The sequence below is a fragment of the Sesamum indicum genome, linkage group LG13 (assembly GCF_026168435.1).
Source record: "Sesamum indicum cultivar Baizhima isolate 11 linkage group LG13, ASM2616843v1, whole genome shotgun sequence".
Classification (NCBI taxonomy): domain Eukaryota; kingdom Viridiplantae; phylum Streptophyta; class Magnoliopsida; order Lamiales; family Pedaliaceae; genus Sesamum; species Sesamum indicum.
Genome location: NC_142669.1, coordinates 4,772,667 through 4,894,143, shown reverse-complemented (window position 1 = coordinate 4,894,143; position 121,477 = coordinate 4,772,667). Strand labels below are relative to the sequence as shown.

The 121,477-nt window shown below is 35.6% G+C and overlaps 2 protein-coding genes and 2 pseudogenes across 4 annotated transcripts; 2 read left to right on the top strand and 2 right to left on the bottom strand.

Annotated features, from left to right (window-relative positions):
* Positions 1 to 16,713: 16,713 nt before the first annotated feature.
* On the bottom strand, positions 16,714 to 77,649 carry LOC105179285 (ubiquitin C-terminal hydrolase 12-like; annotated as a pseudogene). Its single transcript, XR_016063504.1, has 17 exons — positions 77,555 to 77,649; positions 71,354 to 71,432; positions 71,108 to 71,275; positions 67,064 to 67,152; positions 66,816 to 66,924; positions 66,382 to 66,450; positions 24,028 to 24,138; positions 21,047 to 21,102; positions 20,760 to 20,937; positions 20,539 to 20,699; positions 20,389 to 20,446; positions 20,205 to 20,270; positions 19,792 to 19,857; positions 19,492 to 19,578; positions 19,242 to 19,358; positions 19,047 to 19,121; positions 16,714 to 18,957 (listed from the first exon to the last, which is right to left on the bottom strand). The product of XR_016063504.1 is annotated as a ubiquitin C-terminal hydrolase 12-like (transcript).
* An 8,464-nt stretch (positions 77,650 to 86,113) lies between these two features.
* On the top strand, positions 86,114 to 88,122 carry LOC148784416 (secreted RxLR effector protein 161 pseudogene; annotated as a pseudogene).
* A 6,755-nt stretch (positions 88,123 to 94,877) lies between these two features.
* LOC105179280 (ubiquitin C-terminal hydrolase 13-like) lies at positions 94,878 to 97,294 on the top strand. The gene is made up of 4 exons (XM_088877270.1): positions 94,878 to 95,668; positions 95,778 to 95,955; positions 96,790 to 96,845; positions 96,955 to 97,294. Exons 1-4 carry the CDS (start codon positions 95,595 to 95,597, stop codon positions 96,971 to 96,973), a joined length of 327 nt encoding a protein of 108 aa, XP_088733396.1. The 5' UTR covers positions 94,878 to 95,594; the 3' UTR covers positions 96,974 to 97,294.
* A 16,716-nt stretch (positions 97,295 to 114,010) lies between these two features.
* LOC105179287 (ubiquitin C-terminal hydrolase 12-like) lies at positions 114,011 to 117,040 on the bottom strand. Of its 2 annotated transcripts, XM_088877255.1 has the most exons (6): positions 116,693 to 117,040; positions 115,498 to 115,840; positions 115,318 to 115,419; positions 115,126 to 115,197; positions 114,942 to 115,007; positions 114,011 to 114,314 (listed from the first exon to the last, which is right to left on the bottom strand). In XM_088877255.1, exons 2-6 carry the CDS (start codon positions 115,516 to 115,518, stop codon positions 114,201 to 114,203), a joined length of 375 nt encoding a protein of 124 aa, XP_088733381.1. In that variant the 5' UTR covers positions 115,519 to 115,840; positions 116,693 to 117,040; the 3' UTR covers positions 114,011 to 114,200. The 2 variants fall into 2 exon arrangements, with proteins under 2 accessions (XP_088733381.1, XP_088733380.1); XM_088877254.1 differs by having other exon boundaries at positions 115,498 to 117,040.
* Positions 117,041 to 121,477: the final 4,437 nt, after the last annotated feature.

The window sequence follows — 121,477 nt, the reverse complement described above, 5'->3', positions numbered from 1 at the left end:
AGACTCCAACAATCATCTAACACTTTTAAGCCACCCAGTGACTGATTTTGATGCACCTTAAGGCACCAATTCGTCCACACCACACTTAAGGAGGATTAACCTAGCCATGGTCTAACCAAGGCCTAGGGTTTGCATTTTAAAGAACCAAGCTTGACTAATTAAAATTAAATCAAGACCATGTCTTATGGATTTTAAATGAAACCTAGTTTAATTTATAAGCCCAACATTAAAATATCATTTAGTCCAAGTAAAGGATCCAAGCCTTTTATTATCTCTCCTTTAATTTGTAAATCCAATTTCTAAATCGGACCAAGCCCAATAAAATTAATCTAATTAATTTTAATGGCTAACTTAAAATTCTAATTAATCCAATTAATTATATTTCATGTCATTCATCCGATGCATTGGTCTAAATAAGCGATCCAATCATTTATTCTCTTCAAAACTTAATTTATTAATCTGACTCTTCTGGAATTAATTCCATCCCATTATAGTGGTAGGGTATGACACTTTTGGTTCACCATCAGCTAGGCTTGGGTGTGTGTTATCAATATAATTAATTAAATCAATTTTAATAAATTATCTCTGATTATCCCAAAATTAGAAATATCCTATGATCATGGGTGGTCGTCTACCAACATTCATGGCATTATAGACTAGGTGAAACATGGCGTAAACATTTATGCTTTGAATTCATATGAGTACGGTCCTATTATCAACCGTCTTTCGACCTTAGTCTAGAGCATGGAATTAGGCGTCGGTTCTCATCTTTGACTAGGCAACTATGCTTGATACTTGAGACATGTTTCATCTACTGATCTGATCTAGGAAACCTATCCCTGATTGATCAATCCGTTTGGCAAAAGACTTTTAGAGTCGAAACCATCTTAGAACGCATAGGAGACTCTCTATCATATACTAACAAGAGACAGATCCTCTCTTGGAATCCACCATCCTTGCTACCAACTCTGATTTCACTAGATAAATCTTATAATGACCATGCCTCACAACATGGCCACTGCTCATCATATCCAAGATATAGTCTTACTACGCACGTGACTACAGTGATTCCTCAATTCCGAGGACTAATCTTGAACTATCGTAATCGAGAATCCCAGTCATACCGACCAAGTCTTAAGAGGCTTCCATATGACAATTTCAGTGAGTCAGTTTTGTCCGCCAACTACCTTGTCAACTAACCTACTAAAACTACAAAAACGACTTATGTCTCCTACCGACCAAACACGGCTGCAGTACTTAGCACAAGTCTTTGTAGGATCTTGAGATCCTCGACTTGGAATATTTCACACTGACCCTTAGGAGTTGGTTCATAGCTGCCAAAGCTATGCGCAGCCTAACTCCACGTGGTTCACCTTTCAATGTGTGGGTATTTCGTTGTGACATTGAAATCCTGTTCTATATCAGTGGTGAGCAAAACAAAACACATTGCCTACTTGATAGACTTACCATATTCATCAATTTAATATTATTTGATAATGATTGGCGAATGGCAAACAACAAATATTAGAATAGGTAACCTGAAAGCCAATTAGATTGGCATACTTGTAATCCATTTTAATAATAACTTGATTCTACGTAATACTGTTCAGTGAATAAAATAAGTATTCGCTATTGGCATTTCATTTATTATGCTCATTACATATATGTTTGCATTTCTTTTAAGCATCACAGCAAAGCCCACAGACCATTTTATCAACCGTGCAACAGTTGGACTACGCATTCGACGGCAGTCCTAAAACCAACTGCCAAGGGTTGAGTATGAAATGTTCTAAGTCGAGGACCTCGAGGATGAGCATCAAGTGTCCTATGGAGACTTGCATTACGAGTTGCATTCATTTGATGAATGTCGTGTTTAATCGATGATAGACGTTGGACGTTTATGCGACCTTAATGGGTCGATTGGTGTCGAATCGACTGAACTAACTCGCGGGGTCGTCATATGGAAGCCTTGTAGGTTTGGTCGGTATGACTCGAATCCCCGCTCCGATTGTGCAGGAGTAGTCCTTAGACTTGAGGAATCACGGGAGTCACGTGCATACGATGACTATATCTTGGTCTATGCGAGAGGTGACTATATCACAGACACGATCATCATAAGTCTTAACCAGTGCAGTCGAAGTATGTAGCGAGGATAGTGAATTCCAAGAAGAGGATCCGTCCCCTGTTAGTATGACAGAGGTATCTTCTCTGCACTTGGAGATGTGTTCACGCTCTATAAACCTGTGGCCATACTTATTGGTCAAATAGGAAAAGGGGTTCCTATGTCGGGCAATTTGGCATAACGCTCTCAAGTATTAAGCATGGACACCTAATCCAGAATGGGAACCTACACCAAATTCCATGTCCTAGAATAAAGTCGGAAGATGGTAGACAAAAGGACCATACCCGTATGAACTCGAGAGCCTAAAAGTTCACATGGATATTCGCCTAGTCTCTAGTGTCATGGACTGTTGCTGGACGGCCACCCATGGTGACGGGCTTTCTTGATCAAGGGTTGATCGAGAATTATTAAAAAAGTTAGATTTAGTTAATACTAGTGTTTGACACTAGCCCAAGCCTAGCTGAAAGGTGAACCTAAAGAAACACACAAATTACCGAGAAGGAACGAGGAATTAATTAGGAATTAATTCAATAAGTAATTGAATTACTTACAAATAAGAGAGATCCATTGGATGGAGCCCAAGGATAAATTACTAGGATTAATTTATATTGGGCTTGCCTTTATTATTTAATAAGTTAAACTTATTAATTAATAAAGGCTTATTGGGCTCATATATTTAATTGGATTATATATATGATGAACTTTATTAGGTAGATTTTAATTAAATTGAATTTAATTAAAATTAGTTTGGCCTTGTATTTTTATCTTAATAAAATCAGCCAAACACCCTAATTAAGCTTGTTGAAAAATTGACTAGCAACTACCACTTTTGGAAAGTGCAATGTCAGTCATTCTTTATTTGGAATAAAGAATATATTACCTTTTGGATTGTAGAACGAACCTAGACACATTTTGGTTCATTCATACAAGGTATATATATTAGTTATTTGGAATAACTAATAGCATAACACAACAGAAAGACTAATTTCCTACCCTAGAGCTCCAAATTGGCCGCCCCCTTTTTCTACACTCTTGGTGTGATCTTTTCTCCCTTATTCTTTTCTAACAAATTGAATTAAGAGATTCCATATTCTGGTGTGGTGTGGACGTGTCTTTAGAGGGCTTCAAGCAAAGGTAATCTTTGATTTACGTTTCTTTCATCTTCTAGTTTTAATTTTACCATAAGCCTTGTTTTAGTTTATTGTTTACTTAATTAACTACATCGAATGCCCAAGAACTCCAATGGTACACCTTTGGAACCATGATTTTATTTAATTTGATTTTAAATTTGTTAATTTTTATTTACCGCTTTCGCTTGCGCATTCTCAGGCCTATCGACTCGCATTTTTGTTGCTTTCAAGTGGTATCATTTGCCCGGTTCGATGTGAATAAGCATGATAACGTGATTTTATTGCTTTTGAAGCATGTTATTCATTTTGCCTATTCTTGTATAATAAATGAGAAAATTAACTTGTTCAATTTTTGTAAGTTTTTGGATGATTTAAGTATTTTCAGAAAATTGAATTTTCTGGTAAAATGTTTACTTTTATTTTTAGTTTAATGTGTAGAAATAAAAAAAAATATTATGGTACTGTAGTAGTGCACTGCCGATCGGCAGTGCAAAGTGTGCGCGCTCGGGCAAGTGTCGTGCGGCTGCTAGGCTGCTGCTGTCACTACGGTCGACGGCTAGGTCGTTTCTTTCGAAAAATTGAATTTTCTAATTTCTCCGATCCTCCTTCTTTTGTCCATAACGGCCCGGAGGCTACCGAAGCGCGAGCATCCGCACCCCCGAGCTTGTGTGTCTTTTTTCGCCCAAGTCCCAAAAAAATGGCCAAGTCCCGGATCAAAACTGGCCCGGCGCCCGACCCCCACAGGGCGAATGTGCGCGCTCCCCCATAGGACGTGTGCCCAACGAGCATGCGGGCGCCGCACCAAGTCCCGCCGCTGCACGAAAGGGATGGTGCCGTGCGTGATACAACGAAAACCCAACACGTGTCGTCCATGTGCGTCACCCCATCGACGTGCAGCCCCAGTCGTCCGTCGTCAGCGGTCGTTGCCTTGTTCGCCGTCCGCGTCCCTGAAAATGTGCCTAACAGCCCAGTGAAAACGGCCGTCGTCCTTGGCTCCCCACCCTGAACGTTGGCAGCCAATGACCTAATGCGCGACGAGCGTCTGCTGCAGGTCGGCAAGACGTGCCCACGTCGGTAGGGGCTGCCAACGAGTTAGCCCGACTAATGCCATCCGCCTGTTCGCGCGCACGTCGGCAATAGTCGGCCAGGCGCGCACGTCCGGGTCTTCCAAAAAATTGGATTTTCTATATTTGCTTTATTTGATTTGGTTGGTTTGCATGCATTGGATGCATGAAACTTTGTCATACTTTTATATTGCAAATATTAAACTTATTGTTTTCTGCATATAATTGTTTGCCGTGATACTGGATATCATGTTGTTTTTCTTAGGATGTTCATTTTTTTTTATCTGGCATGATTAATAGTTATTATGTGGTAGTTGAATGTTAGTGGATGATCACGGAGCCTTAGACTGTATGAATGGCTTTTTATTTCTTGGGTGGGCCTGTGTGCCCTTGTGATTTATTTTCTCCTCTCTCTCTTTTTATGCCTTGGAATAATAAGGCTTGCTCTCATCTCCCTTATGTACTTCCCCGATTTTTTATCGGAATTTCTTATTTCAATTGTAATGATAGTAACATTGGTTTTCGGTGAGGTTTTATAATTTATATGTAAAAGCAAGCCTATGGAGATCAAGGCCTGCGAAGAAGGAAGGAGTTTGAAGGCCCATTTATATGTTGATGGGTAAATCACTATTATAATAGCATAGGGTCACCTTAGACAGTCCTCAGACTCACTGCGGGCTCAGTGAGTCACATAGGTTGGACTCTTAATCATCTAACAGGGGTTGCTAGGTTTCATTGCATGCGATACGTTTACTTAATGCTTTAAATATTTTATATTTGTGCATGGAATGTTAATATGTGATGAGGTCTCGGTCTAATAACTCAATATTAACTCTCACTTGGTTGCACCAAGTTAAATATAAGGCCTATAATGGACTTCGATCGAAATGGTTTTGATCCGTCCGAGCTTTCCATCCACAGCAATGTGGGGAGGAAGCTACCAATACCCAAGTGTGGTTTCATGAGTCGTGATACATTTAGGATAGAGGAAAGTTGCACCATTATTGTGAACAAAGGAACATGCTCACCGTTTTCCTGTCTCAGGAGTCGTGGGGGACGATGAATGAAATGTGATTTGGTTGAAGGTTGGGGCCTAACACCGAGTAACATCATTCGCTTGGAGTCTTGGAATCATGTGAAAAGGTGAGGTAAAGGATCTTGGGAATCTCATGGAATGAGAATGGTATTGGATACCTCCCACAAGGCCTTTGGCATTTGAATTGTAAAAGTGGGGCATGGTAAATTCGCTTGTGGATCCTAAGCTTACTAGGAAATGTTATTCTCGAAACCGACTTGAGAGTGGTGGGCTTTCGTATAAATTGTGGAAGAGTTAAAGACTAAAGACAAAGTCTTTAAACTTAATTCATAATATTTCGGTAAATATAAATTTCATTAAGTAAAGGGGGTACATAAGTACAGTACAACAAGCATCAACTAGGTGGATTCCTCGACAAACCAAGGAATTCTCCATAAACGATAAAATGTGCATGTACTAACAGCATAAGGCAGTTGAACAGTAAGAATCCTCTGTTGCACATCGTTAAGAATAAGTGTACCCAAAGTCCGGTGAATCCTCTGAAGTTGGAGTCGTTGTCTAAGTCTGCCATAAAATACGGTCATTACCACCATGAATGTGTGGAAGGGAATGCATAATCTGTTGAATATCCGTGAGCGATCTTAAAGGGTATGCGTGGGATCGCAGGAGTGGTCAACGCCATTGTCCATTCTCAATGCAAGCAACAACTCTGTCTATCAGCCGTGTATTCGTGAGGCTATGTCCATTTGGAAACTGTCGAATAAATGGGCCTAACTCATGACAAGGATCCTGCCATAAATAGAACATAGCCCCATCTCCAATAACATACTCAACAAACGGTCGAATGAGGGGCTGAAGATGGAGGAGTTTTCACCTGCACCATGAACCCCTTCGATCTGACACCGTCCAGATAGAAGTATCTCACAGTCTCGTGTGATAGATCCAATCTACCTAGACAGATGCCCTATTGCCTCGAATAAGTTGCCACAGTTTAACCCCAATAAGAGCACGGTTGAGGGCAGTGATGTCTTGGTTGCCTTGACCACCTTTATTAATAGGTCGAAGTCACAATACCAAGCGACCTTTGCATTTTCACGAGAAGTAGAATCCTTCCATAGGAAAGCGCTCAGTCGCTTTTCTACCTCCCGAGTGACACCCTTAGGCAAAATAAAAGCAGAGGCCCGATATACACCAAGATCCGTAAGAACAGATTTAATAAGTTCTAGTCGTCCCGTATATGATAAAAACGTACCTTCCCAACCCTTGATACGCTGATCGAGTTTGTCAAGCAGGGGTATACAATCCCAAAGAGTAAGTCGCAACGATATAAGGGGGAGTCCCAAATACTTCATCGGTAAGTGTCCCTCCTAATCAGAAGCTGATCATGAGAGAATCATGTGACTCTTTTGTACATTAATGCGAAGGCCCTTAATTCATAATATTACAATCATCTGCTGATTTTTATTTCATTTTCTATTTTCTAGAAAATATCTAACAACCCTTTAACTATGGTAATGGAGACTAACAAATTCAATGTGACGAACTAAAACGATTAGCTTTGAAATATGAGGATTGTCCCAGATTTCGTGAACCAGGACTATATCTTAGACAAGCCACTCCCAACGGCCTTGCCAAAGGGATCCTCGCCTGAAGAACCTGTCACGTTCAAGAAGTGGCTTGAGGACAACCGCAAAGTCCGTAGTATCATATTAGCTTCGATGTCTAGTGACATCTAAAAGCAATATAATAGACTGGATGTTGTTCTCTTGATAATGCTCCACATGAAGGAAGTTTATGCAGTTCCTAATAGGGATATTATATATGCCGCCACAAACGTATCCTCCCGGACCAAGATGGCCGAAGGATTGTTTGTACAAAGTCACGGGGTTAAGATGCTATCCCTAGTGGAGAAGCTCGAAGATCTCAAAGTTGGGCTTGAAAATGACACGTACATTGACGTGATCCTTTAGTCGCTTCCTCTGTCCTACGTCCCCGTTAATTATTAACTACAACATGAACGGACTTGAGAAGTCCATTCATCAGTTAATTAATATGTTGGTCCGATATGAGGCGATGACCCACAAGTCTATGTTGGCGATATTGGTAGGAGAGCTTTCAACCTCCAAAGTGAAAGGCAAGAGGGTTGAACGGTGGAAGAGGAAGAAGGGCAAGGGAAAAGCTGTCGCACCCACTATTTGTAAGCACCGCAAATATTGCGATTGGATCGGCCCGGGAACGCGCAAGCGGAAGCGGTAATATAAAATTCCATAAATTAAAACGAAACATAATAAAACCAGAATTTCAAGGGGTGTACCCTTGGAGTTTCCGAGCGTTCGATGTAGTTATGCAAATATAACAATAAAATAAATGGGGCTATGATTGAATGTAAAATGAGAGATACATAAATCGTAAATCAAGAATTACCTTTTGATTTGATTTATTTCGAATATCCTTTGTTTGACCCGTTCATGCAAGGTTTCAACGTAGAAGCCCTTTAAAGTTGCGTCCACACCCATCGGAATTTGGGATCCCTCAATCCTCTTTGCTAGAAAAAAATTAGGAAGAAAAATACACACCAAGTGTGTATACAAGAGGATCGACCGAGAGCTGGAGTTAGGGTGCAGGAAATTATTTTTTATATTATGTATTTTTTCATTAGTTATTCCAAATAACAAATACACATATATATACCTTGTATGGATGCATTAAAATATATGTAGGTTCATTTAACCATCTATAAGATAATAAAATCCTTTATTCAAAATAAATAATGACTAACATGTCACTTTTCAAAAGTTAATTTATTAGTAAATATCATTTCCACCAACTTAATTAAGGGGCTTGGATCGATTTTAATTAATTAAAGCTCACTTACTTAAGTCCATTATATATTTAATTCAATTAAATATATGAACCAAATAAGTCTTTATTAATTAATAACTCCAACTTAATAAAATAATAAAGCCAATCCAATCATAAATTATTCCTATTAATTTATTCTTGGGCTTATCCATCTAATGGTTTCATCTCATTTATAAGTAATCCAATTACTTATGGAATTAATTCTCAATTAATTCTTCGTCCCTTCTCGGTGATTTGTGTGTGACATTTTTAGTTCACCTTTCAGCAGACTTGGGTTAGTGTCAAACACTATTATTAATTAAATTCAATGTAATTAATAATTCATGATCAACCCTTGATCAAGAAAGCCCGTGACCATGGGTGGCCGTCTAGCAACGGTCTGTGGCATTAGAGAATAGGCGAATATCCATGTGAATTCTTAGGCTCTCAAGTCCATACGGTTATGGTCCTTCCGTTTACCATCTCCTGGTCTTAGTCTAGGGTATGAAATTGCGTGTCGGTTCCCATCCTATACTAGGCGTCTATGCTTAATACTTGAGATCGCGTTCTGCCAAATTGCTCAATATAGTAACGTCTTTTCCTATTCGAGCAACGACTGTGGCCACAGTTTTATACAGTGTAGACGCATCTCCAAGTGCAAAGGAAATACCTCTATCACATTTTGACAGGGAACGGATCCTCTTCTCAGGAACTCACCGTCCTCACTACATACTTTGACTGCACTAGACAAAGCTTATGATGACCATGTCTGAGACACTATCACTTCTCAAACAAATCTAAGATACAGTCATCGCATGCACGTGACTGTCATAATTCTCCAGTCTGAGGACTACTCTCATACTATTGAAGTCGTGGATTTGAACTGACCAAACCTTCAAGGCTTCCTTATAATGATCCCCACGAGTAAGTTCAATCGATTCCACACCTTGCCAATCGACCCACTAAGATCGCATAAGCATCCCACATTTTTCGTTGATGAAACACGGCACTCATCAAATGAATGTGACTCTTAATGCAAGTCTGAGTAGGAATCTTGATACTCAGTCTCGAGGCCCTCGACTTGGAAAATTTCAAACCCAACCCTTGGCAGTTAGTTTCATGACCGCCATCCAATCCGCAGTCCAACTGTTGCGTGGTTGTTAAAGTGGTCAATGGGCATTTGTTGTGATGTCAAAGCAGTGCTTGACATAATTTGCTAAGCACAACAGATACGTGTGTTGAAGAAGAATACTTACCATATTCGTTGGGAAACTATTGTTTAAATAAAGATTGCTTCAATGATTCTAAAAACCAGCAATCCAATTGGCTTTTGGTCACTCATCCCAACAATCTCCCACTTGACCTTAAAGCCAATTACTCATGTTTCCATATTAAATTGATTATGAGCAATATGCGATATCGACTAGGTCTTATGGGTCTACGTTTTGTTTCTGCTGATTTCCTGCGGTCCAACTGCACATTACATCTTCCTATCATCACTCAAAGTAGATGATGATGTCTAAGATTTTTTTCTTGGGCTTGTGATGAGATCTCAGGCCTTTTATCTTGTGCGTAACATACTTGTCATCCTCTAAGGTGACTACTAGTGCGGCTATGCTAGGTAGCATACCCAACAATCGGGTGTTGTTTTTCGGTCATAACCGTTCTCAATTATAACTTTACACTTGCCATACATTTTATTTTTCATGATAAGGTTCCTTGTGGTATACCATTTGGAACTTTTTCAATATTACCACATTATCATAAATCTCTAATGTACGTTCATTTTGAGATTAAATATTGTTCATATGATCTTGGAAGCTACTATCGCTATAGCCATCCAGAATATATTCTCCATCCATGTGCATCAAGAGATCTTCTTCAATCCTTATTCAGGTATCAAAGATAACCCTTCAATAGTTGTATGTTGCCTAGTCAGTACACACTCGACATCTATTGTTATGCTCAAAAAACATAAACAACATCGGTTCAGTGCATCAAACAACATTACATACTGCTTACAGCAAAGACGGAGGGGATGTCAAACATCTAAGCCCCTCATCAATCCACTATGACTGAATCTTGGATAGCTTATCCCTAGATAGGAATCTAATTCCTACTATGTAGAATTTGTTAAACGATGTTCATAGTTTAGACATCCATAGACGTCTCTCTATCATTCCAAATGATTGAGACATTCTAACATCTAAAACACTTGAAACACAATTGAGCTTGCACGGATCTTCCACCTTGTTTTTGACCAAGTCATGTAGCTCATGATCTTATCAAAACAAGTATGTAGGACACTCAAACCTAGTTTCAACTCCATAGCAAATTTTATGGTTCCATTATCCAGATTGATGTCCTACATCGCTTCTACTTGTTCGATTTCAGAAATTCGTACGTATCGGGTAACCGGAGTTTTCTAATCGTCCTTTGGAGAACATTAGATATGGTCAGTTAAAGTTTTGATTACAAGTGATGTTTACATTATTCCATAACGAACATATATAAATCAGACTCCGATTCTAATTTTCCTCTGACTAGTTATTTGACGTGTGCAGGACCATTCCTCATAGTCAATACTTTTGCAGGACATAGGTTTGTCAGTACTGATCAATTATGGTTTCAGGATTGCGACTTAAGAAAACACCATGTTTTGCAACTGGATGATTTTTCGAAAGTCCATATCCAGCGGCCAAACTAGTTTAGTGAAGCATCGATCGAACCATGTCCAATCAAGGTTCAATTTCTCCCTTACCAGAGACAGTTCAACATCGTTTCTTCCTATGAAATTTCACTGAATGAGAATTTCAAAAAGTGCTTTAACGGCTTTCTTCCTTCTCAAAAAGGATCCACAACTTAGTGAACTCAAATCATCTATTAATATACTCTTTGAATCTACCAACCTACTCATCCTATCTAGAGGGATATAGCCCTAGCTCATGCATGCCATTCTCTGTAAGTTATGTTCTTGACCATCCGTTTTAGTCATTTATTTTGAGCATGCATACTCCAATTATGCAGTACGATAATAACTCAGCAGACTCAAAAGAATCTTTTATTGATCAAGTTTTGTAGTCTAATTTGTCCAACAATTGACTAACGACTTCATCACGTTGGGTAACATAATCATATACTATTTGGACATGAATACTATTAGCTAAGTCTATTTAGTCTTATTGTTTTTCTAGTAATGGCCTAGCTATTCCTTAGCTTTAAGACTACTTGACTTAGCGTTCTATTCCGTTTCATTTCTACAAATCATTTGCGGAAATGCGTTTCGAGAGCAAGTGTCCAACATTTGGGAATAAGAATAGTAATCATGTTTTCTCAAAAAATGTCATAGTTGGGTGGAGGGGAGTTCACGACACTCCCTCTTCTAATGCCTTTTGGTAATTTTATGCAAACATCATAAGTAAATTTTTACCGCCAAACTGTCATTCCATTTTCCTTCTACCCTCGCCCATCAATGCGACAGGAGCGTTGAAAATGCTTGCAATGTCTGATTTAGCTGCATCCTTCTTTCTCATTTGGCGTCTGTCTCCCTTGCCTTTCGCTCTTAAGGTTGAAGCGTCCAAATTCAATACCGACGGTGCAGATTCTTCAACCGCTGCCTCGTATTGGTTCAACCATTTTATCAACTCATGTAAGGAGGGATGAGGGGAACGAAGGATTACATCAATCTGCATCTGATTTAAAGATCATCATTGGGGTCTCTGAGCTTCTCCACAGGGGATTGCGTCTTAGCCTAATGTTTGTGTACAGACGACCTCCAGTAATCTAGGTTTCAAAAAATACTTTGGCTCCCATTGGTATGGACCAAAATTGTAAAGCAATAGGACCTATTTTGCAAGTCTAGTAAGATAAAGAACTAATATGCCAAAATTCAAAAAATATAGGACAAAAAATTTGTTCCAGCGAAAATTGACCATTGGGATTATTTTCTTATTCAAATTGCAACATCTCTAAATCTTCTTATTCTTCACACTTTCAAAACATTAGGTTACATTTTCATTCTGACTATTTTCATTCTTTGCAGTGTTTTGGTCCATAGTGGTGGTGTGCACAGCGGATACTATTATGCTTTCATAAGGCCAACTCTATCCAACCAGTGGTATTAAGTTAGTTATGGAATGTAATCCATAAAAAATTGCAATTCTATATTTGTAAATGTTCTTTAGCTTTGTATAGTCTGAGAAGCTTAAACTTAACGAGCTTCATTTGACACACTATGCTTGTATTAGGCCATTAACTAATGCTTTTTAGGAAAAAATTGATTTCACGTCCTACAAGTTAGCCTCTTTGCGATTTTGGTACACTATTAATTTTTTTATGAAATAAATTTAATAGAATTTAGGCTTGGCATGCAAATTGCAAACTTTTTGTATCCCCCATTATGATTTGTAATTATAATGATTTATGGTGTATTTTGTAACCACATTTTTGGTGGTCTATAAATACCACCATATATTTCATTTGTGAATAGTTTTGGAGAGAATAATAAAGTGATTTTGGAGAAATACATATATTGTTTTCTTTATATTCTATTAAGAGTGATAGGCTAATAAACTTAGAAATCTCTAAGTTTATAACAACAAGTTAATTTTCTCGTATAATTAGACAAGAATAGGCAAAATGAATAACATGCTTCAAAAGCAATAAAATCACGTTATCATGCTTATTCACATCGAACCGGGCAATGATACCACTTGAAAGCAACAAAAATGCGAGTGGATAGGCCCGAGAATGCGCAAGCGAAAGCGGTAAATAAAAATTCACAAATTAAAAAAATCAAATTAAATAAAATCATGGTTCCAAGGGTGTACCATTGGAGTTCCTGGGCATTTGATGTAGTTAATTAAGTAAGCAATAAACTAAAACAAGGCTTATGGTAAAATTAAAACTAGAAGATGCAAGAAACGTAAATCAAGGATTACCTTTGCTTGATTTACTTCGAACTTTCTTAGTGTGATGCCTATGTTTGTGTTCTTTATTGCTATTCGACTTCTCTTTTATTTTCTCTCTTTGCATTTCTCCTCCTCCAAATGGTTCCTTTTATCACATAGTCGATGTTGTGCCTCATAGTGACTACTGTACATGTTAATTCCTTGGACAAAGCGTAATTAATTGCTTTCCCAGCCGCTATTATTTGTTTCTCTACAAAAGGTTTTACCTATAGAAGTATTTTGGTATTTGATGCTATTATTTGCTTAAAAATGTACAAAATATATTATTTGTACATTGTCACCTTTGAGAAACAATGAATCATATCGGTGTATAATATTATCGAGTGATCTCATCATATTATCTTCCACGACTCTTTAAAATTTTTGCTCTTTCTCTTGCACCTAGTCTTGATTCCCATTATCTTAGTGTGCATGTGGGTGTGCATACCTGTACACTATTAGTTACTCAATGTATCTCATTTATAACGTCTATTTCCTTTCAGTGACCCAGAAATAATGGTTCTAAGTGTAAAAGTATTCTTTTTGCCCGTAACTACCTTTTTGTTAAAGCAATGATGTGATGCTTCTAACTTTCATCTAATATATCTTGACTTTTTTGGTTTGTAATTCTGCAGGTTATCGACTTTCGCTCCTGGGAAAGGCCTAAAAAGGATGAATTTTGTTTACAACTGTGAGTTCAATAAAAGACAAACTTTTAATTCTAGAGTGTAATTTCCTATGTCATGATTGGTAATATTGATCCATTTAACGCTGCTATTCAAATTTCACTAATTGTGAAGTTCAAATCATGATTCATATGATGAAGTTGTTAAGAGACTAGCGAACCAACTCCGAGTCAATGATCCGTCCAAACTACGACTTACATTACACAATATCTACTCTCAGCGACAAAAAGCTCATCCTATAACATATCGAGGAGTACAAAACTTGTTTGAGATGCTGCTGCATTTCGACCAAGTATGCATTCATACAACTCTAAGTCGGGGTTCATTTGAGTTGAAATTATTGTATAATGGTTTTCAAATCCACCATTATCTTTGTAGTTATTGTTTTATTTAGTTTCGTCACTTTGTGGATAAATTCCCAACCGATCTCATCATATTATCTTCCATGATTCTTTGAAATGCATCGCTCTTTCTATTTCTCCCTCTCTGACTCCTTGTTTCTCATTATATTAGTGTGATGCCTATGCTTGTGTTCTTTATTGCTCTTCGACTTCTCTTTTTTTTTCTCTCTTTGCATTTCTCCTCCTTGAAATGGTCCCTTTTATCACATAGTCGATGTTGTGCCTAATATTGACTATTGTATACTTTAATTGCCTAAACAATGCATAATGAATTACTTTCCTAGCCCGTATTATTTGTTTCTCTACAAAACGTTTTACCTATTGAAGTATTTTGGTATTTTTTGCTATTATTTGCTAAAAAATATAAAAAATATAAAATTTGTACATTGCCAGCTCCGAGAAACAATGAATCATATCGGCGTATAATATTTTCGAGTGATCTCATCATATTATCTTAGTTGATGCCTATGTTTGTGTGCTTTGTTGCTCTTCGACTTCTCTTTTATTTTCTCTCTTTGCATTTCTCCTCTTTGGAATGGTCCCTTTTATCACATAGTCGATGTTGTGCCTCATAGTGACTACTGTATACGTTAATTGCCTGAACAAAGCATAATTAATTGCTTTCCTAGCCGCTATTACTTGTTTCTCAACAGAATATAAATTTGATGCTATTATTTGCTTAAAAATATACAACATATAAATTTTGTACATTGTCACCTCCAAGAAACAATGAATCATATCGGTGTATAATATTATCGAGTGATCTCATCATATTATCTTCCACGACAGTTTAAAAGTTTTGCTCTTTCTCTTGCACCTGGTCTTGGTTCCCATTATCTTAGTGTGCATGTGCGTGTGCATACCTGGAGACTATTAGTTACTCAATGTATCCCATTTATAAAGTCTATTTCCATTGAGTGACCCCAAAATAATGGTTCTAAGCCTAAAAGTATTCTTTTTCCCCGTAACTACCTTCTTGTTAAAGCAATGACGTGATGCTTCTAACTTTCATCTAATATATCCTAACTTTTTTGGTTTGTAATTCTGCAGGTTATCCACTTTCGCTCCTTGGAAAGGTCCGAAAAGGATGAATTTTGTTTACAACTGTGTGTTCAATAAAAGACAAACTTTTAATTCTAGAATGTAATTTCCTATGTTATGATTGGTAATATTGATCCACTTAACGCTGCTATTCAAATTTCACTAATTGTGAAGGTCAAACCTTGATTCATATGATGAAGTTGTTAAGAGAGTAGCGAACCAACTCAGAGTTGATGATCCATCCAAACTATGGCTTACATTACACAATATCTACTCTCAGCCACAAAAAGCTCATCCTATCACATATCGAGGAGTAGAAAACTAGTTAGAGATGCTACTGCATTACGACCAAGTATGGATTCATACAACTCTAACTCGGGTTTCATTTGATCTGGAATTATTGTATAAGGGTTATCAAATCCACCATTATCTCTGTAGTTACTGTTTTATTTGGGTTCATCACTTTGTGGATAAATTTCCAAAAGATCTCATCATATTATCTTCCATGATTCTTTGCAATTCCTCGCTCTTTCTATTTCTCCCTCTCTTGCTCCTTGTTTCTTGTTATCTTAGTGTGATGACTATGTTTGTGTGCTTTATTCCTCTTTGACTTCTCTTTTATTTTCTCTCTTTGCATTTCTCCTCGTTGAAATGGTCCCTTTCATCACATAGTCGATGTTGGGCCTCATATTGACTATTGTATACATTAATTGCCTGAACAAAGCATAATTAATTACTTTCCTAGCCCGTTTTTTTTGTTTCACTACAAAAGGTTTTACCTATTGAAGTATTTTGGTATTTGATGCTATTATTTGCTTAAAAATATACAAAATATAAAATTTGTACATTGTCACCTCCGAGATACAATAAATCATATCAGAGTATAATATTATCGAGTGATCTCATCATATTATCTTCCACGACTATTTAAAATTTTTGCTCTTTCTCTTGCACCTGGTCTTGATTCCCATTATCTTAGTGTGCATGTGCGTATGCATACCTGGACACTATTAGTTACTCAATGTACCCCATTTATATTATCTATGTCCTTTCAGTGATCCCAAAATAATGGTTCTAAGTCTAAAAGTATTATTTTACCCCGTCACTACCTTCTTGTTAAAGCAACGATGTGATGCTTCTAACTTTCATCTAATATATCCTGACCTTTTTAGTTTTTAATTATGCAGGTTATCCACTTTCGCTCCTTGGAATGCCCTGAAAAGGATGAATTTTGTTTACAATTGTGAGTTCAATAAAAGAGAGACTTTTAATTCTAGAGTGTAATTTCTTATGTTATGATTGGTAATATTGATCCACTTAACGCTGGTATTCAAATTTCACTAATTGTCAAGGTCAAAGCTTGATTCATATGATGAAGTTGTTAAGAGAGTAGTGAACCAACTCGGAGTCTATGATCCGTCCAAACTACCGCTTACATCACACAATATCTACTCTTATCGACCAAAAGCTTATCCTATAAGATATTGAGGTGTAGAAAACTTGTTAGAGATGCTACTGCATTACGACCAAGTACGCATTCATACAACTCTAAGTCGGGGTTCATTTGATGAGGCTGTGAAACTAACAAAGCATTACTTTCTTGCTCAGCTTTCTGATATTCTATACTTTGAAGTAGTGGATATACCTCTACCAGAATTACAAGAATTGAGAATCCTCAAACTAGCTTTCAACTATGTGGCAAACTCTGAAGTTAGTATTCATTAATAAGTAGACTTTATGCTCCTATACAAGTGCATACATATGCAAGACTTGCAAATTTAGTATAGATTTAGCAAACACTAAATATCTTATTTGTTTTCCATATATAGCTGGAAACCCACAGTATTAGGTTTCCAAAAGAAAGCACTGTTGGTGACGTGCTTGAGCATCTCAAGGAGAAGGTAATATAGCTGACAAGTTATTACCGGAAGTGTCCGTGTGTGTGTTCATAGAATTCTAGGATTTGTCGTATAACATAGCATTATATGATTTTTAACTGTTGCAATGTTTACGTTAAACAGGTGAAACTTTCTTGTCCAAATGCAGAGCTCAGGTTGCTGGAAGTATTATCTCACAAGATCTATAAGGTCCTGAATTATTGCATCTTCTTTTTGTTTCATTCATTAGTTTCGTAATATTAATATCAAAATAATATTCTTCTAAACTTTTACTTAATAATCCAACTTAAATAGTTAAATTTAATTTATTTTATGCTGAAAAATCTTGTATGGATTGACTACACACAAATTGGACGTGTCGAAGATATGCACTCCGACATGGAAATTTAGTCTCAGTACTTGCTAGGTTTTTTATTTTTCCCTTGTGCTCTTCACTTAGTTAAATTGAATATTGTGTTTCCAAATGGATGTTAGAAATTCTTTATGTCTAGCCTTCTATGCTTATTTTTTAAGTTGCTGAAACTCCAAGTTACTACAGATATTTCCTAATAGTGATAAGATCGCAACAATAAATGACATGGTTGGACTTTACGAGCAGAGGAGGTCTGTTTCTATCTCTATACATATGTGTGTCTATGTATATAAATGTTTTCATTTTTCCGGTGGTACACATAAAAAAAAATATCTTGCTAGTTGCTTTCCATGTTAGAACTGTGTCTTTGATAGGCTACGACACTTTTTCCTTTAAAATTGGCTTCCCCATATGTTCATCATTAAAATCAACAATTTCTCCACTTTTATAATTTCTCATTGCAGATTCCAGAGGAAGAGAAATTTCTCGGTGCAAGTAAATGTTTGATTCATGTGTGTCACTTCATGCATGAGGATGCTCAAAATCAGACGTTCGTATTTTCAGTTTGTTACTTCATAGTTTTCCTCAGATATTTGTACTCGTTCTACCTCTCTATTTCAATTGCAAGTGCATCTCTTTCATTTTCTTCCTTTTAAATCTTATATATTCATTTTGCTTCAGCAGCGAATTAAAACTCTTGGCGAGCCATTTTTATTGATGATAAATGATGGTGAAACTTTGTCACATATCAAGGTTCGTGTGCAGAACAAGTTGCAAGTACGAGATAACGAATTTTCGAATGTATTCCAGCCCGAGCCTAATTGTTACAATCACTTTATATGAAGATGATGGTGTGATACTTATGTGGTTAGGCGTGCTACAACTTCTACTTTCTGCTTGAATCTTCTTGATTTTATGCAGTGCAGATTTGCTTTTCTGTAGCATAGTCAAGCAGAATACTTGGAGGACTCAGATACTTTGTTCGACCATTTCCAGGTCTCACTCATTCTCTCACACAGACACACTCTGCCACAATATTTATATGCAGATGCACTTAAATTTCATAATATGTATTGACTCTACGGAGAAGCAGTAGTTGTGTTTCTTGGGAGCAATATCTTGGACTGGAACATGTTAACAATCCCCTAGAAAGCTCCTGCAGCAAATTCGGGAATCTATACCTTGTTTTATTTTCATTTTTTTAATAAATTTGATTGTTGCTCGATGTTCATAATGTTGCCGAAAGTTTTGCAAATAGGTTTTTAGCAAAGCTTTCAGCAAAATTATCAACATCGAGCAACAAAATCAAATTTATTAAAAAAAAATAAAAATAAAACAAGGTATAGATTACCTAATTTGCTGTAGGAGCCTTCTAGGGGTATTCTTAACGTGTTCCAGTCCCAGATATTGCTCCCAAGAAGCACAAATACTGCTTCTCTGTAGAGTCAAAACATAGTATGAAATTTAAGCGCATCTGCATATAAATATTCTCACAGAATGTGTCTGTGTGAGAGGGTGAGTGAGACCTAGAAATGGTCGAACAAAGTATCTGAGTCCTCCAAGTATTCTACTTGATTATGCGACACAAAAGCAAATCTCCACTGCATAAAATCGAGAAGATTCAAGCTGAAAGTAGAAGCTGTAGCATGCCTAACCACATAAGCATCATACCATCATCTTCATTTAAAGTGATTGTAACAATTAGGCTCGGGCTGGAATACCTTCTAAAATTCCTCATCTCGTACTTGCAACTTGTTTTGCACAAGAACCTTGATTCAAGAAAAAGTTTCACCATCATTGATCATCAATAAAAATGGCTCGCCAAGAGTTTTAATTCGCTGCCAGAAGCAAAATGAATATATAAGAATTAAAAGGAAGAAAATGAAAGAGATGCACTTGCAGTTGAAATACAGAGGTAGAATGAGTACAAATATCTAAGGAAAACTATGAAGTAACGAACTGAAATACTACCGTCTGGTTTTGAGCATCCTCATGCATGAAGTGACACACATGGATCAAACATTTACTTGGTCCAAGAAATTTCTCTTCCTATGGAATCTGCAATGAGAAATTATAAAAGTGGAGAAATTGTTGATATTAAAGATGAACATATGGGGAAGCCAATTTTAAAGGAAAAAGTATCATAGCCTATCAAAGACACAGTACTAACATGGCAAGCAATTAACAAGATATTTTTTGTTATGTGTATCACCTGAAAAATGAAAGCATTTTTATGCATAGACACACATAAGTATAGAGATAGAAATAGACCTCCTTTGCTCGTAAAGTCCAGCGATTCTCATTTATTGTTGCTATCTTATCACTATTAGGATATATCTATAGGAACTTGGAGTTTACAACTTAAAAAAATAAGCATAGAAGGCTAGAATAAGAAATTTCTAACATCCATTTAGAAACACAATATACAATTTACTAAGTGAAGAGCACATGAGCAAAATACAAAAACCTAGCAAGTACTGAGACTCAACTTCCAAGTCAGAGTGCATATCTCCGACACGTGCAATTTGTGTGTAGTCAACCCATACAAGATTTTTCAGCGTAAAATAAATTGAATTTAACTATTTCAGTTGGATTATGAAGTAAATGTTTAGAAAAATATTATTTTGACATTATTATTATGAAACTAATGAATGAAACAAAAAGAAGATGCAATAATTCAGGACCTTATAGATCTTGTGCGATAATACTTCCAGCAACCTGAGCTCTGCATTTGGACGAGAAAGTTTCACCTGTTTAATGTAAACATTGCAACAGTTAAAAATCATATAACGCTATGTTAAGCGAAAAATCTTAGAATTCTAGGAACACACACGCAGACTCCCGGTAATAACTTGTCAGCTATATTACCTTGTCCTTGAGATGCTCAAGCACATCACCCACAGTGCTTTCTTTTGGCAGCCTAATACTGTGAGTTTCCAGCCATATATGGAAAACAAATAAGATATTTAATGTTTGCTAAATATATATTAACTTTGCAAGTCTTGCATATGTATGCACTTGTATAGGTGCACAAAGTCCAATTATGAATGAACACTCACTTCAGAGTTTGCCGCATAGCTGAAAGCTAGTTTGTGGGTTCTCAACTCTTGCAATTCTGGCAGAGGTATATCCCCTACATCAAAGTACAGAATACCAGAAAGATGAACAAGAAATTAATGCTTTGTTAGTTGCACACCCTCATCGAATGAACCCCGACTTAGATTTGTATGAATGCGTACTTGGTCGTATTGCAGCAGCATCTCTAACAAGTTTTTTGCTCCTCGATATCTTATAGGATGAGCTTTTGGTCGCTGAGAGTAGATATTTTGTGATGTAAGCCGTAGTTTGGACAGATCATTAACTCCGAGTTGGTTCGCTACTTTATTAACAACTTCATCATACGAATCAAGCTTTGACCTTCATAATTAGTGGAATTTGAATAGCAGCGTTATGTGGATCAATATTACCAATCATAACATAGGAAATTACACTCTAGAATTAAAAGTCTATCTTCTATTGAACTCACAGTTGTATACAAAATTCATCCTTTTTAGGCCTTTCCCAGGAGCGAAACTGGATAACCTGCAGAACACCAAACCAAAAAAGGCAGGATATATTAAATGAAAGTTAGAAGCATCACATCATTGTTTTAACAAGAAGGTAGTTACAGGGAAAAATAATACTTTTTGACTTAGAACCATTATTTTTTGGGGTCACTGAAAGGAAATAGATGTTATAAATGGGGTACATTGAGTAACTAATAGTGTCCAGGTATGCATAAGCACATGCACACTAAGATAATGGGAATCAAGACCAGGTGCAAGAGAAAGAGCAAAGATTTTAAAGAATCGTGGAAGATAATATGATCAGATCATTTGATAATATTATACTCCGATATGATTCATTGTTTCTCGGAGGTGATAATGTACAAATTTTATATTTTGTATATCTTTAAGCAAATAATAGTATCAAATACCAAAATACTTCAATAGGTAAAACCTCTTGTAGTTAAACAAATAATACGGGCTAGGAAAGTAATTAATAATGCTTTGTTCAGGCAATTAACGTATACAGTCAATATGAGGCACAACATCAACTATGTGATAAAAGGAACAATTTCAAGGAGGAGAAATGCAAAGAGAGAAAATAAAAGAGAAGTCGAAGAGCAATAAAGCACACAAGCATAGGCATCACACTAAGATAACGAGAAACAAGGAGCAAGAGAGGGAGAAATAGAAACAGCGTGGAATTTCAAAGAATCGTGGAAGATAATATGATGAGATCTATTGGGAATTTATCCACAAAGTGATGAACCCAAATGAAACAATATTTACAGAGATAATGGTGGATCTGAAAACCCTTATACAATAATTTCAGATCAATGAATAAAGAAGAATAATAGAATAATAACAGTACGGAAAGCAGTAAAGTAACCGGCTTAGGAGCCAGATCTGGCAACTGAATGCCCAAGTGCCACCACCGACCGACAACCCTCATGGTTGCAGAAAAACCACAAAGCCACCAAGACAGAAAGATCCATAAAGAGACCACTTAGGCTTCATTTAGAATCACTTAAAATTCCACTAAGAAGTTTCTTTCACACTCAGCAAATATTCTCACAAATTATTTCACGAAAAGGGGTTTTCGTTTTGTTGTTGTTCTATCTCTTGAAAACCATAGAAGACAAATATATATATATACTAATAGAACACAGAGAACATAGATAGAAAGAGGTGAGATGATGAGGGATTTCCAAGAGCAATAGAAACTTGAGAGGAACAAAATCAGAGATAGAAAGGAGGGAGAGGAAGAGGCACCGACTGAACAGTGGAAGAATAGGGTTAAGTAGAAGAAGGCTCAGGTCAGGTAATGGGCCGGGCAGTAAGTGGGCTGTCATCCAAGTGGGGGGGGGGCATGGGCCAAAAAATCCAACAACATCATTGGATAATATAATATTATACTCCCATGAATCATGCTTTCTTGGAGAGACAATGTACATGTTTTATATTTTCTATAATTTTAAGCGAATAATTGCATCAGATATCCAAATACTTCAATAGGTAAAACTTTTTTATGAAACAAATAATATGGGCTAGGAAAGTAATTTAACTACATTATCTTTAGGTAGCTTATACAATAGTCAATATGCAGCATATCATTGACTATGTGATAAAAGGGACTATCTCAAGGAGGAGAAACACGTAGAGAAAAATAAAAAATAAGTTCGAGAGCAAGCAAGAATGCAATGTCTAATATGGCAGTGAAATAAATGGGCTGTTCATCTTAAGAGATTTGCAGCATAGGGTTCTTGCAATAGTAAGCTCCAATGTAGCAAATACAAGTCTTATCTATCTTAGCTCTCTTATTGCTATTTTTAAGTATAAAATTCAAGTGAAAACATAAGGATTCATTTTCTAGGCGCGAGATATTGGATAAGTGTAAACTCGAGAATGCTAGAGACATGGTTTTCATTCAAATGCAAAGCTACTATATGAAGTCTAAAATTATAAATAACTATTAATATTACACTATAAAGGGAACCTATAGAAGAGAATTGGAGTGAGAAGGAACTATTTGAAGGAATAACAAGGAAAAAATCTAGTAGAGTTATACGCTTATTAAAAATAACTAAAAGTTGAATGTGACAAGGAAGTACGCACATGCATGCTCATCTGCACCTAGGTTCGGATGGAGGAACGTATAAAGTGAGTTTTCACATAAATGCGCATCCGCATCTATGTTGGGAGAGAGGAAGACATGAAGTGAGCTTGACATAAATGCTTATATGCATCTAGGTCTGGAGGGAGGAACCTGAGCTTCTCGTAAATGCTCATCCGGATCTAGGTTTGGAAGGAGGAAGACATGGAGTAAGCATGATGTGAATGCTCTCCCATGTTTAGGTTTGGAGGGAGTAAGGTTGAGAAAGAAGTCAGCTTGACTTGCATGCTCATCCATGTCTAGGTACGGAGGGAGGAAAGTACGAAAGGTTTCATATTTCTCAAAATTCGAATAACAAAAAATTGCAAGAAAGTTGAAAATTGTACATGGGTTTCAGTCTTATAAAATGGAACCTCCTTCAAAATATTTTTTGGTTCAAGGTTAGAGAATAACTAGGAAACACTCAACATATTTAAAATATTCCTACAAAACAAGCAACCAGGGGGAAAATAAGAAGAGGATTGGACATCTTCAGAGTGATGTGTTTACATTAAAGAAAAGCTCAAATATGAAGAACTACTAGTTGTGAAAGAGGCAATTTCAAAAAACATTAATGAGCTATCGAAATGAACTATATGACGAAAAGGTCCAAGTTAGACCAATATGGATTATGTTTGATACTTTAGGAAAAGATATTCCCACAATCCAGCAACACCATCAACCTAAGAATGAAATATGACATGTGAAACATATATCTGGTAACTACAATATAGTGATTCTACCTAAGATGCAAATGCATATAGATAAATATCACTAATTAATATGAACGCATTATTTATGAAAATGTACTTAAAGGCTATGCTGGTATTCAAGGAAAGATGGAATATTCGGGCAACGAAATAGTTTCCTTGTTTTAGCAGGCAATGACTTTTGATACTAGACAATGTCCCCATTCTCTAGCTGCAATAGAAGAAACCAAAAAGCTATCAAAATACAATCTTTGTCCTGACAAGATGCTAGTGCTTGTGATTTTTATATACCTGGTTAAATGTAAATGTAAATCCCGTGTCAATGTATGCACACGACTGTGGGCTCAAACTTTATCTCCTGAGAAGCAAAAAACAGAAGATATCTTCACCATTTAAAATATATTTGGGCATTTTGTTTTAAGATATTTCACCATTTAAACTCTATATGTGCATAGCAATTTTTTAGTCCTTGCAAAGAAATTGCATATAACATGAGTTAAATTCATCTCCATGACATTTGACAGATGCAATAATAGCTCCATCTAATGAAAACAGTTGCATGTTGGTTTCATTTTATGTTGCAGCTAACAAAAATCTATTAGGATTCTTACCAAGATGTAGAAATAAGCAAATACTATCTCTTCATCAAGAGCATAGCCTGCAAGTTGATTTAACTTCTCTAGAATATCTGATGGCTTGTCTAGCTCTTGACAAAAAGTGTTCCAGCATATCTGATATGAAATGAGAATAGATTAAAGGCGAATACCGTTCTTTTATCCTTACTTTTCAGGGAATTACTCGTGTCTATCTTTTCCAAAGATATTTTCTCCACATAGAACCTCATGGGAAACAAGGGAACAAGAAAAATACCTTAACTCTCTTTTCTCAGGCTCATAAAGCTTATAGAACAGTAAAATGTCATCAATTTCTTTATCAGGGATAGGGCTAGCGCAAATTCTTAATCATAGTACAGAAATTTAATAAGACCAATGATGTAAAGAAAGGCCTTCAAAGCTCATTTACTACATAAATTTGGAATTATCATGAATTACCTGTGCACGCTCTATGTATCAGCATTGGGATTGTTTACTTGATAACCTCTTTAAATGGCTGACCTACAATCATATAACAGTCTGAAATGTTCATACAATCATATGGCTGACATTCAAAATGTTAAGTGTCTTTTAGTACCCATGTAAGTTACTCCGAAGTGGAAATGGTGTCGATCAAGATCAAAATCCGAGCCAATCAACAAACTCTAACCGCGCCTTCCACATATGTTTCTATCTGCAAGTTTCCTCTTTTTTTTTTTAATACTTATATAACTTTAGTTTTACAGACATTTTATACAAATGGGATGATTATACAATCGTTCATTAAAATTTGATGTAATTATACATAAACTGTCTGTAGTTTGAAAAATTACATTTAGTAACAATATCTTTTATTTTCATTCAATAATTTAATCCCTCTATTAGTCAAAATTCATAGAATTTTCTTATATATTAGTAAAAGATATTGAAGTGGAAAATTCTATTTACCTGCAAATGACTTATTACTTATTGCAAGTTAAACAAATTTTTCCTAGCAAAACAACCTTTATAAGGGTGAAGATATACCTCCTTATATGCATTAGCGTCCGTGAAGATGTATAAGAGCAGTTTAAATAGAAAAAAAATATTTGACCTACAATACATCAGTAATAAGTCAATCAAAGGCAAAATCTGGATTTTCATTCAATTTTGTTTTGCTAATATCAGCACTTTTGGTGAATTTTGACTAACGGGAAAAGCTATTTGTTTGATGAACATAAAATTAGTCGTACTAGATGTAATTTTTCAAACCACATAAAGTTTATGTATAATAATACCAAACTTAAAGAAAAGGCGGTCTAGTTATCCCTAAATAATACATATTTAATACTGTAATGTAAAATATAATAGAATTGCGTTCAATGAATATCTTATTTTTTGAATTCTATAAAATAATCTGATAATTTAACTTATATTTACTAAAGTTATGATTAATAAATGATTTAGTACTTTTTTTTATGTTCTATAAATTGAGATATAATACTACTTGTTCTTCTCTTTTATTTTACATAATTAACAAAATAATAATTTTAATTGCTATAGCAGTATCTTAATTATTTCATAATCAGTTTGGTTTTATTTGTAGAAAATTATCTTTTCAATACATATATATTTATATTATTAAAAAATTTTGTTATATAATTAATTCAGAACAAAAAATATTTGTAAGATAATCTTCTTTATAGTAATGAAAAATTTCAAGAAATATTGAATATTTTTTTATATGTTTTATACTTTATTAATGAAATATGTAAATTAGCAATTTATGTTTAAGTATTTACATAATTTAATTTGTATCTTTACACATCTTTGCTGACTAAACTAATCTATTTTGTATAATTGGCATAAGTAAGAAGTTTTTAAAATTTTGTACTTTGTAATAATCGATTAGTAAAAGTATTTAAAGATTATTATACATTCAGTTTCATAATTTATAATTGCCATTATACTTTCATAATTTATTAACTACTTTTGATTAAAAAAAATGTATATATACAATATTTTTTGATTAAACATAAGGTAAATCTTTCTTTTGTTTGAGTAATATGTTTAATAAATATTCTTAAATACATTAATGTTTTAAAGTTATCTTCCCAATCAAAATTTTAAATTTTGTTAATAAATAGCATTGAGTTTGAACTTAGTTTTTCCTTTTCATGTTATGTCAAGTCCGAACTTGATTTTGAATCTTAAAATTTTGTCGAACTCATACCCTTACAACTACCCAAAAGAAAATAGAAAATAAAAAGCCAATGCTATATATTACCCATCACAACTCGAACTACATTTTCTATTATAATTCTTGTTGCATCTTATATTTTATTTCACATATACATATCACGTGTATAAAAATTATGTTATTAATTTTATCTAGGGAAAAGATTTTATGCACGTCAAAATATATATGTGAAACTAAATAGAAGATGCAATAGGAGTAGAAAATCCAATGTGAACACAATCATGAAAAAGCGCATAATGATGTGGCAAAAGTGATAAAAAATATAATTAAGAAGCATAAGATGTTTATGGTGTAGGACTCCTCTAGGAGTGTCAATGGCCGATTAGGACGATGAGTTTTATTCTGGCGCTTTCCCCATAGCCAGAAATGCTGGAAGTACACTGGTGCAAGAAATTCTCTGGCAATCTCTTCCTATCAATCATCTTCTATTTTAACTAATAAGAACATAGTACAAGTATGGAAAAATAATATTTTTCTTCCCATAAAATGAAGCCGTCCACTTTTGGTCCCATTGGTTATTGGACTATCACTTTTGGTTACTAACTTTCAAAATTTAGCACTTTTAGTCTCATGACACATTTTTATTAGATAATTAACGAAAAAACTACGTGATAGTTAAGTGCTGTATTTTTAAATTCAGACTAAAGTGAGAGTCATGTAACCAAGGGACCAAAAGTGTAAAGGCCCAACGACCACGTGTTTTCGTTAAAATATCTAATAGAAAGGTGTAATGAGACCAAAAGTATTACTTTTCATAAGTTACAGGGATAAAAGTGAGAATTCCATAACCAGTGGGACAAAAAGTAGAAAGACCCTAAATTACGATACGAAAAATATTATTTTCCCAACATAGTCCAAGTGACATAGTACAACTTTAATTACATTGTGGATATTTAAGGAATAGTAGAATGTTAAATGGTATAAAAGAGGAAGGAGTGATCCTCGGGTGAGGAGCACGACAGACTGATGTAAGTAAGGCTGTTCCGCGCGCGCACGAGTATTCCCAGTACTTAATACCATCATCCCCCCAGAATCCTAAAACTAAATAATTGCCTAGATCCTTGTGTTGTGCTCTCTTTTTGCTTTTGCACTCTTTAGCTGTTGTTTCATGAATTTTACAAAGAAGTTACTAACTTACTGGACGAAACATGCTATTTTCCCGACATAGTACAAGTAACAACAAGAATAACAACAACAACAGCTATGTAGAAGAAATGTAAATATAATTTACCTTTACAATTATGTACATATTAGCTTCTGCTTTTCTTTACTTATTTAGTTCTTTCTCTTTTTGCTCCCTCTTCAACCTCTCCTACACGAACAAAAAATTTTACTAATGCGAAATATATAGAAAAAGGATAATAGGGTGTTTGGCTAAGCTTATAATCACATGATCGAGACATTTTATAAGATGTTTAGAACACTAAATTCTAGATGGCTATAGCAATAGTAGCTTCCAAGATCATATGAATAATATTTAATCTCAAAATGAAAATACATTCGAGCTTTATGATAATGTGGTAATATTAGAAAAATTCCAAGTGGTATACCACAAGGAACCTTATCATGAAAAATTGAATGTATGGCAATTTTAAAGTTATAATTGGAAAATAGTTAGGACCGAAAAACAACACCGAATTGTTGGGTATGCTACCTAGCATAGCCGCACTAGTAGTCACCTTAGAGGATGACAAGTGGGCTACACACCAGATAAAAGGCCTGAGATCTCATCACAAGCCCAAAAAAAAATCATAGACACGATCATCTGCTTTGGGTGATGATAGGAAGATGTAATGTGCGGTTGGACCGCAGGAAATCAGCAGAAACAAAGGTAGACCCATAAGACCTAGCCGATATCGCAGATTACTCATAATCAATTTAATATGGAAACATGAGTAATTGGCTTTAAGGTCATGTGGGAGATTGTGGGATAGGTGACCAAAAGCCAATTGGATTGGTGGTTTTGAGAATCATTGAAGCAATCCTTGTTTTCCCAACAAATATGGTAAGTATTCTTGTTCGGCACACGTATCTGTTGTGCTTACCAAATTACGTCAAGCACTGCATTGACATCACAACAGATGCCCATGACCAATTTAACAACCATGCAACAGTTGGACTGCGGATTCGATGGCGATCATCAAACCAACTGCCAAGGGTTGGGTTTGAAATGTTCCAAGTCGAGGGCCTTGAGACTCGGCATCATGAGTCCTACTGAGACTTGCATTAAGAGTCGCATTCATTTGATGAGTGCCGTATTTCATCAGCAACAAATGTGGGATGTTTATGCGATTGGCTAGGTATGGAATCGATTGAACTAAATTGGAATCATTATAATGAAGCCTTGAAGGCTTGGTCGGTAATACTCGAATCCCCGACTTCGATAGTACGAGAGTAGTCCCCAGACTTGAGAATCATTATAGTCACGTGCTTGTGATGACTGTATCTTAGATTTATTTCAGAGGTGTCTCAGATATGGTCATCGTAAGCCTTGTCTAGTTCAGTCAAAGTATGTAGTGAGGACGGTGAGTTCCTTAGAAGAGGATTTGTTCCCTGTCAAAATATGACAGAGGTATCTCCTATGCACTTGGAGATGCGTCTACATTATATAAAGTTGTCGCCAAAGTCGTTGATCTAATAGAAAAAAGAGGTTACTATGTCGAGCAATTTGGCATAACGCGATCTCAAGTATTAAGCAAAGACGCCTCGTATAGGATGGGACCGACACTCAATTTCATGCTCTAGACTAAGGCTAGGAGATGGTAAATGAAAGGACCATAACTGTATGGACTTGAGAGCCTAAAAATTCACATGGATATTCTCCTAGTTTCTAGTGCCATAGACCGTTGTTAGACGGCCACCCATGATAACGGGTTTTCTTGATCAAGGGTTGATCAAGAATTATTAATTAAATTAAATTTAATTAATAATAGTGTTTGATACTAACCCAAGTCTAGCTGAAAGGTGAACCTAAAAGGTCATACACAAGTCATCAAGAAGGGACGAGGAATAAATTGAGAATTAATTCCATAAGTAATTGGATTACATATAAATAAGACGGATCCATTAGATGGATAAGTCCATGAATAAATAAAATAGGATTAATTTATGATGGACTTGTCATTATTATTTAATAAGTTGGACTTATTAATTAATAAAGACTTATTGGGCTCATATATTTAATTGAATTAAATATAAAATGGACTTAAGTAAGTGGGCTTTAATTAAATTGGATTTAATTAAAATTATTGGGCCTTGTATTTCAATTAATTAAAATCGGTCCAAGCCCGTTAATTAAGTTGGTGGAAATGATTAGAAAAGAAAATATTGACTAACAAATTAACTTTTGAAAAGTGCCATGTGAGTCATTATTTATTTTGAATAAAGGATTTTATTAGCTTATAGATAGTTAAATGAACCTAGACATATTTTAATGCATCCATACGAGGTATATATATGTGTATTAGTTATTTGGAATAACTAATGAAAAAAAATACATAATACACAAAATAATATCCTACACCCTAATTCCACCTCTCGGCTGACCTTTTTGTATACTCACTTTGTGTGTATTTTTCTCCCTACTTTTTTTCTAGCAAAGAGGATTGAGGGATCCCAAATTTCGGTGGATGTCGACGCAACTTTAAAGGGCTTCTACGTTGAAACATTGCATAAACGGGTCAAACAAAGGATATTCGAAATAAATCAAATCAAAAGCTAATTCTTGATTCACGATTTATGTATCTATCAGTTTTCATTCAATCATAGCCCCATTTATTTTATTGTTATATTTGCATAACTACATCAAACACTCGGGAACTCCAAGGGTAGACCACTTGAAATTCTGATTTTATTATGCTTTGTTTTAATTTACGTAATTTGATATTACCGCATTCGGTTGCCCGTTCCCGGGCCAATCCAGTCGCATTTTTCGCGTTACTTTCAAATAGTGGTTTCGATAGCTTTTCCCTTGCCCTTCTTCCTCTTCCACCTTTCTACCCTCTTGCCTTTCACTATGGAGGTTGAAGCCTCTCCTACGAATACCGCCGACATAAACCTGTGGGTCGCCACCTCATATTGGACCAACATATTAATTAACTGATGAATAGACTTCTCAAGTTATTCAAGTTGTAGTTAATAATAAATAGGTTGTGGCATAGAGGAAGCGACTGAAGGATTACGTCAATGTACGTGCCATTGTGTAGCCCAACTTTGAGGTCTTTGAGCTTCTCCACTAGGGATAGCATCTTAACCCCGTGACTTTGTACAGACGATCCTTCGGCCATCTTGGTCCTGGAGAATACTTTTGTGGCGGTATATATAATATGCTTGTTAGGAACTGCATAAACTTCCTTCATGTGGAGCATTATCGAGAGAACAATATCCAGTCTATCATATTGCTTTTGGATGTCACTAGGCATCGAAGCCAATATGATACTACGGACCTTATGGTTGTCCTCAAGCCACTTCTCGAACGTGACATGTTCTTCAGGCGAGGGTCCTTTTGGCAAGGCCATTGAGAGTGGCTTGTCCAAGATATAGTCCTGGTTCACGAAATCTAGGACAATCCTCATTTTTCGCAGCTAATCATTGTAGTTCGTGCCATTGAATTTGTTAGTCTCCATTATCATGGTTAAAGGGTTCTTAGATATTTTCTAAAAAATAGAAAATTAAATAAAAATCAGTAGATGATTGTAATATTATGAATTAAGGGCCTTCGCATTAATGTACAAAAGAGTTACATGATTCTCTAACGATCAACTTCTGATTAGGAGGGACACTTACCAATGAAGTATTTGGAACTCCCACTTATATCGTTGCGACTTACTCTTTTGGATTATAAACCCTGCTTGACAAACTCAATCTGCGTATTAAAGGTTGGGAAGGTACGTTTTTATCATATGTGGGACGAGTACAACTTATTAAATCTGTTCTTACTGCTCTTGGTGTATATTGGGCCTCTGCTTTTATTTTGCCTAAGGGTGTCACTCGGGAGGTAGAAAAGCGACTGAGGGCTTTCCTATGGAAGGATTCAACTTCGCTTGGGATTGTGTATGTCTACCTAATAATGAAGGTGGTCAAGGCAACCAAGATATCACTGCCTCAACCTTGCTCTTATGGGAGTTAAACTGTGGCAAGGTATTCCGGGCAATAGGGCTTCTATTTGGGTTGATTGGATCTATCATACAAGACTGTGAGATACTTCTATCTGGACGGTGTCAGATCGAAGGGGTTTATGGGGCTGGCGAAAACTCCTCCATCTTCGACACCTCATTCGACCGTTTGTGCAGTATGTTATTGGAGATGGGGCTACATTCTATTTATGGTAGGATCCTTGTCATGAGTTAGGCCCATTTATTCGAAAGTTTCCAAATGGACCTAGCCTCACGAATTCACGGCTGACAGACAGAGTTGTTGCTTGCATTGAGGATGGACAATGGCGTTGGCCCCTCCTGCGATCCCACGCATACCCTTTAAGAATGCTCACGGATATTCAACAGATTATGCATTCCCTTCCACACATTGTGGTGGTAATAACCATATTTTATGGTCAACTCAGACAGCGACTCCAACGTCAGCTACGGTACTCCCATCGCTCCGAGCTCAGGGTCCGAAGGTAGGTTGGTCTTCACTACTCTTGGGCCCCTTTAAGATCCCTAGACATACCTTTGTCCGTTGGCTAGCCATACTTGGTAAGCTTTCTACCATGGACAGGCCTTGGTTATCTCACTTGGATAGCTCCTGTGTTCTTTTTACGGACGGTGCAGCGGAAAATCACAACCACTTATTCTTTCATTGCTCCTATTCGAGAAGTTGTTTGCAGGTGATTCGACTCACACTTCGCTTCCCTTGGCCAAACCGCCCATGGCCTACCGACCTATTGTGGGCTGCTAGCAGATGGAAGGGCAAGCACATGATATATGCGTCCTATCGTGCCTTACTTGGTTCCTTGATTTATCACATCTAATGTGAGCGTAATCTTCGACGTTTTGTTGGGAGCCATAGTGATTCATAGACTTTGGGTACACTTATTCTTGACAACATGCGACAAAGGATTCTTACTATTCAACTGCCTTATGCTGTTAGTACATGCGCACTTTATCGTTTAAGGCCGATTCCTTGGTTTTGTCGAGGAATCCACCTAGTTGATGCTTGTTGTACTGTACTTAATGAAATTTACATTTATCGAAATATTATAAATTAAGCTTAAAGACTTGGTCTTTAGTCTTTAACTCTCCCACTATTTATACGAACGCCCACCATTCTCAAGTGGGGTTTCAAATATAACATTTCCTAGTAAGTTTAGGATCCACAAGCGAATTTGTCATGCCCTACTTTTACGATTCAAATGCCAAAGGCCTCGTGGGAGGTATCCAATACCATTCTCATTCCATGAGATTCCCAAGATCCTTTACCTCACCTTTTCACATGATTCCGAGACTCCAAGCGAATCATGTTACTCGGTGTTAGGCTCCACCCATCAACCAAATCACATTTCATTCTCCATCCCCCACGACTCGTGAGACATGAAAACGGTGAATATGTTCCTTTGATCACAATAATGGTACAGCTTTCCTCTATCCTAAGTGTATCACGAATCATGAGACCACACTTGTGTATCGGTAGCTTCCTCACCATTGCTGTGGATGGAAGGCTTGGACGGATCAAAACCATTTCGATCGAAGTCCATTATAGGCCTAAAATTTAACTTGGTCCAACCAAGTGAGAGTTAATATTGAGTTTTTAGACCGAGACCTCTTCACATATTAACATTGCATGCACAAATATCAAATAGTTAAAGCATTAAGTAAACGCATCGCATGCAATAAACCTAGAAACCCCTGTTGGATGATCAAGAGCCCAAACTATGTGACTCACTGAGCACGCAGTGAGTCTAAGGACTGTCTAAGATGACCTTATACTATTAAAATAATGATTTACCCATCAACATATAAATGGGCCTTCAAACTCCTTCCTTCTTCGCAGGCCTTCATCTCCATAGGCTTGCTTTTACATAGAAATTATAAAACCTCACCGAAAATCAATGTTACTATCATTACAATTGAAATAAGAAATCCCGATAAAAAATCGAGGGGAGTACACAGGGGGGATGAGAGCAAGCCTTATTATTACAAGGCATATTAAGAGAGAGAGGAGAAAATTAATCACAAGGGCACACAGGCCCACCAACAAAATAAAAAGCCATACACGCAGTCTAAGGCTTCGTGATACCACTTGAAAGCAACAAAAATGCGAGTAGATCGGCCCGTGAATGCGCAAGCGAAACCTGTAAATAAAAATTCACAAATTAAAAAACAAATTATATAAAATCATGGTTCCAAGGGTGTAACCTTGGAGTTCCCGGGCATTCGATCTAGTTCATTTAATAAACAATAAACTAAAATAGGTCTTATGGTAAAATTAAAACTAGAAGATGCAAGAAACGTAAATCAAGTATTACCTTTACTTGATTTACTTCAAACCTTCTTCCGTTGATTTGTTCATGCGAGAATTCAAAGTAGAAGCCCTCTAAAGACACGTCCAAACAACACCAGAATATGAAATTCTTTAATTCAATTTGCTAGAAAAGAATAAGGGAGAAAAGATCACACCAAGTGTGCAGAAGAAGGAAGCGGCCAATTTGGAGCTCTAGGGTAGGAAATTAGTCTTTGTGTTGTGTTATGTTATTAGATATTCAAAATAACTAATATATATACCATGTATGAATGTACTAAAATGTGTCTAGATTCATTCTACAATTCAAAAGGTAATATATTCTTTATTCCAAATAAAAAATGACTAACATAGCACTCTTCAAAAGTGATAATTGCTAGTCAGTTTTTCAACAGGCTTAATTAGGGTGTTTGGCCGATTTTATTAAGATAAAAATACAAGGCCCAACTAATTTTAAGTAAATCTAATTTAATCTTAAGTTCATCATATTTAATCAAATTAAATACATGAGCCCAATAAGCCTTTATTAATTAATAAGTCTAACTTATTAAATAATAAAGGCAAGCCCAATATAAATGAATCCTAGTAATTTATCCTTTGGCTCCATCCAATGGATCTATCTTATTTGCAAGTAATTTAATTACTTATTGAATTAATTCCTCATTCCTTCTTGATAATTTGTGTGTCTCTTTAGGTTCACCTTTTAGTAAAGTTTGGGCTAGTGTCAAACACTATTATTAATTAATATAATTTATTTAATAATTCTCGATCAACCCTTGATTAAGAAAGCCCATCACCATGGGTGGCCGTCTAGCAACAGTCTGTGGCACTAGAGACTAGGTGAATATCCATGTGAAGTTTTAGGCTCTCGAGTCCATAGGGGTATGGTCCTTCTGTCTATCGTGTTCCGACATTAGTCTAGGGCATGAAAATTGGTGTAGGCTCCCATTCTGGACTAGGTGTCTATGCTTAATACTTGAGATCACGTTAAACCAAATTGCTCGACATAGGAACCCCTTTTCCTATTTGACCAATAAGTGTGGCCTCAGGTTTATACAATGTGAACACATCTCCAAGTACATAGAAGATACCTCTGTCATATACTAACATGGCACGGATCCTCTTCTTTGAATTCACCGTCCCCGCTACATACTTCGACTGCACTGGTCGCCGAACAAGGACAACGAGGGTAAATTCCATTTACATTTATGCCTCTTGCTTTTCTTATATTTTTCTATGGTTCTTGTTTTTTATTTTACACTGAACGCTCGGTAAAAGTTCAAGCGTACACCTCATTAATGGGATTTGATTGTTTGCTTTAATCGTAATTATTTTATTTTTTGCGCTTTCGCGGCGCTTCCCGGGCTAATGCACTCCCTTCAACATTAGGGACCTTTTAAATTGACAAAGGCCTCCATTCTAACAAAATTACTATATAGGGCTTGCCAGGAGACTTTCTGAAGTAGTATTATTAGAAGCTTATTGAAGAGATTGTATCATTATTTATTTCTCCTAAATACCCGAGGTATCCAAGATACTTTTGTATTTATTGACAACAACAAGCATTCTTCACTAACAGAAGCACTACTTTGTCTGTTGGGACACAGTCTGTCACTATTTCAATTTTTGTATGTGCGGCCACTGCATACCGTAGATCATCTTTTAGATGAAGGGTGTACGTAAAATTCTAGAACCTACCAACACATATAAGTATTGGCTCTCCCGCATCAGGTATAATTTTTGCTACCCAAAATCTTAACACTCATTCTCTTTGAGACCTTGAGCCCCATATTAACTTGAACGTAGGAGAGCCATCATTGGAACTCATGTTGGTTGGCCTTAACACTCTCTTATTTTGCAGAATTTGGCACACCTCTAAGAGCATATTTGGAGTATTAGGAGTAGTATAGACCTTAAACATTCAATATAGTGATATACTTATAGCAGATACCTTAATAAATGTTCTACGTACAACAATATTATTTATATGCATATAATTTTATATAAATGTATATGTACATACACACTGACTCACATATACTGCTATTTTCTGCAGTTCTTTCTCTAAGATTTTTTATATTTATATCATGTATAAATAGAGCAATGTGTATCCAATTTTGACGTGAATAGATTATCCTTGTCATATATAATGTCGTTCTTAGGGATAAGAACGTTAGACAGATAAAATTGAAAAAAAATCATCTATCATCCTCACATATATATATATAACCAATATAAGACATATTAGAGATCGAGGTGGAAAATGCAGATGCTTATATATATATAAATTTGCTTATATGTGTATGGTATGTATTTTATATATTATACATGTGTATGTATAATAGATATAAATGTAATTTCGTATTAATATTTTTACAAACATTATATATATCAACAAAATATCTTTAAAAGAATATTTAAGAGTGATCATTCTAAAAGTGAAAATTTATATAGTTCAACAAACTTATAACATATTACTGGATAATAAAATTTACGTAATGTGATCTCAGAGTAATTTTATTCACTCAAAGTAATATATCAAACATCAAAATTTAAATTTAATGACACAATTAATTAATTTATGTGCATTACTTATAGTTCAAAAGCATTACTTATAGTTCAAACATCAAAGAAATATGGTACTCAAGTAAAGAAACACTATTTTTAGTTCAAAATCAAGTATATAGCTTCTACCGTATTGGTGGGAATAATAGCTGTAAAAAGGTTGTAAGTTTAGCTGTTCAAAGTTGAAAGTATTTGAAGCAAAATTTAAAAGTGAGAAAAAAACAGTTGAAATTGGACTGTTTGGATAAACCACTTTACACATATTTTTTTCAAATAAATTGTAGAAGTTGGAAGGGATTGCTAGTTATACATTCGGACGTAAATCAACTTAATTTTTAAATTGTTCAAAATCAAAGTTTCTAAAGCATTTTTTCAATTAATTTTCAGCAATATACTAATAAAAATTTATTTTAAGCTCTTGCAAACACCTTATGTATATTGAGACAATCCAATCATGAACACATACATATGCATTTTTTTCCTATATATGCATTGTTGGCAAAATTGTATTTTTAGTTAGGAATTCAATACTTTTTTAGTCTTTTATTTTATATAAATATCAAAATGATTCCAAAATTCAAAATGTTGGGCCTATTTAGTCCACTGCTTTATGGAATTTTCGAAAATAGTTTCAAAATGGGGAAAACTCGATACATTTAGTCCTCTACTTTATGAGATTTGTGGGAATAAATGTGTCATGTTTTTCCAATTTTTGGACCATTTTGAAAAATTTTTAAAGTATATGACTAAATTTGTCGGGTTTTCCAAATTTTATAAGCATTTTAAAATTTCGTAAAATAGAGAATTAAAATAGAGTATCGGTGTATGTAGTCTATTTCTGAGGTCGGTCGTTGTGAGGACAGATTCTCCACAGAAGTGTTTGGGCAAGTGTGACATCCAAGCAAGTTACTGTGATGACATGTTTGTGCTTACGTTCTACCACTCCATTCTGTTGTGGTGTGTATGGATAAGAGGTTTGATGTATTATACCATTCGACAGGAAGAGAGATTTACAATTAGAATTGACAAACTCAGTCCCATTGTCGGAACGGACGACCTGAATGGATTTTTGGAACTGAGTTCGCACCATTACGAGGAAGTTATATAAGACTTGAGGTGTTTGTGATTTATATTTAACGAGAAAGGTCCACGTTGCTCTACTATAGTCATTTACAGGGTGAGGAAATGATGGCAACCAGTGAGCGAGCTAATGTGATAAGGCCCCCACAAGTCAATGTGTAATAGTTTGAAAGGGGAAGATGATCTGGTAGTGCTAACAGGAAAAGGCAGTCTTTGCTGCTTTGCCAAAGGACAAATATCGCAATCATGATTAAAAGAAACCGATCAATGTTTTATGTCAGGAACATGGATATGTTTGATTACAAAGGGTGACGGATGACCCAATCTTTTGGCCCACAAAACGCTGTCATTATTGTGAAATACAGAGCAAGTAGTATGAGAAGAACGACGAATGACATTAGGATCGAAGGAGGTCGCATCTAAGTGATATAGATTTCTAACTTGCCTGCCCACCGCTATGACATGCATAGTCTTTTGGTCCTGAAAGAGGCAATAAGATGGGTGGAAAACAACTTCGATCAGTAAAGACGAACAAATTTTGTGAACGGACAGGAGATTGAACTGAAAAGATGGCACCAAGGAAACATCTGTTAAAGGTAGATTTTTGTGAAGCACAACACTCCCTATATGAGTGACAGATCGAGAAGTTCCATCAGGTAAGTGGACAAAGGTCAGATGAGTGTGAGGAGAGAGATTATCAAGTGCAAGTACTGCCATATATATAATTAGTTGCCCCCATCTCTATGACCCAAGAGGACAAAGAGGTATGCGCAGAAACAGTAACAACTTGATTTGTACCTACAAAGTCATCAATGTGTGCCAGGTTGCCTTGTGCAGGAGGCTGCATGGTATTAATTACACCATATCTATAATTATGTATAAATTTAAATAGGATAGAGTTAATAAATTGTACCATACTATAGAATTAACAAATACATTTCTCTTTTTGTGTTTGTTTGCTAGATTAGAGAGTTCCACCAAAGAATGCAGAGAGTGGGAAGAACTCTGATTTCTAACCCAAATTGGGCTGCAGGAGAGCTAAGAAACCGCTCAGTAGCGGTCATAACTTCCACTGGAAATACGTCAAAGACGAGTGAAACTGCCACCACAACCACAAGAAAAACCCAGCAAATCAACCACCAATACTTGATTTTTGCCACAACTGCGGTGCTTACAACCATGATTTGAAGCTCCAGAATCAACTTCTGCACAAAGAAGGGATGCTCAAGGTAACATATTTTCGGTTTAGCGCGTTCCCCCACCATCTCCGGCAGAACAGTTGGTGCACAAAATGTGGGCGATGGCGGTTTGAAACCTGGCGGCGAAAGATGACGGACGGTGGGAGGAGTGATGGTGGGAGAAAAACGTGAGAATGTACTCAAATGAATTTTGTAAGAAACAAGGCAAAACCCTAAACAAAACAAAATAAACACAATCCAGGTGAATTAAATCGACCCAAACATGTGGCCTGTTTTGGTTTATCTCGGAGATGGGCCAAAAATGAATAGAGGTAACATATTAATGTAATCGTATATATAAACACCCACTCAATTAAAAAAAAGAAAATAAATTTTTTGATAGGATGGACTCTCCAAACACTCTCTGTTCTCTCGCACACACTAGCACAACTTCACAAACACACACTACAACTCTCCTCCACGGTGATGTCGGCAAACCTGTTGCCGAGTATGCGGATTATTGGGGAGAGGATGGTCTCCATTTCTTGGATGTGTCTGAAACTATACTTCGCAAAAATTATATCGACCAGGGAACCAGCGACAATGGCGTCTCTACTGCTTGACCAGCGCGGCTAGCGGATGAGATTCGTGCCTCCTTCAATATTGCAGAATTTTTTAATTTGGCGTAGAAGATTATTGATGATGGCAATGTTCTTTCTCTTGCGGCGTTGGAAACTCTAAAATAGAAGTGGGAAGCGCGGTTTGGCCATCTCCGTCCACTCTACGCTTTCCCTACCGAAGGGAATCCGCTGGTGTGAGTTTTTCGATGGGCGCGATGGAATTCCGCTGTCTTCGAGAATCAGGCAGATTTGGGTTCTGAAATTTCTACTGAACCTGTCCTCGCGATTGTTGCACCGAAGGAGATGACCTACGCGACTTCTGCTGTTGTTGTTGGCCCGTCGCCAGCGAATATGGTTACAGCAGCAGATATGGACCAGATGAGGAAGGCGGTGCCACCAGCGCAAACCCTAGATGCGAAAAAGTTTTTGGGAGTATCTGTTGCTATATCAGCGCCGGCGATGATGGAGGCTGGGGTGTTGGGCAAGTCTCAACCATCTGGAAAGTCGCCGGCTTTGGAGAAGGACATGGAACAGGCGACGCCAGTGATCTTGCCGGCGACGAACAGTACTACGATTTCTGCTGTAGCGTCGCAATCGCGCCAGATTGACGGATTTGGGCTGCATCATTCGTCTGGAAAATGACCGGCTATGGAGGAGGGGATGGGTCAGTGCACACGGCGACAGTGCCTTACTGGCCGGCGATGAACGGCGCGGGAATTTCTGTGCAGAATCTCTGTTTTTGCAACCTGCCTGGCCGTCTATTTTTGCTTCAGTGATAGTTTCAACTTCGGCGACTGAAATTCACTGGACTTTGGGTGTACACATGCAAATCCGACAGTGGCTAATATCTTGTCCGGTAATACGGGTTTGTTTGTTGGAAATATTCCCCTACGTACTAGTTCTGAAATCCCAATTTATGATGATAAAATTGCTTTGCGTTAAATAATTCCTCCCAAACAATTTTATAGTATGTTGCACCGGTAATGCAAAATGGTGAAGTCATAGTATCACCGACGTTGGAATCGATTCATGATGGGTCTCGTTGGTGGAAGGCAACAGCAGTGGGGTATTTTTTGGGCAACGCCCGTACTTCCATCACCTGAAAGAGTATGTGACTTCAATTTGGCATTCACTGAGGGAGGTAACTGCCACGATGAATGGGTTCTTTTTCTTCCAGTTTAAAATGGTTATGGATATGGAAGATGTAATAGAAGGTGGGTCGTGGCTATACCAGGGGCAACCGATCGTGCTCCAAAAATTACAACCAGGAATGGTAATGCGTAAGCTCGAACACACACAAGTCCTAGTGTTGATCAGATTGAGACACCAACCGGTTGAGCTTTGGAGAACAGAAGGATTAGGCACAGTGGCTAGTGGAGTAGGGAAGCCACTGTATCCGGATGCTATTACGAGAACATGCACGAGACTGAATTTGGCTTGTCTATACGCTATGCTTGATATCAAATTGAAATTACCTAAACACATCATCATTATGACCCCGGACGAGGATGGAGGGGAATTGCCATGCAAAGTGGACGTGGAGACGAATAGCTCCCTCCCAAATGTAATAGTTGAATGAGCTTGGGGCATTCGTCTAAGGAATGCTTGTTGAACAAAGGTGCAAAGTAATTAAAACCCCCTGTAGCGGTCTATGTTCCTAAAGTCAGTGCCTCTATCCCCCAGGTTGATAAGGAGGTTAGCATTACATAGACGCCTTCCGTTATGTCAGATCCAATAACGGGTCCTTCTAGCAATCGGTTGATGCTTCCTTGCAGCCGCAAGTTGCTCGTGAGCCTCCTAGCAAGCAAATCAACGCAAACAGAAGAAATAAGGGTAAGGAAGTAGTCATATTCAATTCCTTTGACGCATTAAACTTCATTGATGATGCAGAAGCATCTACGAGGGGTCCTAATATCAACAACCCCATTAGCGGTGACACATGTTGAATGCTGCATTGTGGAACGTTTGCGGCCTAAACAAGAGGGACCACCTGCTAGCTTTGAAGGACCTAGTGGCTGAGTTCAGGTTACATTTTGTTGGCCTCATGAAAACCCGGAAACGTGTGAATAATGTATATCGTACACTGGCTGTTATTTTACCTTAGTGGAAATGGTTTGTTGACAATGATACTATTAGGAATTGTATATGGATAGCATGGCATTATGATTTCATTCATGTTAATGTGCTTGATCTGGGATCCCAATTTATACATTGTCGTGTGATTATACGTGCATGCAATGAACCGATGTATATTATAGTTATTTATGGTGCTAATGAAGTTATTGATCGACGTCAGTTATAAGAATCTTTAAATATGTTGGGTAATCAGTCGATGGATGAGTTGTGGTTAGTGGGGGGTGTTTTTAATGCGGTACGTGATCTCACTGAGGTCTGTGGCACCTCTGGAGACATAAGGATGGCCATGGAGGAATTTATTGCATGTATTCAGTCAACTGCTTTGCATTCACTTCTCATGCAGGGTGAATGTTATGCATGACATAATTGCAGCACGACTTCGCGTAGTCTATGGAAGTGACTAGACCGGATGCTTATTAATGATACATTGCTCGCACGATTCCCCAGTGTCTTAATGGAAAACCACATGATTTTCGCAGGGTCACGAGGGTTACGACAGGGAGATCCGTTGTCACCGTACCTATTTGTCTTAGTGATGATGTTACTTCATTTACTCTTACTTCGATTGATTGATGAGGACATGCTATTCTCGTTTCATTGGTAATGTGGACCATCTAAATTATTTCAGCTTGGATTTGTCGATGATTTACTACTTTTCTGTAAAGCTGATATGGCCTCCATTGGGGTATTTAAACGGGGTCTGGATCGATTTGCTGAGTTATCTAGACTTCAGCTTAATGTGCAAAAGAGCCGTCTCATTTTATCATGAGCGGCACACGGGATGAGAGACCAGTTATTAGCAGTGCTTGGGTTTCAAGAGGGGCATTTACCGATGCGATACCTTGGGCTTCCTCTAATCTCTTTCAAACTATGAATAGCGAATTGCCAACCTCTATTGGCAAAAATTGAGTCGCATCTAGGATTAGCAGGGTAAGACATTATCATTTGAGGAACGGATTTAGATTATTAAATCCGTTCTCATAGCTTTGAGTATCTATTGGGCTTCCGCATTCATTCTACCTAAAGGTGTTATAGGGGAGATCGAGAAGAAATTGCGCTCCTTCTTATGGAAAAGTGCTACTAGTGGGGGCTATGCAAAGGTAGGATGGATAGATGTATGTAAGCTAACTGCAGAGGGAGGACAGGGCATAAGAGACATCGCTATTTTTAACTGTGCCTTAATGAGTAAGAAATTCTGCGATGTGATTCATTGTGATAGAACATCCATATAGGTGGAGTGGTTGTACCATGGGCGCTTGCGTGACAGGTTCATTTGGACAATTCCTAAGCACGGAGGTTCGTGGGGTTGGAGAAAATTCCTTCGCGTACGTACCATTATTCGACTATTGGTGGATTACCAAGTGGGTGATGGAGCTACCTTCTATTTGTGGCAGGACCCGTGGCACCCCCTCGGACCACTTATTCAAAGGCTCCCACGTGGCACGCAACTCACTGGTCTTGAACTCTCGGAGAAACTTAATAGGGTCATTATGGATGGGCATTGGCACTCGGCCTCATCGCGGACATGTTTGGAGATTGTAAAGAATTTGCCCATAATCCATGGAGACGATGATCGTGTTCATTGGCGAGATACGAATGGATGTCTCACTGTTGCATTGCTATATCGTATATTACACCCGTCGGGACCCAAGGTAGGCTGAACTTCACTACTCTCGGGCTCCCTGAAGATCCCTTGACACACATTCATACTGTGGCTCGCTATATTAGGGAAACTATCCACGATAGACAAAACGTGGTTGTCTTATCTTGGCACCTGTGTTCTTTGTGATGAAGGCGCAATAGAAACATATACACACTTATTTTTTTGATGTTTTTATGCCAGACGATGACTCATAGCTGTGAGACAGGATATTCGATTCACATGGCCGAATCGAGACTGGGCCTTAAACGTGGAGTAGGCTACTAGGAAGTAGAGAGAGAAATATATCGTCAATTTATCCTACCGTGATCTACTCGCTGCATGTGTCTATCATATCTGGAGAGAGCGGAACTTGCGCCGCTTTGAGCATGTTGATCGACCACCGAGCACCATCGCTGCCATCGTAGTGGATGATGTTAGACAGAGAATTATTAGTGCTAATTTATCACACTCTGTTAGTACTTCTGTATTATATAGACTATACGTTCCCATGGCCTGTCATAGGCGAAATCGATATTTGACTGTTGTACTGTACGCATGTAACTTTTTATTAATGAAACTTACGTTTACCCAAAAAAAAGTAAATAAATAAACTTAAACAAAACCCCCTACTGTACATATCTCTTTCAATAAATCTATTTCCTCAGACTTAACATTTTATAAAAACCCACATATATCTCAAGAGCTAAATGAACATTTATATTGACATTAAATCTCAGGGGATAAGGTAATTATCCACTTTGATTTGTTACTTTGTCCTTTCACATGTTCTTTTACATAAGAGAAGTTTAGTCCTACTAACCTTAAAATATGACATTACAATGTCCTAATAGCCTAGCATAAAATATTTTCATGTAATGTTATATTGATTAAACCACCACAATTTTCTAACGTTATTGAAGGCTTCAAAACATAGTGATAGAACTGCACAATGGCCAAGACTAAAACAATAAAATAAACAAAAATTACAGTAGAATAGCAGAAACAATTTCAACAGCTCTTCAATCTATCACTTCATATATATATCTATCTATGTAGGGAAAAGTATCATTTTAGTCCGCTAAGTATGCCTAATTTTAATTTTAGTCCGATAACTATGCCCATATTTGTTTAGGTCCAGTAACTTATGAAATTGCTTGCTTTTAGTCCTCTACTAGATTTTCGAACAATTTTACCCCTATGCAAGTTTTAAAAGGCAGTTTTAGTCTATATGCACTCATTTCATATTTTTTCGGTAATGCTCACCTAGAATGGTATCAAAGTCTAGGTTTATTGAAGAAATATCTGATTATATTCCATTTTGATATTATTTATCCACTAATAGAGGAGACTCTCCGAGGGAAAATGAAACCGAACTAAAGTTAGAGTTACTCTGAAAATAGGGAATATTTCCAGATTTTGGAAATAAAAATAAGAGAATTTCTCATGCAAATTCTTGAAAAATGTTACAATGGTCCCATCACGATTGATTCAAAACTTCTCATGTCAAAAGAAGAATAAGAGTGGCTGGAAATTTTAAGGTTCGACAAGTACTACCGGGGAATGCAGTGAGGCGTCTACACTCCACTGAAGTCCATGGTAGAATCCCAGCCATGAGAAGCGGAACGAGAAATTCCTTCATAATTTTAGTTCTAAATATTATGACTGATTGGAAAGAACTCGAGCCAAATACATCAAAGATTTCCCAAGATCTGAGGGAGATACAAAAGACAGTTCAAGACTATGAAAATAAAATCTTTGAGCTAAAAGGTGGACGAGGTCCTTAAGATCTAAGGGCAGAAGTTAAAGATCTAAAAAGAAACCAGAGGGAAAACCCTGAGACATCAAGATCCAGACATGAGCGAATTAGGGACGCTCTAGGAACAGTACCTCTTCTAAATTAGAAAGGGAAGGCCACAGAGATTCTGAAGCCGAAATCCAGAGAGGATATGATTATTGCATCTATTAGATCTATAAAATAATGGAGGTAATAAGAGTTGATCTATCCGATCTACAAGAATTGGCAGAATCCTTTTCCAACTCGGGATTGTGGATATGGTCAATATCCAAACAAATGAAATTACTCCAGCACTACCACCGCCGGAGGGAAGTACGAGTTCTAATGATCCTCCACAGGATCAACCGATAAGGGAAAGCACGGATTTCCACACTAATGCCACTCCAACGTTTGTGGTAACTAGGCCAAAGTAAAATCCAAGGAGAAATCCAAAAAGTGTGCTTGAAAATACACCTTGAGCAAGGACCATGATCCAGCCCTTACATTCATATGGCGCTATACTAAACCTAGATATTATCCATTTTCGAAATACTGAGAAATTGATAAACGAATGGGTTGCAGCCATCAAGATAGCAACAACTATCCTAGAGCTCGACAAAGAAAACTTCACAAAGCTTGTGCAGTTGAGTTTGGAGGGATCTATGAATATCGGATGGGATAATACCTCAGAAGATACCAGAGCCAGCATCCTTGTCGGAGATTCAAAAGGCACGATAGCAGACCGAGTAGGAAGGCCTATCAAGATACACTTCATCAGAGATGGATAATTGAAGGAAACAGAGCAGAAAAGGCTAGAGAATATGCACAGGCTCTCTTCAGCCTTGAATTAAGAAGTATTTGCGCAGTAGATGAATATATCTATTGGTTCCGCAAGTATTTCTTCCAAAGTGGAGTAGCAACAGAAGTAGCAGCTCCAATGTTCTTCGCAAAAATATACAGTCCATGGAGGGAAATGCTGATCCAATCATACAAAGTACCTGAAGGACAGCTAGATTCAATGGTGTGAAGAATGTCTTTCCTCAAAGACAAACTGAAGAATTGGTGTTATTAAGCGCCCATCTAGAAAAACATGCAAAGATTGAGAGGTAAAATCAAACCAACTCCTTTCTGTTGTGATAACAATGATTTTCTTACTACTATAGGAAAATCAAGCGAGCTGAGGAAAAGGAGGAAGCAAAATAGGGACTCCTATCCCAAGAGTTTCAGAAGAACCTTTTCCCGACAGAGATCATGATGGTCCAAGTCCAAAGCTAGATCATATAAATAAGGACAAAGAACAGGACCGACAAGGGTTTCATCTAGACGAACAGATGCAAGATCCACTGGAAGAACCCCTACATGAAGAACTTTAAAACCAGCCCATACCCGAGCCAATTAAAGTTTTAAAGACTGCAATTGCTTGACTTGTGGAGCAAAAGGACATATATCTCCCGATTGCCCGCAAAAACATGGTGAATTGAGAATATTTGAAGCCACAAATGATATTCTTAGATGCAGTTTACTATGGCGATTTTGTACCCATCTACCAATTCGAAGATCTTCCTTCAGATGAAAGCGTCTATGAGGAGGAAATAGAGACCGATTCGGATGGATATTCAACCGAGTCAGAATAATTACAATGAGGGAGATAGGCTACAAACTTTCGAAAGCCTATCAGGGTACTTTTCCAGAATGACGGTGTCAAATAAAACCATGGAAAGAATCATGCGGCAAGATTCCAACCTCAACCAATACGATGAATTTAGGGTTGGTGGAATTGGGAAAATCCTGAGCCAGATAGGACTGAACCAAAGGAAGCATCACATAATCTACAAAGTAAGTTCAGGTGAGTTTGCTATACCCATGGAACTTACTGGTAATGTGATGGAAATGCAACTAATTTCTAAAGAAGAAATTATTTAAGAATTAAATAAGCTTATAGAAGAAGTAGCTATTACTATGAAATGGATCCACATAGGAACTACTGAAGTAGTAATAAAAGCGACTTTTAAGGAAAGAATTTATTCGAATATTCATTTATCAATAATGCATAAAAGAATCAATAACCTAAGGGATGGTTGTCTTGGAACAATGATAGGTAATTTCTATGCAGGAAAATTAATATTTGACATTCATCCTAGGATTGCATACAACCTAGCATACCAAGATTGTAGTAGAGTCTTAACCCTTCATCAAGATTTCAATATTCTATAACTTATAGAATAGCTTATGCCCTTTCTAATACACATCATTCATATTTGTTTCTTAGGAAAGAGTATATTGAGAATCCTAGAATTTTCAAGGAATTCGCCAAGGTAATGACACCAGATCCTATTAGGATACCTAGAATAGGTGGTTTCGATATTATTATAAAAGATCACCCAATTTTAGATAGAACACTTAGCTCTGAAACTGAGTTGAGTAGTCGGATGTCCTTTTCGGAAGATAGGATTCTAGGCTACAAAGGAAAGGAGAAAGAGTTATAAAAAGCATTAACTCCTCAAGAGATTAGGGTGGATAACGTAAAACTTAAATGCCCTGAAGGATGAAAAGAAATATAAGATATATTTGACATCACTAAGAAAGAAAACTTTTTCCTTGTGATGACTTACATCATTTGCAGCAACTTGTTATTAGAAAATATGAAGGCATGTTAGAAATAGCAGGCCATTAAATTCTAGTTGCAGGAATTGCAGAACGAGAAAGTTGGTGTATGACTTTGGGGGTAAGTTTCCTGGAAGACCATAAACCATGGGGAAGGAAAGGTAACGGAATGAAATTCAGTCTTTATTGTGTCACCATAAAGATTAAATGACAAGTCCCTTTTCTATATACATATCTCTTGATATGTTGTATGATCAATATAAGACATAATATTTTGCAGCTTATATTGATTCAGGATCAGGAATTTGCACGGCAAAACCTGGAGTTTTCCCTAAGGAAGCAAGGAAAATCTTACCCGTTATTAAAGGAAGGAATTTTTCACAAAAAATCCTGATACTCAATAAGGGAATACGAGAAGCTAACATCATGATTGGAGGAGCATTTGGATCACCTTGGTTTAGGTTAAAAACACCTCCTATTTACTTTCATGGTAAGGGGCCGATATCTTGCTATGTAACAATTTCATTCAAACATTTGCAAGATATATGCAGGATAGTCAAAGGAATCTGTTAATCTTTACTACTAATTGTGGTAGTGAGATACAAGTGTTGCGAAGAGAAAAGTATTTAACAGGATAATGCCAATAAATTTTCGGAGCAAATGTGGTGATTTTCCAAATTCAATTGCAAATCTGAGTTTTATCAGATTAGGATGGAGAGTGAATCAAAGAAATTTACCGCATTCTCCACACCACAGGAACAATATATCTGGAATGTGCTTCCAATTGGTTTAGCTAATGCAGCCCAGATATTTCAAAAAAAGATGGATAATCTTTTTAAAGGTTATATTAAATTCATGTTTGTCTATATTGACGACATATTTATTGCGTCTAAAAACATTAAATAACATATCAAACATCTTGAAATACTTTCTGACGCATGCCATAGAGAAGGTTTAGTACTTTCTGAAAAGAAGGCAACTATAGTTGTCAATAAAATTGAATTTTTAGGAATTCTTATTGACGAAACAGAGATTGAATTACAGAACCATATTGTGGAGAAAATCCGCAGTTTTCCAGACGTACTAAAAGACAAGAAGCATTTGTAGAGCTTCTTGGGAGTTGTTAATTTTGCAGGTATCTTCATTAAGGATCTTGCAAGATACAGAAAGGATTTTCGACCACTCTTGAAAGAAACAGAGAGTTCAAAGTGGAAATGAGAAGAAATCCACACAAAAAGGGTTCATGAGCTGAAACAGGATTGCAATAACCTGCCAAAGCTTGCTATACCACAGGACGAGGATGAATTGATGGTCTATACAGACGCCAATGATTATAGATGGGCAGAAGTTCTCATGAAGAAGACAACTACAGAGGAAGAATCTTGTAGATACACAGGAGGGTTGTTCTCAGAATAACAACCAAAAGTTTGGCATATAACGAGAAAAAATTCTTTGCGGTTTGGAAGGCTTTAAAGAAATGGCCTTTATTTTTACTTGCTAAAGAATTTAATTTAAAAGTTGATAATACTAATGCTAAGGCTTTCTTAAAAAATAAATTAGAATCGAAATTAGAGAACGCTCGTATTATCAGATGGCAAGTTGAATGCTAATATTATTGTTATAAAATCTAATGAAAATGTTCTTGCAAATTTTCTGACGAGAGATGGAGGCAGCTGAAGCAAACTCCATCATGTTGAGACTCAGGCACCTCCAGGGAAACATCGAGGAGCTTGACAGAAAGTTTGGACAACTAGCAGTTAATGCCCAAGTTGCTGGACAAATTCGAATAGCTAATCTAGACACTATCCAGGTCGCAATAAGGAATTCCTTATTAGCATCCACCTCGCTATGGAATGATTTACGAGAAGCAATTCGGAAGGCCTCACCTTTGGTGATGACTCACGAATTGAAAAAGCATGGCCCAAAACATGCCTTTAGAGTACATGGCTCTAGACCTATAGCATCGGATTCAAGTACCGATTGCACAAGGCCATCACCAGACTCTGGTGAAATGGCAATAATTGAGTCACAAGAAGTGCAAACTCCTATATTCAAGTCAACCCGGCACCTATAGAGGTAAGGAGGGAGAGATTAGCCTTAGGCCAATGACAAACTCCTCTTAGGCTAATACTTATGAATTGATATCTTCTTCTGTTTGGTAGGAATATCAGCGAATGTGGGAAAAAATTAATTTCTCGCAAAGGAGTGAACTTAGGCAAGACCATTATCAAAACATCTGAAACATATAACAGGGTCTGGATGTTAGAGGGGTGGAAACCAGAAGATGTCCGAGAATGGTATGATTTTGGAGCTCTTGCTTTAGTTCATACTTTGTCACCAAGCTTTCCGGAGATTTCTAAACTTTCAGAGTCGATTAGTGGGGCGGTATTTGATTCATGGCAAAACAACCCCACTTAAAGAGAGGCGACGTTCTGGAGTTAAAATTTGTATCAGTAGCTTCAGAAATTGCAGGAAAGGGGTCTCATCTGGCATTTGATTTTATGAAGCTGCAGAGGCCAGATATGGTAGCTTTCAACTAGATCAAATCTGCCTCGGAAGAAGCTCTCTTGGTATCAACCATTAATGAAGATAGTATCTCTACTAGGAGAGCTTGGGGATATGGGTTTGTCTCACAGAGATGGACAAAGTCAAGTATCCATTCAAGATTTTCTCAAACAAAATGAATGGATCGTTCCAGTTAAACTCCATGACAGGAAAGAGCACTGAGTTCGCAGAAAGCTTATTTGAAAAAGGTGGATGTTAATCTGGAAAAATAAGCTGCTCACGACTGAAGCAACCAGGATGAAGACGTACAACATGTCATATGTTGGGCAATGGCATAATCATTTATACCTTTACTGTGAAAAACAAAAAATGCCCTTGTTCGGGACAAAAATTCGGGTCACACAAAATAAACCCGAACTAGACAAGGCTAAAGGAAAAAACAAATTTGTACAAAAACCACCTAGAGCTGGGGGGAGCTTTTCGGAGTCCCCGGTCCTTCTATATTAAAATGCACAAAATAGTTACAGCGAGGAGAGCTACCTCCCTAGAATTTCTAACAAAGCCATAAACAAGGAGTACAACTCCCTTACAAATAGAGCAACATTAAACAAGGAGTACTACAACCTTACAACAAAGGACACAGACAGGTGTACTAGAAAAATTATTGCGAGTCAAATCGCTATTTGTTTTCTCATAAGGGGGTAATTTGCTCATTTCTGATATCACAAGGGGTTGCTTGTATTTTCCCTTATATTTTACTTATGATTTTTCAAGATATGGCTATGTAAGGACCCCACTGGCGGCCATACTCCTAATTGTATATCCTCAAAGGCTTGTTATGTGAGGTGCGATACTGAAAAGAAGAGGTCATTGTAGATCTTAGTTAGAACTATTCTTATAGAAAACACAAACATATCACTGCAACTGCAGATATAAAACAAATATATGTCATGAATTCATAAACTCAGTACGTTGCATGCTTTATTTTTTTTTTGGAGCAACTAAGGTACGTCTTGTGCTCTATAGCATGCCATATTAAGTTTTCTTTTTGCACGTAATGGTTAGGGCTCATAATATAGCAATCAACTTATTGTTCAATAGATAAATAAAAGGACATGTAGCATGAAATGGAATTTTTACATAATATTTGGTTTCCATTTTGCTTCATCTCCGAGATGGGCCAAAACATGGACAATGTTTGCCTTGATTTATTTTGAAAGTTTTGGTGGTGTTTTGAGATGTTTTGAAATAGTGCTTCATTTGTTTTTTGTCAAAATAAGTCTACACTAATTATAGGCCGTACAACTAAAAATATTATATACATACTCATACATATATATAAATATGTATAAAAGAGACATGATTTGATAATGAACATTAGTTTTTGTCTCCTACTAAATAACACCAAACATACAATTCTTATTTTATATTATCTCCAAAAACAAATCCAAACATACACACTATCTCTAACACATACTTATTTATCTTTATTTTTCTCTCTCTATCTCTACAAAACACATCAAAATAAGTTAAAAATGAAAACAAAGATAGTGTTAGGTTTTATGCAAAACTTTCGGCAAGATTATCAACATCGAGCAACAAAATCAAATTTATTAAAAAAAAATGAAAATAAAACAAGGTATAAATACCAGGTTGAACAAAGTATCTGAGTCCACCAAGTATTCTGCTTGATTATGCGACACAAAAGCAAATCTCCACTGCATAAAATCGAGAATATTAAAGCAGAAAGTAGAAATTGTAGCATGCCTAACCACATAAGCATCATACCATCATCTTCATTTAAAGTGATTGTAACAATTAGGCTCGGGCTAGAATACCTTCGAAAATTCCAAATCTCGTACTTGCAACTTGTTCTACACACGAACCTTGATACGAGACAAAGTTTCACCATCATTGATCATCAATAAAAATGGCTCTCCAAGAGTTTTAATTCGCTGCCATAAGCAAAATGAATATATAAGATTTAAAAGGAAGAAAATGAAAGAGATGCACTTGCAGTTGAAATAGACAGGTAGAACGAGTACAAAAATATGAGGAAAACTATGAAGTAACGAACTGAAAATACTACCGTCTGGTTTTGAGCATCATCATGCATGAAGTGACACACATGAATCAAACATTTACTTGGGCCAAGAAATTTGTCTTCCTCTGGAATCTGTAATGAGAAATTATAAAAGTGGAGAATTTGTTGATATGAAAGATGAACATATGGGGAAGCTAATTTTAAATGAAAAAGGGTTGTAGCCTATCAAAGACACAGTACTAACATGGAAAGCAATTAGCAAGATATTTTTTGTTATGTGTACCACCTGAAAAAGGAAAGCATATATATACATAGACATACATATATATAGAGATAGAAACAGACCTTCTCTGCTCGTAAAGTCCAACGATTGTCATTTATTGCTGCGATCTTATCACTATTAGGATATATCTGTACGAACTTGGAGTTTCAGCGACTTAAAAAATAAGCATAGAAGGCAAGACATAAGAAATTTCTAACATCCTTTTGGAAACACAATATACAATTTACTAAGTGCAGGCCACATGGGCAAAATACAAAAACCTAGCAAGTTCTGAGACTCAACTTCCAAGTCAGAGTGCATATCTCCGACACGTCCAATTTGTGTGTAGTCAACCCATACAAGATTTTTCAGCGTAAAATAAATTGAATTTAACTATTGAAGTTGGATTATTAAGTAAAATTTTAGAAGAATATTATTTTGATATTAATATTACGAAACTAATGAATGAAACAAAAAGAAGATGCAATAATTCAGGACCTTATAGATCTTGCACGATAATACTTCCAGCAACCTAAGCTCTGGATTTGGACGAGAAAGTTTCACCTGTTTAACATAATCATTGCAACAGTTAAAAATCATAAACGCTATGTTATGCGACATGTACCGTCCGTATAATTTTTCACGTAATTGGGAGACTAATTGGTAATTACTAAGATTTATATTTAATTAGTAAATAAATTATACATTGAATTTGTGATATAATAAAACTTGAACGGATTAAATTACTAAGCACAAGTGCAGTTGCTTGCACAGGCGCGCGCATCCACTTCAGTGCCAGCACCAGTAGTCCCTACAATTGATCGTAGTTATGAAAGAATCAGGAAGGTGGGGGCTACAGAATTTGAGGGTACCCTAAACCCAGAGATTGCTGAGAGATGGTGGCAAAAAGTCGAAGATGTGATGAACTTGGTAAACTGCACTCTAGAGAATCGACTTAAGTATGTTGTTTCTTTGTTCCTGGGCCATGCTTTGATTTGGTGGAGGTTTGTAAAGAGGGGATATGAACAAAGAGAAATAACTTGGGCTGAGTTTTAGAAAGAGTTTGATGATAAATACAGACCCAAGATGTACCGAGACAAGAAGAGGATGAAATTCCTAAATTTAGTGCAACGAGATGATCAAACGATGGCAGAATATGAACTCCGTTTTGCGGCATAAGCAAATATGCACCGGAAGCAATAGCGACGCAGGAGGATCGTTGTTATCGTTTTGAGTAGGGGCTACGACTGGAGATGTAAATTTACTTGTAGACCTTGTAGTGCTAGATTTGAAGGAGTTTGATGTGATTTTGGGGATGGATTGGTGATCGCAACATAAAGCAATAGTTGATTGTGATAAAAAGATCAAATGTTCCGGTGAATCAAAAGTAATATTCATGGGGGATTGTCAGGTAGTACCAGTTTGTGTAATATCAGCCATAGAGGCAAGACGATTGATGATAGAGGGTTCTGAAGCATATTTAGCCCATATGGTAGATACCGAAAGGGTTAACCCCACATTGGAGGAAATCCCGATACTGAGAGACTTCCCTGAAGTATTCCCTGACGATTCACTAGGCTTGCCACCACATAGGGAAGTGGATTTCGCTATAGAAATTCTCCCAGGAATTTCCCCAATTTCTATTGCGCCGAATAGAATGGCCCCAGTGGAATTACATGAGCTCAAAAAGCAAATCAAAGAATTGTTGGGGAAAAGGGTTTATCAGGCCGAGTACTTCGCCGTGGGGAGCACCAGTGCTGTTTGTGAAGAAGAAAATGGGAGTATAAGGTTATGCATCAATTACCGTCAATTAAATAGGGTAACAGTGAAGAATAAATATCCATTGCCGAGGATTGATGACCTGCTAGACCAGTTAAAGGGAGCTAGAATATTTTCAAATATCGATTTGAGGTCTAGGTATTGGCAGTTGAGGATAGCAGAGAAAGACATACCGAAGACAACTTTCCGTACTCGTTATGGTCATTATGAGTTCTTGGTGATGCCCTTTGGGTTAACAAATGCACCAGCGGCGTTCATGGCATTGATGAACCGTACATTTTAGGAATATTTGGATCACTTTGTTGTTGTTTTTATAGATGACTTCTTGGTATACTCGAAGAGTAGAGAAGAGCATGAGCAACATCTGAGGATAATGTTATAGAATTTGAAAGAGAAGGAGTTATATGCTAAGTTAACCAAATGTGAATTTTGGGTAAATCAGGTGGTTTTCCTTGAGCATGTAATATCTGGTGATGGAATTATGCTTGATCCTTCCAAAGTAAAGGCTATTATGGAATGCAGAGTGCCAAAGAATTTCACAGAAGTCCGGAGCTTCTTAGGGTTGGCTGGATATTACAGGAGATTTGTTGAGGGCTTCTCTATAATTGCCGGTTCTCTAACCAAGTTGCTAAAAAAGGGGGTAGAATTTCGGTGGACAGAACAGTGTCAACAAAGTTTTGATGAGTTGAAGAAGAGGCTGGCCTCCAATCTGATTTTGGTTTTGTCGTCTGGTAGTGGTGGATATATAGTGTATACGAATGCATCTAAACAGGGCTTGGGATGTGTGTTAATGCAAAACGTAATGGTAATTGCTTATGCTCTAGTTAATCCCATGCTTCGCCAGTCATTTAGGAGTACTACAGTTCTGGTCGCAATTTTGTGGGGGAGACCACCCTAACACCCCCCACTCCGTTCCTGTCTTCCCTCCGAAAGAGGCGGCGAGAGCTGATTCGTAGAAGCAGCTCGAAGCTAACATCTTGAGGAGTCAAGGAGCTCTGGAACAGGATTGATTCCACTTCCTTGCCAAAAAATACGTCCCTCTTCTCTTTCTCGCTTGCCGATTCCAAACTCCAGGAGGAAAGTCGCTCAGCCGACTAAAGCTAAAAGTAAAAGCAGAGTTGGATCGATGTAATTGAGCTCGACTGATAAGCTATAGTAATTAAGAAAATTAGGACTGACGTGAAAGTTATTTTAGAAAAATTTAATTAAATAAAATAATAATAATATTATATATATAATAATATATATACATAACTATATATATAGTAATATACATATATATCTATAGTGAAAAAAATGAGGGTGAGGATGAGAGTGGGGCCACCGCCCACCCCACACCTCTCTCCTCTCTCCCATTACATATAATATATATAAGATTTACATTATGTAATACAATTGCTACTTTAAGGAATTTGCAATCTTTCACTGCGGGCGACGAAGAAACAGAAAGTTAAGAATTTATGTTTTAATTTTTATTAATTTATATAATTATATTATTTAATTAGTTCATTTATTAAATGTTGATTATATTGAGCGGTGAACTATTTAATTGGAGTATTTTATGATTTTGGCTATTTAAATTAGTGTCAAATTAAATATCACAATTGCTATAAAAATGATATAGTTGGGCAATTAAATTATTTGATTTGTTAGATTTAATTATCATTATAGCTAATTTACACATTTTCATCAGAATGATTAACCAAATATGTAATTCTATGTATTATTGCTTAATTAAATTGTATAGCAACGATAAATTGACAGAAATTTCATAGAAATATTTTCGGAAGTTATATTTTAGAAATATTATGTTATTAATGAGGGAAAATAAGGTTTCAGTGGTAATATAATTTACAAATGTTATTAAAAATGATAGTTATAAATATATAAGGGGTTTGATTAAGTGAATTCTTATGAATTATTTGGTAAATTAAATATATTGATTATACGTACAACATTCTATTATAGGACATGACAACAAAGTAGAGGGTTGAGCCATCCTTCGTAAAATTGAAGCATTTTGAGATATAAGGTAAGTATAGCTAATTGGATATATATATATATGTGTGTGTGTGTGTGTGTAGTATCGTATATATTATATATATTGGTTTCTTGGATCCGATTATGGACTTGGCTTTATATTATTATACATGGCTTTCGTATATTGATTGTTTATATAATTAGTTGTGGATGTTAGATTATCCTAATATTGGTGAAATTGTTATTATGTGTTATATGTTTGTAATGGTTGGACGTGAGAGTGGTATGATTACGTGATCGTATAATTGATTGTTGTATGAAATTAATTCGGAGGCTATTATTGAGGAAGTAATTATTATAAAGAATAGAATGATGATTTTGAATTGAAATAAAAGATGATGCTTACCTAGTGGAAGCACAGTTAATGGTTTATGAAAATGTGATTGATAATGTGATATGAGAAATATCTGAATTAAGCTAGGTACCATGGCGCGTAGGGTACCGGGGTATTCCGGGGCAGCAGGGAATATCCTGTGTTGTTAGCTACACACTGGGGTGGTGTGGGGGTACTATTTTTGTTGTGATGCCCTGTACTATATTTCTACACACTTGGAGTAAAAGAGTGTGGGGATATCAGATACAACGGGTATCCTGTGTTGTATATGATATGATGATGGTCGGCGAAACCATTGACTGATGTACTCCAGCTAGAGTAAGTGGGGCCCTTAACTAATAAATGATAACAAATGAATATTATGTTGTGGATTGATTTACAGTTGTGAGTACGTATTACTGCTTATATTTGATGTTGCTATATGACAAATGACTGTTGTCAGTGTGACTGCATGTACGTGAATCTTTGTCTGTGTATATATATATAGACTGATCAGCTATACTTATTGAGTAAGCAGCTCATTCCTTGCCACGTACTTTTCAGGGAATAAGTCACACTGATTAGCCACATTGGACTTTTAGCGGTCTTGTCTTCTTTAATAGGTGGGTCAGCCGTGACATCTGAAGTCAGAGTTTTTGGCTGTTTGGATTGCTAAATATTATAGTCTTTAATCGGGTTGGTGTTTAAAGTTGTGGTACTACTTTCCTTGAGGTTATGTACATGAGGACGTTTAGTCAGAGTTACATATAAACTTTTCGTAGTATTTATTATCTTTTTTGATATATATATTAATTGATAAATGAGAATTTATTGTACAGGTTAAGAAGAGACTACTTATAACACAAATTGTAATTAAAGAGAGGATGGAACAATGGTAATTTGATGTAGCGAGTAGGGGGCCTTACACGAAAAATCTTAGAATTCTAGGAACACACACACGCACACTCCTGGTAATAACATGTCAGCTATATTTCCTTCTCCTTGAGATGCTCAAGCACATCACCCGCAGTGCCTTCTTTTGGAAGCCTGATACTGTATTCCAACTATACATGGAAAACAAATAAGATATTTAATGTTTGCTAAATATATAATAAATTTGCAAGTCTTGCATATGTATGCACTTGTATAGGAGCATAAAGTCCAATTATGAATGAATACTCGCTTGAAAGTTTTCCGCATAGCTGAAAACTAGTTTGAGGATTCTCAACTCTTGCAATTCTAGCTAAGGTATATCTACTACTTCAATGTACAGAATATCAAAAAGCTGAACAAGAAAGTAATGCTTTGTTAGTCTCACACCCTCATCATATGAACCCCGACTTAGAGTTGAATCAATGCGTACTTGGTCGTAATGCAGCAGCATCTCTAACAAGTTTTCCACTCATCGACATCTTATAAGATGAGCTTTTGGTCGCTGGGAGTAGATATTGCGCGACGTAAGCCGTAGTTTTGGACAAATCATCGACTCCAAGTTGGTTTGCTACTCTATTAACAACTATATCATATGAATCAAGCTTTGACCTTCACAGTTAGTGAAATTTGAATAGCAATGTTAAGTGGATCAATATTACCTAACATAACACAGGAAATTACACGCTAGAATTAAAAGACTGTTTGTTATTGAACTCACAGTTGTAAACAAAATTCATCCTTTTCAGACGTTTGCAAGGAGCAAAAGTAGATAACCTGCAGAATTACAAACCCAAAAAGTCAGGATATATTACATGAAAGTTAGAAGCATCACATCATTGCTTTAACAAGAAGGTAGTTACGGGGAAAAAGAATACTTTAACACTTCGAACCATTATTTTGGGGCCACTGAAAGGAAATAGATGTTATAAATGGGGTACATTGAGTAACTAATTCTGTCCAGGTATGCACACGCACATGCACACTAAGATAATGGGAATCAAGACTAGGTGCAAGAGAAAGAGAATAAATTTTCAAGAGTCGTGGAAGATAATATGATGAGATCACTCGATAATAGTATACTCCGTATGATTCATTGTTTCTCGGAGGTGACAATGTACAAATTTTATATTTTGTATATTTTTAAGCAAATAATAGCATCAAATACCAAAATACTTCAATAGGTAAAACCTTTAGTAGTGAAACAAATAATACGGGCTAGGAAAGTAATTAATAATGCTTTGTTCAGGCAATTAACGTATACAATAGTCAATATGAGGCACAACATCGACTATGTGACAAAAGGGACCATTTCAAGGAGGAGAAATGCAAAGTGAGAAAATAAAAGAGAAGTCGAAGAGCAATAAATCACACAAACATAGGCATCACTCTAAGATAACGAGAAAGAAGGAGCAAGAGAGGGAGAAATAGAAAGAGCGAGGAATTTCAAAGAATCATGGAAGATAATATGATGAGATTTGTTAGGAATTTATCCACAAAGTGATGAACGCAAATAAAACAATAACTACAGAGATAATTGTGTATTTGAAAACCCTTATACAATAATTTCAGATAAATGAATAAAGAAAGAATAACAGAAAAATAGCAATACGAAAAGCAGTAAGTAACCGGCTCAGGAGCCAAATCTCGCAACCGAATGCCCAAGCGCCACCACCGGCCGACAACCCTCATGGTTGCAAAAAACCCACAAAGCCACCAAGATACAAAGATCCACAAAGAGACCAATTAGGCTTCATTTAGAATCACAGAAAATTCCACTAAAAAGTTTCTTTCTCACTCAGCAAATATTCTAACAAAGTATTTCACAAAAAGGGATTTTAGTTTTGTTGTTGTTCTATCTCTTTAAAACCATAGAAGACAAATATATATATACATAGATAGAACACAGAGAACAGAGATAGAAAGAGGTGAGATGATGAGAGATTTTTAAGTGCATTAGAAACTTGAGAGGAACAAAACCAGAGATAGAAAGGAGGGAGAGGAAGAGGCATCGGCTGAATAGTGGAAGAATAGGGTTAAGTAGTGATTTCGGGTTAATATAACATTATACTCCAGAATGAATCATGCTTTCTTGGAGAGACAATGTACATGTCTTATATTTTCTATAATTTTTAGCGAATAATTGCATCAAATAGGTAAAACTTTTTTATGAAACAAATAATATGGGCTAGGAAAGTAATTTAACTACGCTATCTTTAAGTAGCTTATACAATAGTCAATATGCAGCACATCACTAAGCATGTGATAAAAGGGACTATCTCAAGGAGGAGAAGCACGTAGAGAAAAATAAAAGATAAGTTCGAGAGCAAGAAAGCACGCAAATGTCTAATATGGCGGTGCAATAAATGGGTTGTTCATCTTAAGAGATTTGCAGCATAGGGTGCTTGTAATAGCAAGCTCCAATGTGGCAAATACGAGTCTCATCTATGCTAGCCGTCTAATTGCTATTTTTAAGTAATAAATTCAAGTAAAAACTTAACGATTCATTTTCTAGGCGCGAGATATTGGATAAGCATAAACTCGAGACAACTAGAAGGAAGTACGCACGTGCATGCTCATCTGCACCTAGGTCCAGATGGCGGAACGTATAAAGTGAGTTTTGACATAAATGCGCATCCGCATATACGTCGGGAGAGAGGAAGACATGAAGTGAGCTTGATGTAAATGCTTATCGGCAGCTAGGTCTAGAGGGAGGAACATGAGCTTGTTGTAAATGCTCATCCACATCTAGGTTTGGAGGGAGGAAGATATGGAGTAATTGTGACTTGCATGCTCATCCGCATCTAAGTTCAGGGGGAGGAAGGTGAAAAAAAAAATGAGCTTTTGCATGGTGATCCGCATCTAGGTCTAGATGGTGTAAGTGCGATGTACATGCTCATTCGCTTACATGGTCATTCGCTTCTAACTTCGGAGGGAGGAAACTGAAAAAGTAGTGAGCATGATGTGCATGCTCTCCCATGTTTAGGTTTGGAGGGAGGAAGGTTGAGAAAGAAGTCAGCTTGACTTGCATTCTCATCCATGTCTAGGTACGGAAGGAGGAAAGTACGAGAGGTTTCATATTTCTCTACATTTGAATAACCAAAAAATTGCAATAAAGTTGAATTTGTACATGGTTTTCAGTCTCATCAAATGAAACATCCTTCAAAAGATTTTTTGGTTCAAGGTCAAATAATAACAAGGAAACACCCAACATATTTAAAATATTCCTGCAAAACAAGTGTTGAAGTTGATCATCTCCATTTGCAGCAGCAATTTGAGCAGGAACAGTAGCTAAACCAGCAACAGATGCAACATGAGGACGTAGACGCAGACATTGGCATTTTGGATGCTAGATGAGACGTTTTAATTAAATCGCATTTGGGAAACACGTCTTCTTTATTCTATTTGTTCTGTTACTTATTTGGTCTGCCTTTTCATTTATTCGAATTGTCATTGGGCCAGATCATTGCCGATATGGTTAGTTTGTTACATTGCCAGTTAGCGTACGTGGACGGTATATATATAAGTCAGGAGAGTCATTGTTTTTATTGTAACAAAAAATTTACAGAGACAGTCTACAGAAACGAAGAACTCCTCTTCCTCCAAAATTATTTTTGCCTTGTTTGTCTTCCTCGATATGCAATTCAACATGGTATCAGAGCCTTCTATATGAAGGTCTCTCGGATACGCATCACTTACCCACATTGATTAGGTGAGCTATGGCAAATTTGAATAAAAGTGGAAGAACAGCTGGAATGCGAGGCACTATACATCCATCTGTTGGAAAATTGAAGTTTGGCGTTATCCTCTTCTCCGTTGGATGGTTCAAACATTCTGACTTGGAGTAGTGCTGTTTATGTAGCTCTAGGAATGAAAATGAAGCTTGGCTTCATTGATGGCACGTTCCCTAGGCTGGTGATAGGATTAACAAATTTTGAGCAGTGGCATCGAGTAGACCTGATGGTTACCTCTTGGCTGTGGAATTCTATCTCAAAGGAGATTGTTGAATCCTTTATGTGTGTTACTTCTTCGCGAGAACTCTGGATAGAAATACAGGGTTGATATCGCAGGAGCAATGGACCGATAATATATCAAATTCAGCGCGAGATTTCATCCATCGCACAACTTGATTTGTCCTTAACAGCTTACATAACCAAGCTGAAGAAATATTGGAAGGAGCTGCTGGTTTTAGCACCTAATCCAAGGTGCACTTGTGGTTGTTGTACTTGCGGAGTGAACAAAGTGAATGAAATGAACATATGCAACTAATGCAATTTCTTATGGGGTTACACGAGACTTTTGACAGCGAGAGAAGTCAAGTATTAATGCAGGATCCTTTGCCTACTATGGAATGGGTGTTTTCCATGCTTTTCACAGTGGAAAAAGAGAGGCAAATACACACAGAGACGGCTACAACTCCTCAGCACATGGCCTATCATTTCAAATCTAAGGACAACAAGAGGGATGGAGGTGATAGATTCCAGAATAAAAGAAGACCTTATGTAAAAAAAAGGAACCTGACTTGTATGCATTGTCACAGGACTCGACATGCGATGGATACTTGCTTTCAAATTCACAGTGTACCAGATTGGTACAAAAACTTGGGTGATAAGAAGAAGAAGGTGGTGAGTTGCAAGTCCTTTGCAGCTGCTGCAATTGCTGAGAAACCAATGTCTACAGATACCTCTGGTACTAAGCAATTGACTGAGATGATAGCAGATCTCATTGGACCTTCAGGGATTGACTTGGACTATTGGATTATAGACACTGGAGCTACGAACCATATTTTTGCTAACCTTCACAACTCCTGCACAACCTATACACATACACATACTAGATGGCACTTACAAAGCTGCTACGTATATTGGCATAGTTTGTTTAAAATGAGCTTCTCACTCTTTATCCGTCAGTCAACTTTGTTGTGATACTTCTTATTTTTTTAGATTTACTATTTCTAAGTGTCTCTTGCAGGACGAAGCAAATAAAGCCACTCTCTTTTAGGCAAATAGATCTAGGAACATACACATGGTTAGATAGATTTGATGCAGTATTCCTCGCACCTTTGTACTATGTAACACCTCTTCCAATTCTGCTGATTTTTTCTATAACACTCAAATTTGGCATCATAGATTGGTGCACATTCCCTTGCTCGTAATGAAACATATTCAACTACCTAACTGTTCTACCATTATTCCTATTGATCCATGTGATATTTGCCATAAAGCCAAGCAATGCAGAACTTCTTTTAATCTGAGTGAATCACAATCCAAGGCTCCTTTTGATCTGTTTCACTTAGATATTTGGGGATCATACACTACTTATACAATCTCAAACTGCAGCTATGTTTTAACTATCCTAGATGACAATTCCCATTCTCTTTGGACTTACCTCTTGAAAAAAAAATCTCAAGACATTTCTGTCCTAAGGTTGTTCTTCTCTATAGTTAAAACTCTACACTCTAGGAATATTAAAGTGATCAGAACAGATAATGATTCTGAATTCTTGAACAAAGATTGTCTATTGTTTTGTCAAGAGATGGGTATTATACATCATACCACTTGCACCTACACTCCTCAACAAACCAATAGAATAGAACGGAAACACATATAACTCCTAGATATAGCTAGAGCTTTGTTACTTCATGCCTCATTGCCCCTTAAATTGTGGGCGATTCCATTCTTACTGCCACCTACTTCATAAATAGAACACCTTCCAAGATTCTTCAATGGAAAGCTCCTTTTGAGCGACTAACTGGTAATCCTCCCACATATCACCATCTTCGCATTTTCGCCAGCCTATGTTATGCCACAAATATTGAGCTCCATAGGAGTAAATTTCACCCCAGAGCCTTCAAGTGCATTCTCTTGGGATATCCCCCAAAAAGGATATAAATTGTTTGACATACATAACAATCGTGCCATTGTGTCTAGAGATATTCAGTTCTATGAAAAGGTGTTTCCATACTCTGTTCTTGTTACATAGACCTCACATTCTTGTCCCCTTCCTATGTTATCTCCTTCAGCTGATGATTTTGTTTCTTTTCCTGATACTGTGCCTGCCTCAATTCCTACTTCTGAGCCAACATTGCCTACTCCAGCTTCTTCCCCTACTCCAGTACCATTACCCAAACGTTCTGCTAGAATTTCTCAATGTCCTACTTGGTTGAACGATTTTATTTGCTCTACTAAAAAAACTCATCCTCACTTCTTACACACACCTCTGCATACAAATCGTTTGTAGCTTCTTTGTCTGTTTTGCAGGAGCCCAACTCTTTCTCTGAAGCCGTTCAACACAAGGAGTGGAGAGAGGCCATGGATGCGGAGCTACAGGCCTTAGAAGCTAACCATACCTGGAAAGTCGCCCTTTTGCCGCCGGGTCAATGCACCATCGGTTGTAAGTGGGTTTTCAAAACTAAGCTACGTGCAGATGGATCATTGGAGAGGTACAAAGCACTCTTGGTAGCAAAGCGCTTCAATTAGATTGAGGGCATCGACTATACAGATAGTTTTTCGCCAGTGCGAAGTCTGTGACTGTCCGTATTTTTCTTGCCATTGTTGCTGCTCATGCTTCGCCTATTTAGCAGTTAGACATTAACAATGCATTTCTACACGATTATCTTGGGAAGACATATTCATGTTGCCCCCTAAAGGATATGATGTTCCTTCCAACTTGGTGTGGAAATATAGCGACCTTTATACAACCTAATGGAATGCAGAGATCACTTTGAAGCTTGTTGCTTATGGATTTGCTCAATCTGTACTGCTTATTTGTCAAGCCTTGATGCTCGAGTCTTATGGCTTTACTCGTCAATGTAGACGATATTCTCATTACAGGTCCCTCTCTTCATGATATTGATCAAGTTAAGCGGTATCTTCACAAATTGTTCACAAGTAAAGTCCTGGGAGATGCAAGGTACTTTCTCGGACTTGAAATCGCTCGTAGTGCTTCAGGTCTTTATGTGGCATAGACAAAATATGCGATGGACATTATCAAGGACACTGGGTTGGCTCAAGCAAAATCTGCGTCTAGTCCATTTCCCTCTGGTTTGAAGCTGGCTGCTAGCTCTGGTCCCATTTTCTCGCGTTCTGATTCTTAATGAAGATTGGTTGGCTGATTACTTCATCTTGGCTACACGCGATCGGATATTTCCTACTCAGTACAGCAGCTTAGTGACTAGCATTGGAAGTCAGCATTGCATGTGGTTCGTTATCTCAAGGGATCTCCCTCCAAAGGACTGTAGCTCCCAGCTAGTAATTCCTTGCCTCTTCGTGCATTCTGTGATGCCGATTGGGCGTCTTGCCCGGACTCTAGGCGTTCTCTCGCGCGATATTGTATCTTCCTCGGTGATGCGTTGGTGTCGTGGAAAACCAAGAAGTAGTCCACCGTTTCTCGTTCCACTGCTGAGTCTGAATATAGGAGTTTGGCTTCGACTGTTTGTGAACTTCATTGGATATCATACATTCCCTCTGATTTCAACATTCCTATCTCACTGCCTATTGATTTTTTTTGTGATAATAAGGCCGTGTTACATATTCTAGCGAACCTGGTCTTTCACGAGCGTACGAAGCACATTGAATTAGACTATCATCTCGTTTGAAATGCCTTCAAGGATGATTTTATTTCTCCTTCCTTTGTTCCTGGTTTTAGGAAATTGGTTAATGTATTTACAAAGGCTTTACCCTTGCAGATGTTCATTTCTCTTACCTCCAAATTGGGCTTGGTGTCTCTCGATCCCCGTCGCACTTGTGGGGGGGCTGTTAAAGTTGATCATCTCCATTTGCAGTAGCAATCTAAGCAGCAACAGCAATAGCTTGAGGAAGTAGACGCAGACATTGGCATTTTGGATGCTGGATGAAACGTTTTAATTAAAACACATTTGGGAAACACGTCTTCTTTATTTTGTTTGTTCTGTTACTTATGTGGCCTGCCTTGTAATGTATTCGAATTGTCATTGGCCAACTCATTGCCCATATGGTTCGTTTGTTACATTGGCAGTTAGCTTACGTGGACAGTATATATATAAGTCAGGGGAGTCATCGTTTTTATTGTAACAGAAAATTTACAAAGACAGACTGCAGAAATGAAGAACTCCTCTTCCTCCAAAATTGCTTTTGCCTTGTTTGTCTTCCTCGATATGCAATTCAACAACAAGCAACCAGGGGAAACAGAAGAAGAGGATTGGACATCTTCTGACTGATGTGTTTATATTAAAGAAAAGCTCAAATATGAAGAACTGCTAGTTATGAAAGAGGCAATTTCGGAAAACATTAATGAGCTATCGATATGAACTATATGCTGAAAAGGTCCAAGTTAGACCAATATGGATTATGTTTGATACTTTAGGAAAAGATATTCCCAAAATCCAGCAACACGATCAACATAAGGATGAAATATGACATGTGAAACATATATCTTGTAACTACAATATACTGATTCTACCTAGGATGCAAATGCATATAGATAAATATTACTAATTAATATGAACACAATATTTATGAAAATGTACTTGAAGGCTATGTTGGTATTTAAGGAAAGATGGAATATCCGGGCAACGAAATAGCTCCCTTGTTAGAGCAGGCAGTGACTTTGATACAAGACAATGTCCCCATTCTCTAGCTGCAATAAAAGAAATCGAAAAGTGATCAAAATACAATCTTTGTCCTGACAAGATACTTGTGCTTGTGATTTCATATACGTGGGTAGATGTAAATGTAACTCCCGTGTCAATGTACGCACACATGACTGTGGGCTCAAACTTTATCTCCTGAGAAGCAAAAAACACAAGATATCTTCACCATTTAAAATATATTTGGGCATTTTGCGAAAGATATCTTCAACATTTAAACAGTATATGTGCATGTTATGAAAGATGTCTTCACCATTTAAAATGAATATGTGCATTGTATTCCATATGCATAGCAATTTTTAAGTCCTTGTAAAGAAATTGCATGTAACATGAGTTATGTTCATCTACATGACATTTGACAGATGCAATAATAGCTCCATTTAATGAAAAAAGTTGCATGTGGGTTTCATTTTAAGTTGCAGCTAACAACATTCTATTAGGATTGTTACCAGGATGTAGAAATAAGCAAATACTATCTCTTCCATTTATATATTGGAACAAACCTCGAAGAGTTCTATCTCTTCATCAGGAGCATAGCCTACAAGATGATTTAACTTCTCTAGAATATCTGATGGCTTGTCATAGCTCTTGACAAAATGTCTTCCAGGATATCTAGTATGAAATGAGAATAGATTAAAGGCCAATACCATTCTTTTATCTTTACTTTTCAGGGAATTACTCGTGTCTATCTTTTCTATAGATATTTTCTCCACACAGAACCTCATGGGAAACAAGGCAACAAGAAAAATACCTTAACTCCCCTTTCTCAGGCTCATAACGTTTAAAGAACAGTAAAATGTCATCACTTTCTTTATCAGGGAGAGGGCTGGCGCGCAAATTCTTAATCATAGTACAAAAATTTAATAAGACTAATGATGTAAAGAAAGGCCTTCAAAGCTCCTTTACTGCATACCTTTGGATTTATCATGAATTACCTATGCACGCTCTATTTGTCATCACTGGGATTGTTACTTGATAACCTCTTTAAATGGCTGACCTACAATCATATGACAATCTGAAATGTTCATACAATCATATGGCTGACATTCAAAATGTTAAGTGTCTTCAATTTAGTACCGATGTAAGTAACTCCAAAGTGGAAATGGTGTCGATCAAGATCAAAAGCAGAGCCAATCAACAAACTCTAATCACGCCTTCCACATATGTTTCTATCTGCAAGTTTTCTCTTTTTTTTTAATACTTATATATTTTTAGTTTTACAGACATTTTATATAAATGGGATGATTATACAATCCTTTATTAAAATTTGATGTAATTATACATAAACTGCTTGTAGTTTGAAAAATTACATTTAGTAACAATATCTTTTATTTTCATTCAATAATTTAATCCCTCTATTAGTCAAAATTTATAAAATTTTCTTATATATTAGGAAAAAGATATTGTAATGGAAAACTATATTTATCCGCGAATGACTTACTACTTATTACAGGTCAAACAAATTTCTCCTAGCAAAACAACCTTTATAAGGGTGAAGATATACCTCATCACATGCATTAGCGTACGTGAATATGTATAAGAGCAGTTTAAATAGAAAAAAATTATTTGACCTACAATAGATCAGTAATAAGTCAATCAAAGGTAAATCTGGATTTTCATTCAATTTTGTTCTACTAATATCAGCACATTTGGTGAATTTTCGCTAACGGGAAGAACTATTTGTTAGATGATAATAAAATCAGAAGTACTAGATGTAATTTTTCAAATCACATAAAGTCTATATATAATTATACTAAACTTAAAGAAAACACGGTCTAATTATCCCTAAATAAATACATATTTAATACTATAATGTACAATATATTAGAATTGCGTTCAATGAATATCTTATTTTTCGAATTCTATAAAATAATCTGATAATTTAACTTATATATTTACCAAAAGTTATGATTAATAAATGATTTAGTATTTTTTATGTTGTTCTATACATTGAGATATATATTTTATTTTACATAATTAACAAAATAATAATTTAAATTGCTATAGCAGTATCTTAATTATTTCATAATCAGATTGGTTTTACTTTTAGAAAATTACCTTTTCAATTACATATATATTTATATTATTAAATTCTGTTATATAATTAATTCAGAACAAAAAATATTTGTAAGATAATCTTCTTTATAGTAATGAAAAATTCCAAGAAATACTGAATATTTTTTATATGTTTTATACTTTATTAAAATATGTAAATTAGCAAGTTATGTATAAATATTTACATAATTTAATTTGTATCTTTACACATCTTTGCTAACTAAACTAATCTATTTTGTATAATTAGCATAAGTAAGAAGTTTTTAAAATTTTATATTTTATAATAATCGATTAGTAAAAATATTTAAATATTATTATAAATTCAATTTCATATTAATTGCTATTATACTTTCATAACTTATAATTGCCATTATACTCTCAGAATTTATTAACTACTTTTGATTAAAAAAAATGTATATATATAAAAATATTTTTGTGATTAAACATAAGGTAATTCTTTCGTTTGTTTGTGTAACATGTCTGATAAATATTTTTAAATACATTAATATTTTAAAGTTATCTTCCCAATCAAAATTTTAAATTTTCTTAATAAATAACATTGAGTTCGAACTTAGTTTTTCCTTCTCAAGTTATGTCGAGCCCGAACTTGAGTTTGAATCTTAAAATTTTGTCGAACTCATACCCTTACAATTACCCAAAAGAAAATAGAAAACAAGAAGCTAATGCTATATATTACCCAACACGACTCGAACTATATTTTCTATTATAATTCCTGTTGCATCTTCAATTTTGTTTCACATATACATATCACGTGTATAAGGATTATGTTATTAATTTTATCTAGAGAAAAGATTTTATACACGTCAAAATATATATGTGAAACTAAATAGAAGATGCATTAGGAGTAGAAAATCCAATGTGAACACAATCAGGAAAAACCGCATAATGATGTGGCAAAAGTGATAAAAATAATAATTAAGAAGCATAAGATGTTTACGGTATAGGACTGCTCTAGGAGTGTCAATGGCCGATTAGGACGATGAGTTTTATTTTGGCTCTTTCCCCATAGCCAGAAACGCTGGAAGTCACTGGTGCAAGAAATTCTCTAGCAATCTCTTCGTGTCAATCATCTCCTATTTTAGCTAATACGAACATAGTACAAGTATGGAAAAATAACATTTTTCTTCCATAAAATAAAGCCGTCCACTTTTGGTCCTATTGGTTATGCGACTATCACTTTTGGTTACTAACTTTCAAAACTTAGCACTTTTATTCTCATGACACATTTTTATTAAATAATTAACGAAAAAAACTATGTGATTGTTAAGTGCATGGGAACAAAAGTGTTGTATTTTTAAGTTCAGACTAAAGTGAGAGTCATATAACCAAGGGACCAAACGTGTAAAGGTCCAACGACCACATGTTTTCATTAAAATATCTAACAGAAAGGTGTAATGAGACCAAAAGTGTTACTTTTTATAAGTTACATGGACAAAACTGAGAATTTCATAACCAATTGGACAAAAAGTAGAAAGACCCTAAATTACGATAGGAAAAATATTGTTTTCCCAACATAGTACCAGTGACATAGTACAACTTTAATTACATTATAGATATTTAAGGAATAGTAGAATGCTAAATGGTTAAAATTACTAACTTACTGGATGAAACATGCTATTTTCCCGACATAGTACATGTAACAACAAGAATAACAACAACAACAACTACGTAGAAGAAATGTCAATATAATTTACCTTTATAATCATGTACATATTAGCTTCTGCTTTTTTTCTTCTTCTTTAGTTCTTTCTCTTTTTGCTCCCTCTTCAACCTCTCCTACACGAACAAAAAATTTTACTAAATGCGAAATATATAGAAAAAGAATAACAGGGTGTTTGGCTAAGCTTATAAGCACATGATCGAAATATTTTATAAGTTGTTTAGAACCCTATAAGCTCTTTAGAACCATTTAGTAAATTTTTTTTTTTTTAAGAGCTCATGAGATCCTAAGTAAGATGTTTTGGATCTTATAAGCTCTTTAAGAAAAGGTTTACTTCACCTATCTTGTTTTTAAAATATCTTATAAGTTCTTCAAATAATGTCCAAAAAACAAAAACACACTCATAATTTTGTTAGTATTTCAGTTTTAACCTTCATATAATTTACATCTCCCCAAAACAAAATTATCTATTTGCATAATTTTAAATTCTAACAGTTTGATGAATTTTTTGGTTATTAGTACAATATAAAAAGCTTAGGGTGAATTATATTTTGCTATTCGAACTACGTCTATTTTTACACTTCGCTATAGAGTTTTTGTTTTGTGTCAACTTAGCATATGAACTTTGCGAAATTAGTACTTTGCCATATATGATCGTCCTTTTATTGATTTTATGCCGGAAGAACATTGCATGTTGTGCATATGTGAAAAATATCACATGATATTTTTTTGATAAAAACTTGGTTGAGAAATAGTTATAAATGGCAGTGTAAAATTTTGTAAATTTAAGATGGTAAGTTGACATAAAAAAGTTTAGATGCCAATGTATAAAAACGGTCATAGTGCGGATGACAAAATATAATTAATCCAAAAGCTTATTACGTCTAACGCTGTAATGTCATACAACCTCAAGCATCATATTTATCCAAATAATTTAAGAACCTATTTTTAAAATAAGAATAAATATTTATAAAATCTTAAAAGATCTAGAAGCATAAGATGTTTCAATTAAACTTAGCCAAACACCTTCTAAGTTTCTTTTATAGAAGTAAAAATGACTTGAGCTGATTTTTTATCAAACCTTTTAAGATGCTGAGAAATATCTCTGTCATAAATGTCGCACCGTGTTTTATCCTTGTCACTTTCACGTATGTACACCAGCATATAGGCATTAGACTGCCTCGTAAACTTGAGGAGGGCATTATTTGGATTTGTCGTCATTACATACTGTGAAGACATAAATGAAAAGGTAACAAAGTATCAACAAGTTTTAACAAAATTCGGAAAAATAAAAGAAAAACTTACTTCTTCTTTACCTCCATAAAGCTCGTCTAAAGCCTTGATTATGCCTTCTTCTATCACTCGTTCATCATCGAATTTATACCTGAAATCATTCAGAATGATTTTCTTTATGTAGTTTGCAATGAGAGATCTACATGTAATCTATTGCTAAAAGCAGAAAACTTGCATTCGTCTCAAGAAAATAGCATTTTTGGTCCCATATGTTTGGGCCATTTCCAAATAGTCCCATTTGTTGTTATTCTCTCACATTGCAACCCATAAGTTCAAAATTTTCTCATTTTTAGTCCTCATTATAGTTTTTCGTCCAATAATTAATGGAGCTGTTAGAAGGTTTTTAAGGGGGATTATGAGGGTTCCATTAATTATTGGATGAAAAATGTGCTTAAGGACTAAAATTGAGAAATTTTTCAACTCTTGGGATACATTGTAAGAAAATCGTAATAAATGCGACTAAAGTGAAAATGGCCCTAACATATGGGACCAAAAATGCAATTTTTCCTTACGTCTCACAAGTTAGTCTTTGGCAATATCTGGTCCCATTGTTTTCAAAATCACCATATTGCATTCCATAACTCCAAAAAGTTTGCAATTTGCATGCCAAGCCTTAATTTTATTAAATTTATTTCATAAAAAAATTAATAGTGTACCAAAATCGCAAAGAGACTAACTTGTAGGACGTGAAATCAATTTTTTCCTAAAAAGTATTAGTTAATGGCCTAATAAAAACATAGTATTTCAAATGAAGCTCATTAAGTTTAAGCTTCTCAGACTATACAAAGCTAAAGAACATTTACAAATATAGAAATGCAATTTTTTATGGATTAAATTCCATAACTAACTCATTACCACTGGTTGGATAGAGTTGGCCTATTGAAAGCATAATAGTGTCCGCCGTGCACACCACCACTATGGACCAAAACACTACAAAGAATGAAAATAGTCAGAATGAAAATGTAGCCTAAAGTTTTGCAAGTGTGAAGAATAAGAAAATTTAGAGATGTTGCAATTTGAATAAGAATATAATCCGACTGGTCAATTTTCGCTGGAACAATTTTTTTGTCCTATATTTTTTATATTTTGGCATATTAGTTCTTTATCTTACTAGACTTGCAAAATAGGTCCTATCGCTTTCTATTTTTTTACAATTTTGGTCCATACCAATGGGAGCCAAAGTACGTTTTGAAACCTAGATGACTGGAGGTCGTCTGTACATAAACATTGGGCTAAGATGCAATCCCCTGTGGAAAAGCTCTAAGACCCCAATGTTGATCTTTAAAGCAGATGTACATTGACGTAATCCTTCGGTCCCCTCATCCCTCCTTCGACCTATTTATCACAAATTCTAAATGGGCTTAAGAAGACCATTTCATGAGTTGATAAAATGGTTGAACCAATACGAGGCAATGATTGAAGAATCTGCACCTTTAGTATTGAATTTGGAAGCTTCAACCTCAAGAGCGAAAGGCAAGGGAGATAGCGCCAAATGAGAAAGAAGGATGAAGCTAAGTCAGCCATTGCAAACATTTTTGCGCTCCTGTCGCCTTGATGGGCGAGGGTACAAGGAAATGGAATAACGGTTTGCCAGTAAAATTTTACTTATGATGTTTGCATATAATTTCCAAAAGGCATTAGAAGAGGGAGTGTCGTGAACTCCCCTTCACCCAACTATGGCATTTGTTGAGAAATCATGATTACTATTCTTATTCCCAAGTGTTGGACACTTGCTCTCGAAACGCATTTCCCCAAATGATTTGAAGAAATGAAAGGGAATAGAACGCTAAGTCAAGTAGTCTTAAAGCTAAGGAATAGCTAGGCTATTACTAGAAAAACAATAAGACTAAATAGACTTAGCTAATAGTATTCATGTCAAAATAGTATACGATTATGTAACCCAATGTGATGAAGTCGTTCGTCAATTGTTGGACAAATTAGACTACAAAACGTGATCAATAAAAGATTCTTTCGAGTCTGCTGAGTTATTATCATACTGCATAATTGGAGTATGCATTCTCAAAATAAATGACTAAAATGGATGGTCAAGAACATAACTTACATAGAATGGTATGCATGAGCTAGGGCCATATCCTTCTAGATAGGATGAGTAGGTTGGTAGATTCAAAGAGTATAGTAATAGATGATTTGAGTTCACTAACTTGTGGATCCTTTTTGAGAAGGAAGAAAGTTGTGAATGCACTTTGTGGGACAAAGAATGCTTTCAAAAATGATCTATTGGATTGGATCCAAAATGGACATCTGTAAGTTACTAAATACACAAATGCAAGTACAGGGTTCACAAGTTCAAGAACTTCTAGAAAGTTTGGAGAAATTAGACTTGAGGTGGAGAACCAAACTGGTTATTGAGACAAACCCCTCGATGGGATCCAGGTGATGCTTATTTATTGGGAGTTCTTGAAACATCCGAAAATGAGAATGAAATTCTCATTCAGTGAAATTTCTTCGGAAGAGACGATGTTGAACTGTCTCTGGTAAGGGAGAAATTGAACATTGATTGGACATGGTTCAATCGATACTTCACTGAACTAGTTGGGCCGCTGGATATGGACATTCAAAAAATCGTCCAGTTGTAAAGCATGGCGTTTTCTTAAGTCGCAATCCAGACACCATATTTGATAAGGAATGGCAAACCTATGTCCTGCAAAAGTCTTGAGTATGAGCAATGATCCTGCACACGTCAAAGGACTAGTGGGAGGAAAATTAGGGTCGGAGTCTGATTTATATATGTTCGATATGGAATAATGTAAACATCACTTGTATCGAAACTTTAATTGATCATATCTAAAGTTCTCCAAAGGACGATTAGAAAACTCCGTCTACCCGATACTACGAATTTCTAAAATCGAACAAGGAGAAGCGATGTAGGACATCGATCTGGATAAAGACGTGGAGCCATGAAATTTGCTATGGAGTTGAAACTAGGTTTGAGCGTCCTACATACTTGTTTTGACAAGATCATGGGGTACATGACTTGGTCAAAAACAAGGTGGAAGATCAATGCGAGCTCAATTGTGTTCCAAGTTTTTTAGATGTTAGAATGTCTCAATCATTTGGAATGATAGAAAGACGTCTATGGAAGTCTAAAATTTGAACATTGTTAAAAAATTCTCCATAGTAGGAATTAAATTCCTATTTATGGATAAGCTATCCAAGATTCAGTCATAGTGGATTGCTGATGGGCTTAGATGTTTGATATCCCCTACGTCTTTGCTGTAAGCAGCATGTAATGTTGTTCGATGCACTAAACATCGATGTTGCTTATGTTTTTTGAGCATAACAACAGATGTTGAGTGTGCACTGACGAGGCAACATATAACTGTTGAAGGGCTATCTTTGATGCCTGAATAAGGATTGAAGAACATCTCTTGACGCACATTGATGGAGAATATATTCTAGATGGCTATAGCAATAGTAGCTTCCTAGATCATATGAATAATATTTAATCTCAAAATGAACGTACATTAGAGATTTATGATAATGTGGTAATATTGGAAAAGTTCCAAAATGGTATACCACAAGGAACCTTATCATGAAAAATTGATGTCTGGTAATTTTAAAGTTATGATTGGAAAACGGTTAGGAACGAAAAACAACACCCGTTTGTTGGGTATGCTACCTAGCATAGCCGCACCAGTAATCACCTTAGAGGATGATAACTAAGCTACGCATAAGATAAAAGGCCCGAGATCTCATCACAAGCTCAAGAAAAAGAATCTTACACACCATTATCTGCTTTGAGTGATGATAGGAAGATGTAATGTGCGGTTGGACTGCAGAAAATCGGCAGAAACAAAAAGTAGACCCATAAGACCTAGCCGATATCGCAGATTGCTCATAATCAATTTAATATGGAAACATGAGTAGTTGGCTTTAAGGTCAAGTGGGAGATAGTTGGGATGGGTGACCAAAAGCCAATTGGATTGGTGGTTTTGAGATTCATTGAAGCAATTTTTACTTAAGCAATATTTTCCCGACGAATATGGTAAGAATTTTTCTTCCGCACATGTATCTCTTGTGCTTACCAAATTACGTCAAGTACTGCTTTGACATCACAACAGATGCCCACTGACCACTTTAACAACCACAGAACAGTTGGACTGCGGATTGGATGGCGGTCATGAAACAAACTGCCAAGGATTGGGTTTGAAATGTTCCAAGTTGAGGGCCTTGAGACTGGGCATCGAGACTCCTACTGAGCATTGCATTAAGAGTCGCATTCATTTGATGAGTGCCGTATTTCATCGGCGAAAAATGTGGGATGTTTATGGGATCTTAGTGGGTCGATTGGCTACGTGTGGAATCGATTGAACTGACTCGTAAGGATCATTATAAAGAAGCCTAGAAGGCTTGGTCGGTAATACTCGAATCCCGACTTCGATAGTACGAGAGTAGTCTTCAGACTTGAGAATCATGACAGTCACGTGCATGCGATGACTGTATCTTAGATTTGTTCGAGAGGTGATCGTAACTCAGACATGGTCATCATAAGCCTAGTTTAGTGTAGTCAAAGTATGTAGTGAGGACGGTGAGTTCCTTAGAAGAGGATCCGCTCCCTGTCAAAGTGTGACAGAGGTATTTCCTATGCACTTGGAGATGCGTCTACACTTTATAAAGCTGTTGCTACAGTCGTTGCTCGAATAGGAAAAGAGGTTACTATGTCCAGCAATTTGGCATAACGCGATCCCAAGTATTAAGCATAGACGCCTAGTATAGGATGAAAACCAACACCCAATTCCATGCCCTAGACTAAGGCTAGGAGATGGTAAATGGAAGGACCATAACCGTATGGAATTGAGAGCCTAAAAATTCACATGGATATTCGCCTGGTCTCTAGTGCCACATACCGTTGCTAGACGGCCACCCATGGTCACGGGCTTTCTTGATCAAGGGTTGATCAAGAATTATTAATTAAATTGAATTTAATTAATAATAGTATTTGACACTAACCCAAGTCTAGCTGAAAGGTGAACTAAGAAAGTCATATACAAATCACCAAGAAGGGACGAGGAATTAATTGAGAATTAATTCCATAAGTTATTGGATTACTTATAAATAAGACGGATCCATTAGATGGATAAGCCCAAGAATAAATTAATAGGATTAATTTATGATGGGCTTGTCTTTATTATTTGTTAAGCTAGATTTATTAATTAATAAAGACTTATTGGGCTCATATATTTAATTGAATTAAATATATAATGGACTTAAGTAAGTGGGCTTTAATTAAATTGAATATAATTAAAATTATTGGGGCTTGTATTTTAATTAATTAAAATCGGTCCAAGCCCCTTAATTAAGTTGGGGGAAATGATTAGAAAAGAAAATTATTTACTAACAAGTTAACTTTCGGAAAGTGCCATGTTAGTCATTATTTATTTTGAATAAAGGATTTTATTATTTTATACATGGTTAAATGAACCTACACATATTTTAATGTATCAATACAAGGTATATATATGTGTGTTAGTTATTTGGAATAACTAATGAAAAAATACATAATACACAAAATAATTTCCTACACCCAACTCCACCTCTTAGCCGACCCTCTTGTATACACACTTGGTGTGTATTTTTCTCCCTAACTTTTCTCTAGTAAAGAGGATTGAGGGATCCTAAATTTCGGTGGGTGTGGATGCAACTTTAAAGGGCTTCTACGTTAAAACCATGCGTGAACGGGTCAGACAAAGGGTATTCAAAATAAAACAAATCAAAAGGTAATTCTTGATTTATGATTTATGTATCTCTCATTTTTTATTCAATCATAGCCCTATTTATTTTATTGTTATATTTGCATAACTACATCGAACGCTCGGGAACTCCAAGGGTACACCCCTTGAAATTCTGATTTTATTATGTTTGGTTTTAATTTATGTAATTTTATATTACCGCTTCCGCTTGTGCGTTTCCAGGCTGATCCAGTCGCATTTTTCATGGTGCTTTCAAATCGTGGTTGCGGCAGCTTTTCCCTTGCCCTTCTTCCTCTTCCACCGTTCGACCCTCTTGCCTTTCGCTTTAGAGGTTGAAGCCTCTCCTACCAATACCGCCGACATAGATTTGTGGGTCATCACCTCATATTAGACCAACATATTAATTAACTGATGAATAGACTTTTCAAGTCCGTTCATGTTGTAGTTAATAATAAAAGGGTCGTAGGACAGAGGAAGCGATTGAAGGATCACGGTAATGTACCTGTCATTGTCAAGCCCAACTTTGAGGTCATTGAGCTTCTCCACTAGCGATAGCATCTTAACCCCGTGACTTTGTACAGACGATGCTTGGGCCATCTTGGTCCCGGAGGATACTTTTGTGGTGACATATATAATATGCGTATTAGGAACTGCATAAACTTCCTTAACATTATCGAGAGAACATAATCCAGTCTATCATATTGCTTTTGGATGTCACTAGACATCGAAGCCAATATGATACTGCGGACCTTGCGGTTGTCCTCAAGCTACTTCTCGAACGTGACAAGTTCTTCAAGCGAGGATCCTTTTCGCAAAGCTGTTGGGAGTGGCTTGTCCAAGATATAGTCCTGGTTCACGAAATCTAGGACAATCCTCATATTTCGCAGCTAATCGTTGTAGTTCGTGACATTGAATTTGTTAGTCTCCATTATCATGGTTAAAGGGTTCTTAGATATTTTCTAGAAAATAGAAAATTAAATAAAAAGCAGCAGATGATTGTAGTATTATGAATTAAGGGCCTTCGCATTAATACACAAAAGAGTCACATGATTCTCTCAAGATCAGCTTTTGATTAGGAGGGACACTTACCGATGAAGTATTTGGGACTCCCCTTTATATCGTTGCGACTTACTCTATTGGATTGTATACCCCTGCTTGAGAAACTCGATTAGCGTAACAAGGGTTGGGAAGATACGTTTTTATCATATGCGGGACGAGTACAACTTATTAAATTTGTTCTTATTGCTCTTCGTGTATATTGGGCCTCTGCTTTTATTTTGCCTAAGGGTTTCACTCGGGAGGAAGAAAAGCGACTGAGGGCTTTCCTATGGAAGGATTCGACTGCTCGTGAAAATGCGAAGGTCGCTTGGGATTGTGTATGTCGACCTATTAATGAAGGTGGTCAAGGTAACCAAGACATCACTGCCCTCAACCGTGCTCTTATGGGAGTTAAACTGTGGCAAGTTATTCGGGGCAATAGGGCATCTGTCTGGGTAGATTGGATCTATCATATGAGACTGTGAGATACTACTATCTGGACGGTGTCAGATCGAAGGGGTTCATGGGGCTGGCGAAAACTCCTCCATCTTCGACCCCTCATTCAACCGTTTGCTGAGTATGTTATTGGAGATAGGGCTATGTTCTATTTATGGTAGGATCCTTGTCATGAGTTAGGCCCATTTATTCGATAGTTTCCAAATGGACCTAGCCTCACAAATACATGGCTAACAGACAGAGTTGTTGCTTGTATTGAGGATGGACAATTACGTTGGCCGCTCTGCGATCCCATGCATACCCTTTAAGATCGCTCGCGGATATTCTACAGATTATGCATTCCCTTCCATACATTCATGGTTGTAATGACCGTATTTTATGGCAGACTCAGACAGCGACTCCAACGTCAACTACGGTACTCCGATCGCTCCGGGCTGAGGGTCCCAAGGTAGGATGGTCTTCACTACTGTTGGACCCCTTTAATATCCCTAGGCATACCTTTGTCCTTTGGCTAGCCATACTTGGTAAGCTTTCTACCATCGACAGACCTTGGTTATCTCACTTGGATAGCTCCTGTGTTCTTCTTACGGACGGTGCGGTGGAAAATCACAATCACTTATTCTTTCACTGCCCCTATTCGAGAAGTTGTTTGCTGGTGATTCGACTCGCACTTCACTTCCCTTGGCCGAACTGCCCGTGGCCTACCGACGTGTTCTGGGCTGCTAACAGATGGAGGGGCAAGCATATGATATATGCGTCCTATCGTGCCTTACTTGGTTTCTTGATTTATCACATCTAGCGTGAGCGTAATCTTCGACGTTTTGATGGGAGCCATCGTGATTCACGGACTTTGGGTACACTTATTCTTGACGATGTGCGACAGAGGATTCTTACTGTTCAACTGTCGTGTGCAGTTAGTACATGCTCATTTTATCGTTTATGGCAGATTCCTTGGTTTGTCGAGGAATTCACCTAGTTGATGCTTGTTGTACTGTACTTATGTACCCTTTTACTTAATGAAATTTACATTTACCGAAATATTATGAATTATGCTTAAGACTTGGTCTTTAGTCTTTAACTCTCCCACTATTTATACAGAAGCCCACCACTCTCAAGTGGGTTTTTGGGAATAACATTTTCTAGTAACCTTAGGATCCACAAGCCAATTTGTTATGCCCCACTTATACAATTCACATGCCAAAGGCCTCGTGGGAGGTATCCAATACCATTCTCATTTCATGAGATTCCAAAGATCCTTTATCTCACCTTTTCACATGATTCCGAGACTCCAAGCCAATCTTGTTACTCGGTGATAGGCCCCACTCATCAACCAAATCACATTTCATTCGCATACCCCAAGACTCGTGAGACAGGATAACGGTGAACATGTTCCTTTGTTCACAATACTGGTGCAGCTTTCCTCTATCCTAAATGTATCACGACTCATGAGACCACACTTGGGTATCGGTAGCTTCCTCACCACATTGCTGTGGATGGAAGGCTTGGACGGATCAAAACCATTTCGATCGAAGTCCATTATAGGCCTAATATTTAACTTGGTCCAACCAAGTGAGAGTTAATATTGAGTTTTTAGACCGAGACCTCATCACATATTAATATTGCATGCACAAATATAAAATATTTAAAGCATTATGTAAACGCATCGCATGCAATGAAACCTAGGAACCCCTGTTGGATGATCAAGAGCCCAACCTATGCGACTCACTGAGCCCGCAGTGAGTGGGCTCAGTGAGTCTAAGGACTGCCCAAGGTGACCCTATGCTATTAGAATAGTGATTTACCCATCAACATATAAATAGGCCTTCAAACTCCTTCCTTCTTCGCAGGCCTTCATCTCCATAGGCTTGTTTTTACATAGAAATTATAAAACCTCAACGAAAACCAATGTTACTATCATTACAATTGAAATAAGAAATCCTGATAAAAAATCGGGGGAGTACATATGGGGGATGAGAGCAAGCCTTATTATTCCAAGGCATAAAAAGAGAGAGAGGAGAAAATAAATCACAAGGGCACAGGCCCACCCAACAAAATAGAAAGCTATACATGCAGTCTAAGGCTTCGTGATCATCCACTAACATTCAACCACCACATAATAACAATTAATCATGCTAGATAAAAAAAAAATGAACATCCCAAGAAAAACAACATAATATCCAATATCACGACAAACAATTATATGTAGAAAACAACAAGTTTAATGTTTGTAATTTAAAAGGATGACAAAGTTTCATGCATCCAATGCACGCAAACCAACCAAATAATTAAAGCAATTTAACTCTAGAAAAAATCTAATATTATCAACAATTCAATCAGAAAAAATAAATATCTTTAAGAAAATATGGAGAAATTAGAAAATCTAATTTTTCGGAAGAAATTGTAAAAAACGGCCTAGCCGTCGGCCGTAGTGACAGTAGCAGCCTAGCGGCCGCACAGCCTAGGTGCAGTGCACGCGCCCGAGCGCGCACACTGTGCGCTGCCGACTACATTACCATAAAAAATATTTTTTTATTTCTACACATTAAACTGAAAATAAAGGTAAATATTTTACCAGAAAATCTAATTTTCTTAAAATACTTAAATCATCTAAAAAATTACAAAAATTGAACAAGTATTATATATAATATGTATATATGAATGCATACACCTCTTCATATTCTTTTTTAATACCCATTATGTTATACCCTTTTGTATCCCCCATTATGATTTGTTATTATATTGATTTATGGTGTATTTTGTAACCACATTTTTTGTGGTCTATAAATACCACCATGTATTTCATTTGTAAATAGTTTTGGAGAGAATAATAAAGTGATTTTGGAGAAATACATATATTGTTTTCTTTATATTCTATTAAGAGTGATAGGCTAATAAACTTAGAATTTCTCTAAGTTTATAACACGTTATCAGCACGACGTAACGTTACGATCGACCAAGGTAAAATGTTAATTTTATCAGTATAATTTTTATTCTTTGTTTGTTTACCTCTAGAATATCATAGCTACTTTTATTCTTGATTCTTCATATTAAAATATGAGTAATTATATTATATACTTCAATGTCTCCTGAAGTAGACATGTATATATTATATATATAAATTATCGATTTCATCCCTTGAAGTGGATGTGATATTGCCTCCAGAAGTATGCATATAATTCTTGATTTTATCCCCTGAAGTGGATATGTTATATAAAATTTTATTGCTTCCTGAAATAAGTAATGAGTTAAAATCATTTCCAGCAGTAGGTGAAATATTTTGTACCAATTATGTGCAATATCATCCCTGAAGCGATGATAATATAATATTTAATTTTCTCACCACCTGAAGTGTTTTGAGATAATGGCTTGATCAAGAAGCCTGATGCTTCTTCGTTTATTTATTTGATTTGTGATAATTTTTCGATAACATTGTTTTGTTTCATATGCCCATGTATGTATTTTGTATGTTTTGCTAGTATATGCAACAAAATTTATTTGTTAAGAAAATAATTTTGGCATGAATACCATCTAATTGCTATTTGTAACATTATAAGAGTTAAGCCAAACTTAAATATATTTAATTCCATGTATGCATGCCATAATAATTCATACTAATTACATGGTAACTTATATGTAACTTAATGTTAGTAATGTTTCATGTCATTTTTATTTTATATTATGTGTAATACATTTCATTTTACTTATATGTATATGTTGAATATTATGCTAAAAGTGAATATTAACTTGTTGTAGCTTAATGGCCAATCTCACAAAATTGGATTTCGTTGCTCTTGATGTTTATGAAGTCTCAATATTTAACAGTCAAAAGTCCTTTTCAACTTTGAAAAAGTTTAAAGGATCGATTTGACCATCAAAAGACTGTAATCTTACCACGTGCAAGATATGAGTTGATACAATTACGACTGCAAGATTTCAAAACGATTGCTGAATATAATTCTGAAATGTTTCGAATTGTATCAAAGTTGAGGTTGTGTGGAGAAGATGTGACGGATGAACAAATGTTGGAAAAAATATTTTCTACTTTTCATGCATCCAATCTTGTACTCCAGCAACAGTACAGGGAACGTGGGTTCAAAACCTATTCAGAGTTGATTTCATGCCTGCTTGTTGCAGAAGAAAATAATCAGCTTTTGTTGAATAACCATCACACCCGACCCACTGGTTCCAAACCACTTCCTGAAATTTCAACGGCATTGCCTGAAGCAAATGCTACTTCTTCACGAAAGGGGCGTGGTCGATACCATGGCCCACCGCGAGGCCATTCTTATGGTCGTGGTTGTGGCGGTCGCAGTCGTGGCCGTGGTCGCGGTAATGGTCGTGGTAATACATGGATTAATCCCAATATTCAAAAGAACAATGGGAACAAGGCAAAGAATCAATAAGAGAAAACTACAAATGGAGATCTTTGCCATAGATGTGGGATGTCTGGACATTGGTCCCGTACCTGTCGTACGACACAACATCTAGTCAAATTATACCAGGCTTCTGTGAAAGCAAAGGGTAAAGAAGTTGAGACTAATCTTATTGAGGCTGGAATATCAGACAATACCCATATGGATGCATCTGATTTTTTCCAGTCTATTGAAAATGATGACAAAAATCTCCCAGAGTTGCCCTTACAGTTTGGAAACATTACTGAGGATTTCGACATGCTTGTTGATTAGATTTATCCCAAATGTTATTAGTATGTTTCCAGTATTTAGTTATGTTTACTTTCATTTGTAGGGTATTTCTTTTTATCTAGTAATGTTTTTATATTTTATGAATGAAGTGTTTCTTTTACTTATTATATATCTATTTCATTTATATAGAATCGATCAAGCCATTACAAATCTCAATGACAAGGAACATTGTCTTGTTGATAGTGCAACTACGCATACAATTCTGAGAAACAAGAAATTTTTCTCAAACTTGTTAATGACAAGAACATATGTGAGTACTATTACAGGAGTTAGTAATCTTATTGAAGGCTCCGGAAGAGCTACAATCTTGTTACTTGAAGGAACAAGATTACATATCAATGATGCCTTATATTCTAGTAAATCACAAAGGAACTTATTCAGTTTCAAGGACATTCGACAAAATAGTTTTCATATTGAAACCATGAATGAAAATGGTATCGAATATCTGTACCTTACAACATATAAAACTGGCCAGAAGCAAGTTTTAGAAAGAATGAGAACATATACTTCTGGTTTATATGGCACATTCATAAGCTCCGTTGAAACATATAGTATCACTAACCCGAAGTTAGTTGATCAAAGTATTTTTACTTTGTGGCATGATAGACTTGGCCACCCAGGTAAAATAATGATGTATAGGATCATTGAAAATTCACATGGACACCCACTAAATGACTTGAAGTTTCTTGTTAAAAGTGATTTTATATGTTCGGCTTGTTCTCTTGGAAAATTAATTACAAAGCAATCTATGACAAAAGTGAATATAGAATCTCCTATGTTTCTGAACGAATTCAAGGAGACATATGCGGGCCAATAACACCGTCATGTGGGCCATTTAAATACTTTATGGTGTTGATTAACGCATAAACACGTTGGTCACATGTAAGCTTGTTGTCAACACGAAATGTTGCTTTTGCAAGAATGTTAGCCCAAATTATTAAATTGAGGGCTCGTTTTCAAGATTATCCTATTAAAAGGAAAAGGCTAGATAATGTGGGAGAATTTACTTCTAAATCCTTCAATGATTATTGTCAATCAATTGGGATAGTTATAGAGCATCCAGTTGCTCATGTACATACTCAAAACGGCCTGGCAGAGTCGTTAATTAAGCGGTAATAATTAATAGCTAGACCTTTATTGATGAGGTCAAAATTGCCTTCATCGGCATGGGGGCATGCAATTTTACATGCAGCAGCTCTAATTCGTCTTAGACCTATCGCTTACCATAAATTTTCTCCATTACAATTGGTCTCTGGAAGAGAACCAAATATAGATATTTAAAGGTGTTTGGTTGTGCGGTGTATGTCCCGATACCCCCTCCTCAACGAACTAAAATGGGGCCACAATGGAGACTGGGAATTTATGTTGGTTTTGAGTCTCCCTCAATTATTAAGTACCTTGAACCAATGACCGGTGATCAATTCACTGCTAGGTACTTGGATTGTCAATTTAATGAGACAGTATTCCCGGCATTAGGGGGAGTAGATAAGGAGATTAAAAAGAAAGATATTGCATGGAATGCAACATCTATATCTTTTATGGATCCACGGACAAATGATAATGAACTTGAAGTTTAACGGATCATACATTTGCAAAGTGTTGCAAATAGGCTACCAAAAGCGTTGATAGATACCAAAAAGGTCAGAAAATCACATATTCCGGCTGAAAATGTTCCAGCTCGTTTAGAAGTCCCTGAAGCAACTCTTAATAAATCAAACGAATCTGAGTCACAAATACGCCGGAAGCGTGGTAGACCACTTGGCTCTAAAGATGCAAATACTCGAAAGAGAAAGGAACATATCGTTTCAGTTAATCACGATATGAATGTGACCACTAGTGCCTCTAAGGATAAAATTCCTAAAGCGGTTTTATCTGAAGACTCTAAAAGTAATGAGCAAGATCTCGAGGACAGTTACGAGATGTCTGTTAATAATGCTCATAACAGTTTAGGTTGGTATCAAAAAGAAATTGAAATGAATGATATTTTTGCCTGTTCTGTTGCCGTCCAAATCATGGATAAAGATGAAAATGATCCTCAAACTATGAAGGAATGTAGACATCGAAATGATTGGAAAAGTTGGAAAAAGGCCATACAAGATGAGCTAGACTCGCTAAATAAGCGAGAAGTATTTGGACCTATAACTCCAACACCAAAAGGTGTCAAACCTGTTGGCTATAAGTGGGTGTTTATACGCAAGAGAAATGAACGAAATGAAGTTGTAAGGTACAAAGCTAGACTTGTGGCCCAAGGTTTTACTCAAAAGCCCGGAATTGATTATACTTAAACATATTCACCTGTAGTGGATGCAATCACACTTAGATTTTTGATTAGTTTATCAATAATTGAACAGCTGCAAATTCAGCTCATTGATGTGGTAACTGCATATCTGTATGGGTCATTGGATACAGATATCTATATGAGAATCCCAAAAGGATTAAAAATGCCTGAAGCATTACAGTCAAAGTCTCGTCGTATGTACTCCATCAAATTGAAAAGGTCCTTGTACGGACTTAAACAATCAGGACGTATGTGGTATAATCGTTTTAGTGAGTACTTAATAAAGAAAGGATTTTGCCATAATCAAATAAGTCCATGTTTATTCATAAAGAGGACAGAGTCAGGCTTCGTAATCGTAGCTGTGTATGTTGATGAGTTGAATATTATTGGATCTCCTGAAGAGATTCGACAAGCAGCTGATTACTAAAAAAGTGAATTTGAGATGAAAGATTTAGGCACTACAAAGTATTGTCTCGGCTTGCAGTTCGAACATACTAAGGGTGAAATTTTCATTCATCAATCGAACTATATAGAAAAAGTCCTTAAGCGCTTTCATATGGACAAAGCTCATCCATTGAGTACACCTATGGTAGTTCGATCGCTTGATGTAAATAAAGATCCTTTCCATCCTCCAGTACATAACGATGAGATTTTGGGTCCAGAAGTACCATATCTCAGTGCAATTCGTGCATTGATGTATCTTGCTAATAATACCCGACCAGATATAGCATTTTCAGTTAATCTACTAGCAAGATATAGTTCAACACCAACAAAGAGACATTGGAATGGTGTTAAACACGTTCTACGTTATTTACGTGGAACAAGTGACATGGGACTATATTTTGAAAGGCATGATGATGCCAAAACAACCAAATTAGTTGGTTATTCAGATGCGGGGTATTTATCTGATCCACATAAAGCTATATCTCAATCTGGATATGTATTCATGTATGGTGGAACTACTATTTCCTGGCGTTCAACCAAACAGACTTTGGTAACCACCTCATCAAATCATGCAGAATTAATTGCATTATACGAGGCTGGGCGTGAATGTGTATGACTTAGATCACTAATACATTATGTGCATGAATCATGTGGACTGCAATCAATCGAGAAATGTCCCACATTAATATATGAAGACAATGCGGCGTGCGTCGCCCAAATCAAGGATGGTTATATTAAAGGCGACAGAACCAAGCATATATTACCAAAATTTTTCTCCACTCACGAGCTTCAAGTGGAAGGCAAAGATCAGTTCAACAAATTTCATCAAGTCAGAACTTAGCAGATTTTTTTATGAAGGCATTACCAACAAAGGTGTTCAAACAACTCGTACGTAATATTGACATGCGACACCTGAAAGATATCTGCTTCAATTGAGGGGGAGATTATACAACTGTACTCTTTTCCTTAGCCTTGGATTTTATCCCATTGGATTTTTCCAGGCAAGGTTTTTAACGAGGCAGGATGTATATGATAAAGAGGTATGCATTCAAGGGGGAGTATTATATATAATATGTATATTTGAATGCATACACCTCTTCATATTCTTTTTTAATACCCATTATGTTATACCCTTTTGTATCCCCCATTATGATTTGTAATTATAATGATTTATGGTGTATTTTGTAACCACATTTTTGGTGGTCGATAAATACCACCATGTATTTCATTTGTAAATAGTTTTGGAAAGAATAATAAAGTGATTTTGGAGAAATACATATATTGTTTTCTTTATATTCTATTAAGAGTGATAGGCTAATAAACTTAGAAATCTCTAAGTTTATAACAAGAAGTTAATTTTCTCGTATAATTAGACAAGAATAGGCAAAATGAATAACATGCTTCAAAAGCAATAAAATCACGTTATCATGCTTATTCACATTGAACCGGGCAATGATACCACTTGAAAGCAACAAAAATGCGAGTGGATAGGCCCGAGAATGCGCAAGCGAAAGCGGTAAATAAAAATTCACAAATTTAAAAAATCAAATTAAATAAAATCATGGTTCCAAGGGTGTACCATTGGAGTTCCTGGGCATTCGATTTAGTTAATTAAGTAAGCAATAAACTAAAACAAGGCTTATAGTAAAATTAAAACTAGAAGATGCAAGAAACGTAAATCAAGGATTACCTTTGCTTGATTTACTTTGAACTTTCTTTCGTTGATTTGTTCATGCGAGAATTCAACGTAGAAGCCCTCTAAAGACACGTCCACACCACACCGGAATATGGAATCTCTCGTTGCAAACTACATAAAGAAGATCATTCTGAATGGTTTCAGGTATAAATTCGATGATGAATGAGTGACAAAAGAAGACATAAATAAAGGGTTTAGACGAGCTTTATGCAGGTAAAGAAGAAGTAAGTTTTCCTTTTATTTTTCCTACTTTTGTTAAAGCTTGTTCATACTTTCTTACCTTTTCATTTATGTCTTGACAGCATGTAATGACAACAAATCCAGATAATGCCCCCCTCAAGTTTACGAGGCAATCTAATGCCTATATTCTGGTGTACATACGTGAAAGTGACAAGGATAAAATACTGTGCGACATTGATGACAGAGATATTTCTCAGCATCTTAAGGTTTTATAAAAAATCAGCTCAAGTCATTTTTACTTTTATAAAAGAAACTTAGAGGGTGTTTGGCTAAGTTTAATTGGAACATATTATGCCTCTAGATCTTATAGGATATTTTAAGATTTCACAGATATTTATTCTTATTTTGAAAATAAGTTCTTAAATTATTTGGATAAATATGATGCTTGAGGTTGTATGACATTACAGTGTTATATAATAAGCGTTTGGATTAATTATATTTTGTCATTCGCACTATGACAGTTTTTATACATTGGCATCTAAACTTTTTTGGTGTCAACCTACCATCTTAATGTTACAAAATTTTACACTTTGCCAAAAGATTAATCAAACTCTTAGAATTCAAGATTATACAAATAGATAATTTTGTTTTGGGGGATGTAAATTATATGAAGGTTAAAACTGAAATACTAACAAAATTATGAGTGTGTTTTTGTTTTTTGGACATTATTTGAAGAACTTATAAGATATTTTGAAAACAAGATAGGTGAAGTTAACCTTTTCTTAAAGAGCTTATAAGATCCAAAACATCTTACTTAGGATCTCATGAGCTCTTCAAAAAAATAAAACAAAATTTACTAAATGTTCTCAAGAGCTTATAGGGTTCTAAACACATCTTATAAAATATTTCGATCATGTGCTTATAAGCTTAGCCAAATACCCTATTATCCTTTTTCTATATATTTCGCATTTGTAAATTTTTTTGTTCCTATAGGAGAGGTTGAAGAGGGAGCAAAAGGATAAAGAACTAAAGAAGAAAAAAAAAGCAGAAGCTAATATGTACATGATTGTAAAGGTAAATTATATTGATATTTCTTCTACATAGTTGTTGTTGTTGTTACTTGTACTATGTCGGGAAAATAACTTGTTTCGTCGAGTAAGTTAGTAATTTAACTATTTAGCATTCTACTATTCCTTAAATATCCATAATGTAATTAAAGTTGTACTATGTCACTTGTACTATGTTGGGAAAATAATATTTTTCGTATCATAATTTAGGGTCTTTCTACTTTTTGTCCCATTGGTTATGGGATTCTCACTTTTGTCCCTGTAACGTATGAAAAGTAACACTTTTGTTCTCATTACACCTTTCTGTTAGATACTTTTAACAAAAACACGTGGTCGTTAGGCCTTTACACTTTTGGTCCCTTGGATACATGACTCTCACTTTAGTCTTAACTTAAAAATACAGCACATTTGTTTCCATTCACTTAATATCACGTAGTTTTTTTCGTTAATTATTTAATAAAAATGTGTCATGAGACTAAAAGTGCTAAGTTTTGAAACTTAGTAACCAAAAGTGATAGTCCCATAGCCAATGGACCAAAAGTGGACGGCTTTATTTTATGGGAAGAAAAATGCTATTTTCCCAAACTAAGATAGAAGATGATTGACAGGAAGAGATTGCCAGAGAATTTCTTGCACCAGTGTGCTTCCAACATTTTTGGCTATGGGGAAAGCGCCAAAATAAAACTCATCATCCTAATCGGCCATTGACACTCCTAGAGGAGTCCTACACCGTAAACATCTTATGCTCTTAATTATATTTTTTATCACTTTTGCCACATCATTATGCGGTTTTTTCTGATTGTGTTCACATTGGATTTTTTACTCCTGTTGCATCTTCTATTTAGTTTCACATATATATTTTGACGTGTATAAAATCTTTTCCCTAGATAAAGTTAATAACATAATCTTTATACACGTGATATGTATATGTGAAACAAAATTGAACATGCAATAAGAATTATAATAGAAAATGTAGTTCGAGTCGTGTTGGGTAATATATAGCTTTTGGCTTCGTGTTTTCTATTTTCTTTTGGGTAATTGTAAGGGTATGAGTTCGACAAAATTTTAAGATTCAAATTCAAGTTCGGGCTCGACATAACTTGAAAAGGAAAAACTAAGTTCAAACTCAAGGTTATTTATTAAGAAAATTTAAAATTTTGATTGGGAAGATAACTTTAAAACATTAATGTATTTAAGAATATTTATTAAACATATTACACAAACAAAAGAAAGATTTACCTTATGTTTAATCATAAAAATACTTTTATATATATACACATTTCTTAATCAAAAGTAGTTAATAAATTATGAAAGAATAATGGCAATAATTAATTATGAAAGTATAATGGCAATTGATATGAAATTGAATGTATAATAATCTTAAATATTTTTACTAATCGATTAATACAAAATATAAAATTTTAAAAACTTCTTACTTATGCTAATTATACAAAATAGATTAGTTTAGTTAGGAAAGATGTGTAAAGATACAAATTAAATTATGTAAATATTTATACATAACTTGCTAATTTACAAATTTCATTAATAAAGTATAAAACATATAAAAAATATTCAGTATTTCTTGGAATTTTTCATTACTATAAAGAAGATTATCTTACAAATGTTTTTTGTTCTGAATTAATTATATAACAAAATTGTTTAATAATATAAATATATATGTAATTGAAAACATAATTTTCTAAAAATAAAACCAAACTGATTATGAAATAATTAAGATACTGCTATAGCAATTTAAATTATTATTTGTTAATTATGTAAAATAAAATAGAAGAACAAGTAGTATTATATCTCAATGTATAGAACAACATAAAAAATACTAAATCATTTATTAATCATAACTTTAGTAAATATATAAGTTAAATTATCAGATTATTTAATAGAATCCAAAAAATAAGATATTCATTGAACGCAATTCTAATATATTTTACATTATAGTATTAAATATGTATTTATTTAGGGATAATTGGACCGCCTTTTCTTTAAGTTTGGTATAATTATACGTAGACTTTATGTGATTTGAAAAATTACATCTAGTACTTCTGATTTTATTATCATCTAACAAATAGTTCTTCCCGTTAGTCAACATTCATCAAATGTGCAGATATTAGCAGAACAAAATTGAATAAAAATCCAGATTTACCTTTGATTGGCTTATTACTGAAGAATTGTAGGTCAAATAATTTTTTTCTATTTAAACTACTCTTATTCATCTTCACGCATGCTAATGCATGTGAGGAGGTATATCTTCACCTTTATAAAGGTTGTTTTGCCAAAAAAAATTTATTGACCTACAATAAGTAGTATGTCATTCGCGGATAAATATAGTTTTCCATTCCAATATCTTTTACTAATATATAAGAAAATTCTATGAATTTTGACTAATAGAGGGATTAAATTATTGAATGAAAATAAAAGATATTGTTGCTAAATGTAATTTTTCAATCTACAGACAGTTTATATATAATTACATCAAATTTTAATGAAGGATTCTATAATCATCCCATTTATATAAAATGTCTGTAAAACTAAAAATATATAAGTATTAAAAAAAAAGAGGAAACTTGCAGATAGAAACATATGTGGAAGGCGTGATTAGGGTTTGTTGATTGGCTCTGCTTTTGATTTTGATCGACACCGTTTGATGGGTACTAAATTGAAGGCACTTAACATTTTGAATGTTATCCATATGACTGTATCAATATTTCAGATTGTTATATGATTGTAAGTCAGCCATTTAAAGAGGTTATCAAGTAACAATCCCAACGATGACAAATAGAGCGTGCTCATGTAATTCATGATAATTCCAAATGTATGCAGTAAATGAGCTTTGAAGGCCTTTTTTTACATCATTGGTCTTATTAAATTTTTGTACTATGATTAAGAATTTTTGCGCCGGCCCTCTCCCTGATAAAGAAAGTGATGACATTTTACTGTTCTTTAAGCTTTACAATAAAAATGACGACTCTCCTGACTTATATATATTCCGTCCACATAAGCTAACTGCCAATGTAACAAACTAACCATGTGGGCAAAGAGCTGGCCCAATGACAATTCGAATAAATGACAAGGCAGGCCACATAAGTAACAGAACAAACAAAATAAAGAAGACAAGTTTTTCAAATGCAATTTAATTAAAATATCTCATCCAGCGTCCAAAATGCCAATGTCTGCGTCTATTTCCTCAAGCTACTGCTATTGTTGGTTTAGCTGTTGTTGCTGCTTACATTGCTGCTGCAAATGGAGATGATCAACTCAACAGTCCCCCCACAAGTGGGACGGGGATCGAGAGACACCAGGCCCAAGTTGGAGGTAAATACATCAAGCAATTGCATAAAACCAGGAACAAAGGAAGGAGAAATAAAACAATCCTTGAAGGCATTTCGAACGAGATGACAGTCTAATTCGATGTGCTTCGTACGCTCGTGGAAGACCAGGTTAGCTAGAATATGTAACGTGGCCTTATTATCACAAAACAAATAAATAGGCAGTGAGATAGGAATGCTGAAATCGGAGAGAATGTATGACATCCAACGAAGTTCACCAACAGTCGAAGCCAAACTCTTATATTCAGACTCAGCAGTGGAACGAGAAATGGTGACTACTTCTTGGTTTTCCACGATACCAACGCATCACCAAGGCAGACACAGATTCTGTGAGAGAACGCCTAGTGTCCGGGCAACACGCCCAATCAGCGTCACAGAATGCACGAAGAGCCAAGGAATTACTAGCTAGAAAATACAATCCTTTGGAGGGAGATCCCTTGAGATAACGAACCACATGGCAATGCTGCCTTCCAATGCGAGTCACAAGGTTGATTTAGGTAGTGACTAAGCTGCTGTACTGATTAGGAAACACCCGGTCGCGTGAAGCCAAGATAAAGTAATCGGCCAACCAATCTTTGATAAGAATCAGGACGCGAGAGAATGGGACCAGAGCTAGCAGCTAGCTTCAAACCAGAGGGAAATGGACTAGACGCAGATTTTGCTTGATCCAACCCAGTTTCCTTGATAATGTCCATCGCATATTTCGTCTGTGCCACATAAAGTCTTGAAGCACTACGAGCGATTTCAAGTCCAAGAAAGTACCTCGCATCTCCCATGTCTTTAATAATGAACAATTTGTGAAGGTACCGCTTAACCTAATCAATATCATCAAGAAAGGGACCTGTAATGAGAATTTCTCAATGTCCTACATCGTTGAACGATTTTATTTGCTCTACTCAACTCATCCTCGCTTCTTACACACACCTCTGCATACAAATCATCTACATAGACGAGTAAAGCCATAAGACTCGAGCATGAAGGCTTGACAAATAAGCAGAGATCGTGGACAGATTTAGCGAATCCATAAGTAACAAGCTTCAAAGTGAACTCTGCATTCCACTAGCGCGAAGCTTGCTTTAGGTTGTATAAAGATTGTTGTAATTTGCACACCAAGTTGGGAGAAACATCATATCCTTTAGGGGGCAACATGAATATGTCTTCCTTAAGATAACCGTGTAGAAATGCGTTGTTAATGTCTAACTGCTGAATAGGCCAAGCATGAGCATAACCGTGTAGAAATAGGTTGTTAATGTCTAACTGTTGAATTAGTTAATCAAATTTAGAGAAATATGAAACCTCTCGTACTTTCCTCCCTCCGAACCTAGACATGGATGAGCATGCAAGTTAAACTGACTTCTTTCTCAACCTTCCTCCCTCCAAACCTAAACACAGGAGAGCATGCACATCATGCTCACTACTTTTTCAGTTTCCTCCCTCCGGGGTTAGACGCGAATGAGCACGTACGTCACACTTACACCATCTAGACCTAGATGCCGATTACCATGCAAGACAAGCTCACCTTTTTCTCACCTTCCTCCCCTTGAACTTAGATGCGGATGAGCATGCACGTCACACTTACTCCATGTCTTCCTCCCTCCAAACCGAGATGTGGATGAGCATTTACGACAAGCTTAGGTTCCTTCCTCCAGACCTAGATGCGGATAATACGTCAAGCTCACTTCATGTCTTCCTCTCTTCCGACGTAGATGCGGATGCGCATTTATGTCAAAACTCACTTTATACGTTCCTCCATTTGGACCTAGGTGCAGATGAGCATGCACGTGCATACTTCCTTCTAACCTTGAGAGTATATCTCTACAAGAGTTGTCCTTGTTATTATTTCAAGTAGTTAATTCTCACTCAAATTCTCTTCTATAGATTCCCTTTGTAGTGTAATACCAATAGTTATTTATAATTTTTTAGATTTCATATAGTAGCTTTCCATTTGATTGAAAACCATATCTTTTAGCTGTCTCGAGTTTATGCTTATCCAATATCTCGTGCCTAGAAAATGAATTGTTATGTTTTTACTTGAATTTTATACTTAAAAATAGCAATAAGACGGCTAACATAGATGAGACTCGTATTTGCCACATTGGAGCTTGCTATTGCAAGAACCCTATGATGCAAATCTCTTAAGATTAGACATTTATTGCACTGCCATATTAGACATTTGCGTTCTTGCTTGCTCTCGAACTTATCTTTTATTTTTCTCTACATGTTTCTCCTCCTTGAGATAGTCCCTTTTATCACATGCTCAGTGATGTGCTGCATATTAACTATTGTATAAGCTACCTAAAGATAGCGTAGTTAAATTACTTTCCCAGCCCATATTATTTGTTTCATAAAAAAGTTTTACCTGTTGAAGTATTTGGATATCTGATGCACTTATTTGCTTAAAATTATAGAAAATATAAAACATGTACATTGTCTCTACGAGATAGAATGATTCATTCTGGTGTATAATGTTATATTATCCAATGACGTTGTTGGATTTTGTGGCCCATGCTCCCCCCCCTCCCACAAGTTGGATGGCTGCCCACTTGCTGCCCGGCCCATTACCTGACCCAACCCTTCTTCTACTTAACCCTATTCTTCCACTATTCAGCCGATGCCTCTTCCTCTCCCTCCTTTCTATCTCTTGTTTTGTTCCTCTCAAGTTTCCAATGCTCTTGAAAATCTCTCATCACCTCACCTCTTTCTATCTCTATTCTCTGTATTCTATCTGTGTATATATATATTGGTCTTCTGTGGTTTTAAAGAGATAGAACAACAGAAAAACTAAAACCCCTTTTCGTGAAATACTTTGTCAGAATATTTGCTGAGTGTGAGAGAAACTTTTTAGTGGAAATTTGAGTGATTCTAAATGAAGCCTAAGTGGTCTATTTGTAGATCTTTGTGTCATGGTGGCTTTGTGGGTTTTTTGCAACCATGACGGTTGTAGGCCGGTGGTGGCGCTTGGGCAATCGGTTACCAGATTTGGCTCCTGAGCCAATTACTTTACTGCTTTTCGTATTGCTATTTTTTAGTTATTCTTTCTTTATTCATTGATCTGAAATTATTGTATAAGGGTTTCCAAATCCACCATTATCTCTGTAGTTAATGTTTTATTTGGGTTCATCACTTTGTGGATAAATTCCCAACGGATCTCATCATATTATCTTCCATGATTTTTTGAAATTCCTCGCTATTTTTATTTCTCCCTCTCTTGCTCCGTGTTTCTCGTTATCCTCGTGTGATGCCTATGTTAGTGTGATTTTTTGCTCTTCGACTTCTCTTTTATTTTCTCTCTTTGCATTTCTCTTCCTTGAAATGGTCCCTTTAATCACATAGTCGATGTTTGTAATTCTGCAGGTTATCCACTTTCGCTGCTTGGAAAGGTCTGAAAAGGATGAATTTTGTTTACAACTGTGAGTTGAATAAAAGACAAACTTTTCATTCTAGAGAGTAATTTCCTATGTTATGATTGGTAATATTGATCCACTTAATGCTGCTATTCAAATATCACTAATTGTGAAGGTCAAAGCTTGATTCATATGATGAAGTTGTTAAGAGAGTAGCAAACCAACTCGGAGTCGATGATCCATCCAAACTGCGGCTTACATTACACAATATCTACTCTCATCGACCAAAAGCTCATCCTATAACATATCGAGGACTAGAAAACTTGTTAGAGATGCTGCTGCATTACGACCAAGTACGCATTCATACACTCTAAGTCGGGGTTGATTTGATCTGAAATTATTGTATAAGGGTTTTCAAATCCACCATTATCTATGTAGTTACTGTTTTATTTGGGTTCATCACTTTGTGGATAAATTCCCAACAGATCTCATCATATTATCTTCCATGATTCTTGAAAATTCCTCGCTCTTTTGATTTCTCCCTCGCTAGCTCCTTGTTTCTCATTATCTTAGTGTGATGCCTATGTTTGTTTTCTTTATTGCTTTTCGACTTCCCTTTTATTTTCTCTCTTTGCATTTCTCTTCCTCCAGATGGTTCCTTTTATCACAGAGTCGATTTTGTGCCTCATATTGACTATTATATACGTTAAGTGCCTGAACAAAGCATAATTAATTACTTTCCTAGCCCGTATTATTTCTTTCTCTACAAAAGGTTTTACCTATTGAATTATTTTGATATTTGATGCTATTATTTGCTTAAAAATATACAAAATATAAAATTTGTACATTGTCTCCTCCGAGAAACAATGAATAATATCGGTGTATAATATTATCAAGTGATCTCATCATATTATCCTCCACGACTCTTTAAAATTTTTGCTCTTTCTCTTGCACCTGGTCTTGGTTCCCATTATCTTCGTGTGCTTGTGGGTGTGCATACCTGGACACTATTAGTTAGTCAACGTACCCCATTTATAACGTCTATTTCCTTTCGGTGACCCCAAAATAATGGTTCCAAGTCTAAAAGTATTCTTTTTCCCTGTAAGTACCTTCTTGTTAAAGAAATAATGTGATGCTTCTAACTTTCATCTAATATATCCTGACTTTTTTGGTTTGTAATTCTGTAGGTTATCCACTTTCGCTCCTTGGAAACGCCTGAAAAGGATGAATTTTGTTTACAACTGTGAGTTCTATAAAAGATAGACTTTTAATTCTAGAGTGTTATTTCCTATGTTATGATTGGTAATATAGATCCACTTAACGCTGCTATTCAAATTTCAATAATTGTGAAGGTCAAAGCTTGATTTATAAGATGAAGTTGTTATGAGCGTAGTGATCCAACTCGGAGTTGATGATCCGTGCAAACAACGGCTTACATTACACAATATCTCCTCTCAGCGACCAATAGCTCATCCTATAACATATCGAGGAGTAGAATACTTGTAAGAGATGTTGCTGCATTACGACCAAGTACGCGTTCATGCGACTCTAAGTCGGGGTTCGTTTGATCTAAAATTATTGTATAAGGATTTTCAAATCCACCATTATCTCTGTAGTTATTGTTTTATTTGGGTTCATCACTTTGTGGGTAAATTCGGAACCGATCTTATCATATTATCTTCCATGATTCTTTGAAATTCCTCGCTCTTTCTTTTTCTCCCTCTCTGGTTCCTTGTTTCTCATTATCTTAGTGTAATGCCTATGTTTGTGTTCTTTATTGCTCTTTGACTTCTCTTTTATTTTCTCTCTTTGCATTTCTCCTCCTCCAAATGGTTCCTTTTATCACATAGTCGATGTTGTGCCTCATAGTGACTACTGTACACGTTAATTCCCTGGACAAAGCGTAATTAATTGCTTTCCTAGCCGCTATTATTTATTTTTCTACAAAAGGTTTTACCTATAGAAGTATTTTGGTATTTGATGCTATTATTTGCTTAAAAATATACAAAATATATTATTTGTACATTGTCACCTCCGAGAAACAATGAATCATATCGGTGTATAATATTATCGAGTGATCTCATCATATTATCTTCCACGACTCTTTAAAATTTTTGCTCTTTCTCTTGCACCTGGTCTTGATTCCCATTATCTTAGTGTGCATATGGGTGTGCATATCTGTACACTATTAGTTACTCAATGTATCTCATTTATAACATCTATTTCCTTTCAATGACCCAGAAATAATGGTTCTAAGTCTAAAAGTATTCTTGTTTCCCGTAACTACCTTTTTGTTAAAGCAATGATGTGATGCTTCTAACTTTCATTTAATATATCTTGACTTTTTTGGTTTGTAATTCTGCAGGTTATAGACTTTCGCTCCTGGGAAAGGCCTAAAAAGGATGAATCTTGTTTACAACTGTGAGTTCAATAAAAGACAGACTTTTAATTCTAGAGTGTAATTTCCTATGTCATGATTTGTAATATTGATCCACTTAATGCTGCTATTCAAATTTCACTAAATGTGAAGTTCAAAGCTTGATTCATATGATGAAGTTGTTAAGAGACTAGCGAACCAACTCCGAGTCGATGATCCGTCCAAAATACGACTTACATTACACAATATCTACTCTCAGCGACAAAAAGCTCATCCTATAACATATCGAGGAGTAGAAAACTTGTTAGAGATGCTGCTGCATTTCGACCAAGTATGCATTCATACAACTCTAAGTCGGGGTTCATTTGAGTTGAAATTATTGTATAATGGTTTTCAAATCCACCATTATCTCTGTAGTTATCGTTTTATTTAGTTTCATCACATTGTGGATAAATTCCCAACCGATCTCATCATATTATCTTCCATGATTCTTTGAAATTCCTCGCTCTTTCTATTTCTCCCTCTCCGACTCCTTGTTTCTCGTTATATTATTGTGATGCCTATGTTTGTGTTCTTTATTGCTCTTCGACTTCTCTTTTATTTTCTCTCTTTGCATTTCTCTTCCTCCAAATGGTTCCTTTTATCACATAGTCGATGTTGTGCCACATATTGACTATTGTATACGTTAAGTGCCTGAACAAAGCATAATTAATTACTTTCCTAGCCCGTATTATTTCTTTCTCTACAAAAGGTTTTACCTATTGACGTATTTTGATATTTGATGCTATTATTTGCTTAAAAATATACAAAATATAAAATGTGTACATTGTCACCTCCGAGAAACAATGAATAATATCGGTGTATAATATTATCAAGTGATCTCATCATATTATCCTCCACGACTCTTTAAAATTTTTGCTCTTTCTCTTGCACTTGGTCTTGGTTCCCATTATCTTCGTGTGCATGTGGGTGTGCATACCTGGAAACAATTAGTTTCTCAACGTACCCCATTTATAACGTCTATTTCCTTTCAGTGACACCAAAATAATGGTTCTAAGTCTAAAAGTATTCTTTTTCCCCGTAACTACCTTCTTGTTAAAGAAATAATGTGATGCTTCTAACTTTCATCTAATATATCCTGACCTTTTTGGTTTGTAATTCTGCAGATTATCCACTTTCGCTCCTTGGAAACGCCTGAAAAGGATGAATTTTGTTTACAACTGTGAGTTCTATAAAAGATAGACTTTTAATTCTAGAGTGTTATTTCCTATGTTATGATTGGTAATATGGATCCACTTAATGATGCAATTCAAATTTCAATAATTGTGAAGGTCAAAGTTTGATTCATAAGATGAAGTTGCTATGAGAGTAGTGATCCAACTCGGAGTTGACGATCCGTCTAAACTACGGCTTACATTACACAATATCTACTCTCAGCGACCAATAGCTCATCCTATAACATATCGAGGAGTAGAATACTTGTAAGAGATGTTGCTGCATTACGACCTAGTACGCGTTCATGCGACTCTAAGTCGGGGTTCGTTTGATCTAAAATTATTGTATAAGGGTTTTCAAATCCACCATTATCTCTGTAGTTATTGTTTTATTTGGGTTCATCACTTTGTGGGTAAATTCGCAACCGATCTTATCATATTATCTTCCATGATTCTTTGAAATTCCTCGCTCTTTCTTTTTCTCCCTCTCTGGTTCCTTGTTTCTCATTATCTTAGTGTGATGCCTATGTTTGTGTTCTTTATTGCTCTTCGACTTCTCTTTTATTTTCTCTCTTTGCATTTCTCCTCCTCCAAATGGTTCCTTTTATCACATAGTCAATGTTGTGCCTCATAGTGACTACTGTACACGTTAATTCCCTGGACAAAGCGTAATTAATTGCTTTCCTAGCCGCTATTATTTATTTTTCTACAAAAGGTTTTACCTATAGAAGTATTTTGGTATTTGATGCTATTATTTGCTTAAAAATATACAAAATATATTATTTGTACATTGTCACCTCCGAGAAACAATGAATCATATCGGTGAATAATATTATCGAGTGATCTCATCATATTATCTTCCACGACTCTTTAAAATTTTTGCTCTTTCTCTTGCACCTAGTCTTGATTCCCATTATCTTAGTGTGCATGTGGGTGTGCATACCTGTGCACTTTTAGTTACTCAATGTATCTCATTTATAACGTCTATTTCCTTTCAGTGACCCAAAAATAATGGTTTTAAGTCTAAAAGTATTCTTTTTTCCCGTAACTACCTTTTTGTTAAAGCAATGATTTGATGCTTCTAACTTTCATCTAATATATCTTGACTTTTATGGTTTGTAATTTTGCAGCTTATCGACTTTTGCTCCTGGGAAAGGCCTAAAAAGGATGAATTTTTTTTACAACTGTGAGTTCAATAAAAGACAGACTTTTAATTCTAGAGTGTAATTTCCTATGTCATGATTGGTAATATTGATCCACTTAACGCTGCTATTCAAATTTCACTAATTGTGAAGTTCAAAGCTTGATTCATATGATGAAGTTGTTAAGAGACTAGCGAACCAACTCCGAGTCGATGATCCGTCCAAACTACGACTTACATTACACAATATCTACTCTCAGCGACAAAAAGCTCATCCTATAACATATCGAGGAGTAGAATACTTGTTAGAGATGCTGCTGCATTTCGACCAAGTATGCATTCATACAACTCTAAGTCGGGGTTCATTTGAGTTGAAATTATTGTATAATGGTTTTCAAATCCACCATTATCTCTGTAGTTATTGTTTTATTTAGTTTCATCACTTTGTGGATAAATTCCCAACCGATCTCATCATATTATCTTCCATGATTCTTTGAAATTCCTCGCTCTTTCTATTTCTCCCTCTCTGACTCCTTATTTCTCGTTATATTAGTCTGATTCCTATGTTTGTGTTCTTTATTGCTCTTCGACTTCTCTTTTTTTTTCTCTCTTTGCATTTCTCCTCCTTGAAATGGTCCCTTTTATCACATAATCGATGTTGTGCCTCATATTGACTATTGTATACGTTAATTGCCTAAACAATGCTTAATTAATTACTTTCCTAGCCCGTATTATTTGTTTCTCTACAAAACGTTTTACCTATTGAAGTATTTTGGTATTTTTTGCTATTATTTGCTTAAAAATATAAAAAATATAAAATTTGTTCATTGCCAGGTCCGAGAAACAATGAATCATATCGGCGTATAATATTTTCGAGTGATCTCATCATATTATCTTCCACGACTCTTTAAATTTTTTTCTCATTCTCTTGCACCTGGTCTTGATTCCCATTATCTTAGTGTGCATGTGCGTGTTCATACTTGGACACTATTAGTTACTCAATGTATCCCATTTATAACATCTATTTCCTTTTAGTGACCCCAAAATAATGGTTCTAAGTCTAAAAGTATTCTTTTTCCCCGTAACTAACTTCTTGTTAAAGTAATGATGTGATGCTTCCAACTTTCATCTAATATATCCTGACTTTTTTTGTTTGTATTTCTGCAGGTTATCCACTTTCGTTCCTTGGAAAGACCCGAAATGGATGAATTTTGTTTACAACTGTGAGTTCAATAAAAGACAGACTTTTAATTCTAGATTGTAATTTCTTATGTTATGATTTGTAATATTGATCTACTTAACGCTGCTATTCAAATTTCACAAATTGTGAAGGTCAAAGCTTGATTCATATGATGAAGTTGGTAGGAGAGTAGCAAACCAACTCGGAGTCGATGATCCGTCCAAACTACAGCTTACATTACACAATATCTACTCTTAGAGACCTAGAAAATATCAAGGAGTAGAAAACTTGTTAGAGATGGTGCTGCATTACGACCAAGTTCACATTCATACAACTCTAAGTCAGTGTTCAATTGATATGAAATTATTGTATAAGGGTTTTCAAATCCACCATTATCTCTGTAGTTATTGTTTTATTTGGGTTCATCACTTTGTGGGTAAATTCGCAACCGATCTTATCATATTATCTTCCATGATTCTTTGAAATTCCTCGCTCTTTCTTTTTCTCCCTCTCTGGTTCCTTGTTTCTCATTATCTTAGTGTGATGCCTATGTTTGTGTTCTTTATTGCTCTTCGACTTCTCTTTTATTTTCTCTCTTTGCATTTCTCCTCCTCCAAATGGTTCCTTTTATCACATAGTCAATGTTGTGCCTCATAGTGACTACTGTACACGTTAATTCCCTGGACAAAGCGTAATTAATTGCTTTCCTAGCCGCTATTATTTATTTTTCTACAAAAGGTTTTACCTATAGAAGTATTTTGGTATTTGATGCTATTATTTGCTTAAAAATATACAAAATATATTATTTGTACATTGTCACCTCCGAGAAACAATGAATCATATCGGTGAATAATATTATCGAGTGATCTCATCATATTATCTTCCACGACTCTTTAAAATTTTTGCTCTTTCTCTTGCACCTAGTCTTGATTCCCATTATCTTAGTGTGCATGTGGGTGTGCATACCTGTGCACTTTTAGTTACTCAATGTATCTCATTATAACGTCTATTTCCTTTCAGTGACCCAAAAATAATGGTTCTAAGTCTAAAAGTATTCTTTTTTCCCGTAACTACCTTTTTGTTAAAGCAATGATTTGATGCTTCTAACTTTCATCTAATATATCTTGACTTTTATGGTTTGTAATTTTGCAGCTTATCGACTTTTGCTCCTGGGAAAGGCCTAAAAAGGATGAATTTTTTTTACAACTGTGAGTTCAATAAAAGACAGACTTTTAATTCTAGAGTGTAATTTCCTATGTCATGATTGGTAATATTGATCCACTTAACGCTGCTATTCAAATTTCACTAAATGTGAAGTTCAAAGCTTGATTCATATGATGAAGTTGTTAAGAGACTAGCGAACCAACTCCGAGTCGATGATCCGTCCAAAATACGACTTACATTACACAATATCTACTCTCAGCGACAAAAAGCTCATCCTATAACATATCGAGGAGTAGAAAACTTGTTAGAGATGCTGCTGCATTTCGACCAAGTATACATTCATACAACTCTAAGTCGGGGTTCATTTGAGTTGAAATTATTGTATAATGGTTTTCAAATCCACCATTATCTCTGTAGTTATTGTTTTATTTAGTTTCATCACATTGTGGATAAATTCCCAACCGATCTCATCATATTATCTTCCATGATTCTTTGAAATTCCTCGCTCTTTCTATTTCTCCCTCTCTGACTCCTTGTTTCTCGTTATATTATTGTAATGCCTATGTTTGTGTTCTTTATTGCTCTTCGACTTCTCTTTTATTTTCTCTCTTTGCATTTCTCTTCCTCCAAATGGTTCCTTTTATCACATAGTCGATGTTGTGCCACATATTGACTATTGTATACGTTAAGTGCCTGAACAAAGCATAATTAATTACTTTCCTAGCCCGTATTATTTCTTTCTCTACAAAAGGTTTTACCTATTGACGTATTTTGATATTTGATGCTATTATTTGCTTAAAAATATACAAAATATAAAATGTGTACATTGTCACCTCCGAGAAACAATGAATAATATCGGTGTATAATATTATCAAGTGATCTCATCATATTATCCTCCACGACTCTTTAAAATTTTTGCTCTTTCTCTTGCACTTGGTCTTGGTTCCCATTATCTTCGTGTGCATGTGGTGTGCATACCTGGAAACAATTAGTTTCTCAACGTACCCCATTTATAACGTCTATTTCCTTTCAGTGACACCAAAATAATGGTTCTAAGTCTAAAAGTATTCTTTTTCCCCGTAACTACCTTCTTGTTAAAGAAATAATGTGATGCTTCTAACTTTCATCTAATATATCCTGACCTTTTTGGTTTGTAATTCTGCAGATTATCCACTTTCGCTCCTTGGAAACGCCTGAAAAGGATGAATTTTGTTTACAACTGTGAGTTCTATAAAAGATAGACTTTTAATTCTAGAGTGTTATTTCCTATGTTATGATTGGTAATATGGATCCACTTAATGATGCAATTCAAATTTCAATAATTGTGAAGGTCAAAGTTTGATTCATAAGATGAAGTTGCTATGAGAGTAGTGATCCAACTCGGAGTTGACGATCCGTCTAAACTACGGCTTACATTACACAATATCTACTCTCAGCGACCAATAGCTCATCCTATAACATATCGAGGAGTAGAATACTTGTAAGAGATGTTGCTGCATTACGACCTAGTACGCGTTCATGCGACTCTAAGTCGGGGTTCGTTTGATCTAAAATTATTGTATAAGGGTTTTCAAATCCACCATTATCTCTGTAGTTATTGTTTTATTTGGGTTCATCACTTTGTGGGTAAATTCGCAACCGATCTTATCATATTATCTTCCATGATTCTTTGAAATTCCTCGCTCTTTCTTTTTCTCCCTCTCTGGTTCCTTGTTTCTCATTATCTTAGTGTGATGCCTATGTTTGTGTTCTTTATTGCTCTTCGACTTCTCTTTTATTTTCTCTCTTTGCATTTCTCCTCCTCCAAATGGTTCCTTTTATCACATAGTCAATGTTGTGCCTCATAGTGACTACTGTACACGTTAATTCCCTGGACAAAGCGTAATTAATTGCTTTCCTAGCCGCTATTATTTATTTTTCTACAAAAGGTTTTACCTATAGAAGTATTTTGGTATTTGATGCTATTATTTGCTTAAAAATATACAAAATATATTATTTGTACATTGTCACCTCCGAGAAACAATGAATCATATCGGTGAATAATATTATCGAGTGATCTCATCATATTATCTTCCACGACTCTTTAAAATTTTTGCTCTTTCTCTTGCACCTAGTCTTGATTCCCATTATCTTAGTGTGCATGTGGGTGTGCATACCTGTGCACTTTTAGTTACTCAATGTATCTCATTTATAACGTCTATTTCCTTTCAGTGACCCAAAAATAATGGTTCTAAGTCTAAAAGTATTCTTTTTTCCCGTAACTACCTTTTTGTTAAAGCAATGATTTGATGCTTCTAACTTTCATCTAATATATCTTGACTTTTATGGTTTGTAATTTTGCAGCTTATCGACTTTTGCTCCTGGGAAAGGCCTAAAAAGGATGAATTTTTTTTACAACTGTGAGTTCAATAAAAGACAGACTTTTAATTCTAGAGTGTAATTTCCTATGTCATGATTGGTAATATTGATCCACTTAACGCTGCTATTCAAATTTCACTAATTGTGAAGTTCAAAGCTTGATTCATATGATGAAGTTGTTAAGAGACTAGCGAACCAACTCCGAGTCGATGATCCGTCCAAACTACGACTTACATTACACAATATCTACTCTCAGCGACAAAAAGCTCATCCTATAACATATCGAGGAGTAGAATACTTGTTAGAGATGCTGCTGCATTTCGACCAAGTATGCATTCATACAACTCTAAGTCGGGGTTCATTTGAGTTGAAATTATTGTATAATGGTTTTCAAATCCACCATTATCTCTGTAGTTATTGTTTTATTTAGTTTCATCACTTTGTGGATAAATTCCCAACCGATCTCATCATATTATCTTCCATGATTCTTTGAAATTCCTCGCTCTTTCTATTTCTCCCTCTCTGACTCCTTATTTCTCGTTATATTAGTCTGATTCCTATGTTTGTGTTCTTTATTGCTCTTCGACTTCTCTTTTTTTTTTCTCTCTTTGCATTTCTCCTCCTTGAAATGGTCCCTTTTATCACATAATCGATGTTGTGCCTCATATTGACTATTGTATACGTTAATTGCCTAAACAATGCTTAATTAATTACTTTCCTAGCCCGTATTATTTGTTTCTCTACAAAACGTTTTACCTATTGAAGTATTTTGGTATTTTTTGCTATTATTTGCTTAAAAATATAAAAAATATAAAATTTGTTCATTGCCAGGTCCGAGAAACAATGAATCATATCGGCGTATAATATTTTCGTGTGATCTCATCATATTATCTTCCACGACTCTTTAAATTTTTTTCTCATTCTCTTGCACCTGGTCTTGATTCCCATTATCTTAGTGTGCATGTGCGTGTTCATACTTGGACACTATTAGTTACTCAATGTATCCCATTTATAACATCTATTTCCTTTTAGTGACCCCAAAATAATGGTTCTAAGTCTAAAAGTATTCTTTTTCCCCGTAACTAACTTCTTGTTAAAGTAATGATGTGATGCTTCCAACTTTCATCTAATATATCCTGACTTTTTTTGTTTGTATTTCTGCAGGTTATCCACTTTCGTTCCTTGGAAAGACCCGAAATGGATGAATTTTGTTTACAACTGTGAGTTCAATAAAAGACAGACTTTTAATTCTAGATTGTAATTTCTTATGTTATGATTTGTAATATTGATCTACTTAACGCTGCTATTCAAATTTCACAAATTGTGAAGGTCAAAGCTTGATTCATATGATGAAGTTGGTAGGAGAGTAGCAAACCAACTCGGAGTCGATGATCCGTCCAAACTACAGCTTACATTACACAATATCTACTCTTAGAGACCTAGAAAATATCAAGGAGTAGAAAACTTGTTAGAGATGCTGCTGCAATACGATGAAGTACTCATTCATACAACTCTTAGGCGGGGTTCATTTGATCTGAAATTATTGTGTAAGGGTTTTCAATTCCACCGTTACCTATGTAGTTATTGTTTTATTTGGGTTCTTCACTTTGTGGATAAATTTCTAACTAAACTCATCATATTATCTTCCATGATTCTTTTAAATTCCTTGCTCTTTCTATTTGTCCCTCTCTGGCTCCTTGTTTCTCCTTATGTTAGTGTGATGCCCATTTTTGTGTTCTTTGTTGCTCTTCGACTTCTCTTTTATTTTCACTCTTTGCATTTCTACTCCTTGAAATGGTCCCTTTTATCACATAGTCGATGTTGTGCCTCATATTGACTATTGTAAACGTTAATTGCCTGAACAAAGCATAATTAATTACTTTCCTAGCCCGTATTATTTCTTTCTCTACAAAACGTATTACCTATTGAACTGTTTTGGTATTTGATACTATTATTTTCTTAAAAATATATAAAATATAAAATTTGTACATTGCCACCTCCGAGATATAATGAATCATATCAGTGTATAATACTTTCGAGTGATTTTATCATTTTATATTCCACGACTCTTTAAATTTTTTCTCTTTCTCTTGCACCTGGTCTTGATTCCCATTATCTTAGTGTGCAAGTACGTGTTCATACCTGGACACTCTTAGTTACTCCATGTATCCCATTTATAACATCTATTTCCTTTCAGTGACCCCAAAATAATGGTTCTAAGTCTAAAAGTATTTTTTTTCCCCGGAACTACCTTCTTGTTAAAGCAATGATGTGATGCTTCTAACTTTCATCTAATATATCCTGACTTTTTTGGTTTGTAATTCTGCAGGTTATCCACTTTCGCTCCTTGGAAAGGCTTGAAAAGGATGAATTTTGTTTACAACTATGAGTTCAATAAAAGATAAACATTTAATTCTAGAGTGTAACTTTCTATGTTATGATTGGTAATATTGATCCACTTAACGCTGGTATTCAAATTTCACTAATTGTGAAGGTCAAAGCTTGATTCATATGATGAAGTTATTAAGACAGTAGCAAACCAACTCGGAGTCGATGATCCGTCCAAACTACAACTTACATTACACAATATCTACTCTCAGAGACCAAAAGCTCATCCTAGAACATATCGAGGTGTAGAAAACTTGTTAGTGATGCTGCTGCGTTATGGCCAAGTTTACATTCATACAACTCTATGTTGGGGTTCATTTAATCTGAAATTATTGTACAAGGGTTTGCAAATCCACCATTATCTCTATAGTTATTATTTTATTTGGGTTCATCACTTTGTGGATAAATTCCCAACCGAACTCATCATATTATCTTCTATGGTTCTTTGAAATTCCTCGCTCTTTCTATTTCAACCTCTCTGGCTCCTTGTTTCTCGTTATCTTAGTGTGTGGCCTATTTTTGTGTTCTTTATTGCTCTTTGACTTCTCTTTTATATTCTCTCTTTGCATTTCTCCTCCTTAAAATGGTCACTTTTATCACATTGTCGATGTTGTGCCTCATATTGACTATTGTATACGTTAATTGCCTGAACAAAGCATAATTAATTACTTTCCTAGCCCATATTATTTGGTTCTCTTCAAAACGTTTTACCTATTAAAGTAGTTTGGTATTTGATGCTATTATTTGCTCAAAAATATACAAAATATAAAATTTGTACATTGCCACCTCCGAGAAACAATTAATCATATCGGTGTATAATACTTTCGAGTGATCTTATCATATTATCTTCCACGACTCTTTAAAATTTTTTCTCTTTCTCTTGCACCTGGTCTTGATTCCCATTATCTTAGTGTGCATGTGCGTGTGCAGACCTGGACACTATTAGTTACTCAATGTATCCGATTTATAACCTCTATTTCCTTTCAGTGACCCCAATATATTCTTTTTCCCCATAACTACCTTCTTGTTAAAGCAATGATGTGATGCTTCTAACTTTCATCTAATATATCCTGACTTTTTTGGTTTGTAATTCTGCAGGTTATCCACTTTCGCTCCTTGGAAAGGCCTGAAAAGGATGAATTTTGTTTACAACTGTGAGTTCAATAAAAGACAGACTTTTTAATTATAGATTGTAATTTTCTATTGTTATGGTTGGAAATATTGATCCACTTAACGCTGGTATTCAAATTTCACTAATTGTGAAGGTCAAAGCCTGATTCATATGATGATGTTGTTATGACAGTAGCAAACCAACTCGGAGTCAATGATCTGTCCAAACTACAACTTAAATTACACAATATCTACTCTCAGAGACCGAAAGCTCATCCTAGAACATATCGAGGTGTAGAAAACTTGTTAGAGATGCTGCTGCATTACGGCCAAGTTTACATTCATACAACTGTATGTTGGGGTTCATTTGATCTGAAATTATAGTATAAGGGTTTTGAAATCCACCATTATCTCTGTAGTTATTATTTTATTTGGGTTCATCACTTTGTGGATAAATTCCTAACCAAACTCATCATATTATCTTCCATGATTCTTTGAAAATCCTCTCTCTTTCAATTTCTCCCTCTTTGGCTCCTTGTTTCTCGTTATCTTAGTGTGATACGTATGTTTGTGTTCTTTATTGCTCTTCGACTTTTCTTTTATTTTCTCTCTTTGCATTTCTTCTCCTTGAAATGGTCCCTTTTATCACATAGTTGATGTTGTGCCTCATATGGACTATTGTATATGTTTATTGCATGAACAAAGCATAATTAATTACTTTCGTAGCCCATATTATTTGTATCTCTACAAAAGGTTTTACCTATTAAAGTATTTTGGTATTTGATGCTATTATTTGCTTAAAAATATAGAAAATATAAAATGTGTACATTGTCACCTCCGAGAAACAATGAATCATATCGGTGTATAATATTATCGAATGATCTCATCATATTATCTTCCACGACTCTTTAGAATTTTTGCTCTTGCTCTTGCACCTGGTCTTTATTCTCATTATCTTAGTGTGCACGTGCATGTGTGTGTGCATACCTGAACACTATTAGTTACTCAATGTATCCCATTTATAACGTCTATTTCCTTTCAGTGACCCCAAAATAAAGGTTCTAAGTCTAAAAGTATTCTTTTTCCCCGTAAGTACCTTCTTGTTAAAGCAATGATGTGATGCTTCTAACTTTCATCTAATATATCCTGACTTTTTTGGTTTGTAATTTTCCAGGTTATCGCCTTTCGCTCCTTGGAAAGGCTAGAAAAGGATGAATTTTGTTTACAGTTGTGAGTTTAATGAAAGATAGATTTTTAATTCTAGAGTGTATTTTTTTATGTTATGATTGGTAATATTGATCCACATAACGCTACTATTCAAATTTCACTAATTGTGAAGGTCAAAGCTTGATTCATATGATGAAGTTGCTATGAGAGTAGCGAACCAACTCAGAGTTGATAATCCGTCCAAACACGGCTTACATTACACAATATCTACTCTCAGCATCCAAAAGCTCATCTTATAATATATCGAGGAGCAGAAAACTTGTTAGAGATGCTGCTGCATTACTACAAAAGTACGTATTCATAAAACTCTAAGTCAGGGTTCATTTGATCTGATATTATAGTATAAGGGTTTTCAAATCCACCATTATCTCTGTAGTTTTTATTTTATTTTGGTTCATCATTTTGTGGATAAATTCCCAACCGATCTCATAATATTTTCTTCCATGATTCTTTGAAATTCCTCGTTCTTTCTATTTCTCCCTCTCTGGCTTATTGTTTCTCGTTATCTTAGTGTGATGTCTATGTTTGTGTCCTTTATTGCTCTTCGACTTCTCTTTTATTTTCTCTCTTTGCATTTCTCCTCCTTGGAATGGTCCCTTTTATCATATAGTCGATGTTGTGCCTCATAGTGACTACTGTATACGTTAATTGCCTGAAAAAACCATAATTATTTGCTTTCCTAGACGCTATTATTTGTTTCTCAGCAGAATATAAATTTGATACTATTATTTGCTTAAAAATATACAAAATATAAATTTTGTACATTGTCACCTCCGAGAAACAATGACTCATATCGATGTATAATATTATTGAGTGATCTCATCATATTATCTTCCACGACTCTTTAAAACTTTTGCTCTTTCTCTTGCACCTGGTCCTGATTCCCATTATCTTAGTGTGCATGTGCGTGTGCATACCTGGACACTATTAGTTACTCAATATATCCCATTTATAACGTCTATTTTCGTTCAGTGACCTCAAAATAATGGTTCTAAGTCTAAAAGTATTCTTTTTCCCCGTAACTACCTTCTTATTAAAGCAATGATGTGATGCTTCTAAGTTTCATCTAATATATCTTGACTTTTTTGGTTTGTAATTATCCAGGTTATCGACTTTCGCTCATTGGAAAGGCCAGAAAAGGATGAATTTTGTTTACAACTTTGAGTTCAATAAAAGACAGATTTTTAATTCTAAAGTGTAATTTCCTGTGTTATGATTAGTAATATCGATCCGCTTAACGCTGCTATTCAAATTTCAGTAATTGTGCAGGTCAAAGCTTGATTCATATGATGAAGTTGCTAAGAGAGTAGCGAACCAACTCAGAGTTGATGATCCGTCCAAACTACGGCTTATATTACACAATATCTACTCTCAGCGACCAAAAGTTCATCCTATAACATATCGAGGAGTAGAAAACATGTTAGAGATGCTGTTGCATTACGACCAAGTACGCATGTATACAACTCTAAGTCAGGGTTCATTTGATCTGATATTATAGTACAAGGGTTCTCAAATCCACCATTATCTCAGTAGTTATTATTTTATTTGGGTTCATCACTTTGTGGATAAATTCCCAACCGATCTCATCATATTTTCTTCCATGATTCTTTGTAATTCCTCACTCTTTCTATTTCTCCCTCTCTGGCTTCTTGTTTCTCGTTATCTTAGGGTGATGCCTATGTTTGTGTCCTTTATTGCTCGTCGACTTCTCTTTTATTTTCTCTCTTTGCATTTCTCCTCCTGGGGAATGGTCCCTTTTATCATATAGTCGATGTTGTGCCTCATAGTGACTACTGTATACGTCGATTGCCTGAACAAAGCCTAATTAATTGCTTTCCTAGGCGCTATTATTTGTTTCTCAGCAGAATATAAATTTGACACTATTATTTGCTTAAAAATATACAAAATATAAATTTTGTACATTGTCCCCTCCAAGAAACAATGAATCATATCGGTGTATAATATTATCGAGCGATCTCATCATATTATCTTCCACGACTCTTTAAAATATTTGCTCTTTCTCTTGCACCTGGTCTTGATTCCCATTATCTTGGTGTGCATGTGCATGTGCGTACCTGGACACTATTAGTTACTCAATGTATCCCATTTATAACGTCTATTTCCGTTCAGTGACCTCAAAATAATGGTTCTAGGTCTAAAAGTATTCTTTTTCCCCGTAATTAACTTCTTGTTAAAGCAATGATGTGATGCTTCTAACTTTCATCTAATATATCTTGACTTTTTTGGTTTGTAATTATCCAGGTTATCGACTTTCGCTCATTGGAAAGGCCAGAAAAGGATGAATTTTGTTTACAACTGTGAGTTCAATAAAAGACAGATTTTAAATTCTAGAGTGTAATTTCCTATGTTATGATTGGTAATATTGATCAACTTAACGCTGCTATTCAAATTTCATTAATTGTGAAGGTCAAAGCTTGATTCATATGATGAAGTTGCTAGAGAGTAGCGAACCAACTCAGAGTCGATGATCCGTCCAAACTACGGCTTACATTACACAATATCTACTCTCAGCGTCCAAAAGCTCATCCTATAACATATCCAGGAGTAAAAAACTTGTTAGAGATGTTGCCGCATTACGACCAAGTACGCATTTATACAACTCTAAGTCAGGGTTCATTTGATCTGATATTATAGTATAAGGGTTTTCAAATCCACCATTATCTCTGTAGTTATTATTTTATTTGGGTTAATCATTTTGTGGATAAATTCCCAAACTGATCTCATCATATTGTCTTCCATGATTCTTTGTAATTCCTCACTCTTTCTATTTCTCCCTCTTTGGCTTCATGTTTCTCATTATCTTAGTGTGATGCCTATGTTTGTGTCCTTTATTGCTTTTCGACTTCTCTTTTATTTTCTCTCTTTGCATTTCTCCTCCTTGGAATGGTCCCTTTTATCATGTAGTCGATGTTGTGCCTCACAGTGACTACTGTATACGTCGATTGCCTGAACCAAGCCTAATTAATTGCTTTCCTAGCCGCTATTATTTGTTTCTCAGCAGAATATAAATTTGATACTATTATTTGCTTAAAAATATACAAAATATAAATTTTGTAGATTGTCACCTCCAAGAAACAATGAATCATATCGGTGTATAATATTATCGAGCGATCTCATCATATTATCTTCCACGACTCTTTAAAATTTTTGCTCTTTCTCTTGCACCTGGTCATGATACCCACTATCTTAGTGTGCATGTGCATGTGCGTACCTGGACACTATTAGTTACTCAATGTATCGCTTTTATAACGTCTATTTCCGTTCAGTGACCTCAAAATAATGGTTCTAAGTCTAAAAGTATTCTTTTTCCCCGTAACTACCTTCTTGTTAAAGCAATGATGTGATGCTTCTAAGTTTCATCTAATATATCTTGACTTTTTTGGTTTGTAACTATCCAGGTTATCGACTTTCGCTCATTGGAAAGGCCAGAAAAGGATGAATTTTGTTTACAACTGTGAGTTCAATAAAAGACAGATTTTAAATTCTAGAGTGTAATTTCCTATGTTATGATTGGTAATATTGATCAACTTAACGCTGCTATTCAAATTTCATTAATTGTGAAGGTCAAAGCTTGATTCATATGATGAAGTTGCTAGAGAGTAGCGAACCAACTCAGAGTCGATGATCCGTCCAAACTACGGCTTACATTACACAATATCTACTCTCAGCGTCCAAAAGCTCATCCTATAACATATCCAGGAGTAAAAAACTTGTTAGAGATGCTGCTGCATTACGACCAAGTACGCATTTATATAACTCTAAGTCAGGGTTCATTTGATGTGATATTATAGTATAAGGTTTTCAAATCCACCATTATCTCTGTAGTTATTATTTTATTTCGGTTAATCACTTTGTGGATAAATTCCCAACTGATCTCATCATATTTTCTTCCATGATTCTTTTTAATTCCTCACTCTTTCTATTTCTCGCTCTTTGGCTTCTTGTTTCTCGTTATCTTAGTGTGATGCCTATGTTCGTATGCTTTATATCTCTTCGACTTCTCTTTTAGTTTCTCTCTTTGCATTTCTCCTCTTTGGAATGGTCCCTTTTATCACATAGTCGATGTTGTGCCTCATAGTCACTACTGTATACGTTAATTGCCTGAACAAAGCATAATTAATTGCTTTCGTAGCCGCTATTACTTGTTTCTCAACAGAATATAAATTTGATGCTATTATTTGCTTAAAAATATACAAAATATAAATTTTATACATTGTCACGTCCGAGAAACAATGAATCATATCGATATACAATTGAGTAACTAATAGTGTCCATGTTTTAATAAAAATGGCTCGCCTAGAGTTTTAATTCGCTGCCAGAAGCAAAATGAATATATAAGAATTAAAAGGAAGAAAATGAAAGAGATGCACTTGCAGTTGAAATACAGAGGTAGAATGAGTACAAATATCTAAGGAAAACTATGAAGTAACGAACTGAAATACTACCGTCTGGTTTTGAGCATCCTCATGCATGAAGTGACACACATGGATCAAACATTTACGTGGTCCAAGAAATTTCTCTTCCTCTGGAATCTGCAATGAGAAATTATAAAAGTGGAGAAATTGTTGATATTAAAGATGAACATATGGGGAATCCAATTTTAAAGGAAAAAGTGTCATAGCCTATCAAAGACACAGTACTAACATGGCAAGCAATTAACAAGATATTTTTTGTTATGTGTATCACCTGAAGAATGAAAGCATTTCTATGCATAGACACACATATGTATAGAGATAGAAACAGACCTCCTCTGCTCGTACATTCCAACGATGTCATTTATTGTTGCGATCTTATCACTATTAGGAAATATCTGTAGGAACTTGGAGTTTCAGCAACTTAAAAAAATAAGCATAGAAGGCTAGAATAAGAAATTTCTAACATCCATTTGGAAACACAATATACAATTTACTAAGTGAAGAGCACATGGGCAAAATACAAAAACCTAGCAAGTACTGAGACTCAACTTCCAAGTCAGAGTGCATATCTCCGACACGTGCAATTTGTGTGTAGTCAACCCATACAAGATTTTTCAGCATAAAATAAATTGAATTTAACTATTTCAGTTGGATTATTAAGTAAATGTTTAGAAAAATATTATTTTGACATTATTATTACGAAACTAATGAATGAAACAAAAAGAAGATGCAATGATTCAGGACCTTATAGATCTTGTGCGATAATACTTCCAACAACCTGAGCTCTGCATTTGGACGAGAAAGTTTCACCTATTTAATATAAACATTGCAACAGTTAAAAATCATATAACGCTATGTTAAGCGACAAATCTTAGAATTCTAGGAACACACACGCAGACTCCCGGTAATAACTTGTCAGCTATATTACCTTGTCCTTGAGATGCTCAAGCACATCACCCACAGTGCTTTCTTTTGGCAGCCTAATACTGTGAGTTTCCAGCTATACATACCAAAACAAATAAGATATTTAATGTTTGCTAAATATATAATAACTTTGCAAGTCTTGCATATGTATGCACTTGTATAGGAGAATAAAGTCCAATTATGAATGAATACTCACTTCAGAGTTTGCCGCATAGCTGAAAGCTAGTTTGTGGGTTCTCAACTCTTGCAATTCTGGCAGAGGTATATCCCCTACATCAATGTGCAGAATACCAGAAAGCTGAACAAGAAATTAATGCTTTGTTAGTTTCACACCCTCATCGAATGAACCCCGACTTAGAGTTGTATGAATGCGTACTTGGTCGTAATGCAGCAGCATCTCTAACAAGTTTTCTGCTCCTCGATATCTTATAGGATGAGCTTTTGGTCGCTGAGAGTAGATAATGTTTGATGTAAGCCGTAGTTTGGACAGATCATTAACTCCGAGTTGGTTCGATACTTTATTAACAACTTCATCATATGAATCAAGCTTTGACCTTCATAATTAGTGGAATTTGAATAGCAGCGTTATGTGGATCAACATTACCAATCATAACATAGGAAATTACACTCTAGAATTAAAAGTCTATCTTCTATTGAACTCACAGTTGTATACAAAATTCATCCTTTTTAGGCCTTTCCCAGGAGCGAAAGTGGATAACCTGCAGAACAACAAACCAAAAAAGGCAGGATATATTAAATGAAAGTTAGATGCATCACATCATTGTTTTAAAAAGAAGGTAGTTACAGGGAAAAATAATACTTTTTGACTTAGAACCGTTATTTTTTGGGGTCACTGAAAGGAAATAGATGTTATATATGGGGTACATTGAGTAACTAATAGTGTCCATGTATGCATAAGCACATGCACACTAAGATAATGGGAATCAAGACCAGGTGCAAGAGAAAGAGCAAAAATTTTAAAGAATCGTGGAAGATAATATGATCAGATCACTTGATAATATAATACTCCGATATGATTCATTATTTCTCGGAGGTGACAATGTACAAATTTTATATTTTGTATATCTTTAAGCGGATAATAGTATCAAATATCAAAATACTTCAATAGGTAAAACCTTTTGTAGTCAAACAAATAATACGGGCTAGGAAAGTAATTAATAATGCTTTGTTCAGGTAATTAACTTATGCATTCAATATGAGGCACAACATCAACTATGTGATAAAAGGGACCATTTCAAGGAGGAGAAATGCAAAGGGAGAAAATACAAGAGAAGTCGAAGAGCAATAAAGCACACAAACATAGGCATCACACTAAGATAACGAGAAACAAGGAGCAAGAGAGGGAGAAATAGAAACAGCGAGGAATTTCAAAGAATCGTGGAAGATAATATGATGAGATCTATTGGGAATTTTTCCACAAAGTGATGAACCCAAATGAAACAATATTTACAAAGATAATGGTGAATTTGAAAACCCTTATACAATAATTTCATATCAATGAATAAAGAAGAATAATAGAATAATAATAGTACGGAAAGTAGTAAAGTAACCGGCTTAGGAGCCAGATCTGGCAACCGAATGCCCAAGTGCCACCACCGACCGACAACCCACATGGTTGCAGAAAAACCACAAAGCCACCAAGACACAAAGATCCATAAAGAGACCACTTAGGCTTCATTTTGAATCACTTAAAATTCCACTAAGAAGTTTCTTTCACACTCAGCAAATATTCTCAAAAATTATTTCACGAAAAGGGGTTTTCGTTTTGTTGTTGTTCTATCTCTTTAAAACCATAGAAGACCAATATATATATATACTAATAGAACACAGAGAACATAGATAGAAAGAGGTGAGATGATGAGGGATTTCCAAGAGCAATGGAAACTTGAGAGGAACAAAATCAGAGATAGAAAGGAGGGAGAGGAAGAGGCGCCGACTGAACAGTGGAAGAATAGGGTTAAGTAGAAGAATGGTCGGGTCAGGTAATGGGCCAGGCAGTTAGTGGGCTGCCATCCAAGTGGGGGGGGGGGGTGCATGGGCCAAAAATTCCAACAACATCATTGGATAATATAACATTATACTCTAGCATGAATCATGCTTTCTTGGAGAGACAATGTACATGTTTTATATTTTCTATAATTTTAAGCGAATAATTGCATCAGATATCCAAATACTTCAATAGGTAAAACTTTTTTATGAAACAAATAATATGGGCTAGGAAAGTAATTTAACTACACTATCTTTAGGTAGCTTATACAATAGTCAATATGCAGCATATCATTGACTATGTGATAAAAGTGACTATCTCAAGGAGGAGAAACACGTAGAGAAAAATAAAAAATAAGTTCGAGAGCAAGCTAGAATGCAATGTCTAATATGGCAGTGAAATAAATGGGCTGTTCATCTTAAGAGATTTGCAGCATAGGGTTCTTCCAATAGCAAGCTCCAATGTAGCAAATACAAGTCTCATCTATGTTAGCCCTCTTATTGCTATTTTTAAATATAAAATTCAAGTGAAAACATAAGGATTCATTTTCTAGGCGCGAGATATTGGATAAGTGTAAACTCGAGAAAGCTAGAGATATGGTTTTCATTGAAATGCAAAGCTACTATATGAAGTCTAAAATTATAAATAACTATTAATATTACACTATAAAGGGAACCTATAGAAGAGAATTGGAGTGAGAAGGAACTATTTGAAGGAATAACAAGGACAAAATCTAGTAGAGTTATACTCTTATTAAAAATAACTAAAAGTTGAATGTGACAAGGAAGTACGCACATCCATGCTCATCTGCACCTAGGTTCTGATGGAGGAACGTATAAAGTGAGTTTTCACATAAATGCGCATCTGCATCTATGTTGGGAGAGAGGAAGACATGAAGTTAGCTTGACATAAATGCTTATACGCATCTAGGTCTGGACGGAGGAACCTGAGCTTCTCGTAAATGCTCATCCGGATCTAGGTTTGGAAGGAGGAAGACATGGAGTAAGCATGATGTGAATGCTCTCCCATGTTTAGGTTTGGAGGGAGTAAGGTTGAGAAAGAAGTCAGCTTGACTTGCATGCTCATCCATGTCTAGGTAAGGAGGGAGGAAAGTACGAGAGGTTTCATATTTCTCAAAATTCGAATAACAAAAAATTGCAAGAAAGTTGAAAATTGTACATGGTTTTCAGTCTCATAAAATGGAACCTCCTTCAAAATATTTTTTGGTTCAAGGTTAGAGAATAACTAGGAAACACCCAACATATTTAAAATATTCCTACAAAACAAGCAACCAGGGGGAAAATAAGAAGAGGATTGGACATCTTCATAGTGATGTGTTTACATTAAAGAAAAGCTCAAATATGAAGAACTGCTAGTTGTGAAAGAGGCAATTTCGAAAAACATTAATGAGCTATCGAAATGAACTATATGCCGAAAAGGTCCAAGTTAGACCAATATGGATTATGTTTGATACTTTAGGAAAAGATATTCCCACAATCCAGCAAGACCATCAACATAAGAATGAAATATGACATGTGAAATATATATCTTGTAACTACAATATAGTGATTCTACCTAAGATGCAAATGCATATAGATAAATATTACTAATTAATATGAACGCAATATTTATGAAAATGTACTTAAAGGCTATGCTGGTATTCAAGGAAGGATGGAATATTCGGGCAACGAAATAGTTTCCTTGTTTTAGCAGGCAGTGACTTTTGATACTAGACAATGTCCCCATTCTCTAGCTGCAATAGAAGAAACCAGAAAGTTATCAAAATACAATCTTTGTCCTGACAAGATGCCTGTGCTTGTGATTTTTATATACCTGGTTAAATGTAAATGTAAATCCCGTGTCAATGTATGCACACGACTGTGGGCTCAAACTTTATCTCCTGAGAAGCAAAAAACAGAAGATATCTTCACCATTTAGAATATATTTGGGCATTTTTTAAGATATCTTCACCATTTAAACTCTATATGTGCATAGCAATTTTTTAGTCCTTGCAAAGAAATTGCATATAACATGAGTTAAATTCAGCTCCATGACATTTGACAGATGCAATAATAGCTCCATCTAATGAAAACAGTTGCATGTTGGTTTCATTTTAAGTTGCAGCTAACAAAAATCTATTAGGATTCTTACCAAGATGTAGAAATAAGCAAATACTATCTCTTCATCAAGAGCATAGCCTGCAAGTTGATTTAACTTCTCTAGAATATCTGATGGCTTGTCTAGCTCTTGACAAAAAGTGTTCCAGCATATCTGATATGAAATGAGAATAGATTAAAGGCGAATACCATTCTTTTATCCTTACTTTTCAGGGAATTACTCGTGTCTATCTTTTCTAAAGATATTTTCTCCACATAGAACCTCATGGGAAACAAGGGAACAAGAAAAATACCTTAACTCCCCTTTCTCAGGCTCATAAAGCTTATAGAACAGTAAAATGTCATCACTTTCTTTATCAGGGAAAGGGCTAGCGCAAATTCTTAATCATAGTACAGAAATTTAATAAGACCAATGATGTAAAGAAAGGCCTTCAAAGCTCATTTACTACATAAATTTGGAATTATCATGAATTACCTGTGCACGCTCTATTTATCAGCATTGGGATTGTTTACTTGATAACCTCTTTAAATGGCTGACCTACAATCATACAACAGTCTGAAATGTTCATACAATCATATGGCTGACATTCAAAATGTTAAGTGTCTTTTAGTACCCATGTAAGTTACTCCGAAGTGGAAATGGTGTCGATCAAGATCAAAAGCAGAGCCAATCAACAAACTCTAACCACGCCTTCCACATATGTTTCTATCTGCAAGTTTCCTCTTTTTTTTTTAATACTTATATAACTTTAATTTTACAGACATTTTATACAAATGGGATGATTATACAATCGTTCATTAAAATTTGATGTAATTATACATAAACTGTCTGTAGTTTGAAAAATTACATTTAGTAACAATATCTTTTATTTTCATTCAATAATTTAATCCCTCTATTAGTCAAAATTCATAGAATTTTCTTATATATTAGTAAAAGATATTGGAGTGGAAAACTCTATTTACCTGCAAATGACTTATTACTTATTGCAGGTTAAACAAATTTTTCCTAGCAAAACAACCTTTATAAGGGTGAAGATAGACCTCCTCAAATGCATTAGCGTGCGTGAAGATGTATAAGAGCAGTTTAAATAGAAAAAAAAAATTTGACCTACAATACATCAGTGATAAGTCAATCAAAGGCAAAATCTGGATTTTCATTCAATTTTGTTTTGCTAATATCAGCACTTTTGGTGAATTTTGACTAACGGGAAAAACTATTTGTTAGATGAACATAAAATTAGTAGTACTAGATATAATTTCTCAAATCACATAAAGTTTATGTATAATAGTACCAAACTTAAAGAAAAGGCGGTCTAATTATCCCTAAATAAATATATATTTAATACTATAATGTAAAATATATTAGAATTGCGTTCAATGAATATCTTATTTTTTGAATTCTATAAAATAATCTCATAATTTAACTTATATATTTACTAAAGTTATGATTAATAAATGATTTAGTATTTTTTTTATGTTCTATACATTGAGATATAATAGTACTTGTTCTTCTCTTTTATTTTACATAATTAACAAAATAATAATTTAAATTGCTATAGCAGTATCATAAATATTTCATAATCAGTTTGGTTTTAGTTTTAAAAAATTATCTTTTCAATACATATATATTTATATTATCAAACAATTTTGTTATATAATTAATTCAGAACAAAAAATATTTGTAAGATAATCTTCTTTATAGTAATGAAAAATTCCAAGAAATACTGAATACTTTTTATATGTTTTATACTTTATTAATGAAATATGTAAATAAGCAATTTATGTTTAAGTATTTACATAATTTAATTTGTATCTTTACACATCTTTGCTGACTAAACTAATCTATTTTGCAGAATTGGCATAAGTAAGAAGTTTTTAAAATTTTATACTTTGTAATAATCGATTAGTAAAACTATTTAAAGATTATTATACATTCAGTTTCATAATTTATAATTGCCATTATACTTTCATAATTTATTAACTACTTTTGATTAAAAAAAATGTATATATACAATATTTATGATTAAACATAAGGTAAATCTTTATTTTGTTTGTGTAATATGTTTAATAAATATTCTTAAATACATTAATGTTTTAAAGTTATCTTCCCAATCAAAATTTAAATTTTCTTAATAAATAGCATTGAGTTTGAACTTAGTTTTTCCTTTTCATGTTATGTCAAGCCCGAACTTGAGTTTGAATCTTAAAATTTTGTCGAACTCATACCCTTA

Bases quoted from the DNA above. Each gene is read 5' to 3' on its own strand.
- LOC105179287 (XM_088877254.1), bottom strand. From the start codon at position 115,518: ATGCTGCTGCATTACGACCAA. The intron at 115,198-115,317 runs GTGAGTATTCAT...TGGTATGTATAG, and splicing joins GCTATGCGGCAAACTCTGAA to CTGGAAACTCACAGTATTAG. The intron at 114,315-114,941 runs GTCCTGAATCAT...TTCTCATTGCAG, and splicing joins TATCGCACAAGATCTATAAG to ATTCCAGAGGAAGAGAAATT.
- LOC105179280 (XM_088877270.1), top strand. From the start codon at position 95,595: ATGTTTGTAATTCTGCAGGTTATCCACTTTCGCTGCTTGGAAAGGTCT. The intron at 95,669-95,777 runs GTGAGTTGAATA...CTAATTGTGAAG, and splicing joins GATGAATTTTGTTTACAACT to GTCAAAGCTTGATTCATATG. The intron at 95,956-96,789 runs GTACGCATTCAT...GTAATTCTGTAG, and splicing joins TGCTGCTGCATTACGACCAA to GTTATCCACTTTCGCTCCTT.